This window comes from Oncorhynchus masou, chromosome 21, assembly GCF_036934945.1.
Source record: "Oncorhynchus masou masou isolate Uvic2021 chromosome 21, UVic_Omas_1.1, whole genome shotgun sequence".
NCBI lineage: Eukaryota > Metazoa > Chordata > Actinopteri > Salmoniformes > Salmonidae > Oncorhynchus > Oncorhynchus masou.
Genome location: NC_088232.1, coordinates 36,007,535 through 36,151,713, shown reverse-complemented (window position 1 = coordinate 36,151,713; position 144,179 = coordinate 36,007,535). Strand labels below are relative to the sequence as shown.

Sequence of the window (144,179 nt, the reverse complement as noted above, 5' to 3'; positions counted from 1 at the left end):
GGCACCAGGCCTGGGTACAAACTGCTCATAAATAGCCTCTTATCAGAACTAGCCCCACACTGTTGTTCTGCTGGTAAACATCAGGGAGGACTCTGGGACTGTGTGCACCATAGATCAATTTAGAATTAAATTAGGCTATAACAAGGATTTAGGGAATATCTGTTTCTTTGCTTTGTCCAACTCTGAAATAGCAATTTAAAAAAAGTTTTGGTATATGAGAACATTCTTTTCCCAGAAATGTTGGTGTTACCTACAGTACCTCAAAGCAACTCAATCAAAAATGAATTTGGGTCTCTGTAAAGACAACCATCCCCCTCACTGACCCAGTCAACAACAACATTTTGTCTTAACTTTCCTTTAGAAAGTGGCATATTTTTGATAGCGCCAGATTAATGTCTTTCTTGGAGGCTGAGTAAAGTGAATGTGTCATGTTAGACCTTACTTATTCTGCTCTTCTAATAGAATCAGCCAAACAGAAGATGATTCAGGAGGGAAGAGTTTATTGTGTTAATGTTACTCCGTCCTCTCAAAATAATACATGTATCAAAGAAGTCATTATCTAACACTAGTCCCAGCTTCTGGCTGTAAACCACTACCCCATCATGGGGTTCTCATTAGAGTTTTTATTAGAATATACTGAATTACAGAGGGGGTGTGTGTCTGTGTGTGTGTTTCTTGGTAATTACTCCTCCTAATGCTTCTCCAAACAGTTTAAAGCACAGTGGAAAGGTAGACTGAAGACAACGATGTACAGTCACATCGACCAACCAACAGGTCCATTGGATGAAACCCATGGCAACCTTTAATTTGCCCACACTACAGGTAGCAGTCCGTCAACAGTGCACAGTAAGCAACACAGACCAACACAGCAAAACTGGTTCAGAACAACAAGAAACAAAACATTTAACAGATAACACTTGCTAACCTGGGTCTTTGAAAAAGTATGAGTGTTTGTCATTCCCTTTCTCGCTCTCTCTCTCTTTCTTGCTCTGTCTCTCTGTCTACCTCCCTATTGAAGCAGAGTGGTTGGTTGTCTTGGCGTCTGTCCAGCCCGTCAGCCCTCCCGAGCCCAGTCTGGAAATCACAGGAGATTACTCTGTCATCCAGGCCAATCTCAATGGAGTCTGCCTTATTGTTTTAAATCAAAATGAACTCCTTATGAAAGCAGTCTCTCTCTCTCTCTCTCTCTCTCTCTCTCTCTCTCTCTCTCTCTCTCTCTCTCTCTCTCTCTCTCTCTCTCTCTCTCGTTCACCACTTTAAGAGTCCAAAAACAACCCAAAAAGAGTATTACTTCCACTCCCTCCCCCAAGTGAAAGGAAAAGAGAATCAAATCTTATTGTCTCGTCATCACTCTTTTTATTTCCTTTTTAATGCCCTGATGATGTTTTCTCTGATGTTTCATATTGTTCAGAGGGCACTGATCAGCGTGGAGATAGAACTCTGAGGTACAATAGGTGAAGTGGGGTACTGGGGGTAAAGGGGGAAAGAGGGTAGGAGGATGTTGGGCTGCTAGAGGGGAACTGTTGCACTTGGCACAGGTTGGAGAAATCTGATCCAAGATCAGGGACAGTGGCTTGTCCCTGACCACTCTTTCTACTGTTGTAGGGCCTTATCTAACACCTCATCTAACCAGAACCTTGAGCATAGCTGGACTTTGACTAGTACTAAATGTATAGGAATTTGACACCATTTTCTTTAACCCCCAGTCCTGGGACACCACATCTATATGGCTCTTCTCTAATATGTTTTTGACTTTCTTCCCTGCTCTCCTCCTGCTGCTGTAAGTCTTTATTGGAACAGTCAGCAGGCTTTAAGCAGCCCAGTCACACCACTTAAGCATCATTACGATCAGAAGCATCTAATGCCTACAGTCATTACAGAGGGTTCTTAAATGACAGAACATGTGACCACAATGTGTGACTCATCTGAGAGCACACATGCAAATAAACACACACACACACACATGCACGCATGCACACGCACACACACGCTGGCTCACACACACACTCGCATACACACTCTCACACATCTCGCATTGACACCTGAGGGACAATTACTGTAAATCTCACATATGCTGTAGGGCCCAACACCAGTTGCCTGCTTCGACATGTTCTCCTGACCTCAGAGTAGAGTCAAGCCTGAGTAGAGCCACACATAACTGATAATGTAGCTCTCGCTTAGTCAATAGCTCTAAACTGCTGCTTATAACATTACATTTGTAAAAAACGCTCCTTTTGGAAAGTCACACATCACTGCCATCATCAGATATTCTGGATAGGGTTGATGCAGACTTTACTAAGAGATGTGTTATTGGCATCCATTCCTTTTGAAATAACTTTGTCTTTGGGCTTATGTTGCTTTTCTTCTAGCAGTACCAGTACAATGTGCAACATGAAAGGTACCACTTCAGAGAGCTGTTGAGCTTTCAACTTCAACATGTGCCTCCTGAGACGCTGGCTCTCTGTCAGAGCCGAGAACAAAGACCTCCATCCGCCTGGCTGCTGCTGGGAGGTGTGTGTGTGTGCTTGCGTGCGTGTCCGTGTGTGTGCGTGTGTGGCGCGCGCATGTGTGTGTCTGTGTGTGTCTGTGTGTGTGTGTGTGTGTGTGTGTGTGTGTGTGTGTGTGTGTGTGTGTGTGTGTGTGTGTGTGTGTGTGTGTGTGTGTGTGTGTGTGTGTGTGTGTGTGTGTGTGTGTGTGTGTGTGTGTGTGTGTGTGTGTGTGTGTGTGTGTGTGTGTGTGTGTGTGTGTGTGTGCGCGCGTGTGTGTGTGTAGATGAAGTGAGGAGATATTGTTTTCCAGGTTTCTGTTTATCATTGTTAGGTCTCCAACCTGACCACTTATCCATTCTGTGCTGTCGCTTTGTCTTTCTGTTACTGTGCAATGATTACTGTTGTCACTCACTGTGTAGCTGAGAACCATCACTTTGTATTAGCTGCTGTAGTCACATGTAAGCATTGCAATAACCAGCAACAGATGATACAACATTACATTTACATTTTGACCACTTTATAATTTAGCAGATGCTCTGGTCCAGCTGAGTGACATTCATCTTAAAGAGAGCTAGGTGAAAGCACAACATACTGTATCACAATCGTAGCATGTACATTTTCCCTCAACAAAGTAGTTATCAGCATCGTCAGTGCTAGTATATGTTTTTTTGGGGAGGGGGAGTGGGGGGGGGTTAAGATATTCAACATGTATATACAGTGGCAAGAAAAAGTATGTGAACCCTTTGGAATTACCTGGACTTCTGCATAAATTGGTCATCAAATTTGGTCTGATCTTCATCTAAGCCACAACAATAGACAAACAGTCTGCTTAAATTAATAACACACAAAAAAGTATACGTTTTCATGTCTTTATTGAACACACCATGTAAAAATTCACAGTGCAGGGTGGGAAAAGTATGTGAACCCTTGGATTTAACAACTGGTTGACCCTCCTTTGGCAGCAATAACCTCAACCAAACGTTTTTTACAGATCAGACCTGCACAACGGTCAGGAGGAATTTTGAACCATTCCTTTTTACAAAACTCTTTCAGTTCAGCAATATTCTTGGGATGTCTGGTCTGAACCACTCTCTTGAGGTCATGCCACAGCATCTCAGTCGGGTTGAGGTCAGGACTCTGACTGGGCCACTCCAGAAAGCGTATTTTCTTCTGTTGAAGCCATTTTGCTGTTGATTTACTTCTGTGTTTTGGGTTGTTGTCCTGTTGCATCACCCAACTTCTGTTGCGCTTCAATTGGTTGGACAAATAGCCTGACATTCTCCTGCAAAATGTCTTGATAAACTTGGGAGTTAATTTTTCTGTTTATTATAGCAAGCTGAGGCTGCAAAGTAGCTTCAAACCATGATGCTCCCTTCGCCATACTTCACAGTTAGGATGAGGTTTTGATGTTGATGTGCTGTGCTGTGCCTTTTTTCTCCACACATAGTGTTGTGTGTTCCTTCCAAAAACCTCAACTTTAGTTTCATCTGTCCACAGAATATTTTGCCAGTAGTGCTGTGGAACATCCAGATGCTATTTTGTGAACTTCAGACATGCAGCAATGTTTTTTTAGATAGCAGTGGCTTCTTCCGTGGTGTCCTCCCATGAACACCATTCTTGTTTTGTGTTTTACGTATCGTAGACTCGTCAACAGAGATGTTAGCATGTTCCAGAGATTTCTGTACGTCTTTAGCTAACACTCTAGGATTCTTCTTAACCTCATTGAGCATTCTGCGCTATGCTCCTGCAAGTATCTTTGCAGGATTGCCACTTCTGGGAGAGTAGCAACATTGCTGAACTTTCTCTATTTATAGACAATTTGTCTTACTGTGGACTGATGAATATCAAGGCTTTTAGAGATACTTTTATAAAGCCTGATGGGGTTAAAGCATGTATTTCAAGTAGGGTCATTGCTTGTCTTTTCCATCATGGTTTCTGTAGTCAGAGAAAAACAAACATATTTAACACTCCCTGAGGCCATGTGATTCCATTTTAGTACATACAGAGAGGGTGGCAAGAAAAAGTATGTGAACCCTTTGGAATTATCTGGATTTCTGCATAAATTGGTCATAAAATGTCACAACAATAGACAAAATAGTCTGCTTAAACTAATAACACACAAATGATTGTATTTTTTCTTGTCTATATTGAATACGAATACATAATTTAAACATTCACAGTGTAGGTTGGATAAAATATGTGAACCCCTAGGCTAATGACTTCTCCAAAAGCTAATTGGAGTCATGAGTCGGCTAACCTGGAGTACAATCATGGAGACAAGATTGGAGATGTTGGTTTGAGCTGCCCTGCCCCATAAAGAACACTCACAAAATTTGAGTTTGCTATTTACAAGAGGCATTGCCTGATGTGAACCATGCCTCGAGCAAAAGAGATCTCAGAAGACCCAAGATTAAGAATTGTTGACTTGCATAAAGCTGGAAAGGGGTTTAACCCCATCAGGCTTTAACTCCATCAGGCCTTAACTCCATCAGGCTTTAACCCAATCAGGCTTTAACTCCATCAGGCTTTAACCCAACCAGGCTTTAACTCCATCAGGCCTTAACTCCATCAGGCTTTAACCCAATCAGGCTTTAACTCCATCGGGCTTAACTCCATCAGGCTTTAACTCCATCAGGCTTTAACTCCATCAGGCTTTAACTCCACCAGGCTTTAACTCCATCAGGATTTAACTCCATCAGGCTTTAACCCAATCAGGCTTTAACTCCATCAGACTTTAAATCCATCGGGCTTTAACTCCATCAGGCTTTAACCCCATCAGGCTTTAACCCCATCAGGCTTTAACTCCATCAGGCTTTAACCCCATCAGGCTTTAACTCCATCAGGCTTTAACTCCATTAGGCTTTTACTCCATTGGGCTTTAACTCCATCGGGCTTTAACCCCATCAGGCTTTAACTCCACCAGGCTTTAACCCCATCAGGCTTTAACTCCATCAGGCTTTAACTCCATCAGGCTTTAACCCCATAAGGCTTTAACCACATCAGTCTTTAACTCCATCAGGGTGCTCTTACACAGTAGTAGAAAAGTACCCAATATCATACTTGAGTAAAAGTAAAGATACCTTGTAAAATACTACTTAGTAAAAGTAAAAGTCTAAAAGTATTTGGTTTTAAATATACTTAAGTACCAAAGCAAATGTAATTGCTAAAATATACTTAAGTATCAAAAGTAAAAGAATAAATCATTTAAAATTCCTCACATTAAGCAAACCAGATGGCATCATTTTTTACATTTTTTTTAGGTTCGACACACTCCAACACTGAGACATCATTTACAAACGAAGCATGTGTTTAGTGAGTTCGCCAGATCAGAGGCAGTAGGGATGACCAGGGATGCTCTCTTGATAAGTGAGTGAATTGGAATTTTCTGTCCTGCTAAGCATTCAAAATGTAACGAGTACTTCTGGGTGTCAGGGAAAATGTATGGAGTATAAGTACATTATTTTCTTTAGGAATGTAGTAAAGTAAAAGTAAAAGTTGCCAAAAACAAAAATAGTAAAGTAAAGCACGTATACCCCAAACAACTACTTCAGTAGTACTTTAAAGTATTTTTACTTAAGTACTTTACACCACTGCTATTACAAACACAAACGTGGGCATACAGAAACACACACGCACACACAAACACACATACACACATACACAACACACACGCATGCAAACACAAACAAACATACACACATACACAAACACACGTGTAAGCATTCACAAACACACACACCTACGCATACACAAACACATGCATACACAAACACACACGCACGCACGCATACACAAACACACACATGCATGTATACAAATTCACACGTGTGCGTATACAAACACACGCGTGGATATACACAAACACACACGTGCACATGCACGTAAACAACACACACGTGGAGATACATAAACACACACGTGGACATATACAAACACATGTGGACATATACAAACACACACGTGGACATATACAAACACACGTGGACATATACAAACACACGTGGACATATACAAACACACACGTGGACATATACAAACACAAGTGGACATATACAAACACACGTGGACATATACAAACACACGTGGACATATACAAACACACACGTGGACATATACAAACACACGTGGACATATACAAACACACACGTGGACATATACAAACACACGTGGACATATACAAACACAAGTGGACATATACAAACACACGTGGACATATACAAACACACACGTGGACATATATAAACACACGTGGACATATACAAACACACACGTGGACATATACAAACACACGTGGACATATACAAACACACGTGGACATATACAAACACACACGTGGACATATACAAACACACGTGGACATATACAAACACACGTTGACATATACAAACACACATGTGGACATATACAAACACAAGTGGACATATACAAACACACGTGGACATATACAAACACACACGTGGACATATATAAACACACGTGGACATATACAAACACACACGTGGACATATACAAACACACGTGGACATATACAAACACACGTGGACATATACAAACACACATGTGGACATATACAAACACAAGTGGACATATACAAACACACGTGGACATATACAAACACACACGTGGACATATATAAACACACGTGGACATATACAAACACACACGTGGACATATACAAACACACGTGGACATATACAAACACACGTGGACATATACAAACACACACGTGGACATATACAAACACACGTGGACATATACAAACACACGTGGACATATACAAACACACACGTGGACATATACAAACACACGTGGACATATACAAACACACACGTGGACATATACAAACACACGTGGACATATACAAACACACATGGAGATATACAAACACACACGTGGACATATACAAAAAAACGTGGACATATACAAACACACGTGGACATATACAAACACACATGGACATATACAAACACACGTGGACATATACAAACACACACGTGGACATATACAAAAAAACGTGGACATATACAAACACACGTGGACATATACAAACACACACGTGGACATATACAAACACACGTGGACATATACAAACACACACGTGGACATATACAAACACACGTGGACATATACAAACACACACACACACACACAGATACTGTACATATATAATTCCTGCCACCATAAAAGCACTGAGGCAGTTGAGGTTTGAATGTTTGGTTTTATTTCAGGTAATTATGTTATGGTTTGTTCTGTATGATTAAAAGATTGACTGCAGTTACACAACACAACCTCTGACCTTTAAGTTGACGTAGAGATCCTCAACATAATTATAAGCACACCTTTTTACTGGATAGTCATTTCAGCTCATTCACTCTAATTTTGCTCATCCTTTTATGTCGCCCCTTGGCATGGAGACAAAGAGCTTCAAGGAGGGCAGTCGACCCCAGTCCAAACCACAGACCCCAACCCCCAGCCATCAGGATGAACTGGTTAAAACTCCTCAAATATGGACACATCAAAGCAGGTGCCGGTGTGTGACCTGACCACAATGACACTGCAGGGGTGGAGCCCAAACAAACTCCCCCAGCTATGACTGTGCAGGTCACTGACCGGACAATCAACAGCCAAGAAGAGAGTGAGAGGAGGATGAGGAGAAAAAGAGGGAGGCTTTCTCTCCTCTTACAATTGCAGTCCAGTCCAGAAATGTCCTTCCTTCTCTTTACCTCTGAGTTCCTCTCCTGTCTATTTCCATACGCTCTAGTCTTCTCCTCACCTTCCTTTCATTTTCCTAACCTCCCTCCCCCTCTTCATCTGGAAAGCATTAGCAGGGCTTGTGTCAGGTACGTTTCTGATAGCTGAATAGGAGCAATGCTAGTGGAAAATTCTCCCCTTGCCTAGAGTCCAGACCATAGCACAGCAACACATGTCCTGGGAAGGCTATGACTGGGATGAGCTGTACCAGCCAATAAGGAAGACTGATGTGGAGAGAGAAGAGAGAAGGGAGAGTGCTGCAAGGACTTGTTCCAGCTGTTTGTTGATACATGGCTTTCTCCATAGCTAGGAAGGCAAGCAGGAAGGAAGGCACACAGGCAATTAGGCAGGATGGCAAGCAAGCAGGCAGGCAGGCAGGCAGGAAGGCAAGAAGGCAGGCAGGAAGGCAGGAAGGTAGGAAGGCAGGCAGGCAGGGTGAGGAGTGGTGGAGGGTACGAGCTGAATGATGGCAGGGCTTCCTGTCAATCAGTTTGGTGCATTAATCTGTTGACAAGCCTAGCTCCCCTTCTCAAGCACTCCCAGAGTGCTCCACTACCCACAGCAAATTGGCCGTTGTCTCCAGTCAGAGCTGACTGAGATCTGTGGGCTGAGCTGTTACCTGGGGCTAGGCAGGCAGGCCAAGAAGAGAGGCGAGGACAGGACAGGGCGGGCTCCTTTTGCCCAGCTCCTAAATTACAGCGCTGCTCATCTCACTGTGCCCGAGGCTATATGTGTGCAAATACAGACAAACTCTCTCTGTTTCTGTAACCACACATACATACACACACATGCACACACATTTACACACATACACACACATGCACACACATGCACAACAACCCCCTCAGTTGCTTGCTTTCTCACATACACACACCCACTTATCTTTGAACACAGTGTCCTAGATTAGCAGCTATATAGTGGCCTTGGATGTCCTCCCCTGAGACACATGCAGAAATGATCCCATAATGGCTCCTGGCACTAAATGCTCCCTACTCTACTCTGCTCTACTCGCCTGGGCTCACTGTGTTCCCGGGGTGAGGCCACAGGGCATTCCCGTGCACACACTCCAAAAACATCACACACACACACACACACACCCCCACACACACACACACACACGCACACACACACACACACACGCTCCCACCTCCTCGGATCCGCAACAACTGCTGTCCAGACCCCAATAGATCAGACCGTGTGAAAGGCGTGGTGGTCTATTATTCTCATTCAACATGGGAGCCTGCAGTGTTTTACAAGTCTTTATGCTTTGTAACAGCATTCACTAGACATGTATCACACTGAAGTTCTTTCCTTGTTGAGTTATTGTGTAACTACATGAGAAAACATGGTGGCATTATATATAAATATAATATCATCACTCATCTTTCCAGTGGTTTGTCTCTTCCATGTCAGATCACCTCTACCAGGCTGATCACTACAAATAGACTTCGATTTCGGACGTTTGAAAAGGTCCTGAGAATGTGGATATGTGCCTTACCCGGTGATCAAAAAAAAAGAGATTACCCAGCTCTAGGTCATGATGTTCAGAGCCGAAGTGGCTACTCAGACCCTCCTGCAAAAATAAAAAGCCTTTTGTGAACTAACACTCACACTTGACTTTTCCCTCCCTTACTAGCCCTGAACTTGTTGATAGATATTTTATTGAGGGAAAGTGTACTTACTATGACTGAGATATGTGGTTGTCCCACTTAGCTACCTTAAGATGAGTGCACTAACTTTAAGTCTCTCTGGACTGCTGTCTGCTAAATTACTAAAATGTAAAAGTAAAAATGTGTCTATACCATGTCAGGTCATTGCTACAGTGATGTGTCTATTAGATGTCAGGTAGTATCTATAGTGATGTGGCTATTAGATGTCAGGTAATTTCTACAGTGGTGTGTCTATTCGATGTCAGGTCATCTCTACAATGATGTTTGCACACACTGTATATAGACTTTTTTCTATTATATTATTGACTGTATGTTTGTTTATTCCATTAGTAACTCAGTGTTGGTGTTTGTGTCGCTTAGCTTTGCCTTGGCCAGGACGCAGTTGAAAATGAGAACTTGTTCTCAACTAGCCTACCTGGTTAAATGTAGGTGAAATAGTTTGTCTCTGTGAATGGTTTGTCTTCTGAGAAGTCAACTGTAAATTCCGGTGTTCCTCAAGGTTCCGTTTTAGGACCACTATTGTTTTCACTATATATTTTACCTCTTGGGGATGTCATTCAAAAACATAACGTTAACTTTTACTGCTATGCGGATGACACACAGCTGTACATTTCAATGAAACATGGTGAAGCCTGAAAATTGACCTCGCAAGAAACCTGTGTTTCAGACATAAGGAAGTGGATGGCTGCAAACTTTCTACTTTTAAACTCAGACAAAACAGAGATGCTTGTTCTAGGTCCCAAGAAACAAAGAGATCTTCTGTTGAATCTGACAATTAATCTTAATGGTTGTACAGTCGTCTCAAATAAAACTGTGAAGGACCTCGGCGTTACTCTGGACCCTGATCTCTCTTTTGACGAACATATCAAGACTGTTTCAAGGACAGCTTTTTTCCATCTATGTAACATTGCAAAAATCAGAAACTTTCTGTCCAAAAATGATGCAGAAAAATTAATCCATGCTTTTGTTACTTCTAGGTTAGACTACTGCAATGCTCTACTTTCCGGGCTACCCGGATAAAGCACTAAATAAGCTTCAGTTAGTGCTAAATACGGCTGCTATTACTCCAGTGCTAGCTTCCCTACACTGGCTTCCTGTTAAGGCATGCGCTGATTTCAAGGTTTTACTGCTAACCTACAAAGCATTACATGGGCTTGCTCCTACCTATTTCTCTGATTTGGTCCTGCCGTAATACCTACATGTACGCTACGGTCACAAGATGCAAGCCTCCTAATTGTCCCTAGAATTTCTAAGCAAACAGCTGGAGGCAGGGCTTTCTCCTATAGAGCTCCATTTTATGGAATGGTCTGCCTACCCATGTGAGAGACGCAGACTCAGTCTCAACCTTTAAGTCTTTCCTGAAGACTCATCTCTTCAGTGGGTCATATGATTAAGTGTCGTCTGGCCCAGGAGTGTGAAGGTGAACGGAAAGGCTCTGGAGCAATGAACTGCCCTTGCTGTCTCTGCCTGGCCGGTTCCCCTCTTTCCACTGGGATTCTCTGCCTCTAACCCTATTACAGGGGCTGAGTCACTGGCTTACTGGTGCTCTCTCATGCTGTCCCTAGGAGGGGTGCGTCACTTGAGTGGGTTGAGTCACTGATGTGATCTTCCTGTCTGGGTTGGCACCCCCCCTCGGGTTGTGCCGTGGCGGAGTTCTTTGTGGGCTATACTCGGCCTTGTCTCAGGATGGTAAAGTTGGTGGTTGAAGATATCCCTCTAGTGGTGTGGGGGCTGTGCTTTGGCAAAGTGGGTGGGGTTATATCCTTCCTGTTTGGCCCTGTCCGGGGGTATCATCGGATAGGGCCACAGTGTCTCCCGATCCATCCCATCTCAGCCTCCAGTATTTATGCTGCAGTAGTTTTTGTGTCGGCGGGCTAGGATCAGTTTGTTATATCTGGAGTACTTCTCCTGTCTTATCCGGTGTCCTGTCTGAATTTAAGTATGCTCTCTCTAATTCTCTCTTTCTCTTTTTCCTTCTCTCTCTTGGAGGACCTGAGCCTTAGGACCATGCCTCAGGACTACCTGGCATGATGTGTCCTTGCTGTCCCCAGTCCACCTGGCCGTGCTGCTGCTCCAGGTTCAACTGTTCTGCCTGCGGCTATGGATTGCTGACCTGTTCACCGGACGTGCTGCCTGTCCCAGACCTGCTGTTTTCAACTCTCTAGAGATAGCAGGAGTGTGTAGAGATACTCTTAATGATCGGCTATGAAAAGCCAACTGACATTTACTCCTGAGGTCCTGACTTGCTGCACCCTCGACAACTACTGTGATTATTATTATTATTTGACCATGCTGGTCATTTATGAACATTTGAACATCTTGGCCATGTTCTGTTATAATCTCCACCCGGCACAGACAGAAGAGGACTGGCCACCCCTCATAGCCTGGTTCCTCTCTAGGTTGCTTCCTAGGTTTTGGCCTTTCTAGGGAGTTTTTCCTAGCCACCGTCTTCTACACCTGCATTTCTTGCTGTTTGGGGTTTTAGGCTGGGTAGAGATTATAACAGAACATGGCCAAGATGTTCAAATGTTCATAAATGACCAGCATGGTCGAATAATAATAAGGCAGAACAGTTGAAACTGGAGCAGCAGCACGGCCAGGTGGACTGGGGACAGAAGGAGTCATCATGTCAGGTAGTCCTGGGGCATGGTCCTAGGGTTCAGGTCCTCCGAGAGAGAGGAAGAAAGAGAATTAGAGAGAGCATATGTGGGGTGGCCAGTCCTCTTCCAGCTGTGCAGGGTGGAGATTATAACAGAACATGGCCAAGATGTTTAAATGTTCATAAATGACCACCATGGTCGAATAATAATAAGGCAGAACAGTTGAAACTGGAGCAGCAGCACGGCCAGGTGGACTGGTGACAGCAAGGAGTCATCATGTCAGGTAGTCCTGGGGCATGGTCCTAGTGCTCAGGTCCTCCGAGAGAGAGAAAGAGAGAGAGGAGAGAATTAGAGAACGCACACTTAGATTCACACAGGACACCGAATTGGACAGGAGAAGTACTCCAGATATAACAAACTGACCCCAGCCCCCCGACACAAACTACTGCAGAATAAATACTGGAGGCTGAGACAGGAGGGGTCAGGAGACACTGTGGCCCCCCCCGAGGACACCCCCGGACAGGGCCAAACAGAAAGGATATACTGTGATGTGTCTATTAGATGTCAAGTCATCTCTACTGTGATGTGTCTATTAGATGTTATGTAATCTCTACTGTGATGTGTCTATTAGATGTCAAGTCATCTCTACTTTGATGTGTCTATTAGATGTCAGCTCATCTCTACAGTGATGTGTCTATTAGATGTCAGCTCATCTCTACAGTGATGTGTCTATTAGATGTCAGGTGATCTCTACAGTGATGTGTATATTAGATGCCAGGTCATCTCTAAGGTGATGTCTCTTTTCCATGTCAGGTCATCTCTACAGTGGTATGTCTATTAGATGTTATGTCATCTCTACTGTGATGTGTATATTAGATGTCAGGTCATCTCTACAGTGGTGTGTCTATGCAATGTCAGGTCTTCTTCATAGTGTATAGTGGTGTGTTTATGCCATAGTGCTCAGCTCCATAGTGTATAGTGCTTTGTCACTGGCATAGCAGTCAGCTCCTTAGTGTATGGTGTGCCATCCATGCCATGTTTGTGGGCCTGCAGTCTGACACAGCAACCAAAGAGGAGACATGTGTCTTTAATTAAAGCTAAGCTCTGTGTCAGTCTAATTGCTTCAAAAGCTACAGCCTCTCTCATTGTTCTTCGGCAAACATAAGACTAACACAAACTGGTTTCCTTTTCTTCTAATTTCTTCAAAACCCACGCTGTCACGCTATGGACCTATCAGCAAGGTTGTTGTTTTTTTGTCTCTACCCCTATCCCCCAGACACACACTCTCCGCTGTAATGTGGAGTAGGTCTTCTGGTGACCTCATAGTGGGTTTGATGTGGCAGAGGGTGTCACATTAGTAACCTGAGTCAGCAAATTCAGTTTATGTCCTTTACTGGTTCTTCACCTTGACTTCACTGTGTTGGTACCCAAACTAAACTATTTGTTATTGTTGGTAAAAACACGATGTACCAGCATGAACCACCAATCACAAAAGAATCATACATTATAACATTATGCAATGACACTTTTAATTGTGCAAATTACACCCCACTTCCTCTCTCAGTGTCTCTGTGTGTACACACACATGAGTGTGTGTGTGTGTGTGTGTGTGTGTGTGTGTGTGTGTGTGTGTGTGTGTGTGTGTGTGTGTGTGTGTGTGTGTGTGTGTGTGTGTATGTGCATACATGTGTGTACACTACAACTCCAGAAGTCTATTTTCTTTGATGTCCACAAAGTAGTGCCCTCATGTCCAGCCCCTCTCTGCCAGGAAAACTGGGTCCCCCAGGAGCCCCACTGGCTGCTGAGCGAAAAAGGCTCTTTTTGATGTTCTAAAGAGGGACGATCTCCAATGTAATTTAGCCTTTCATCTGCTTCTTCCTTTGTCTGTGATTCATCCAGACTTTGGCAAAGTTAGCAACCTTTTCACAAGTCCAAAGTAATATCATACAGCTTTAAAAATAAATAGCTCCTGAGTGAGAAGGGAAGAGGGTCCAATAACAATACACCAAAGACTGGGCATTTGCTAGCTCTCACAATCATCATGTTATCCATCATCAGTAGTATACAGTAACTATTTTGTTTCATTTAAGTAAATGCTGCAATCAGATCAGAGTAATGCATGTGGTATTTGTTGGGTTTTGGTTATTATACACTAATACAAGTTTCAAATCACAAACTATCCACAAATCCACAATTGGGTCTCACTGCTGACACTATGGTGTTAATATTTGTGTCATTCTCAAAACTTTTGTCCACGACTGTAGATCTAACATCTTACTCCAGATAAAATATCTTACTCTAGATCTAACATCTTACTCCAGTGCTAGTGGTACAGGTCTGGAGTAAGATGTTAGATCTGGAGTAAGATGTTAGTTCTGGAATAAGATCTGGAGTAAGATATTAGTACTGGAGTAAGAGAATAGATCTGGATTAAGATGTTAGATCTGAAGTAAGACGTTCATTCTGGAGTAAGATGTTAGATCTGGAGTAAGATGTTAGATATGGAGTAAGATATTAGATCAAATCAAATCAAATCAAATTTATTTATATAGCCCTTCGTACATCAGCTGATATCTCAAAGTGCTGTACAGAAACCCAGCCTAAAACCCCAAACAGCAAGCAATGCAGGTGTAGAAGCACGGTGGCTAGGAAAAACTCCCTAGAAAAGCCAAAACCTAGGAAGAAACCTAGAGAGGAACCAGGCTATGTGGGGTGGCCAGTCCTCTTCTGGCTGTGCCGGGTAGAGATTATAACAGAACATGGCCAAGATGTTCAAATGTTCATAAATGACCAGCATGGTCGAATAATAATAAGGCAGAACAGTTGAAACTGGAGCAGCAGCACGGCCAGGTGGACTGGGGACAGCAAGGAGTCATCATGTCAAGTAGTCCTGGGGCATGGTCCTAGGGCCGCGGTTCAGTTGAAACTGGAGCAGCAGCACGGCCAGGTGGACTGGGGACAGCAAGGAGTCATCATGTCAGGTAGTCCTGGGGCATGGTCCTAGGGCTCAGGTCCTCCGAGAGAGAGAAGGAGAGAATTAGAGAACGCACACTTAGATTCACACAGGACACCGAATTGGACAGGAGAAGTACTCCAGATATAACAAACTGACCCCAGCCCCCCGACACATAAACTACTGCAGCATAAATACTGGAGGCTGAGACAGGAGGGGTCAGGAGACACTGTGGCCCCACCCGAGGACACCCCCGGACAGGGCCAAACAGGAAGGATATAACCCCACCCACTATGCCAAAGCACAGCCCCCACACCACTGGAGGGATATCTTCAACCACCAATATCTTACTCCAGATCTTATTCCAGAACTAACATCTTACTCAAGATCTAGCATCTTACTCCAGATCTAATATCTTACTCCAGATCTAATATCTTACTCCAGATCTAATATCTTACTCCAGATCTATTCTCTTAATCCAGATCTAATATCTTACTCAAGATCTAGCATCTTACTCCAGTACTAATATCTTATTCCAGATCTAATATCTTGCTGTAGATCTTACTCCAGATCTCACTCCAGTACTAATATCTTATTCCAGATCTAATATCTTTCTCTAGATCTAACATCTTACTCCAGATCAGATATCTTACTCCAGATCTAGTATCTTACTCCAGATCTAACATCTTATTCCAGATCTAACATATTACTCCAGATCTTACTCCAGATCTAACATCTTACTCCAGATCTAACATTTATATTGTGGAAAAAGGCTAGTGATACAGGTCTGCTCTGGAGAGGAAACACTTTTCTAAAGCTACTGAATAGAAAACTGTTTTTCAGGATTCATAAGCGATTCCCGAAGTGACCAGGTACTTCGGCAATCGCTTTACCCTGGTGATTTGTGGCCCAGTGCAGTAAGAGTCCTAATAGTAGAGACCATAGGGGAGTTTAAAACTGAGTTTGCCAGGCTGTTTTCTTTAGCATGCAATTGGATTAATGTTTAACAGGCTGGCGTTTGGTTAAAGGGCAGACAGCTTTCCAAGTGGGCAACTCCCCCTCTCTCTCTCTCTCTCTCTCTCTCTCTCTCTCTCTCTCTCTCTCTCTCTCTCTCTCTCTCTCTCTCTCTCCCACACACACACACACTCAGATCAGATAGAACAAGAGCAAGAGAAAGCAATGTCAAGGGTCACTTTTCCATCTATGATGTATGGAAATGGTGTGCCTCAGGCTGTGTGTGACTCAGGCTGTGAGTGACCCCATATCTTTCTAAAGCCACAGGGGGGTGGAGCCAGGGAAGTTTATGGGTATGACAGACAGGGGCATGTTGACCCTTGAGAACATTAGGCTGGTCAATTTTGACTCTCCAAGGGCAGAGTTAAATGGGTTAAAAGAGCCCTTCATAACTCTTCTCCATAATCTTAACATTGACACAAATTAAATGAAATCGAAGTTTATATGTCACGTGCATGGGATTCAGCAGGTATAAAGAGTACAGTGAAATGCTTGCTTGCAAGCTCTTCCTTAACAATGCAGTAAATTAAGTCATATAAAATAAAAACACAATAATCTACACTATATACAAGGCGACAGTTAAGGTAAGGCCATGTACACTAAGCAGAGCCTTCAGAAAGTATTGACACCCCTTGACGTTGTCCACATATTGCTGTGTTACAAAGTGGGATTAAAATGGATTTCATTGTAATTTTTTGTCAACGATCTACACAAAATAACCCATCCGTAATGTAAAAGTGGAAGAATAATACCCATAACATGATGCAGCCACCACCATGCTTGAAAATATGATTAAATGGTACTCAGTGATGTGTTGTGTAGGATTTGCCCCAAACATAACACTTTGTATTCAGGACATAAAGTCAATTTATTTGCCATATTTTTTGCAGTATTAATTTAGTGCCTTATTGCAAACACGATGCATGTTTTGGAAAAAAATAATTCTACACAGACTTTTCTTCTTTTCTTCTTTTCACTCTGTCATTCATGTTAGTATTGTGGAGTAACTACAATGTTGTTGATCCATCCTCAGTTATCTCTTGTCACAACCATTCAACTCTGTAACTGTTTTAACATCACCACTGGCCTCATTGTGAAATCACTGAGTGGTTTCCTTCCTCCTTGGCAACTGAGTTAGGAAGGGCGCCCGTATCTTTGTAGTGACTGTGTGTATCAGCCTGGTCTCATAGACTCGACTTAACATAGTCAATTTAAATCCGGGACACTTAAATTAATATGATATGTTTGATACCGTTACATGTAACAGATGGTCACTTACCCAAATGTTGCAAGTATGAATCCCATCTCAGACAATTTTTGTATTTTAGCTAATTAGCAACTTTTCAAGTACTTACTATGTTTTAGCTACTTGCAACTACTTAGCATGTTAGCTAACCCTTCCCCTAACCCTAATATTAACCCTTTTAGATAACCCTTCCCCTAACCCAAAGGTTGCGAGTTCAATCTCATCACGGATAACTTGAGCATTTTTACTCATTAACCCTTTTAGCCAACCCTAACCTTAAACCTTTTAGCTAATCTTTCCCCTAACCTGAACCATAACATTAACCCTTGAACCTAACTCCTGAACTAAGCTCTAACCCTAACCCTAACCTCTAACCTAGCTAACGTCAGCCAGTAAGCTAACGTCAGCCACCTAGCCACCTAACTAGAATTTGTAACATATCATACGTCTTGTAATCTGTAACATATTGTATGTTTTGCAAATTCATAACATATTGTACGCTTTGCAAATTTGTAACATAATATGAATTGTAATTTGTAACACATCATACTAAATGGGTGATGGAAGCCCACAAAATGATACATACCATACGAAACATAGCATACTGTATCATACTAAATGGAGTGTTTCAGATTTACTTACAGAATAATACAAAATTTTCTTAGACCAGTTTGGGTATTGAAACACCATCCAAAGTATAATTAATAACTGCACCATGGTCAAAGGGGTATGCAATGTCTGTTTTTTTACCCATCTACAGGCACCTTCCTTTGCGAACCAATGGAAAATCTCCCTGGTTTTTGTGGTTGAATCTGAAACAAAATCTCAATTTAATCAATTTTAAATGATTGTGGAAAAAGTCATGGGGTATGAATTAGAGGTCGGCCGATTATGATTTTTCAACGCCGATACCGATACCGATTATTGGAGGATCAAAAAAGCAGATACCAATTAAATCGGTAGAATTTGATATGTATTTGTAATAATGACAATTACAACAATACTGAATGAACAATGAACACTTTAATTTTAACTTAATATAATACATAAAGAAAATCTATTTAGTCTCAAATAAATAATGAAACGTGTTCAATTTGGTTTAAATAATGCAAAACACATTGTTGGAGAAGAAAGTAAAAATGCAATGTGCCATGTAAAAAGCTAAGGTTTTAAGTTCCTTGCTCAGAACAACGTTTAAGTTCCTTAATAGCCAACCAAAGGGTGGCTAACTTGAAGAATCTCAAATATAAAATATATTTTGATTTGTTTAACACTTTTTTGTTTACTAAATGATTCCATATGTGCTATTTGATAGTTTTTGATGTCTTCACTATTATTCTACAATGTAGAAAACAGTCAAAACAAAGAAAAACAATTGAATGAGTAGGTGTCCAAACTTTTGACTGGTACTGTATGTTGGAGACCTCTTGCGTAGAGAGTATGGCTGTTGAAAAGGCCACTTGTAGAAAACCTTACTTCAAAAAATGTCCTGTCTTAGGTCAGTTAGGATCACCACTTTATTTTAAGAATGTGAAATGTCAGAATAATGGTAGAGAGAATGATTTATTTCAGCTTTTATTTCTTTCATCACATGCTCAGTGGGTCAGAAGTTGACAATCTCAATTAGTATTTGGTAGCATTGCCTTTAAATTGTTTAACATGGGTCAAACATTTCAGGTAGCCTTCCACAAGCTTCCCACAATAAGTTGGGTGAATTTTGGCCCATTCCTCCTGACAGAGCTGGTGTAACTAAGTCAGGTTTGTAGGCCTCCTTGCTCACACACGCTTTTTCAGTTCTGCCAACAAATTTTCTAGAGGATTGGGGTCAGGGCTTTGTAATGGCCACTCCAATACCTTGACTTTGTTGTCCTTAAGCCATTTTTCCACAACTTCGTTTGGAGTCATTGTTCATTTGGATGACCCATTTTCGACCAAGCTTTAACTTCCTGACTGATGTCTTGAGTTGTTGCTTCAATAAATCCACATAACTTTCCTCCTCATGATGCCATCTATTTTGTGAAGTGCACCAGTCACTCCTGCAACACCCCCACAACACGATGCTGCCACCCCCATGCTTCACGGTTTGGATGGAGTTCTTCAGTTTGCAAGCCTCCCCCTTTTTCCTCCAAATATAACGATGGTCATTATGGCCAAAAGTTTTAATTTAGTTTCATCAGACCAGAAGACATTTCTCCAAAAAGTACGATCATTGTTTCCATGTGCAGTTACAAACCGTCGTCTGGCTATTTTATGGCGGTTTGGGAGTAGTGGCTTCTTCCTTGCTGAGCGGCCTTTCAGGTTATGTTGATATAGGACTCGTTTTACTGTGGATATAGATACTTTTGTACCTGTACCTGTTTCCTCCAGCATCTTCAAAAGGTCCTTTGCTGTTGTTCTGGGATTGATTTGTACTTTCGCACACAAAGTACGTTCATCTCTAGGAGACATCCTGAGCGGTATGATGGCTGCGTGGTCCCATGGTGTTTATACTTGCGTTCTCTTGTTTCTACAAATGAACCTGGTACCTTCAGGCATTTGGAAATTGCTCCCAAGGATGAACCAGACTTGTGGAGGTCTACAAAAAAATTCTGAGGTCTTGGCTGATTTCTTTTGATATTCCCATGATGTCAAGCAAAGAGGCACTGAGTTTGAAGGTATGCCTTGAAATACATCCACAGGTACACCTCCAATTGACTCAAAATATGTCAATTGGCCTATCAGAAGCTTCTAAAGCCATGACATTTTCTGGAATTTCCAAGCTGTTTAAGGGCACAGTCAACTTAGTGTATGTAAACTTCTGACCCACTGGAATTGTGATACAGTGAATTGTAAGTGAAATAATCTGTCTGTGAGCAATTGTTGGTAAAATTACTTGTGTCATGCACAAAGTAGATGTCCTAACCGATTTGCCAAAACTATAGTTTGTTAACAGAAAATCTGTGGAGTGGTTGAAAAATGAGTCTTAATGACTCCAACCTAAGTGTATGTAAAGTCCCTACTTCAGCTCCATATCCTGGTTTGTTCTGTTAGAAAGTAGTGTAAGTAAGATCCTGCTCATACATCATTGGGTTACATTGTCCTAATTGCATATGAATTGGCAGCCCAGTTAGGGATTTTTTTTTTTCAATCTGAACCATATGGAGCTGAAATGTTTTGTCAGACTCTCATTGAACAGATCTGCCCTCTTCCTCTGGTTCTTTTGTTCTGGTTCTAGAGGGGGTATCGGGGGACTGCTTATCACACTAACACAGGATACCACAGTGGTGTCATGGTGCAAGACAGGAAGTGACAGTGTGGCACAGTGTTGTTTTCATAGGGAATGAGGATATGTCGTGACATACAGTCCGCAAATACCTCAATGAAAACATAAAGTTTTTACCTCAATGAAAACCGGAATAGACAACACACTTTTAAGTGTGAAGGGGTTATTATTATGAACTGTCAATTGGCAAATTATTAAATATTTGTTTACTACACAATATCATTAAACAATGAGCTAGTGTGCTATGCTTTCAAACAACTGAATTATTGTAGAACTATGTCATGATTACACTCAACCTTATCTATTTCTGTGTGTGACCTTTGGGATTTAATGACAATAACCAGCTAGCCTTTCTCTCCTGTCTGCTCTGCGTCTCACCTCTACACTACAACATCTTTGCCAACCATTGATGAAGAAGAATTTCTGCTGAAAGAGAGGGCTGGGAAGAGACCCAGGCGTAGTGTAGTAGTGTAGCGTTTTGGTGTATGTGCTATGGGGAGGGGGTGAAGTTCTTTGGTCAGGTCTGAGAAGGAGATGTGTCGTTCCACCGATTCAGTGCCTTTTGAGAAGTGCATCTTGATTGTTTTTAAGCGTTTGATTTCACCTAATTTTAACATTCTGTCATAAAGAGCACATGTTCAACTTCTTATAAAACATGTTGTCCCATCTCAAGAGGTTACATTAAAAAACTATAGCAAGTGCCTATTAAGTGCCAAATAAAGTAACAGGGTTGACGATTACTTCTTAAATCAGCCATAAATTCCTATGTGACAGTGGAACAGGGAATGGCAATTGATTGGAAGCTTCACAAATAAAATTACAAATTGTTAAAACGATTCTAACCTTTCTATCTATGGGTAATAGGATTGACGTGTTATGCTCGACCCGCTCACTTTTCTACCACAGAATACTAGAAAATGCTCAAAAAGAGTACAACCAGCTCACTGGCATCTACTCTATGATTTCACTATTAGATGTTGACTGTTTTTTTTAAAGATTGTTTTATATACTGTATATAGTATATATATATAAAGGAATAGTTTCACCATGTTAAAAGGAGTCTTCAGTTCACATAACAGGGTTGACCGTAAAATGAGGGACAGACGTAAATGAATCACTAATCAAATTAAATATTCATATTAAAAATAAGGTTTATTGAATTTATCTATGTTAAAGAGCACTTAATTTAACATTTTACTGCAGTGAGCTAAATCAGGGTCACACAGAGTGTTTCGTGGTAGTCTTATACTAATCTACAATGACACAAAAGTCTACTCCTCACACACATGGATAAGTGTCGAAAACAAATAAAACACCATGTTAGATAGAGTTGAAATGTATTACATTTTGAGTTTGCATCCCAATATTACACTTATATACATCACAGAAGACTGCCATTTTTAATCATGAAAACTATTAATACCATTCCATCCATTAGGCCACTAGAGTGTGATTTGGTCATTCGACTGCAGGAAAGAGTTTTAATATAACAGGCTTTGAAATTCTATATTGGTGCACAATTTCTACTTAAAATATCAAAGGGATGCAAAAGGCCCTCATTTCGTGGAACAAAATGGTGCAGTTCACAGGTGCAGTTCCCTCGAGCTTCAGTGGTTTACTGTGAGCACACACAGCTGTGTCTCGTCTAACACCGTGGAAAAGACACACCAGACAAGGCAGCTGCCAAAGTGTGACCCTCTTCACATTTCATCCAACATCTATTCAGTGCAAAGTGTGACCACCGCTCTCACCACCCTGCACTGGTTCATACACAGCTGTATTTTTACTATGACCGATGTACAATGTTACCAAAGCCCAAAGAAACCCATTACACAGTTGTCTAAAAAACACACAGTTCATGTTGACTTAGCGGTATAAGAGCAGTAGCCTACGTGCTTTCTTCCCCACAGTGCAAAGTCATATCTGTAAAAAGTTCATTAGCTCATAAATCATAGTTAAAAATGTTTGTCTTGTGACTTGTGCCCAAAGAGTAGAGTTTGGGGTCAGGCATGGTCATACTAACCCTGACCCTGTGTCCCTGAAGACACCAGGCCCCTGAGGTCAGGTGTTTGACCCCAGCAGAGCCCCTTCAAAAAGCAGGCTAATGGCCTGTCACTGTCACTGTCACAGCCTGCCATGGGTCCCTATCACACTGGGCAGACTGGGACGACTGGTGCAAGGGCAGGGCGGAGACTGGGGCCTTGGGTCTGAGGGACAGAGCTAGGCCTTATTCACTCCCTTCTAACAATTATTCACCCCTGAAACTCTGGCGTTCTAAACTATGCATATGAGTGCTTCCACCACAGCCTGTTCACTTCAGAATGTTTACTAGTGCAAGACAACAAATCAAATCAAATCAACAAAGTTTATTTGTAACATACGCTGAATACAACAGGTGTAGACCTTACAGTGAAATGCTTACTTACAGGCTCTAACCAATAGTGCAAAAAAGGTGTTATGTGAACAATAGGTAAGTAAAGAAATAAAAACAACAGTAAAAAGACAGGCTGTATACAGTAGCGAGGCTATAAAAGTAGCACGGCTACATACACACACCGGTTAGTCAGGCTGATTGAGGTAGTATGTACATGTAGATATGGTTAAAGTGACTATGCATATATGATGAACAGAGAGTATCAGTAGCGTAAAAGAGGGGTTGGTGAGTTAGCCAATGTGCGGGAGCATTGTTTGGTTGGCTCAATTGAGGTAGTATGTACATGAATGTATAGTTAAAGTGACCATGCATATATGATAAACAACAGTGAGTTCTGGAGTTAGTTGTCACATACGGATACAAGAGTTATGTTGTTGAACAAACCCTGAACACAGAATGATTTGTGTGGCAACTTTCAATGCACATGCGGAAGTGTGCAGTTACAGAATACTAATACAGGGATTTACAGTATGTAGCTGTGGCACATGCATATAGGGAATTGTGTGTGAATGGACCCTGTGAAGCAAAACAATGGCTCTTCTTCAGCTGGTCATGTGGTGAGTGTACCTTGTGTGTGTGTGTGTGTGTGTGTGTGTGTGTGTGTGTGTGTGTGTGTGTGTGTGTGTGTGTGTGTGTGTGTGTGTGTGTGTGTGTGTGTGTGTGTGTGTGTGTGTGTGTGTGTGTGTGTGTGTGTGTGTGTGTGTGTGTGTGTGTTTTAGTGGCCCAGTCACATGAGGAGAGTTCTAATGAGAAGCCATGCTTCACAATAGGGACCAGAGGCCAGCACTGGGCATGCAGCCCTAACCCCATGCAGACCCAGAGTGGACAACACACTGGGCAAAGTCTTCAAGAATGCTCAAGGTCTTCCCTTTATGGGAAAGGCCACGTCTTAACATAATGTGATTAAAGTCACAAGCCTAGTGATGCCTCAAGAATGGGGAGTCCTGGGAGTGGGACTTCTGAATGCTGGGGCACCTGGGCTTGCGGTTTTGAAAAGCCAATTGGATGGATAGAAGAGGAGAGACGTGTCATGTGACATGCAGCAGAGAGAGGATATTATGTATGCACTTAATGTTCTCCAAGATACAGGATATAAATGTTACACCGGCAGGAATAAGATGAACAATCCTTTTATTCCACAGGTGTCCCTGTGTCATGGAGATAGGGGGCACTTAAGTACAGTATTATAGTATCCCTGACTAGACAGAAAACTGGCTATTTATCTTGAGATTGCTTCACAGACAGACAGGCAGACAGACAGCTAGGCAGAGAGGCAGTCAGGCAGACAGGCAGGCAGGCAGGCAGGCAGACAGGCAGAAAGCCAGCCAGCCAGCCAGCCAGCCAGCCAGACAGACAGACAGACAGACAGACAGACAGGTGCGCTATAGATACAGTACCCCAGGGAGGGTTGTACAGTTGTATCAGCATGAGTATCATATCAGAGGTAGAGTCAGACTGGAGGGATTCAGTGTTGCTACACCAGAGCACTGATACTATAGAGCAGAGCAGCAGACACATTCCCTTTAGGAGGCTGCTGGGTCTACTGGCCATAGACGGCCTGTTTAAAGACCCATAATCCCTGGTCCCTTCCGGGGGGCTTCACTCTGCTGGCCACGGCCCAGGACCCAGGTGATACGATACGGGGGGGGGGTAACAGAGGTTATGTGGGGGTTGGGAGGGGACACACACAAAGGCTCCCTTTGGAACGAGGCCAGCTGACTGCTCTTGGCATTGCCTGTTGAGTCTTTTGTGCAAAAAGACAGCTTTTGTATTGTTTGCTGTTTTCAAACCTGAAAACTTGCTGCAGTACAATGTATTGGGCCACAATTATATTTTATATAAATGGAATCACTCAATTTTACGAGTACTCAGACTTTCCTTACAGTTATTTTCAAAAACAACCATGTTGGCATTTTGTCTTAATTTTCTCCCATGGTAGTAATTAGAGAGGCAGATTAAACGTCTCAGCATGACTCAAGACCAGTCATCTCAGCCCCTTTCACTGCAGTAATTACTAGGCTTCCATTCAAGTTTCATTGAAATGGTTCTTTGGTCACATGATTAGGATTATGAAATCTCTTATCCCATGTGACCCCACAGTCAAGACCACAGCTCTAGGATCCCACAGATAAACAGGTAACTGCCAAAATAAAGGAAACACCAACATACAGCCTGTTAATAAGGCATTGGGCCACCACCAGCCAGAGCACATTTAATGCACCTTGACATAGATTCTACAGTGTCTGGAACTATATTGAAGGGATGCTACACCATTCATTTGCACACACTGTATATAGACTTTTTTCCTATTATATTATTGACTGTATGTTTGTTTATTTATGTGTAACTCCGTGTTGTTGTTTGTGTCGCACTGCTTTGCTTTATCTTGACCAGGTCGCAGTTGTGAATGAGAACTTGTTCTCAACTAGCCTACCTGGTTAAATAAAGGTGAAATAAAAAATAAACAAATAAAACAATTCTTCCACAATCATTTCTATAATTTTGTGTTTTGTTGATGGTGGTGGAAAACTCTGTCTCAGGCGTAGATTCAACATCTCCCAAAAGTGTTCAATTAGGTTGAGATCTGGTGACTGAGACGGCCATGGTATATAATTTACATCGTTGTCATGCTCATCAAATTATTCAGTGACCACTCGTGCCCTGTGGATAGGGGCATTGTCATCCTGAGCAATGGTAGCCAAAATAATGGCCTTTCCAGCATTTTATACATGACCCTAAGGAGGATGGGATGTCAATTGCTTAATTAACTCAGGAACCACACCTGTGTGGAAGTACCTGCTTTCAATGTACTTTGTATCCCTCATTTACTCAAGGGTTTCCATTATTTTGGCAGTTACCTGTACAACGAGGCTTCACTCCTCAAAGGGATTATACATTTTCAATCAATCTTACAATTAAAATCCATCTAAGATTTGAATGATATTTCTTCTTCCCTCTTAACTAAACCCTCATATATGGAGTGATGGTTTATTATACAGCATATTGATGAGCCCCAGAACCTTTACTACTTCTACAAAAAAGGAGGAAAAGTAACAATAAACTAAAAATCAACAAGGCTGTGCTTTGGTGTGGTGTGGGTGAGAAGTGGACAGTTGGTCAGTATGATTCTGGTGTAGTGATAACTCTCTAATGTTTCTAGTGCCAGATGAATTACCCTGAGCTCTCATCTACTATCCTAGAAACGTGCAGTTCCCCAGAGCACCTGATACTGATCCTGGTCAGTGCATGATGGTAGATCTGACTGGAGAAGGATGGCTCTCTAGCAATCACACAGCTAATGAAAATCATGTAGAATCCCTCTGGCCAGGGAAATGTGTTCAATGGAAAAATAGTATGTGCTTCAGGCCGTGAGTGATACATTGCTTTCTAACCTTGGGGACTGTTGGGACGACAGCTGGATCAAAATACAGCAATCAATACCACATGCAGCCAAGGAGAAAATGCATGCAATTGGAGAACCCATAATATCTTAATTTCAAGTCTTAATTTCAAGGACATAACATTGGGTTTGTGAGGGAGAGTGTGTGGGTGTGTATGTGTGTGTGTTTGACTGCATATGTGTCAGAAAGACATAAGAGGAGGCAAAGAAAGAGAGAGAGAAAGAGTGAAGAAGAAGATCTATTAAAACCATGTGTTTGGGGTAGTGCCATGTGTGTGGGTGCCAGACAGGCCAGGGGAGAGGTGGCAGAGATGCTGCCAGGCTGTGCGTTGGCACTGGGCTGCTCCAGAGCTCAGCCTGGTTTCAATCAGGGAGAGAAATGACAAGGAATAAACCAATGCGAGGAGAAGAGGAAGGCCTGGCAAGCATTAGTCATGGGGATCTGGAAATAAACGTACATCCCCAGCTGTTTCATAGTGCAATATACAATAGAGCAGGTGCAAGCTAATTAAAAATCCCTGCAGTAAAATCACATCAATATAGAGTAGTAAAGCATGGGCATGTAAATAGTAGAGCCAGAGACACACGGTCAGTAGCAGGGGAGGGGAGGAGGAAGGCGGGAGAAGGAGGAGAAGAAGCAGGGTGTGGAGGAGTGGATGAGTAACCTCGGGAGTTTATGGGTCAGTATAACTCAGAGCTGAGTCTCTATCACCAAATGTGTTTTCTGTCAGAGTGAATCAACCCCATGAAAAGAGGCAGAATTCACCTTAGTCAAACTTCCATAAACTCTAGCATTACACACAGACAATCAAGCCTACACACAAACCAGCCATCTACAGAGGTACACTCTCACGCACAGGGGTGTGAGTCTGTCAACACAGGCTTTTGGCATCCTGCCAAAGAGAGATGGAGAATGAGAGAAAAGGAGGGAGGGAGAGAGAGAGTCCCACAGCCCAGTGCTTCTGCAGGTGCTCATGCTTCAGCCCCGGGGGAGGAGCGGAAGAGAGAAGTGGGGGAGGGGGGAGGGGGGAGCAGGCTTTGAGGGAGGAGGGTTGACAGAAGCACAAGCTCGGACACAGCAGCTCCGCTCTCCTCCAAACCTCACCTGTTATTCTCCTAAGAAGAAGATGGATAAATTAGGGCCAGGTCAGCACACATATAATGAGTCCCAAACACTAGTTTAAAACAGGACAGAGAAACCCAGCACATGCCAGAGCTCAGAGGCTTGACAGTATGAGCCTTTGAGGATAGCGTGACATGAGGATATGTCAACAAAAGGAACTGAACCTTTTAAATATACAGTGTGTTTATATATATATACACAGCTGAAGTCTGAAGTTTACATACACTTAGGTTGGAGTCATTAAAACTTGTTTTTCAACCACTCTACAAATGTCTTGTTAACAAGCTATAGTTTGGCAAGTCGGTTAAGACAACAACTTTGTACATGATTCAAGTAATTCTTCCAACAATTGTTTACAGACAGATTATTTCACTTATAATTCACTGTATCAAAACTCCAGGGGTCAGAAGATTACATACACTAAGTTGACTGGGCCTTTAAACAGCTTGGAAAATTCCAGAAAATGTCATGGCTTTAGAAGCTTCTGATAGGCTAATTGACATAATTTGAGTCAATTGGAGGTGTACCTGTGGATGTATTTCAAGGCATACCTTCAAACTCAGTGCCTCTTTGCTTGACATCATGGGAAAATCAAAAGAAATCAGCCAAGACCTCAAGTAAAATTGTAGACCTCCACAAGTCTGGTTCATCCTTGGGAGCATTTTCCAAATGCCTGAAGGTTATATGTTCATCATTACAAAAAAACAGTCCGCAAGTATAAACATCATGGGACCACGCAGCCGTCATACCGCTCAGGAAGGAGACGCGTTCTGTCTCCTAGAGATGAACGTACTTTGTATGCAAAAAGTACAAATCAATCTCAGAACAACAGCAAAGGACCTTGTGAAGATGCTGGAGGAAACAGGTACAAAAGTATCTATATCCACAGTAAAACGAGTCCTATATCAACATAACCTGAAAGGCCGCTCAGCAAGGAAGAAGCCACTGCTCCAAAACCGCAATAAAAAAGCCAGACTACGGTTTGCAACTGCACATGGGGACAAAGATCATACTTTTTGGAGAAATGTCCTCAGGTCTGATGAAACAAAATTAGAACTGTTTGGCTGTAATGACCATTGTTATGTTTGGAGGAAAAAGGGGGAGGCTTGCAAGCCGAAGAACTCCATCCTAAAAGTGAAGCATGGGGGTGGCAGCATCATGTTGTGGGGGTGCTTTGCTGCAGGAGGGACTGGTGCACTTCACAAAATAGATGGCATCATGAGGCGGGAAATTATATGGATATATTGAAACAACATCTCAAGACATCAGTCAGGAAGTTAAAGCTTGGTCGCAAATGGGTCTTCCAAATGGACAATGACCCCAAGCATACTTCCAAAGTTGTGGCAAAATGGCTTAAGGACAACAAAGTTAAGGTATTGGAGTGGCCATTACAAAGCCCTGACCCCAATCCTATAGAAAATTTGTTGGCAGAACTGAAAAAGCGTGTGTGAGCAAGGAGGCCTACAAACCTGACTCAGTTACACCAGCTCTGTCAGGAGAAATGGGCCAAATTCACCCAACTTATTGTGGGAAGCTTGTGGAAGGCTACGCAAAATGTTTGACCCATGTTAAACAATTTAAAGGCAATGCTACCAAATACTAATTGAGAGAATGTCAACTTCTGACCCACTGAGAATGTGATGAAAGAAATAAAAGCTGAAATAAATCATTCTCTCTAATATTATTCTGACATTTCACATTCTTAAAATAAAGTGGTGATCCTAACTGTCCTAAGACAGGGAATTTTTACTCTGATTAAATGTCCGGAATTGTGAAAAACTGAGTTTAAATGTATTTGGCCAAGGTGTATGTAAACTTCCGACTTCAACTGTATATATATATTCAGGTTGTTCAGTTTTAATATTTCATACACATTTCATGGTTTACAATTTAAGATGACTTCATACAGTTCGATTTCTTCAGACATCTTAAAGAACATTGTTAGAAGGCTATGCTTCTCAACTCCTGGTCCCAGCGACCCAAAGAACTGAACCTTTTTAAAGTCATCCGAAGCATCTTCTGCCCCGATTAACGTTTTCCATAATTATTTCCAAGAAGTGAGAGAAATAAATATTTCAAATAAATCAACATGAACACTTTCATTGTCTTTCACTTTGATGTTTTATTTGCCTCTAACTTTCTCATTGTGATACTGTACCCTTCTCTCTCTCTCTCTCTCTCTCTCTCTCTCTCTCTCCCTCTCTCTAAATTAGCCCTTCCACTAAAAAAGAGAGAAAAAACACATTGGCGGATTGTATTTGCTCAGCAGAATTTAATATGAGTGAGTTGGATGTGCTTTTCTCTAGGGCCAATCCCCTGGAGACACATCCATCTCCCAGAGATGTCCAGGACAAAGGGGAGGCTGGCCCTGCACAGCCTGACTGCAGCTCCAGCAGACAGAGGCCGCCTTGTCTGACAACCCCACAGAGCAGAGTGAGTCAACTCTCTGAGGAGAGGGAGAGAGAGGGGAGGGAGTGGTGGAGGAGGAGAAAGTTGAAAGAAAGAGAGAAAGATAAATCAAGAGCTATAGAGTGATCGAAAGTTTCAAAAAAATATTTAAATAGAAGGGGACATAGTCGACAGAAACAGTAAAAAGATAGAGAGGGTGCTTTAAATACCAAGGAGGGGGGGTAGGTGTAATCGCTAACAACCCTAGACAGCCTTGTCAGATAGTGGCCACAGTGTGAAGACATGTTTATCTGCAGCACAGAGCTGTGGCAGGCTGGGTCCCTGCTGGATGCCTGCTCTATTTCATTTCAATTCAATTTAAAGGCCTTTATTGGCATGGGAACATATGTTAACATTCCGCAGAGCAAGTGAAATAATCAAACAAAATGAGACAAAACAAAAAACATAAAACATTTAGAGTAAACATTGCACTCATGAAGGTTTCAAAAGGATCAAGACATTTCAATTGTTATATTATCAGCTACCTAAAGCTTTTTTAAACAATATGCAGATAGTAGTAGTACAAATAGTAGTAGTACAAATAGTAGTAGGGAAAGACAAGTAAACAGAAAAATATTGGTTGTATTTCAAATAAATACATCTAATATTTGTCACATGCCTCTTAAACAACAGGTGTAGACTAACAGTGAAATGCTTACAACAGGCCCTTCCCAACAATGCAGAAAAAATAGAAACAGAATAGAAAGATAACACAAATGTTGTTTGTGCTCCACTGGTTGCCCAATTTTCATGGCAAGGTGTCACAAATTTACTGCTGGGATTGCACATTGCGATATTTTGCTTAACAGATATGGGAGTTTATCAATGTTTGATTTGTTTTCAAATTTTTTGTGGGTTTGTGTGATCTGTGGGAAATATGTGTCTCTAATATGGTCATACCTTTGGCAGGAGGTAAAGAAGTGCAGCTTAGTTTCTACTTCATTTTGTGGGCAATGGGCACTTTTTTTCTCTCAAGAGCCAGGTCTACCTATGGCGACCTCTCACAATAGCAAAGTTATGCTCACTGAGTCTGTACATAGTCAAGGATTTACTTATATAGAGTCAGTCACAGTAGTCACGTATTATGTTACTGTGAATAATCTGTTTAGGGCCAAATAGCATTCCAGTTTGCTCAGTTTTTGGTTGATTCTTTCCAATGTGTCAAATAGCAATGTTTCTGTTTTCTCATAATTTAGTTGGGTCTAATTGTGTTGCTGTCCTGTGTTGTCTTTTTGTGTTTGTGAACAGAGCCCCAGAACCAGCTGGCTGAGGTGGGCTCTTCTCTTGGTTCATCTCTCTGTAGGTGAGGGCTTTGTGCTGAAATGTTTGGGCATCGCTTCCTTTTAGGTGGTTGTAGAATTTAGCAGCTCTTTTCTGGATTTTGATAGTTGGCAGATATAGCCGTTATTCTGCTCTGCATGCATTGTTTGGGGTTTTGTGTTGTACATGAAGGCATATTTTTGCTGAATTTGACATGCAATATCAATTGGGTGTTTGTCCCATTTTCTGAATTATAGGTTGGTGAGTGGACCCCAGAACTCACAACCATAGAAAGCAATGGGTTCTACAACTGATTAAAGTCTTTTTTAGCCAGATCCTAGTTGAGTTATACATTCCTTTTGATGGCAGAGAAAGCCCTTCTTGCCTTGTCTCTGAGATCGTTCACAGCCTTGTGGAAGTTACCTACGGGGTACAGGTTTGTGTCGAGGTAGGTACAACTCTTTGTGTGCTCTAAGGAAACAGTGTCTAGATAGAATTTGTATTTGTTTTCCTGGCAACTGGAACTTTTTTGGAACCCCATTATTTGTGTCTTACTGAGATTTACTGTCAGGCCCCAAGTCTGAAAGAATCTGTACAGCTCTTCTAGGTGCAGATCTTCTAGGTGCTGCTGTAGGCCCTCCCAGATTCTGCAAACAGTAACCATTTGACCTCAGAGCTCTATATCTCTCTCCACTGCTCTCCACCACCTCAGTCATGACAGACATAATGTCATATGCTGGATAAAGTGCAATGAACTAGCAAACACAGGCAAATGTATTATACATACAGAACACAGGCATATGCTGTTTAAGGGTTCCTGTGTGGACTGGGGGAGGTGGTATCATGGTTGAGCAGCCCCCAGCTGTAGCACTGGTTAGTTAATTTCCTGAGCCCGCTCCTGGTACTGAAGGAAATGAGCAGAATGCTACACTCACTGGCCCTGACCATGAGGTCACACTACCTCTGCTGCCACAGCAACAACACCAAGCTCAACCAATCACAGCCAGAGAGAGGGATGCCCAGGCTGCCAAATAGTATCTCAGCAGGGATGAAGTTATGATGTACACCAGTGTTTATTCAACACCAAAGTCTGAGGCCCAGTGTGTTCAAAACCTTGTCATTAAGACAACAGAATACAATGCTGAAACGATTGAGAGCTTGATGAAAGTTTAAAGTGAGAATTACACCAACCGTATTTGGTGTGGCATCACAGTTTGGAAACTAGCTCAAATGTAAAAGAGTCTGTCGTAAAATATTACTGCCAGTGCTGGATGTCCATGGAGACTCGTATGCCACATTTTGTGTGAGATATTATCTATACCAAGGTAGTTTTTTTTAAATAAATAGTGATGGGAAGAGATAGTTACTTATCAACACTGAGCCATCAACAAATCAAACTTTATTCCATTTAATGGCACTGTTCCTCCCACTTTATACAGTACCCTGTATTACACACAGAACCAGTGAACCTGCTGGGCCGTGGTGTGGCCTGGGTCACATTTAAACTGGATTACCTACAGATACCAATGACCAACCTCCTTACACATTTACTCAATCATCTAGTGTCACAAGGCTATGATTGGGGTCTGGGATATATGGAGGGGTGATGGGGGAAACAAACACGTGTGTGAGGTCAGTGTCTGGGTAGTGTGGATAGAGGAGGTGGAGGGGGTGTAGGGAGGGAGGTGCTGGTGGTGGTGATGTGTGCGGGCCTCACCTTAGCTGGGTTAGGGCCATGCTGCAGGTGCCACCAGAGCTCCAGTACTACGTGTGTCAGTCAGTAAGTGAGTGTGAGGCTCCAGAACAGGTGCAGTAGGTGGTAAGGCTGCAGGCTCCGACATGCCAGGAAACACATTGCTTTTGTGGGCCTTCCTTCCATCAACTCCTCTTTTCCTTGTGTCTCCAAACAGCCCAAGGGAGCAATGGAGAGGTCCAACCTGAATGTGTAATCAGAGCCTTGGCTCAGGAAGAGGACTTTCTTCATTGTGCAAGGAGGCTGAAAAGAGAGAGAGATCGAGAGAGAGAGAGAAAAGAGGAAGATATGTTGCACGGAGCAGGTTAGACGACAGAGGTGCGTGTGTTCTGTAAAAGGCTGGTGTTTTTGGGAGCAGTAAATGTGTAATCAGACCATGTAATAATAGACAGGCTTCCACCCTAAGGCTGGCTGTAGAACAGTCAGACACACTGCTTCCAGGGAAAAGAATCCCTCTGATACAGTCATTAATGACCCTGAGAATAGTAGAAGTGTGAAGTGAAAAAGAGGCATATGGTGCATTTGTGTGTGCACGGCTGCATGCAGGCACATTCATGCAAGTTAGAGAGAACGTTTCTGGTTTAAAGTTTGCATTCAGAGGGAGTCTTTCAAACTTGCAGACAACCCCTTAGCCCACTGCATCCCATGATACCAAACCCAGATGTGTTGCTCGTAAGCCAGTTTAAAGCTGAGTATATGACACTGTCAGCCTCTCCTTTCCACACCAAGCTCAGACATACTCTTCCCCTCAGGACAAGGCTTACTGTGGTCGCTCACTCTTTCTGTCTCTCTCTCCCCCCTCTCTTTCTTCGTCTTTCCCTCCCTCTCCCCCTCTCTCTCTCTCGCTCTCTCTCTCTCCCTCCCTCCCTCCTGGTCTCTAAAGTGACAGGTAGAGACAGAGGGCATGGGGGAGCAGGCTCCAGAGAGTCTACCCTTGCCTACCTCAGCAGAGTCAGTATGAAACATTGATTCACTGTGATGTGCGGCCCAGGCCCTGGCTGCAACACGCCACCTAAGTGTAAACAACACTCTAATAAAGACAGCTGTGTCTGAAATGGCACCCTAATCCCTATTAAGTGCACTACTTTTGGCCAAGGCCCATTGGAATCTGGCATATATTACTACTGTATATAGAGCATAGGGCATCATTTTGGAGGCCCCCAGTGTCTTATTATCTAGTGCAGGCTGGCAGGATACAGGACAGCTATGGTCAAGATGTAGTCAAGGAGCCTTGTAGTCTCAAAAGAAGTGTGTTGCTGATCCTCAAAGGGCCAATCCACTCACATAACTAACGGATTTGTGAAAAATTGTGATATATCTCAGACAAGCAGTAATCATGAGCACTTAAAGTAGCTTGCATGTCTGTTTTGTAACTTTGTATCTTAATCCAAATTGATGTGATATCTTCCCCACTGCAACTGCAAGCTTTCCAAGGCCAAGACACATTGTCATTCCACAAGAGATACTATGCCCTGCTTTTCGGCTGTAACACCAGTATTACACTAGTGTATACACCCTTGTATTAGATCAGACCTAACGCCAACCAGCGATCTGAGACAAGGCAACATAAAAAGTTGGGTAATTCTGCCCTCAGCTGGCTGATTCAATCTACTGCAGCCTGTAAATTAAAAAATGTCTACAAGATGTACCAAAGTGACTGTTGAACATAGTTATACAGTGGTGTATTTTACTGAAGTAAAACTACTTTAAAGTACTACTTAAGTAGTTGTTTTTGGGGTATCTATAATTTACTTTACTATTTATATTGTTGATTGCTTTTACTTTTACTTCACTACATTCCTAAAGAAAATGATGTAGTTTTTACTCCTTACATTTTCACTGACACCCAAAAGTACTCCTTACATTTTGAATGCTTAGCAGGACATGAAAATAGTCCAATTCACGCACTTATCAAGAGAACATCCCCGCTCATCCCTACTGCCTCTGATTTGGCGAACTTACTCAACACAAATGCTTCATTTGTAAATTGTTAGTGTTGGAGTCTGCTCCTGACTATCCGTACATTTTATCGTGCCGTCTGGTTTGCCTAATATAAGGAACTTGAAATTATTTATACTTTTACTTTTACTTTTGATACTTAAGTATATTTTTGAAATTACATTTATTGTGATACTTAAGTATATTTAAAATAAAATACTTCTAAATTCTTCTCAAGTAGTATTTTACTGGGTGACTTTCACTTTTACTTGAGTCATTTTCTGTATCTTTACTTTTAATCAAGTATGCCAATTGAGTACTTTTTCCACCACTATAGTTATGTAACATATGGCATTCTACAGTAAACTAAGAAACAAGCCACATTTCCGGGGAACAGCAGGTGTCATTAAATATCTGTCACAATGGAACCAGTTACAGGTCAAAATATAGTTAGATGACATGTTTCTGATACGTTCTATATCTCATATTTTTAGACTTTCTATATGGAGAAGCCAGATAAGACGTCAATATGGAGAAGTCAGCTGAGGGGTTAATATGGAGAGGTCAGCTGAGAGGTCAGTATGGAGAGGTCAGCTGAGAGGTCAGTATGGAGAGGTCAGCTGAGGGGTTAATATGGAGAGGTCAGCTGAGAGGTCAGTATGGAGAGGTCAGCTGAGAAGTGGCAGCTTCCCGGTGACAACAACCATCAGGAGGCTTCTGTGAAGTAGTGCCAGTAGCTGATTAGAGAGACAAAGGTGATTTCAACATATCATACCCCTTGACTTATTCCACATTTTGTTGTGTTACATCCTGAATTCACCTTAGGCAGCGATTACAGCTGTGATTGTTTCTAGATAGATACATGCTTTGTTTGTAAATTATGTCTGAGTGTTGGAGCGTGCCCCTGGCTATCAGTAAGAGCTTTGCACACCTGCATTGTACAATATTTGCACATGTTTCTTTAAAAAAATGTTCAAGCCTTGTCAAGTTGGTTGTTGATCATTGCTAGACAGCCATTTTCAAGTCTTGCCATGGATTTTCAAGCCTATTTAAGTGAAAACTGTAACTAGGCCACTCAGGAACATTCAATGTCGTCTTGATAAGCAACTCCAGTGTATATCTGACCTCGATATTTAGGTTATTGCCCTGCTGAAAGGTGAATTTGTCTCCCAGTGTCTATTGGAAAGCAAACTGAACCAGGTTTTCATCTACGAATTTGCTTGTGCTTAGCTCTATTCTGTTACTTTTTTATCCAAACATGACGCTTTGTATTCAGGACATAAAGTTAATTTCTTTGACACATTTTTTGCAGTTTTACTTTAGTGCCTTATTTTACAGCATGCATGTTTTGTAATATTTGTATTCTGTACAGGCTTCCTTCTTTTCACTCTGTGATTCATGTTAGTATTGTGGAGTAGAGTAACTACAATGTTGCTGATCCATCCTCAGTTTTCTCCTATCACATCCATTAAACTCTTGAACTGTTTTAAAGTCACCATTGGCATCATGGTGAAATCCTTGAGCTGTTTCCTTCCTCTCCAGCAACTAAGTTAGGAAGGACCCATGGACAGTGGGGAGAACAAGTATTTGATACACTGCCGTCATGGATTAAAATCCTGCAGAGCACGCAAGGTCCCCCTGCTCAAGCCAGCGCATGTCCAGGCCTGTCTGAAGTTTGCCATCCTAACCGTGAAGCATGGAGGTGGAAATGTCATTCTTTGGGGAGGCTTTTCTGCAAAAGGGACAGGACGACTGCACCGTATTGAGGGGAGAATGGATGGGGCCATGTATCATGAGATCTTGGCCAACAACCTCCTTCCCTCAGTAAGAGCATTGAAGATGGGTCGTGGCTGGGTCTTCCAGCATGACAACGACCTGAAACACACAGCCAGGGCAACTAAGGAGTGGCTCCATAAGAAGCATCTCAGGGTCCTGGAGTGGCCTAGCCAGTCTCCAGACCTGAACCCAATGGAAAATCTTTGGAGGGAGCTAAAAGTCCATATTGCCCAGCGATAGCCCCGAAACCTGAAGGATCTGGAGAAGGTCTGTATGGAGGAGTGGGCCAAAATCCCTGCTGCAGTGTGTGCAAATCTGGTCAAGAACTACAGGAAACGTATGATCCCTAATTGCAAACCAAGGTTTCTGTACCAAATATTAAGTTCTGCTTTTCTGATGTATCAAATACTTATGGCATGCAATAAAATGCAAATTAATTACTTAAAAATCATACAATGTGATTTTCTGGATTTTTGTTTTAGATTACGTCTCTCACAGTTGAAGTGTACCTATGATAAGAATTACAGACCTCTACATGCTATGTAAGTAGGGAAAACCTGCATAATCGGCAGTGTCTCAAATACTTGTTCTCCCCACTGTATCTTTGTAGTGATTGGGTATATTGATACACCATCCAAAGTTAATTAATATCTTCACAATGCTCTAAGGGATATTCAATGTCTATTTATTTTGATTTTTTTTTACGAATAGGTGTCCTTCTTTTCGAGGCATTGGAAAACCTCCCTGGTCTTTGTGGTTGAATCTGTATTTGAAATTCACTGTTCAACTGAGGGACCTTACAGATAATCATATGCGGTTGTGTAAAGTACTTAAGTAAAAATACTTGAAAGTGCTACTTACTCACTACACTTTACTATTCATATTTTTGACAACTGTTACTTCAGTACATTCCTGAAGAAACTGATGTACTTATTACTGCATACATTTTCCCTGACATCCAAAAGCACTCGTTACATTCTGAGTGCTTAGCCGGACAGGAAAATGGTCTAATTCACACACTTATCAAGAGAGCCTCCCTGCTCATCCCTACTGCCTCTGATCTGGTGGACTCACTAAGCACATGCTTTGTTTGTAAATTATGTCTGAGTGTTGGAGCGTGCCCCTGGCTATCAGTAAAAACAATAAGGAATTTGAAATTATTTATACCTATACTTGTTATACTTAAGCATATTTTAGCAATTACATTTACTTTTGATACTTACAGTGCCTTGCGAAAGTATTCCGCCCCCTTGAACTTTGCGACCTTTTGCCACATTTCAGGCTTCAAACATAAAGATATAAAACTGTATTTTTTTGTGAAGAATCAACAACAAGTGGGACACAATCATGAAGTGGAACGACATTTATTGGATATTTCAAACTTTTTTAACAAATCAAAAACTGAAAAATTGGCATAACAAAGGGTTGAGCACTTATAGACTAAAGACATTTCAGCTTTTTATCTATAATTCATTTGTAAAAATGTCTAAAAACATAATTTTACTTTGACATTTTGGGCTATTGTGTGCAGGCCAGTGACACAAAATCTAAATTTACTACATTTCAATTTCAGGACGTAGTAAAACCAAATGGGCAAAAAATTCAAGGGGTGTGAGTACTCTCTGAAGGCACTGGATGCTGATACGAATCAGCCTTGGGACATGTTGACACGAGCCAGACAAGACAACAGAGAGAGCAGCATCCCCTGGCCTGACAGACTCATGTCTAGACAGAGAGAAAGGCCCTTCCTATCATTGTTTGTTGGCATTTCGCAGAAGGAAAAACAGGAAGTGATCTGTAGTCCGGCCAATAAAAACTGTGAGCCAACACAGCTTCCTGCTTTAGATCGCTCCTCAGTAGAGTCTGGCTTTTTCTCGTTTGGTGAAAAGTCTGTCCTCCGTCCTCTCTCCTCCATCCTCGCTCCTCCGTGACCCAGAAACCGATAAGTGGTCAAGTGGTCGAGGAGTGTTAATTTTTTAGTAGGCAAATGGAAGACGGTCCTCCTCGATAGCCTCCTTTCGGCTAGAAATCACAAACGTTTACGACCGCAGAAGAGTTGTAATATCGGTCACACCCCCTTTGAATCATCTGCATTGTTGGAGGAGAAAAGCGTGTACACGTTTAAAAACAATAGGCTACTTATCTTTTTATCTATAAAATGTCTTGCACAACTTACTTAATTTGCCTTTATTACTTTAAATATTTATTTTGAGACCCACCCCTGTAAACGTTTTTGCCAGAGGTTCACTCTCCTCACCGCCTCTCCTAGATTGCTTTGACCTTTTTCAAAAGGAGGCGAGAGAGGACGGAGGTGAGAGGATGCAGGCCTTAGGGTATAGGCTAGAGACTGGCAGCCATGACACATTGTCCCTAGTCCTGAATTTAGAGGCAAGATGATGCTGTGTCTCTGAGCAACATCTTAATATTCATCAGTTTGGTTCAGCACACACACTGGTATCTTTTTAACCTAATGGATGAATGGGTGAGAGAGAAAGTGGTTGAGCAGGCAATGCCTATGGTATACCATTGGGAGGCAGCACCACATAGCGTAATAAGTACAGGTTAATTTACCAAAAATGGTGATGAGACATCCTGGCATTCACTAAACAGATGCTCACAGCAAAAGGCTTAGGGCGAAGCAACAAAACATTTTAGTACCCCCCTCTTGCATTTCGCAGCAAAACATTTTAGCGTCTCCAATTTTGACGGTGGAGAGATTTTTTGTTTGTTTTAAAGTTAATTTCCTGCAATTCTACACATTCTGACATTGGGTGTAAAGTGTAAAGACAATGTTGCAGTTTAAAAGCAAAAGTTCTGCAATTCTACACATTTTGCAATGGGGTGAAGAGAAAATGTTGCAATACTAGAACATATTTTATTCAGAGAATTTTATTGAATAGTTTGGGGTAGGCCTCATCTCTGAGAAATGCTCCTCACTGCCAAATGACAGGTTCCCCTATTTATTTAACTAGGCAAGTCAGTTAAGAACAAATTCTTATTTTCAATGACAGCCTAGAAACAGTGGGTTAACGGCCTTTCTTCAGGGGCAGAAAGACAGATTTTTACCTTGTCAGCTCAGCGATTCAATCTTGCAACCTTTCAGTTACTAGTCCAACGCTCTAACCACTAGGCTACCTGCCGCCCCTACATTGGGCAGCTGGCTGAATGGGGATCCGATGGCGTTCCTTCAGTTGGTGGTGGTGGAGAAGTGCAAGGTCATTGGAAGACTGTTGCTGCAAAACAGCAAGTGGGAGAGACAAGGTTTAAGTTGACATATAAATACTCCCCTAGATTCATGCCCATTTGTTGAAGAAAGGGAAAGTGATTATTGTACGAGTGAGCCCATAGGTTAATCAGCAAGTGTGGTGGAATTGCCTTAGTGAGCCATGCTCATAGGCTGAAGTTAAAAGGTGAATGACATTCCACTTATGTTGCTTAAGACTGGAGCCGGCCATGATCAAAACATAGGACTTATATAAGATAATACAAACATGTTAGAGTCCAGCCTCAAGGCTTCTTCCTCTATATTCTTGTCAAATAAAAATTATTTCCTACCCAACTCTAAATATTAAAATCAGCAAACTGCATGTACACATGTCTTAGAAATAACATTAAGCAACAATTATTTTCTGCCAGTAAGGTGGTTGTTTCACTTTAATGTTTGAGTTTGTGACACTGTAATTACGGGAGAATGTACAGCTGAAACAGGGAGCATTGACATTCCAGAGCCAGATGGATGTCTGACTATAAATCTAGAGCCTCAGTTACCTGGGATGGTTACCTGGGGAGACCCCCCCCCCCCCAGATCTGTTTACAATCAGGGAGGGAGACTAGCAGGCTATCTGGGTTCTGACTCCTGCTGATGTAAACGGATCCTCTACGAGCTATGCTGGTTCCATAGTGTCCCTGATTCCACATATGAAGTGACAGATTATAATGGGCAGGTGTTGTGGGAATTGGACACAACGTTTCTTTTAAGTTCCCAATCCGCTTTGGAATTCTCCATCAACACAAAGATTTACAGATTAAGCTTCTGAGAGGTCCCACTTAAAGTTCCATTCAAACATTACAGGGGTGAGCGAGTATGCCACTTACAAATGTCAAACAAGCTCATGGCCATCCCTCTCCAAGGTCATATTTTCCCAGTGGTAGTGAAGGGTAAGAAGCTCATAGTATTTTTTATTTTATTTAACCTTTATTTTGACAGGGAGTCAATGCTGAGATCAAGGTGTCTTTTCCAGATGAGCCCTGTATAGCACCACAATAAACATTAAAATACAATAAACACATTCACAGTGGTGTAAAGTATTTAAGTAAAAATATGTTAAAGTACTACTTAAGTCTTTTTTGGGGATATCTGAACTTTACTTTAATATCACTTTTATTTCACTACATTCCTAAAGAAAATTATGTACTTTTTACTACATATATTTACCATGACACACAAAAGTAGTCATTACATTTTGAATGCTTAGCCGGACAGGAAAATGGTCTAATTCACTCACTTCAAGAGAACATCCCTGTCATCCCTTTACCTCTGATCTGACGGACTCACTAAAGACATGCTTAGTTTGTAAATTATGTCTGAGTGTTAGAGTGTGCTCATGACTATCTGTAAATACATTAAAAAAAACAAGAAAATGGTGCTGTTTGGTTTGCTTAACATAAGGAATTTGAAATGATTTATACTTTTATACTTTAGTATTTTACTGAGTGACTGATTCATTTTCTATGAAGGTATCTTTACTTTTACTCAAGTGTGACATTTGGGTACTTTTTCCACCACTGCACATCCATATACACAATAAAATACACATCATTATACACAGCAATACACAAAAAACAATCATAAAAAACAGAGACATTCTCAGTAAAACAACCATCTGAAATGCCCTAAAGGCACTAATTCCTAAAATGTTTAAGTGTATTGTAAACCATTCCAAACGTAAGGGGCAAGGAAATTAAAGGCTGATTTACCTAACTCTCTAGACATTAAAGGAGTCACCCAGAGTAAAACAAAAATGAACTGGTCCTTTTTCATCTTAACAGTAATGTTCGGTAAGTTATAAGTTTGTAAGCCGCCTGTCACAGGCATGGTCCAGGTCCAGAGGAGCTCAGCCAAAACTGTAAGTAAAGCTTTACTGAGGCCCCTCTCCAACTCCATACTCCAACTCTACATGAGTGGGTGAGTCAACAGGTCTGAGGTGCCAACCACCAAACCCAGAACCACTATGTGTCACTACATCTCTATTAGTGTGAGTGATGCTGTTGGTCCTTTTTTTGAATTAATAGTCAAGGTCAGCAATATCACGAGTGTAAGGCCCTAGTGTATGCCATTACAACTCTACACAGGCCTCTGACAAATCCTAGTAAAGTAAGCCATGCGGTAAGGCCTGCACTCATATGCCAGCCAATGGACCCCAGATGGAAAAACAAAGCTTGCCTCTTGGATTGATGTAATTTAAGTATTCGGTGATAAGTAAATCTTGATTGAAATGTTTATAAACATCAAGACGATACTGCTAGCCTGGCTTCATGTTGTAATGAATGTTTAATGCAATATTTAAAGTTTTTAAATGCCCAGTCTGTTTCCCAGTAATGTTTCCTGTATCCCTTCACGCCCATGAGAAAGCAGGGATTAAAACATTCCCATTATCTTAAAGGTTTAACAGTGTTGACGGGGTTACCTCTCACACGTTGTCAAGGGTCAGGCCTGATTTACTGCTCATGGGTACCCTCGCAATGACTGCCTGGTATTGTGATGCAACAATGTCCATGGTAATGTAGAATGTTCATTCAAATTATGCTAACTGATATAGTCCCAGTCGATATTAGATAGAACGTTGCAGCCCTACCCACCAGTGGGGAAAACCAATTGTGGTTACCTACTGTAGGTTTCCCCATTGGCTCACAGCAAAATGTTGACCTTTTTCAAACGCAATTTTCTTGTTGTCTGCTTATTTAAATCAATTACAAAAATGCATTGAAGAAAAGTCCAACATGTCTAAAGATTATTTTTCAACATTGCCTGCTACCGAGCATTCTGACTACTTAAAAACATTTCATATTGTAAGGCTTCCCTCATGCCCCTTTTCATGACGGTGCTAGCAGCTGCATGAATAAGTGCTACCGACCAGAACAATAACCTACCCAAGGCTAACAACACAAACAAACAGGCTTTGCAGCTACAAGTAGTGAGTGGAGTTACAAACAGACTATACTAAACAAGTTAAATGTCTAACTACCTGTAGGCTACTTGGACACCTGGTCCCCACCAGTGGTAGTCAGTGCCAAATACAGAAGAAAGTTGCCCTATTTATTTATTTTATCTTTATTTATTTAACTAGGCAAGTCAAGAACAAATTATTATTTACAATGACAGCCTAGGAAGAGTGGGTTAACTGCTTTGTTCAAGGGTAGAACAACAGATTTTTACCTTTTCAGCTCATTCGATCTAGCAACCTTCTGGTTACTGGCCCAACACTCTAACCACAAGGCTAATTGCCGCCCCCCTTTAAGATTAGGGGGGACGATTATTATTTTTAATGAGCAGGCCTTATTTCTATTACTGCATATTGGATGACTGTCATTCATGATCCCTTTGATTATTGTTTAAATCCTTCCAGCATCCACACTCTCTCCTTCTCTTACATTTCCCTTCGCTTGTGGACTTCAGTGCACAACATATCAGCTATCTGTGACCAGGCGAAAAATCCTTCACTAGCATAGCCGGGGGACGTAGGGGTTCTGAGGGTACCGCAGCACCCCCTGAAAAATAATACTTTTTTGCCTCCATTCAGCCACAAGAGCATTAATGAGGTCGGGCACTGATGTTGACCTAGTTCACAGTCAATGTTTTAATTCATACCACAGGTGTTCGATGGGGTTCAATCAATCATTCAATCAAATGTACTTATAAAGCCCTTCTTACATCAGCTGATGTCACAAAGTGCTGTACAGAAACCCAGCCTAAAACCCCAAACAGCAAGATATGCAGGTGTAGAAGCACAGTGGCTCGGAAAAACTCCCTAGAAAGGCCAGAACCTAGGAAGAAACCTAGAGAGGAACCAGGCTATGAGGGGTGGCCAGTCCTCCTCCGGCTGTGCCGGGTGGAGATTATAACAGAACATGGCCAAGATGTTCAAATGTTCATAGATGACCAGCAGGATCAAATAATAATAATCACAGTGCTTGTAGAGGGTGCAACAGGTCAGCACCTCAGGAGTAAATGTCAGTTGGCTTGTCATAGCTGATCATTCAGAGTATCTCTACCGCTCCTGTTGTCTCTAGACAGTTCAAAACAGCAGGTCTGGGACAGGCAGCATGTCCGGTGAACAGGTCAGGGTTCCATAGCTGCAGCAGAACAGTTGAAACTGGAGCAGCAGCACAGACAGGTGGACTGGGGACAGCATGGAGTCATCAGGCCAGGTAGCCTACGAAAGAGAGAAAGAAAGAAAAAGAAAGAAAGAAAGAAAGAAAGAAAGAAAGAAAGAAAGAAAGAAAGAAAAAAGAAAGAAAGAATGAAAGAAAGATAGATAGATTAAGGTCAGGGCTCTGTGCAACCCAGTCAAGTTCTTCCACACCGATCTTGACAAATAATTTCTGTATTAACCTCGCTTTGTGCATGAGGGCATTGTCATGCTGAAACAGGAAAGGGCCTTCCCCAAACTGTTGCCACAAGGTAGACACACAGACTTGTCTGGAATGTCATTGCTGTATGCTGTAGTGTTAAAATTTATTTTCAGTGGGTCCTAGCCCCAAACCATGAAAAACAGTCCCAGATCCTCCACCAAACTTTACAGTTGGCACTGCATTCGGGCAGGTAGTGTTCTCCTTGCATCCGCCAAAGCCAGATTCGCCCGCCGAAATGCTAGATGGTGAAGCATGATTCATTACACCAGCGAACTCGTTTCCACTGCTCCAGAGTCCAATGGCGGCGAGATTTACTCACTCCAGCCGATGCTTGGCATTGCGCATGGTGATCTTAAGCTTTTGTGTGGCAGCTCGGCCATGGAAACTCATTTCATGAAGCTCCAGACGAACAGTTCTTGTAGTGATGTTGTTTCCAGAGGCAGTTTGGAACACGATAGGAATTGTTGTAACTGAGGACAGATGATTTTTACACGCTACATGCTTCACCACTTGGTGGTCCCGTTCTGTGAGCTTGTGTGGCCTACCACTTCGCTGCAGAGCCGTTGTTATTCCTAGACGTTTCCTCTTCACAATAACAGCACTTACAGATGACCTGGGCATCTCTAGCATAGCAGAAATTTTACGAACTGACTTGTTGGAAAGGTGGCATCTTATGACGGTGCCACATTGAAAGTCACTGAGCTCTTCAGTCCATTCTATTGCAAATGTTTGTCTATGGAGATTGCATGGCTGTTTGTTCGATTTTATACACCTGTCAGCAATGGGTGTGGCTGAAAAAGCCGAATGCACTAATTTGAAGGGGTGTTCACATACTTTTGTATATATAGTGTATACGTGTCAGGGAAAGTCTTTCAACCCTCACTATGTATTGCCATCACCATGGCCTTGATTCCCACATCAGCGCCATGAGTTCACTGATAAGCGTAGCATGTGAGATAGCAAGCCCATATGTCCGTCCTTACAGTAAAACCCCTAGAAACACATCCTCAGGCCTGTAATATGGTGTGCCCCACACTGTCCACTCCATACACACTCAATACATAGCCCCTCTAAGCTGTAAAACATGGCCACTGTATAGCCCTGTAAGCTGTGGCCATGGAGGTGGCTCACTGTTTCACCATAGGCCCTGAACTGTGGGTCTGTGGAAGCCCTTCCAATGTGTCAGAAGCATCCTCTGGCCCTGGCAAGTCAGTCACACACCAGCCAAGCCCTCCACAGCAGCAGGGTGTAAATCCAACAGCTATAACAATGGAGGGAGTGTGAGGGGCAAGCAGAGACACACTCAGGCCTGAGTCCCCTCACCCTAATAACCCCTTCCAGCTGTACTGTAGGCTTCCTCATGTAGGGAATGACGAGCCTACCACCAGGGACCGTGTCCACACCCTGGAGTCAGGGAGCTGACCTCATGGACACGCTGGAGGTTGGGTGAGTTCGTCACAGCAGCAGTGCCCCTGAGTCAGTCCACCAGCACACTACACCCATTCAGTACCTGAGAATGTATGGTAACCCACCCTGCTCTCTGCTCCCTGCCCTGGTATTTACACACACAGACACGTACATCTACTCACTATACTCTTCGGAAAAAATGGTTCCAAAAGGGTTCTTCGGCTGTCCCCATAGCATTACTATTTTTGGTTCCTGGTAGAACTCTTTTGGGTTCCATGTATACTGAACAAAATATGAACGCAACATGTAAAGTGTTGGTCCCATGTTTCATGAGCTGAAATAAAAGATCCCTGAAATTTTAGGAACACATTTTCTCACATCCCTGTTAGTGATCATTCCTCCTTTGCCAAGATAATCCATCCTCCTGACTGTCACGCCCTGACCTTAGAGATCCTTTTATGTCTCTATTTTGGTTTGGTCAGGGCGTGAGTTGGGGTGGGCATTCTATGTTTTTGTGTTCTATGTTTTCTATTTCTGTGTGTTTGGCAGGGTGTGGTTCTCAATCAGAGGCAGCTGTCTTTCGTTGTCTCTGATTGAGAACCATACTTAGGTAGCCTTTTCCCACCTGTATCTCGTGGGTAGTTATTTTCTGTTTTGTGTCTTTCTGCACCAGATAGAACTGTTTCGGTTTTTGTTCATTCTCTTTGTTATTTTTGTTAATCAGTGTTCAGTTCAAATAATAAAGATGAACACGTACCACGCTGCACCTTGGTCCTCCACTCCTTCCAACAGCCGTTACACTGACAGGTGTGGCATATCAAGAAGCTGATTAAACAGCAGGACCATTTCACACGTGCATCTTTGTGCAGTTTTGTAACACAACACAATGCCTACGATGTCTCAAGTTTTGAGGGAGCATGCAATTGGCATGCATCCTGGAGGAATGCCGACCAGAGCTGAATTTAATATTTATTTATCTACCATAAGCCACCTCCAACATTTTTTTTTTAAATTTGGCAGTACGTCCAACCAACCTCACAACCGCAGACCATGTGCAACCACTCCAGCCTAGAACCTCCACAACCAGCTAAGACCATCCAGCCACCCAGACACCTGATGAAACTGAAGTATCTCTGCACAAATTGTCAGAAACTGTCTCAGGAATGCTCATCTGCGTGCTCTTCACAGATGTATACCGGTTTCAACTGTACCGGGCAGACGGCATCATGTGAGATCCTGAGGCCCATTGTCGTGCTATTCATCTGCATCCATCACCTCATGTTTCAGCATGATAATGCATGTCACAAGGATCTGTACACAATTCCTGCAAGCTGAAAATGTCCCAGTTCTTCCATGGCCTGAATACTCACCCGACCCAATGTCACCCATTGAGTATGATTGGGATGCTCTGGATCAATGTGTACTACAGTGTGTTCCAGTTCGAGACAATATCCAACAACTTCGCACAGTCATTGAAGAGGAATGGGACAACATTCCACAGGCCACAATCAACAGCCTGATCCCCTCTATGGGAGGGTCAGCGTAGCAGATGTGTTGTTACCTACCCTTAACACCTGGGGTCGGCCTGTCAGGAAGTTCAGGATCCAGTTGAAGAGGGAGGTGTTTAGTCCCAAGGTCCTATTCTTAGTGATGAGCTTTGAGGGCACTATGGTGTTGAACGCTAAGCTCTAGTCAATGAATAGCATTCTCACATAGGTGTTCCATTTATCCAGGTGGGAAAGGGCAGTGTGGAGTGCAATAGAGAAGATATCATCTGTGGATCTTTTGGGGCGGTATACAAAATTGCAGTGGGTCTAGGGTTTCTGGGATAATGGTGTTGATTTAGGCAGGTTACCTTGGTGTTCTTGGGCACAGGGACTGTGGCGGTCTACTTGAAACATGTTGGTATTACAGACTCAGTCAGGGACAGGTTGAAATGTCAGTGAAGACATTTGCCAGCGCAAGCTCGGAGTACACGTCCTGGTAATCCATTTGTCCCTGCAGCCTTGTGAATGTTGACCTCCTTAAAGTTCTTACTCACATCGACTACGGAGAGTGTGATCACACAGTCATCCGGAACAGCTGATGCTCTCATGCATGCTTCAGTGTTGCTTGCCTCAAAGCGAGCATAGAATTTCTTTATCTCATCTGGTAGGTTTGTGTCACTGGGCAACTCGCCGCTGTGCTTCCCTTTGTAGTCCGTAATAGTTTGCAAGCCTTGCCACACCTGACGAGCATTGGAGCCGGTGTAGTAGGATTCAATCTTCAATCCTGTATTGATGCTTTGCCTGTTTGATGGTTTGTCTGAGGGCATAGCGGATTACTGTTTCACTCCTTGAAAGTAGCAGCTCTACCCTTTAGCTCAGTGCAGATGTCACTTGTAATCCATGGCTTCTGGTTGGGGTATGTATGAACGGTCACTGTGGGGACAACATCATCGATGCACTTAAGCCAGTGACTGATTTCGTATACTCCTCAATGCCATCGGATGAATCACGGAATATATTCCTGTCTGGGCTAGCAAACAGTCCTGTAACTTAGCATCTGCGTCATCTGGCCACTTCCGTACTGAGCGAGTCACTGGTACTTCTTACTTTAGGTTTTGCTTGTAAGCAGGAATCAGGAGGATACAATTATGGTCAGATTTGCTAAATGGAGGGTGAGGGAGAGCATTGCACGTGTCTCTGTGAGTGGAGTAAATGTGGTCTAGAGTTTTTTCTCTCTCGTTGCACATGTGACATGCTGGTAGAAATGAGGTAAAACGGATTTAAGTCTTCCTGCATTAAAGTCCCCGGCCACTAGGAGTGATGCCTCTGGATGAGCATTTTCTTGTTTGCTTATGGCCTTATACAGCTCGTTAAGTGTGGTTTTAGTGCCAGCATCGGTTTGTGATGGTAAATAGACAGCTACAAAAAAATATAGATGAAAACTCTTGGTAAATAGTGTGGTCTACAGCTTATCATGAGATACTCTACCTCAGGCGAGCAAAACCTAGAGATTTCCTTAATATTAGATTTCATGCCCCAGCTGTTATTGACAAACTGACACAGACCACCACCCCTCGTTTTACCGGAGGTAGTTGTTTTGTCTTGTCAATGCACGGAAAACCCTGCTAACTGTATATTATCTATGTATTATTTAAGCGAAAAAACACAATTGGTTTGGAGAACATAAAACGGCAGCCATCCCCTCTATCATCATTCTATATAATGTATGGAGTAAAAAATACATTATTTTATTTTGGAATGTAGTGAAGTAAAAGTAAAAGTTGTCAAAAATATAAATAGTGAAGTAAAGTACAGATACCCCAAAAACAGATTTAACCTATCGAGGACTGAGGTTCCGCTAGCGGAATTGCAGGGCGCCAAATACAAATCAACAGACATCTCAGAAATCAAATTTCTCAAACATACAAGTATTAGGCACCATTTTAAAGATAGAATTCTAGTTAATCCAGCCACAGTGTCTGATTTAAAAAAAAAATGCTTTACAGTGAAAACTCCACAAACGATTATGTTAGGTCACCACCAACTCACAGAAAAACCCAGCCATTTTTCGAGCCAAAGAGAGGAGTCACAAAAAAACACAAATAGAGATAAAATGAATCACTAACCTTTGATGATCATCATCAGATGACACTCATAGGACTTCATGTTACACAATACATGTATGTTTTGTTCGGTAAAGTTCATATTTATATCCAAAAATCTCCTTTTACATTGGCATGTTCTGTTCAGTAGTTCCAAAACATGCAGTGATATTGCATGATCCACATGAATTCACAGAAATACTCATTATAAATGTTGATGAAAATTCAAGTGTTATGCATGGAACTTTAGATACACTTCTCCTTAACCTCTAGCGTTGAGCAATCCCGTATCCGGGAGCGTAATCATAGCCTCAAGCTCATTAGCATAACGCAACGTTAACTATTCATGAAAATCGCAAATGAAATGAAATACATATATTGGCTCACAAGCTTAGCCTTTTGTTAACAACACTGTCATCTCAGATTTTCAAAATATGCTTTTCAACCATAGCTACACAAGCATTTGTGTAAGAGTATTGATAGCTAGCATAGCATTAAGCCTAGCATTCAGCAGGCAACATTTTCACAAAAACAAGAAAAACATTCAAATAAAATCATCTACCTTTGAAGAACTTCGGATGTTTTCAATGAGGAGACTCTCAGTTAGATAGCAACTGTTCAGGTTTTCCAAAAAGATTATTTGTGTAGGAGAAATCACTCCGTTTTGTTCATCACGTTTGGCTAAGAAAAAAAAACAAGAATTCAGTCATTACAACACTGAACTTTTTTCCAAATTAACTCCATAATATCGACAGAAACATGGCAAATGTTGTTTAGAATCAATCCTCAAGGTGTTTTACACATATCTATGCGATGATAAATCATTCGTGACAGTTGCCTTTCTCCTCTGAACCAAATGGAAAAGTGCACGCAGCTGGAGATAACGCAATAATTTCGACGGAGGACACCAAGCGGACACCTGGTAAATGTGGTCTCTTATGGTCAATCTTCCAATGATATGCCTACAAATACGTCACAATGCTGCAGACACCTTGGGGAAACGACAGGACGTGTAGGCTCATTCCTGGCGCATTCACAGCCATATAAGGAGACATTGGAACACAGCGCACTCAAAATCTGGGGCATTTCCTGTATGACATTTCATCTTGGTTTCGCCTGTTGCATTAGTTCTGTGCCACTCACAGACAATATCTGCAGTTTTGGAAACGTCAGAGTGTTTTCTTTCCAAAGCTGTCAATTATATGCATAGTCGAGCATCTTTTCATGACAAAATATCTTGTTTAAAACGGGAACGTTTTTTTATCCAAAATTTAAAAGAGCGTTGTTATTCTTGAAAAAGTATATTCAAGTAAGACTTCTTTGTAAGTCAATTTCCTTTTTTCTTTTAGTCATTTATTCACTGTAGGACTACATACTGACGTCCTGCACTCCTGCACTCTGCACTTGGAGACCTTTTGCAAGGCTGTCTTCCTACATCTCCCTTGGCTAGTTTGGGTCTGTTATTAGGCTACACACATACACACACTGTCTGAAGCAAATGTATGAATCTAGGAGTGATAGTGCCTGATGACAAATATTTGGTAAGCATGAGTGTTTTATGGGAACTAAACAATATAGAATGCCAGACAGAGGAAGCTATATGTGTAACGAACCTCGTAGGTGGAAGAAGGTGAGGACCAAGGTGCAGCGTGGTACGTGTTCAAAAGTATTTTAATAGAACACTGAAAATAAAATAAAACAACAATGTGAACGACCGAAACAGTTCTGTCTGGGACAGAGACCAAAAACAACTACCCACACCCTTAGTGGGAAAACAGGCTGCCTAAGTATGGTTCTCAATCAGAGACAACGATAACCAGCTGCCTCTGATTGGGAACCATACCAGGCCTAAACATAGAAACACAACACCTAGACATACAACATAGAATACCCACACACATCACACCTTGAACAAACAAAAAAATAGAAACATACAAAGCAATCTACGGTCAGGGCGTGACAATATGACTGAAATCATAGATAGCTTCATCTTTGTTTACTGAATGATAATACATAAATCACTGTTGATGACAACATAATGACATGCTGTAACCATGTTACCTCTTTAACAGAAACGCTACTGGTATGAACATCTTTCCTTGAAAATGAATAAATGTGTACACTAGGACTCATTTATACTTTGCCAAATCCCGTTTCAATCCCCAGTAGAGTTTTAGTGAGTAGCACTGTTTTCTGATCATGACCATAAGCAGGGAGACATACTGTATACACAAAACAGATGCTCTCCAGGAGTGACAGTGAGCTGAAAAATATTCAATCATCTTTGGTGCTTTCCTTACAAGGAACATAAACAAATGTGAAAATATTGTGTGTTACGAGACCTTTTCTGGCCCAATATCTGGTGTGTGTTGTTGTAATAATGTGAATAAAAACAACTGATAGCCTATCTGAAAGATGCCTGTCCTCAGTGAGAGTAGGTCTGAGTCCATGACCCTGACTGGCTGACATGGAACCCCACTTTGAGCTGCAGCAGTGGACCCTCTAAGAGAGACCCACCATGTATCAAAAGCACTGAATGTCCAGTCTTAAGGAGTTATCTTTAACGGTAGCTAAGTCATACTGAACATCTCAAGACAATGCACATGACTAGGGCCTGTAGCCAACATTACAGTACATGTCTTAACTCTAGCGAGTTAAACAGCTAACAGGGGATGTTGTACTTTGTAAACAGTATTGTGAACAACACAATATGACCTACTTCATATACACCTGACCTTGGTGTCTGCTGGTCATTGGCAACACTGCTAGAGGTCTCCACGGGTCACTGCACTGTCTTTCGGGCAGGGAAAACTCAAGATGTGGCTGCACCTTGCTTAACAGCTCTCTGAAGTGGTCAAGGGCTATTGGATAGGCAGATAATGCGTTGACATTGGCCATTAACTGGAATTATCGTTATTGAATGATGTCCAGTGCGCAACTATGGAAATGATATTCCAGAAATGAAGCAATGTTTATGTTTGACTGAGATCACATCTAAATGCTACATCGGTTAAGTTACGGGCTTCCTTCATTAGATGCCCTAGTGTGCAGCCTACTGATTGATCAATAGCTTATATGTTGAATTGCATACAAATGTAAAAATCTATTTGATATTTCAGAATCAGTTACAATGAGCATGTAGGCCGACCATTATCAACAGTTGAATTGAAATAGAAAATAGCATGTTTTTCTAAAATGAAAATGTGATACTTTTTTTACAATTAATTTGTCGTTGAAATAAAAGTATAAATGAAAAGAAAAAGCGGAAAGAACATTTCGTTCAACGGAATTTCAAGGTTATTGCGAATACGCTACCTATTGCGCAACAAAATGAGAGGACCAGCGGAACGATTAGAGGATATCTCAATTCAAATCCTCCCTCCGTTCGCTACTTGTGATTGGATGGCGTACACCAGGCTGGGCGTACATGTCATTCAAGAGGAATGGGTGCAGCTAATGTCTATGCCTGTAATGTCAATTTGGGTCTCAGATTGCATCCCGATGTTTCGGTGTTAGGGCATCCTCACCCCTCTCCAAACGCAGAAGACTCACACTATGTGGTTGTCGTAGGACGCAGCTATTATTTTACTTGAAACAACGATGAAAGTGCACCTACCTACAGTAGGCATTGAATCAGTTTTTCTGAGGATAGCCCATTGCCAGTAAAAGGCAAACCAGCCTACCGGAGAGACCAAACCAGGAGCATCCGTGCACTTTTCCGTGCACTTTCCGAGGTAGCCTATTCTCTGGCAGCATGCTGCCTAGGCTATTGTAAATGCACTGACAGCGCAGGCAATTTTTCTCATTCCATTTTAACCGTAACGTTATAACTTCTGGAATTACATCTAACGGACCTCGCGGATTTAATTTGGCGATTTACTTGACAGAAGGAAATTGTTTGCATAGACCTACATTTTTAGCATAGGCTACCGATCTTGGGCTCATCATCATATTTGAAATATGTTCAGGAAGTGTTTGGTCGAGTTCTTGAAATTTTCAATTCTGGTGCGTGTGTTGGTGTCTCGTGAATGTACGCCATGTGATCTCCGGACGTGTCCCCCGAAAGCCTGCGAGAGCGGTCGGACTCTGGCCAGGGACCCGTGCGGATGCTGCGATCAGTGTACCCGGATGGAGTGGGAGCCATGCGCCGGCCAGGACTGGGCACTGGGCTACTGCGCCTTGGGACTAACCTGCGCGGCTGTCAACCAAACGGGATCTGTAACGCTCCCTGATATAGGAGTTTGTAAAGGTGGGTAGCCTATGTCTAAAATAAGACTTCACGTATGAATAACATAGGCTCAATTTAATGTTGGTCTTGTTTCCCATTCTGAAATGTAAGCATGACCTGGAATGGCACAAACATCTTTATTCTATAGTAGGCTAAAGAGACAATTCCATGATAACGGAATTACGCAGAGATTTTTCAGCAAGTAGACATTGTGCATAGAGGTGTATGGTTTGTTAAACTTCTTTGTCAATGGTTTTTGTTTGGCATACATTTTACAGTGAAAATACAGAGCCTCATCATAATTTAGTTATTGTGGAATTGCCCTCAGGCTACTAGGTAATTATTTCTCATTGATTGAATCCAGGCTGTATCACAACCAGCAGTGATTGGGAGTCCCATAGGGCGGCGCACAATTTGACCAGCGTCGTCCGTGTTTGGTCGGTGTAGGCCGTCATTGTAAATAAGAATTTGTTCTTAACTGACTTGCCTACTTAAATAAAGGTTACATTTTAAAATGTTTAAAAAAAATACGAAATTGATAGAAGAATGGGAGGTTTTGACATTGAGGTTTCAGCAACACGGTTATTCATTAAACATCACTCTCAGCTCTGGGCAGAAAAGTCTCCATAGTAAGTGATTATTCTAATTTAGTTTGAGCACACCACAGTGGCCAGCTAGTTCATGATTCCATCATCTGTGCTGGACATTGTCTCTAAGCTCAAAGGACTGGTTGAAGCAGGTCTACAGGTTTAAGTAGCCCTTGACTGCCAACAGAGGACCTCATGTTAGACTGTTCATTTCCCCCCTTGAAACCTCAGCTTTCTTCTCTTGTAGGCATGACAATAGGTTTGGCAACAAACCTTTGCACCATGCCTCCACGTCAGTATTACTGAAGTTCAGGCTTCCCTGCCAGGGCCCAATTTGAACCTCTTAAAAGTTAATGACTATTTTCATTTGTCTGATGTAAAAAGCATGGGCAGCCTAATAATGGGAAATGTGTATCTGTGCGTGTACACTTTACTCTGTCTTCATTTGATCCTGAAACAGTTTAGCTGTCCTTGTAGAAAGTGCTTTGCTGTAATGTGGTTGCACAATCAATGGGCTTGTGTTGTGCCTCTGAGGGCTTCCTTGGGGTCAAGGCAAAATGGCAAAAGACTCATCAGCAGGTTTTCATTGGCAGATTTATCTGAATGACCTTACCATGAATCCCACTGTGGTCTCCCTACTTTCCCTCCTATCAGATCCATGTCCTATACCAGTCCTTTACTGACAGTTTATTAAGCTGTTGTACACAATATATCCCTGGCTCCCAGGAAAATTATACTCCAGAGGATGGCTCTCTAAATCATTTAGGACTTCAAGGGTACCGATCCATGACCTGTGTGTGTGTGTGTGTGTGTGTGTGTGTGTGTGTGTGTGTGTGTGTGTGTGTGTGTGTGTGTGTGTGTGTGCGTGCGTGCGTGCGTGCGTGCGTGCGTGCGTGCGTGCGTGCGTGCGTGCGTGCGTGCGTGTGTGTGTGTGTGTGTGTGTATGTAGCTTTCTAAAAGGCAGAACAGGAGTTGCCTCTGAGAGAACTGGGCATGGTCAGGATCACATCAAGCACCAGCCAATCCCTCACCTGGACTCTGTCCAGACTGAAACAAAGCGATTGCATGGGACTGACATTACCAGAGGCGAGGAAAAACAGTCCCACGTTGGGGCCGGATCTTCATGATCCTGCCCTCCATCATCACTCGGAGGGGTCTAGTGGTCCTGGGTCTCCAGGGTGTCCCAGGAGACAGTGTCCCTGATTACAGGTTATGCTGTTGTAACGGATGTGAAATGGCTAGCTAGTTAGCGGTGGTGCACGCTGGTAGCGTTTCAATCGGTGACGTCACTCGCTCTGAGACCTTGAAGTAGTGGTTCCCCTTGCTCTGCAAGGGCCGCGGCTTTTGTGGAGCGATGGGTAGCAATGCTTCATGGGTGACTGTTGTCTGCAGGCCTTAATCCCCCTCCACACCCATAGCTACCCCCTCTGTCAAATGAACAGCTTTGAACGTCTCTAAATGATGAATGCACTAATTGTAAGTCGTTCCAGTTAAGAGCGTCTGCTAAATTACTAAAATGTCTAATGTAAAAGTTAATGGTTTCCATGATTGAGTCGTGCCTCTGGTCCTCGTGGCTGCGGGACCCAGCACATGCAGAGCCCCCCCCCCTCCGTGGGGTTGGCTGCGTGAGGGTAAATCAACACCTCCCTGTGTGTTTGCAGAGGCCACGAGTGCCAGGCTGATCTGGGATTTCCCTCCCAAGCCGGGGGTAGGGTCTTAAAGTGATTAGGGTCGCAATCAGGAGTAGGGGGTAAATGTTTCCAGTCTCTGACCCCTGCTTCTCTCTCCGCTCCTCTGCTCTAAGCCTTGTTGTTCTGGGTGGTCAATATGGAAGGGCAGAGTGCGGATTGTCATTAGGCCTATACTATTTTAGCCTGAATTCAGGGATGTGTCTTGCTGACAAATTGACCTTTTTTGTAAAAAGAAAAGTCTGGAAACCTGAAAGGGGCTGAAATACGGGACGTAAATACAGCTGTGTCCGTCCCAAGCTCCTCGGCGCGGAAAACTGTAAGGCACCGTTGAAACAATGTTGTAAGTTCGCTAGCAGGCGGAGGAGAGAGATGAATGCGATTGAAAGAACCTGAACCAACTGTCACTTATTTAAACCATGACAAAGAGGTGGAAGTGTTTGTTTCATTTGGAAAATATTTAATTTTCATATTTACCACTGTATCAGTACACAATTGCATTTTTCTAAATAGGAGAATGGTTCAATTAGAGACCCCCTACCCCCAAATTTGGACTTTCGTTGCATTTATGGGATCTCATGTCTGATTTGGGGGTTCTGTGTTCCCCCCGTAATTCGCACACTATGGAAGGGTGATGGAGGCCGAAGAAGGTAGACCATGTCTTCAGGTGAGATCTGTAGTAGACAAACATGTGTACAGTCAGTGAGAAAATAGCTGATGCACATGATATTGAACAGAATGCTAAATATCCAGTAAGTGTATGCTTATGAGGACTTTTATACTATGTGCATACTGTATATCAAGTGCAGCCAGTTAAAGTGGTTGTGTATTGTTATGACAGCTGTGATTAGGGAAAAGGTGCCTGTGAATCCAAACACGTAACTCATTTAATCCCCAAAGGGTTTTTCACCACTTGAGTGATATCGATGTTTGGCCCAGGGTGTTTTTATTTTGTCTGTCTCACTGTGTTAGTGCCACCTCTTCCCTCTCCAGAGCACTTAACAATACCACCTCACAGAATGTCTGTCCTCAAGCGCAAAGACTGGACTCTGCGTCCTGTCCAGTCCACTACTCCTTCTAATCCTGTCCACTTCCCTCTTCCTCCAGCATTATCTAATGTTTCAAAGACTTCCTTTTGAGCTTGCTATCAGCCAAAGAGCCTCAGAGGTCAACTTTCCCAACGCAGCTCTGGATGCCAAGACAAGCAGTCTCCATGGCTGAGAGACGCAGCAGTGATCCAGGCCAGCTGAGTGGGGTCATATCACAGCCAGAGGGTCAACCTAATCATTAATTAACTACAGTAATTAGAGGTTCACCCCACCCTAACCTGTCATTTTACTTTGTCTACCTCCTGCCTCCTATTCCTGGAGGCCCCCTTTAGCACCCCACAGACACACTCAGACACCCACCTTCAATGACTGCTATTTAAAAATACCCTCCCAGGCACAGAAAGGCCCAGAGATGGAACAAATGTGGAGGTGGGGATCATTTTAAGGTAACAGGAAATAAGAGGGAGAGTTTTGGCGTGGCAGGGGAGCTCCGTTTGAAAAGCCTGCCTGCCCCTCTACTCTACCCAATGTCCTGGCTGGTTTAACTCACAGGGACCATGACTGTCTGCTACCCAAGATTCACCTCTCTCTCTTTCAACTCAGGAAATAATCACTTATAGAGTCTCCAGAATTAGCACACCAGAGAGAGATGTGGGTTTGTATAGGTGACCATTATAGGCTACATACAGAGCACTTCTCAAGCACCACTTCTGAAAGGAATGACTGAATGTGCTGTACAATAATAGAAGTTCATCCCTGCTTTCCCTTTGTTTGGTATTAATAAATGAACAACGTACGTTTTCCTAAGTATTTTCATTATCGCCAGCCTAGATGTCCATTCATATACCATCATTTTTAATCATCATTGTCTCCCGGCCCCTAGCAGAGTATGAAAGCAAGGCTTCCCCTTCTGAGAGGAAAGAAGAAGTACACCTTTACTCAACGATTACCGCTCTATAGTGTTCTACCAGTTTATTTAGCCCAGCTCCTGTAATAGATTCTGATGGGAACACTACTACTCATACTTCTAAATGTGTCTGTGAGAAGCCAGAGTATTTTGATAAGCAGTAATCAAGTCTCTACTCTGTTGATTGAGGCCTGGAAGACAAGCTGTTGAAGGGAGAGGAGAGGAGCGGTGTGTTGTGTTCTGTTTGAGCCTGTTTATGAACACGACCACCCTGTGGGATCCCTGAGGAGCAGAGAGGCAGCTGGCGTGGTGGGTCCCCTGTCTCCCTCCATCCTCCACCCCCCATTGTCATTAGATGTGTTTGTTTGTGTTGAGCTCAGCCTGGAGGAGCTAGCTACAGTATCTCAGAGGTAGGGATGGTTGGCTGGGCATGGGACAAATACATAAGGTAAATGGCAGTAGCAATGCATGGCAGGAACAGGACAGAGATGTCTGCTCTGGATCGCTTTGATGATGCTTCTCTTCTCCCACCCCCCCCACCCTCTCCAGCCCCTCCCCTCTTCTTTCTTTTCCTTTAATATCTCATCTCCTCCTTTCCACAGTTCTGCCTCACAGTCCGGAGGCTGGGTTGGAGGATGAGCGCTGCCCCCTGCAGACAGGCTGTGACAGGGCCGGGGCCATGTGTGTGTGTGACGCCCGTCACTCCTGCCTGGGCTCCTTCAGCTACCCTGACATGGAATCCTGCATGAGGGCCAGCAAGACGGGTGAGTTTCCCACAGATAGCCGTCAGGAGCAAAAAATACAATCCATTGAACACTGAACATGACGGACTATGTCCTGTCCCCTCTTCTCTTTCTTATAGAAGTCCGTAGACATGAGCACCAGGAGAGGCAGAGGGAGAAGTTTGTGGGACCCTCCGACCCAGCCTGCATGTTTTCTGGGTGCAACCTGACAGCACAGGGCTGTGTGTGTGAATCCCAGAGCTGCCACTATCACTCCTCCTACATCAACCGCAGCCAGTGCCAGGAGGCCGCAGGTAACCTAGAACTAACCTAAAACTAACCTAAAACTAACCAACAACTGCTCAAGTCATGTTGCACAAAGGTGGCTGATACAGTGGCTGATACAGTGGCTGATGCAGTGGCTGATACAGTGGCTGATGCAGTGGCTGATGCAGTGGCTGATACAGTGGCTGATACAGTGGCTGATACAGAGGCTGATACAGTGATACACAAAATGCAGATTCAAGAACAGAGCTGACCTTATTTATCCTACAAAATCCCTGTCTTTTACACTATCTCTATTTGAGTTGAGCTCAGCTTATTAAGCATATGTACCCTATGTACCCTAATATATCAAATCAAATCAAATATATAGCTTGAGTTATACCTGACTCATGTCTAGGTTGAAAAAATACAGTTTGAGACAAAGTAATAATTCCATGCTGAGCGTTCAAAAATAAGCACATTCACTGTGCCAGCACTGTTGCTGATTATACAGGATTAGCATTGATAACGTGACCAGTGGTCGGGAAATCAAGTAATAAAGTGTCTGTAGATCATTTGAAAAACATTTCAATAAGTAGATTTACAGTAAAACAGTTATGATATGTGTTTGCTGAGTAGTTAGCTGAAATTCATTACGATGGTGTTTATTCTCCACTTTGATGGAAAACTTTCTGTACTGCTAACATTCACTTCCAGTCTGGCACTGGTCCAATGAATTTGTTTATTTTCTAACACTTCTGCATGGAATGATTACATTGTCTTAACCTTCTCTTCAACCTAGACCCTTACAGTACAGCGAGTCAGCACAACCTGTGAAAAATCACAGAGGTGTAGTAGACAATCAGTCAGTCTATTCCAAAGTCCTTTCCATGTCAACACCGAGAGTCACTTTAACTATACATTCATGTACATACTACCTCAATTTGCCCGACCAACCAGTGCTCCCGCACATTGGCTAACCAGGCTATATGCATTGTGTCCCACCACTCACCATCCCCTCTTTTTACGCATCTGCTACTCTCTGTTCATCATATATGTATAATCACTTTGACCATACCTACATGTACATACTACCTCAATCAGCCTGACTAACCGGTGTCTGTATATAGCCTTGCTACTCTTATTTTCAAATTTCTATTTACTGTTGTTTTATTTCTGTACACACACACTAAGGGTAAGTACCCATGTAGCTGCCTCTCTGACTGGCACTTCTAAGTGAGAATTGTTATTGAGGTGGGTTCTATTTCACGCCTTTGACAGAACTGTGTGAGAGATGCATAAAACCAACATGGCAGCTCTCTGTATGTATAAAGAACATTGGTCTCACTGAGAAAGTGCCAGTGAGTGAACTCACAGATTCTCTCCTGCTGTGTTAGTGGGAAGATCTCATCATCTGCTTCATAATACTGTGGAGGCATGTTGTGCCAAAAAGAAAGACTCACGTCAGTTTACTGAGAACATTTGTTGAGTTTAGGAGGCCCAATTCAAGTGACTCGATCCACAACTAAGACATTTGTTTTAGCTTTGTTTGTGCTTTCATCCCTTGTTTTCTTTGATGGTTCAGTTGGGAAATGTGTACCATTCCTGATAATGAAAGGTCTGAGAGTATTGTAGGATGTGCCATTTAGCAGACGTTTTATCCAAAGCGACTTACAGTCATGCATGATTTTTTTATTTTTTTTTACATATGAGTGGTCCCGGGAATCAAACCCACCGTCCTAACATTACAAGAACCATGCTCTACCAAGTGAGCTAGAGAGGACCACAAAATATGTAATCTTCAGTTATATGATCTGCAAGAAGATCTACAAACAAACAGGGTTGTTCCAGAGCATGTACAGTTCCTTGGCTGTGTATTTGGATACTTGTACTGAGCTGTTTGTTCTGTAAATTCCTCTAGCAGTGTGGAAAAGTACACATACTGTATTATTGAGAGACAGTGTCATTGCCCTCTCCTGTGTCCCTATGAATAATATATATACAAGTCCTCTGCTGCATTTCTCAACTTCCAGTTGTCTAGAGCAGCCAAGAGAGGACGACAGCGTGAAATCACAACACTGAAAACAGTAAACAACATTTTTCTGCAGCTCATGTGTTGTCGCTTCTCCACACACCCTTCAAACGGCCATGCATTAAGTAAGGAGGGTGTGTGTGTGTGTGTGTGTTCAGGGCAGTGATAATTCACTTGTTTTGTCTGACTGGCTTGGCGGAGATCTTGCTGTCTGTCGTCAGTGCTTCCGTTATGATGAGTAACCCTGAGTGCAGTGCTCCTGAGAGGTCATGGAGCTACCCATCTGATCAAGTAATGATTTAGGTCTGGGTCAATGTGTCCCTTAGCTTGTGATGTCTACACATACTGAAAGCTTTGCTTTGACTGCATGAGAGTTACAGTGATTCCAATCTTCACATGCGGTTGAAGATGAAAGCGGACCTTGTTGCCAGTACTTGAAGCACTTTTTCAGCCATCCATTTGAACATAACATCCTCTGCCTCTGCTTGGGGCTTGTACATTCATTCACACATGGTAGTGGTTTGGGACTGGCTCTTAATGCTCGCTCTGACTCAGAGAGTAGAATAGCCTTCTGAGGCCAGCCAACTGTCCTGGCTTGTGTTCCTGTTTTCTGTTTGTTCGAAGACTTGGGGCACAAACCTCGTTTGCAGCTTCACCGTCTGCAGCGGCTGATCACCAACAGCCATCTCTTAGTATCGCTAAGGGCTCTCTATATATGTACTGTCAGTATGCTGACGCACGTCGTTGGACTTCAGACAGGGGTCAATGTCATGTTGGGTGCTGGGAGGTGACATGAACACAGGCACACTGTGGTGCTGATGAGGAAGTATTAGACTGAATCTCTGAGGATTGATCAAATTAGTGGAAGAGGAGGAAGAGGTCAGGCCAGGGAGCCAGCTAGGGGAAGCCATTTTGACAAGTTATTTGTGTCAAGTGCAGGAAATGGTCTGGGGCCTGTATTTAGTTCTCTGGCCCTGTGTGTACATTTATGGCTTTGATTAATTATACGCCTTTGAGCTGCTGTGCACAAGGAGTTTCCCCATGTGGCCTTGAGAAGAGGAGCTTGTTCTGTAATACTTTGATTGATGTTGCTGATATGACCTGGTGTTGTAATGGCCCTGCGGAGAGCGGCTCTGGGAAAACAGAATGCAGATTTAAGCCTGTGGGTTGTTAAACAGCTATTGTATGTCATATTACATCGATGTACTTTAAACTCCCAACATGTGACTGGTCCTCATGGCTAACCTCATAAGGTTAATATGGGTGAAATGGGGCAGTATTAATGTTTAGTATAAGTGTATACTTTTTAAAAGAACATTACAAGGGAGGAAATGGAGTTGAGGTGGGTCAGACACTGGAGCCGTGCCCACCATGATGCCATGGTGCAAACAGACCTCGCCACCACAGAGTTGGCCCACCAGTAGTACCACACTCCCTCCCGCCCATCTCCTTCCCCTGAAAGCATCATTAGTTCTGCTTGGCTGCAGCCTCTTTGTGGCATCACTATTACTCGCCAGTCCAGACCGCCAGTAGCTGGCAGGGGTGCTAGACGTCTCTCTGTTTGTGTGTCATCTGCAGAGGCTATGGCCTCTGTCATGCCCAGCGAGCCTGCTCATGTCCCTGTGTGTGTGTGTGTGTGTGTGTGTGTGTGTGTGTGTGTGTGTGTGTGTGTGTGTGTGTGTCTTGGCAGTGATTTCAGAGGGGAAACAAAACACAGTTTATCTGTTGGCTCAGACAAAGAACTTCCCGCTAGGCAAAGTGGGATCGCTGTCTCAGCCTGTTGTCCTCTCACTGCTCCCAGTCACCCAGCTGATAGCTCTAGGCAAAGTGGGATCGCTGTCTCAGCCTGTTGTCCTCTCACTGCTCCCAGTCACCCAGCTGATAGCTCTGCTTACCAGGCACCACAACTTTTCCCAAGCCCTACCCCAACCAAAGCCCCTGCCCCTGCTCCAGCTCTAGCCAGGCCGCCATCCTCTTCTTTTTCTGTTTGTCTGTGAGAAAACATGAGCAGATGACCAACAATGTTACATCACTCAACTGCCTCAACTACCACAAACTGGGCAGCTGCAGAGCGTAGCACCGTACTCCCCTGGACTGACTGGGCAGTAGCAGAGCGTAGCACCGTACTCCCCTGGACTGACTGGGCAGTAGCAGAGCGTAGCCCCGTACTCCCCTGGACTGAGTGGGCAGCTGCAGAGCGTAGCCCCGTACTCCCCTGGACTGAGTGGGTAGCTGCAGAGCGTAGCCCCGTACTCCCCTGGACTGACTGGGCAGTAGCAGAGCGTAGCCCCGTACTCCCCTGGACTGACTGGGCAGTAGCAGAGCGTAGCCCCGTACTCCCCTGGACTGACTGGGCAGTAGCAGAACGTAGCCCCGTACTCCCCTGGACTGACTGGGCAGCTAGCAGAGCGTAGCCCCGTACTCCCTGGACTGACTGGGCAGTAGCAGAGCGTAGCCCCGTACTCCCCTGGACTGACTGGGCAGCTGCAGAGCGTAGCCCCGTACTCCCCTGGACTGACTGGGCAGCTGCAGAGCGTAGCCCCGGACTCCCCTGGACTGACTGGGCAGCTGCAGAGCGTAGCACCGTACTCCCCTGGACTGACTGGGCAGTAGCAGAGCGTAGCACCGTACTCCCCTGGACTGACTGGGCAGCTGCAGAGCGTAGCCCCGTACTCCCCTGGACTGACTGGGCAGCTGCAGAGCGTAGCCCCGTACTCCCCTGGACTGACTGGGCAGCTGCAGAGCGTAGCCCCGTACTCCCCTGGACTGACTGGGCAGCTGCAGAGCGTAGCCCCGTACTCCCCTGGACTGACTGGGCAGCTGCAGAGCGTAGCCCCGTACTCCCCTGGACTGACTGGGCAGCTGCAGAGCGTAGCCCCGTACTCCCCTGGACTGACTGGGCAGTAGCAGAGCGTAGCCCCGTACTCCCCTGGACTGACTGGGCAGCCGCAGAGCGTATCCCTGTACTCCCCTGGACTGACTGGGCAGCTGCAGAGCGTAGCCCCGTACTCCCCTGGACTGACTGGGCAGCTGCAGAGCGTAGCCCCGTACTCCCCTGGACTGACTTTTATGTGTACAGCCCAATTCATATTTTATGTTCAGTTTCTTCTAAGGCAGATCCATAGACCTTTAACTCATTTTGAAGTTTTCCTCATGGCCAATTTGTTACAGTTCTATTCAACTTGGACCATACTTGTGCCATCCTTTCACTCCCATGCATTTTGTGCCAGCTCTGTAGTAGACAATTGTCCATAGAAAAGTATTCTCTGCAACATTGTTCAGCCCATTCAGCATGATAAAAGCTCAGCCTCTACTTTCACTCTCTCTGGCCCAATCTCATCTGACAATGACTGGGAAGAAGGCTGCACCGTACTCCCCTGGGACTGACTGGGCAGCAGAGAACACTAACCCGTGATCCTGGACTGATAGCCAGGATCAGCCCCGTACTCCCTGGACTGACTGGGCCTAGCAAATATTTAGCCTGGGCAGTAGCAGAGCGTAGCCCCCGTACTCCCTGGACTGAGCGTGAGCGAGCCCCGACTCCCTGGACTGACTGGGCAGAGCAGAGCGTAGCCCCGTACTCCCTGGACTGACTGGGCAGCTGCATAGCCCCGTACTCCCCTGGACTGACTGGGCAGCAGAGCGAGCCCCGTACTCCCCTGGACTGACTGGGCACTGTGAGCTGCCGCAGCTCCCCTGGACTGACTGGGCACTGCACTAGCCCAGACTCCCTGACTGACTGGGCACTGCAGAGCGTAGCCCCGTCCCTGGACTGACTGGGCAGCTGCAGAGCGTAGCCCCCCTCTCCTGGACTGACTGGGCAGTGCCTTTTGCCCTGAACCACCTCCCAGACTTAGTTCTTTAAAATAGAGAACAATACAGACATTTGTAGCCTCAACTGCCAGTGGGCAAGCGGCCAGTCCTCCACAGCTTACGTGAGAGATGAGCCTGATGGGTCCCTTTGCGGACAAACTGTATAAAACCAGAGGATGTACCAGAGGCCCAAGGAGGGCCGCTGTACGAAGACAGCTTTGTTCTCCGCTGACTTGCTTCCAAAGTCAGTCACTGAACAAAACTCACATTGTGCACTTGTTCCATGAGTAAACTCAGGCTGTCAACACAGCCTCCTCTGCCTACCAGAGCTGCTTCAGTCAGAAGACTGTGCTCCTTGTGCTCTGTGTAGAAAAAAGCTCATTTACATAGAGGTGTTTTCCTTTCCCAGATGGGCTTCTCGGAGATGCCAGAAATATGCATTGTTTACAATAGCCCATTCTGTGGTAATAAACCAATTTCTAAATCCTACCTCAAGCCCAACTTCAGGGTGCGTGTGAGTGTGTGTGCGCATGTGTACGTGTTTGTGTGTGTATTAAGGCTTTCCCTAAGGGGTGGCTAGGTTTTCCATACTATCTCACCACCACAACAAGAGAACATTTTGACCATTCTACAAACTGAATTTATTAAGCATGCCAAATTAGGTCTTTGTGTTCTTGTTTGCGTAAGCTGGAGAATAGCCACCATTGTAATACAGAGATTGCTTTTGTGACCACTGACTAGCTAATTACCCCATTGGTGCTTCGAGATAGAACACAAACAGAATGTGCTGAAATCCATCCTCTACTGAGTTTACCATACTGTTTCCATGCTCTGTGTCTGCCCTATTATGTTCAGAAATGGCTACAATATCATTAATTTGAATGACAATAGAGTGTCTGGCAGCTGGTTTTTCCCAGCGTACTCCAGTCCAACCATTGTTAGACATGAGTAAGCAATCTGTTTTCTTTGACTGGGGCACACAAAAAGTCTTATTCAATGCATACATTGCACAACATTTTATTCATGGCCACATCACTCTGTTAGACAGCAGTACGCTCTGTTACTGCTATTTGATATAAAACCTCTGACATCAGCCCGTAACTGAAGTTTATTTAACTCAAATGCAGGAATTAGGACAAACACTGTTAAATGGGTCGTTTCTTGCCCTAATTCAGGGGAATTTCCCCGCTTCTCTCTGACACTATTCAAGAACAGAGTTGATCAATACAAGCTTTGTGCCTGCCCCGACTGTTCACAGGTTCCTAGAGCAAACAGTACAGTGCAGATACCTCATGCCCATGCACTATTTATTCAGGGAAGAAAAACTTCAACACTTCCTTCATCCTCAATTTCATCTGTCAGATATCTCCCCCAAATATGACTCTCCTGCTCAAGTCACAACTTAACTTTTACGGTTCAGGCAAACTTCAAACGACTGCATAGATGGAAGATTAACATGCTGGGTGAGCATTGGGTCGCACCGATGTGTTCAACCCTTGAGGGTTTGACTATTGAAAGTAATACTGCAATCATCGCTGTATGTGGAGTTGAACTGTCTGTCTGTGGAGCAGAACCTGGGCTCCAGTCCCTCTGTTTGCCATTTCAGTTTCCCATCTGGTAGGAACAGCCTCAGGGATCCTCTTTCAGGCCCTCAAATGTCAGGGATGAGACACATCCTCTGCTAGAGTCGTGTTGCACCAGGGAACGCCAAAAGTCTGGGAAGGACATCAACAAACTAGCTTCTGAAAGAGCCACAAACCCCAAGCCTTGTTACACAATTTCATTCTATTTCATTCTCTTTCCACCAAAACCATAACGCATGCAAAGATTGTAAAGTATTCTTCCCATACGCAATCATAGCCATTACATTTATCTCTCTTATGAGGCAATTACTTATTTATTAGCTTCATGGCATTTCCTTTCCTAAAGGCCCAAGGGAAGACATTAAGTAGAAACGTAATTACCAATTTTCTCCACTGTCATCAATCATACAGTGCTTTATTCCTCCCTTCCTCACACTCTCTCCCAGTCCTTCATAACAGCCACAGGTCTAACCTGGTATCCTACAAACAGGAGATCTGGGAAATTATTTAGCCATTGACAATTACAGTGCCTTCAGAGAGTATTCATACCCATTGACTTATTTCACTGTGCTCCTTTGTTGTGTAGAAAAAAGCATTTACATGTGTTTACAGCCTGAATTCAAAATCGATTAACCATTCTTGGTAATAAACCAATTTCTAAATCCTACATCCCGGATCCGGGATTGTGGGTGTGTGTGCGCTGTACAGGCTCATTAGCATAAGGCTTTCCCTAAGGGGTGGCTAGGTTTTCATACTATCTCGCAAATAAACAAGAGAACAACCATAAACTGAATTTTTGCTTTGTGTTCTTGTTTCAGCTGGAGAATAGCCACCATTGTTAGCCTTTTCTTAACAACACTGTCATCTCAGATTTTCAAAATATGCTTTTGAACCATAGAAATTGACTAATTTGTGTAAGAAGTATGTTTCCATGCAAATGTTCTACAATATCATTCATTTGAATGACAATAGAGTGTCTGGCAGCTGGTTTTTGTCCAGTCCAACCAGACATGAGTAAGCAATCTGCAACATTTGACTCACAGAAAGTCAGATAACCAAATGCAAATTTTAAAATCATTTACCTGTTGAAGAGCTTCTGATGTTTTGAATAAAACCTCTGACATCAGCCGTAACATTTACTCAAATGCAGGAATTAGGACAAACACTGTTAAATGGGTCGTTTCTTGCCCTAATTCAGGGGAATTTCCCCGCTTCTCTCTGACACTATTCAAGAACAGAGTTGATCAATACAAGCTTTGTGCCTGCCCCGACTGTTCACAGGTTCCTAGAGCAAACAGTACAGTGCAGATACCTCATGCCCATGCACTATTTATTCAGGGAAGAAAAATTAACACTTCCTTCATCCTAATTTATTGATCTCCCCCAAATATGACTCTCCTGCTCAAGTCACAACTTAACTTTTGTTTGGCAAATCAATCGACTCAGATGGTGATTTTTTCACATATCTCTTCATTGACATGCAGTTCTTGGAAGCTTGCTTCTCTTCTGTGCCCCATGGAAAAATACTGGCAGGTGACTTTTGCACCAATTTCGGCGCAGGACACCGGGCGGACACGTGGTAAATGTGGTCTCTTATGGTCAATCTTCCACCGATCTGCCTACAAATACTTCACAATGCTGCAGACACCTCAGGGAAACGACAGAAAGGGCAGACACATCCTCTTAGAGTCGTGTTCACAGCCAAAAGTCTGGGAAGGACATCATGAAAGAAAGAGCCTCAAAAAGCCTTGTCATTTCCTTCATTCTCTTTCCACCAAAACCATCATCAAAGATTGGTTTTGCCATGCAATCATAGCCATTACATTTATCTCTCTTATGAGGCAATTACTTATTTAGAAGATATTTGTATTTCTGGACATGTCAGAAAGTAATTTTTTCTCCACTGTCATCAATCATACAGTGCATCCCTTTGAGCATCTCTCCCAGTTTCATAACAAAATAATCTTGTATTAAAACAGGAGATCTGTGAAATTTTTTTCATTGACAAAAGTGCCTTGAAATACCCATTGACTTATTTCACGTTTTGTTGTGTTACAGCCTGAATTCAAAAGGTTAAATAACCATCTGCTTTAGGTTATTGTCCTGTTGAAAAGTTAATTAATCTACCAGCGTCTGGTGGAAAGCAGACTGAACCAAGTTTTTCTCTAGGATTTTGCCTGTGCTCAGCTTCATTGCATTTCTTTATTATCATGAAAAACTCCCCAGTCCTTAACGATTACACGCATACCCATAACATGATGCAGCCACCACTGTGCTTGAAAATATGGAGAGTCTTACTCAGTAATGTGTTGTATTGGATTTTCCCCAAACATAACACTTTGTATTCATTACTAGAATTTAATTACATTTTTTGTACTATTACTTTAGTGCCTTGTTGCAAACAGGACACATTGTTTGGAATATTTTAATTCACTACAGGCTTCTTCTTTTTACTGTCAATTAAGTCAGTATTGTGGAGTAACTACCATGTTGTTGCTCCATCATCAGTTTCCTCCTATCACAACCCTTCAATTCTGTAACTGTTTTAAAGTCACCATTGACCTCATGGTCAATGGTGAGCTGTTTCATTCCTCTCTGGCAAATGAGTTAGGAAGGACGCCTGTATCTTTGTAGTGACTGGGTGTATTGATACACCATCAAAAGTGTAATTAATATATTTTTTACCCATCTACCAAGTTGTGCCCATGTTTGGCAAGGTATTGGAAACCTCCCTGGTCTTTGTGGTTGAATTTGTGTTTGAATTTTCTCCCCAATTTTGTGATATCCAATTGTTTTAGTAGCTACTATCTTGTCTCATCGCATCCCGTACAGGCTCGGGAGAGACGAAGGTTGAAAGTCATGCGTCCTCCGATACACAACCCAACCGCACTGCTTCTTAAGACAGCGCGCATCCAACCCGGAAACCAGCCGCACCAATGTGTCGGAGGAAACACCATGCACCCGGCAACCCTGGTTAGCACGCACTGCGCCCAGCCCACCACAGGAGTCGCTGGTGCGTGATGAGACAAGGACATCCCTACCGGCCAACCCCTCCCTAACCGGGTGATGCTCGGCCAATTGTGTGTCTCCCCACGAGCCTCCCGGTCGCCGCCGGTTATGACAGAGCCTGGGCGTGATCCCAGAGTCTCTGATGGCACAGCTGACGCTGCAGTACAGGACACTTAACCACTGCGCCACCCGGGAGGCCCTGAAATTCACTGTTTGACTGAGGGACCTTACAATTGTCTGTATGTGTGGGAAACAGACAAAGTAGTCATTAAAAAAATCATGTTAAACACTATTATTGCACACAGAGTGAGTTCATGCAACTTATTATGTGACTTGTCAAGATCATTTTTACTCCTGAGCTTATTTAGGCTTGTAATAACAAAGAGGTTGAATACGTATTGACTCGGAACATTTCAGCTTTTCATTTTGAATTAATTTGTACAAATTAAAAAAAAACATTATTCCATTTTGACATTATGGGGTATTGTGTGTAGGCCAATGACACAAAATATAAATTAAATACATTTTATATTCAGGCTGTAACACAACAAAACTTTGAAAAGGCAAGGGGTGTGAATACTTTCGGAAGGCACTGTATAGGACAGGACATGAGTTTGCAGCACCCAATCCCTCGACTCTGTATGCTAAACAGTGACACGGTTGAACCAAAATAAGCAATGGTTAAGGATTGGGTAATCCAAGCTTCGTAAGGTAGCTACTGTCCTTCTACAATATGAGACAGAGGGGCACTCCACTTTTCTTTTCCTGAAAGTGTCAAAAGTACACCCCTGTGCCACCTGCACTCCCTAACCAGAGTATGAAGACCATTATATTGGCTCTGGCATATCGATAGACAAACGCTTCCTGGAATGCTAAGTGTAGTGTGATTTCAAAAATAAGGCTCAGGGTAGGATAAAAAAGTCTGAGTAAAACATGGCCTTGTATTAATGGCTGGTGCGATGGAGAGCCTCTTTGGATTGAGAGCTGGATCCAGTGGGTGGGCAGGCAGGGATCAGGAAAGGTCTTAGACAGGAGGTGCTGAGAGGTTTGTCGTGTCTAGAGACGAGCATAGCTCTCACTCTCCGTCCTAACAGGATGCTGTAAAGCTGTCTCGGAGTGAAGGGGATCTGATGACTGCAACATGAGCAACACTGTTCCACTAACACTGTATGCAGGCCAGGGAGCCCCACTCCTCTCCGCCCTTTTCCCCTGCCACCTAGCAAACAGTGTGGGCACTGTTGTAGCCTGGAGCTGGGTTGAAGGTGGTGCTACAGCATGCCTTACAGAGGCTTGTTATTATATGTGTGTGTGTGTGTGTGTGTGTGTGTGTGTGTGTGTGTGTGTGTGTGTGTGTGTGTGTGTGTGTGTGTGTGTGTGTGTGTGTGTGTGTGTGTGTGTGTGTGTGTGTGTGTGTGTGTGTGTGTGTTTCAGAGGAGCTGAAGTGTGCCGCGACCACATGTCCTGCTCTGCCGGTACCTTCCTGTCCTGAGGGCTCGGTTCTGACCAAGAGCTACACTCCCCCTGCTGGCTGCTGCCCCACTGTGCCCCCCCAGTGCACCTGTGACCTCCGCGCGTGCCACAAGCCCCAGTGCCCCTCCGGCCAGAAGACTGTACCACTCAGTCAGGCCACCGGCAAGCCAGGAGACTGCTGTGACATGTTCGAGTGCCAGAAAGGTAACGTATATAACCATAGCAAGCCATGAATTTGATGAGAGAAGTGGTGCTGGTGTGAAATTTAACTCCACAATTGTTCTGTGATGAAAAGGAGAGTCACGAAATAGATGGTCATTTGTTGTCCAAATACATTTTTATGGGGTGTAGCCGCAAATAATCTCAACGCCACAAAGCATATTAAACATAATGGATCTCAATATGCATATTGTGTGTGTGAAGCGTGCTCGCAACTGGTGTTCTCACCCTCTGTGTGTGTGTGTGTGTGTGTGTGTGTGTGTGTGTGTGTGTGTGTGTGTGTGTGTGTGTGTGTGTGTGTGTGTGTGTGTGTGTGTGTGTGTGTGTGTGTGTGTGTGTGTGTGTGTGTGTGTGTGTGTGTGTAAGAGAGAGAGAGACTGTTTACTCTGAGCTCCCAACAGATATTTGCTGTTTTACCAACAGAATAAATTGTGTAGTGTCAAAGAGTTCCTGCTTGGTCACATATCCAAAAGGTTCAACAGTTAATTGATGGGAATGCTTTTTATGTGCTCCAGTCTTCCAGGGGGAGTGTAGTCGAGTCAGGCAGGCCGGCAGGGGCTGAATGGCGGCTGCAGAGGCTAGGGGATCAGTGTTTTGATAACAAGTGTCTGCTGCTCTTTGGGCCTGAACTGGACGACCTTTGTGCCTCCCCTACTGACAGTTAGCTCTGCATGACTGCGTCCACATTAAAAATCACACAGAGAGGGACTGAGGATGAAGATATGGCACATACCCCCCTAGTATCCCCCGACCTCCCCAGAAGGTCTTTGGGGATATGTGTTGGGTGCAGTGGTGACTTTAGCATGTAAATATTGGTGGGGCGAATTCAAATATGCATGCCAGCGAAGCCACCTCACAACACAACACTAAACAATACATTAATTGCACTATAACAGTGACAAACGGTTCCCACAAACTATTAGGTCCTATATAAAGCTGTCCCAACAGCAGAGCTTTCTTTTCAGCATCATGGAGTGAATCCTTACCACTGCTACACCTGATTATCAACGGAGCCTTGTCTGGCAGCGAAACAGTTCATTCAGCCTCACTTAATGCCTTTAAAAAAAGGATGATATGGCTGACTTGCTTAAACAAATGTGATTTCTACTGACAATTGAGATGTACAAACTATGGCTTAAAGGAATGATGAGCGGATGAGAGGCAATCTGTAATTTCGATTAAGACATTAATGCTTGAGCTAATATAACTATTTGTTCAGCACTTTTGAAATGTACAGCGACAGAATTCAGAACATGGGCCATTCTTACAGTATTCAATACCCTACTCAATAAATTGGATGCAGTCTATCACAGTACCATCCGTTTTGTCACCAAAGCCCCATATACTACCCACCACTGCGACCTGTACGCTCTAGTTGGCTGGCCCTCGCTTCATACTCGTCACCAAACCCACTGGCTCCAGGTCATCTACAAGACCCTGCTGGTCACCATAGCAGCACCCACCTGTAGCATGCGCTCCAGCAGGTATATCTCTCTGGTCACCCCCTAAACCAATTCTTCCTTTGGCCGCCTCTCCTTCCAGTTCTCTGCTGCCAATGACTGGAACGAACTACAAAAATCTCTGAAACTGGAAACACTTATCTCCCTCACTAGCTTTAAGCACCAGCTCAGAGCAGCTCACAGATTACTGCACCTGTACATAGCCCATCTATAATTCAGCCCAAACAACCACCTCTCCCCCTACTGTATTTAATTATTTATTTATTTTTGCTCCTTTGCACCCCATTATTTCTATCTCTACCTTGCACATTCTTCCACTGCAAATCTACCATTCCAGTGTTTTACTTACTATATTGTATTTACTTCGCCACCATGGCCTTTTTTTGCCTTTACCTCCCTTATCTCACCTCATTTGCTCACATTGTATATAGACTTATTTTTTCTACTGTATTACAACTCAAGGGCAGAATACTGACTGTATGTTTGTTTTACTCCATGTGTAACTCTGTGTTGTATGTGTCGAACTGCTTTGCTTTATCTTGGCCAGGTCGCAATTGTAAATGAGAACTTGTTCTCAACTTGCCTACCTGGTTAAAAAAAAATATATAAAATAATCTCCTTGTATACCAAGTCAGAAACATAGGATAAATAAAGGGGGCATAGAAGCAGACAATGAAAGCTTTTACAATAATCATGGATGACATTTCTCTAACACAGGCTGTAGGCTACATGTACACCACCAAGTTAGTACAGTATGATAAGTTGTCAGGGAGAAAGAGACCAAAGTATTAGAGTGAGGCACATGGCCTACTAACAACTTACTACACAACATACAATGGATTTCTTAGCTACAGTATACATATCTCCCTGGCATATTACATACTTTATGCAGTAGCATACAATAATCTTTTTGGAATCACCTTGTTGTGCTGTCTTCACTTGAACAGTACGGTGGTGCGGCGGTCTTTCTTCTGGGCAAATTTTGTCATCAAACTTTGTCATCCAGGTCTGACATTCTGACATTATGGTGCTTTCAAGACAACTGGGAACTCTGAAAAAACAAGGTTGAATCAGGACGACAATGATCTTCAGGTCAGAGCTCTAAAAAGAGGCCAGAGATCCCGCCATGGAATTCTGAGTTGGATGACCGTTCAAAACGTATTTTCCCAGTCTGAGCTAATTTTTTTCACAGTTCCCACTGGTTTTGAACATGGCAGAAGTCATGCTGGATTGATAGCATGCCCAATGTATTCAACCTTTGGTGTTGCATGTGAATGTTTATCCTTTTAAGCTTGGAAAAGAGACCCTTAAACCCAGACTTGGACCACACACCCTCTCCACTGAATATCAGGCTAGTGATTGCTTTGCAATGCTTGCAGTTAGCCAATTTGTAATTTGCACTTGTTGTGTAATGGTTATGTCCAATGGCCGATGAGCACTGATATATTTTGTGACAGGGCTTGAAAATTTTCCAGTAGATTGTCAACTTAATTCTTTACGATGACTGCTTGTCTAGCTTGCTAGGTAAGATTTTGAAAGTATGATCTTGACATGATCAGTCCAATCAAAGCTATGGTAGATATAACGTGATTTGACGTCATTTTACCTGTGGCCAATGACCTTAAGCCTTCTTGGAATAGCACTTCTAATGTAAATCTATGGCAGCACCCAAGGGGCTTAAATTTTCGAGCTCTACCCAGTAGATTTTGTGGTGACGTAGTGTCCCCATGAGTGACAGAACACTGAGCCAATCATGATGCAACTAGAGACCATTACCAACTATGTTCTGTATTTTCCGCTGGCTGCCCCACCACCTCAGAAAGCACTGAGCTCGGCTGAAATATTTTTTTATGTGGCTTTATTAACTCAATTATTTATTTTTACATGGTTTGCAAACTGTATACATGTGCCATGTATACATGGTTTACAAATACATGTGCCATGTATTAATGGCAAAATAACATACAAAACAGGCAACAACAACAAAACAATTGTTTTTTGTTTTGTTAGTTTTTGCTAAACAGGTGGGGCTCAAAATGAATGACTGTTCGCTAATGGTTGGGTCACTCACAAACACTAAAGCCCATCCACAAAACAAATTATAATCCGATTCATTAATCACAAAGTTTGGGATTCCTAGAGTATTTTGCAATGGAACACATAATAGTACCCAACTTTCAGTGACCTAAGGCATTGAACAAATGTTTTTACAGACCTGAGGTTGGCTTTTGGTGGGTATTTGGTCAGGGTCAGTGTACAGAGTACTATGACAATGGGTCTGACCTGTGTGTTTTGGCCATGTTTGACAAGACGTTTCCAGCTCTGGCTGAAGAATGGGTCTGGGTGGCTGGGCTGGAGCTGGCTTGGCCTTCCTGACCTGATGTCATCTGATATTACAGATGGTTCCAAACGACCGTGTTAACAGCAGCCTACTGTTTATCAGCCCTTCGACGAGCAAACAGTATGGACTTCATCGCATGTAGCATTTAGGTTTAACCACAACTTGATGTAGACTAGTATGGTACTTGCTTTCTAAGAACATTAAAGCTGTGAACTTGAATCAAGCTCTACAACCACACGAAGTGTCTGGCAATTTTAATCAAGAATGCATGGTAGAAGTCTTGATGTGCATGATATGGGAGGAAATTGGATTAACCAGAATTAATATGCTGAGACCTTTCTGCTCCATTGAGAAAATTCCCTCCGATTTTTTTGTTTATAATTTGGTTTTACATTTTTGTTTGCTGGAAGAGACGGTCACACCATGTTGAATGTAATGAATGTTTTAGGGTGGGCCAAAGTCAGGGTTTCATGCAGGGGTGCAACTTTGGTTTTAGAAGTGAATCCAGTCTGATATTTTTTTTAAATTTTTAATCCAGTCGGATAAAAGCATGAATGGAATTCAGTGTTCCAGCCTCCAGTTTGTTTTAGGGATTACCATTTAACAAATACTGTGGAAATCACTTGAACATCCTGCCTTTTGACTTCCTATTTTTTCCATGCATTTACATTTCTGTCTGGCAAAGTGCTTATTGTATTTTCTCGCAGGCAGGCAGGCAGGCAGGCAGGCAGGCAGGCAGGCAGGCAGGCAGGGAGAGAATCCCTGCTTTACTTTCAACTCAGTTGGCCCACCTGCTTTGTATTAAAGTGCAGGGCTGGTCCAGGGGGCAAGGAGAGGGGTCAGAGCAGTGCTCTACCAGGGTATGGTATACAGATGGAAACCTTAGTGGGACTAGCTACATCTGTTAGCATCTGGGCAGTTATTTACCCCTCCTTCTCCTCCATGGCATATCAAACCATGACTTGTTTACATAATCACTCTCCTGCAGTAGCTGAATCATCATGGTTTTGATGAGAAGTTAATGTGGTCTTTCAAGACCCTGAGTCATAGGCATTGTCAGTGAAAGTGTCAAAGACAAATGGCTGTGGTAATCACTGAGTTAGTTTGTCAACATCCCCTCTTGTTTATTTGGCAATAATACTGAATCCATTTTAATGAAATTATGGAAATTTAATTGATGGAACTTTAATAAACTAAATAGAGAATGGGCTTGTCCTTCACCGCACGCACGCACACACACACACACACACTATCTTCCGGAGTGTTCCAGGAGTATCGCGTGCAGTGAGTGGACAGTTGTGTCTGCGAGGCGGCTGCTCTGGGCTTGTTATGAGTCTCTAATGATCCGTACGGTCGTCATTGTTCTATGGGCCGGCGTTTGGAGACAGACAGCTGAGGTTTCCGGTACTTACGCTGGCTTTACTGGGCCTGTCTGCTGTCTGCATCCCAGCTCTCCAGACCACACTGTACCAGCAGTCTGCTGCTGTTTTCTTTTACCCAGCGCTGGGATGAGCTGAGCTGAGCTACGCCGCGAGTGCTGTCTCCACCAAGACTTCACAAATCTCTGCTGAATTCCACCTTATGGAGCTGGCTTCATTGTCTAATGCTGTTGGAGCCCAGTGCACTGGGCTCTCGGCCCAAGTGCCTAGCTCCACACGACTTTACCACAACACGCTGCTCTTCCATCCACATCTAGCTACACTGTAATTATTGCTTCTGAGTTAATACACGGATACAGAAGCAACAAACTCATTCTGTCCCGGGGTGGATAATGTATTTTATACATACCAAATGGGATGGTTTAAGCATAGTATATGTTCATTTAATTTATTTATTTATTTAACCCTTATCTTACCAGGTAAGTTGACTGAGAACACATTCTCATTTACAGCAACGACTTGGGGAATAGTTACAAGGGAGAGGAGGGGGGATGAATGAGCCAGCCGCTAGTGTATGTTAGCCATCAAGAGCCCTACATATCGTTCAGGTTGACAGCATCTGTTTCTTCTTCCACTTTTCCCAGTTTCTCCCAAGTGTGTCCACAACGGGAAGGAGTTTTCCGAGGAGGAGGTGTACCGTATGGACCCGTGCTGGCTCTGCCAGTGTCGAGGAGGGATATCCTTCTGCTCCAAAGCAGAATGTGCGGAACTCGACTGTGAGAACTTCTACATCCCGGAGGGAGAATGCTGCCCAGTATGCATAGGTATGTAACAGTATAACTTTAGAATGTCCCCTCGCCCATACCAGGGTGCGAACCAGGGAACTTCTGCACACATCAACAACAGTCACCCTCGAAGCATCGTCACCCATCGCTCCACAAAAGCCACGGCCCTTGCAGAGCAAGGGGAACTACTACTTCAAGGTCTCAGTGCAAGTGACCTCACCGATTGAAATGCTATTAGCGCGCACCACCGCTAACTAAACTAGCCGTTTCACATCCGTTACACTCACCCCCCTTTTGACCTCCTCTTTTTCCGCAGCAACCAGTGATCCGGGACAACAGCATCAATGTAACAGTATAACTTTATACCGTCCCCGGGCGCAAACCAGGGAACTTCTGCACACATCAACAACAGTCACCCTCGAAGCATTGTTACCTATCGCTCCACAAAAGCCGCGGCCCTTGCAGAGCAAGGGGAACTACTACTTCAAGGTCTCAGAGCAAGTGACGTCACCGATTTGAAACGCTATTTAGCGTGCACCACCGCTAACTAAACTAGCCGTTTCACATCCGTTACAGGTACACACATCAAAAGTTAAACAACGGTATCTATAACAGATATTGATGTTTTATAGATAAGTGAGGTTTTGTATGACACGACTAGATTTGTTGAGGTGAGCTGACACAGTCAGGGAGGCCGTTTGTGATTAGTGTTGATTGTGGCCAGACTGGCAGGGGGGCACTAGGGAGGCAGGGGGGCAGACGTATCGAGCACATAAGGCTTTAGTCCACTCTCCCAGGGCACCCAACACGCCATACAATGGCCTTACCTTAATCGCTTCCGTTTACATCCAGCTCGACTCGAGTCATTAACATGCTTCACATACAAGGACCGGTCAAAAGAATTAGCAATGTCTAGGAAGTCAGGAACATAAACTTCCTTTGAGTGACTGCTTTGGCTTCATTATATCTGGTAGCCTTAATGGAGGTTGACATGTTTGTACCTGATCCCCTCACTAAAACACATGTCCTCAGAGGCAGGTAAAAATACTGGTACCTGCGGTTGGAGCTGTTGAAAGGGTTTGGGCAGCGCATGTGGACAACAAATGACTGTCTTGTGAAGTACACTGTCTGGTGAAGTACACTGTCTGGTGAAGTACACTGTCTGTTGAAGTACACTGAGCAAAAAAATAAACGCAATGTAACAATTTCAAAGATTTCACTGAGTTACAGTTCATATAACAAAATCAGTCCATTTAAATCAATTCATTAGGCCCTAATCTATGGATTTCACATAACTGGGAATACAGAAATGCATCTGTTGGTCACAGATATATCACTAGCCACTTTAAACAATGCTACCTAATATAATGTTTACATACCCTACATTATTCATCTCATATGTATACGTATATGCTGTACTCTATATCATCTACTGCATCCTTATGTAATACATGTATCACTAGCCACTTTAACTATGCCACTTTGTTTACATACTCATCTCATATGTATATACTGTACTCGATACCATCTACTGTATCTTGCCTATGCTGCTCTGTACCATCACTCATTCATATATCTTTATGTACATATTCTTTTCCCCTTACACTGTGTATAAGAAATTAGTTTTGGAATTGTTAGTTAGATTACTTGTTGGTTATTACTGCTTTGTCGGAACTAGAAGCACAAGCATTTCGCTACACTCACATTAACATCTGCTAACCATGTGTATATGACAAATAAAATTTGATTTGATTTGAGATAAAATAAAATAAAGTATGGGGGTGGAACAGAAAACCAGTCAGTATCTGGTGACCATATTTTGCCTTATGCAGCGTGACAGATCTCCTTCGCATAGAGTTGATCAGACTTGTGGCCTGTGGAATGTTGTGGAATGTTGTCCCACTCCTCTTCAGTGGCTGTGCGAAGTTGCTGGATATTGGAGGAAACTGAAACACGCTGTCGAACATTTTTAGCTTCCAGGAATTGTGTACAGATCCTTGCGACATGGGCTGTGCATTATCATGCTGATGAATGGCACTACAATGGGCATCAGGATCTCGTCACGGTATATCTGTGCATTCAAATTGCCAAAATGCAAATGATAAAATGCAATTGTGTTCATTGTCCGTATCTTATGCCTGCCCATACCATAACCCCTCCGCCACCATGGGGCACTCTGTTCACAACGTTGACATCAGCAAACCGCTCACCCACACAACACCATCTGCCATCTGCCTGGTACAGTTGAAATCGGGATTCATCCAGGAAGAGCACACTTCTCCAGCTTGCCAGTGGCCATCGAAGGTAAGCATTTGCTCTCTGAAGTTGGTTACGACGTCGAGCTGCAGTCAAGTCAAGACCCTGGTGAGGACGACGAGCATGCAAATGAGACTGTTTCTGAGACTCATCACTGAGACTGTTTCCTTGCAGAAAGTATTCAGTTGTGAAAACCCACAGTTTCATCAGCTGTCTCAGACGATCCGGATGTGGAGGTCCTGGGCTGGGGTGGCTACACGTAGTTTGCGGTTGTGAGGCCGGTTGTACTTACAAATTCTAAAACGTTGTTGAAGACAGCTTATGGTAGAGAAATTAACATTCAATTATCTGGCAACAGCTCTGGTGGACATTCCTGCAGTTAGCATGCCAATTGCACGCTCTTTCAAAACTTGAGACATCTGTGACATTTAGTGTTGTGTAACAAAACTGCATATTTTAGAGTGGCCTTTTAGTGTCCCCAGCACAAGGAGCACCTGTGTAACGATCATGCTGTTTAATCAGTTTCTTGATATGCCACACCTGTCAGGTGGATGGATTATCTTGGCAAAGAAGAAATGTTTACTAACAGGGATTTAAACAAATGTAAATGTTTGATCTTTTATATCGGCTCATGAAACAACACTTTACAAGTTGCATTTATGTTTTTGTTCAGTGTATAATGGTGATGGTGGTAGCCAGATTTGTCTGCCTGTGTTTTTGTAATTGATCAGACACATGAGAGGGAGGGAGACAGGGAGGTTATTGGAGGTCAGTGTCGGAGGTACACCTGGAATGTTCAGCCCCTGAGATGGTGGGGAATGCTTTCATCTTGTACCCCTGCTTGGCCAAAGCTCCAGTCATTGAGGAGGCTGTAGTCAGAGTTATTGTGGTAAGCTGGGGGTGGCACCTGGTTCATGGTTGTTATTAAGAGGAACCTCCGGTTCTGTACCTGATAGCTGTCTCATTTACAAGGCACAGCTGCATACCTGTTCTAATCCTTTTCGTAGGCTGGTCAAGTCACCTAAAACCCTAAGTGCTTGAAGGCTTGTGTGTGAGTGCAATACAATGTGTATTTTTAGGCTCACTATTGATAGTGTGAGAGATGGATAGAAAGAGAAAGAAAGGGATAGATAGAGAGGAAAGCAGAACTGCTTCATATTCGTGGTAATCGCACCCAGACGGAGGAATCACAGCAGCCAAATCTCTGCTGGAATCAAAATTGGCAAATAGGACGTTGGCCTTAGGGATACCCCCCTTCTTCACCACACACACACACACACACACTGCTGCTGTGGTAATGGCCTGCCTCTGTTACCAATAAACAGTTGAACAAAAAACAATTATGGTTATTTCAACTCTTAAGTCATCAGAACAGGTCCCAGAATTCTAAGCACAATGTGTTTTCTGGGTTGCTTCTTAAACAGTTGGCTTTATTATGTTGCTGTTCCTAGACTTCAAACAAATGGTTAAAACCGCATGTTATGCATGAAATGCTCTTGAATGGGATTTCTTGCTTTGGAGTGAAATTCTTGACGGTGAACCCTGAACTGGTCTTTGGCCTTCGGGGGCACTGGTGAAACTGGATCTGTGTGACATGCACATGGCTGAGGGTAACTCCTCTTAAAGGGAATGACTGGACACTGCAAAGACAGGAAATTAGATATGTCTGTCTTGCTTTTAATGAACTAATCTCGCTCCAATATGAAATTCTCCGATACCATGCTCTTCCATCTAGCTCGAATTACATACATTATACATTAGACCTACACTATATGTACATTAGATCCCTGTACAGTTTCTTTACATCCTCTCTGACTCCTTAAAGAGCTTTGGAGTGTTCTTCCACCGGTCTTGGTGGCGGCCAGTTTCCCCTGGTCCCTCCAGCAATATCCTGCTTCTCACACCTCTGATTCCATCCAATACTTTGTTCACTCAATTACGTGGATATGTACATACAATGAGTATACAAAACATTAAGAACACCTGCTCTTTTAATGACAGACTGACCAGGTGAATCCAGGTGAAAGCTATGGTCCCTTATGAATGCACTTGTTAAATCCACTTCGATCAGTGTAGATGAAGGAGGAGACAGGTTAAAGAAGGATTTTTAAACCTTGGGACAATTGAGACATGGATTGTGTATATGTGCCATTCAGAGGGTGAATTGGCAAGGCTACATTTAAGTGCCTATTAACGGGGTATGGTAGTAGGTGCCAGGTGCACTGGTTTGTGTCAAGAACTGCAACTCTGCTAGGTTTTCCATGCTCAATGCTTTCAACACATTGTAGAGTCCATGCCCAGACGAATTGAGACTGAAAAACAATCTTACAGTTGTGTGTCATACAGCATATGTACCACACAGTATTTACAAGTAAGGATGGTATACCAAAGAGCACAGTATAGTTCCCACACTTCTCTCCTTCTGATCCCAGCCTCTATCTGTGTCTCCCTCTCTGTGTGTCCAGATGTGGAGCTCCTGTCTATGGACAGCACGGAGGCCAGCTGCTGGGTGAACAACAAGCTGCGTGGCCATGAGGAGCAGTGGAAGGAGGATGACTGCACCTTCTGTCAGTGTGTGGATGGAGACCCTCACTGTACAGCCATGGCCTGCAAACAGAGCTGTCAGAACCCAGTCAAGATCCCAGGAGAATGCTGCCCCTTCTGCGAGGGTACGGAGAGAGAGCGAGACACACACACACAAACAGTCGCACACAAACAAACAGTCGCACACACACACACCTGCTTCATAAATGTATGATCATATTGTACCTAATCACATACAGCATTGAAGGAGTTGGAGATTTAAGTTTGAAAATAGCAAGGAACAATTCCAATTTTAGCATGTTCTAGACATACCCCTTATTGTCAAAAGCAACCAATGTCCTCATAAGGAAATATCTGACGTCGCACTTCTCCAGAAGCTTAATATTACACGTGCAAGCAATTGACATACCATACGTTTTAATGGTAGATTGAATGTTCCTTTCCTCTAGCCTAATAGGGCTGTAAAGACTGTATAATATGATGTATACTCCGTTTTTAATCTAATAACATTTTTGAAAGCACAACAACTTAAATGTTTCTGATGCTTAAGGATCAGGGGAACCATAAATTGTATCTGTAATTCCATTGAGCTCCACATATGGCCAATGTAGTGTATCTGCCATACTGCTGTCATAAACAACTTACAACTCGGCAGCTGATTTTCAGGAAAACATCCCCATTAATGCAACCCCCTCAAATGTCAATGTAGCTATATCAGATGTGCAACAAATCAATGTATAATGCGTCCTCCAATTGACGTCTTCATCTGTAAATGGAACAATTCCTACTTCGTTGGCCCAAGCTACAATTACAGCTTAGAGCTTTGAGCTTAGAACCTGACTGGTGGAACAGAACTGTGGGATAGCCTCTCCCCCTGCAGCTATGTAGAGGCCATGTTGGTGGCTCATTAAAGGGGAGGCCGCACAGCTTTCTTCCACTGCAGGCTCCTTTGTTATTTTTTATTGGTCCAGACTGCAAAATGAGACCCACGTCCATGAGGTGCAGCTTAGACTGAGGGCTTAAGGCTGCTTAATTGGAGTGGATCACTGTTTTTTTGTGAGCATAATTAGTTACAGCTTTTTTGGTGCTCCTCCCACTGAACGTGGCAAGATAATGGGCTCCCACCCAAACCCCACCTTAACATCCCCTGGTTGTGGCTCGTACATGTGACCCAGGCCAGCAGAACACCTCATCGCTGACCGGCTCCAGTGAGGATGAGGCCCTGACCAGGGCCAGAAGCCCTCTGGGTCTGTCCAGTGCCAGCCTCTGACACACCAGACTCCCACATAGGGCCTCCTCTGTTAGGGGAGAGAACCAAGGCAAGGCGTGCTCATGCACTCCAGGTCATTTAGACAACATGTGAGGTGCTCATTCATCAGAGCCCTTTGATAGAGAGCACCTACAGTATCTTCTGTAATGGGCCTGCGTTTATCTCTTATCACAGCACTCTCTGATGGGAGCAACGTGAACACTGAACTATTTCTGTTGGCATGGAGATAGATGTGTAACATTGTGTGTGTTTAAATGTATGTTTCTTTACTCTGAACTCTCAATAAAGCCTCATTTCAGAATAGTATGACATGTCTGTGAGTGTTATAAGCTTCATAGTGTCAAGTATAGTATGGCATGTCATAGAGAGTTATAGCAGCATCATATGACGGTTATAACCTACTGTTCTATCTCATAGAGCCTTCGTATGAGACAGTGAGCCCCATGCTGTGTCCTCGTCTGGAAAACTGCTCTCGATCAGGGAAAGACTGTCCCTACGGCTTCCAGCAGGACAACAACGGCTGCCTGCTCTGCCAGTGCCTCAACCGTGAGTCTCATACTGGATGTAAAGGGTTAAACCCGGATACGCAAACACACACACACACTGTAAACACACACACACACCGTAAACACACACATACTGTAAACACACACACACTGTAAACACACACACACTGTAAACACACACAATACCGTAAACACACACACACTGTAAACACACACATACCGTAAACACACACACACTGTAAACACACGCATACGTAAACACACACATACCTTAAACACACACAAACACTGTAAACACACACACTGTAAACACACACATACCGTAAACACACACAAATACTGTAAACACACACATACCGTAAACACACACTGTAAACACACACATACCGTAAACACACACAAATACTGTAAACACACACATACCGTAAACACACACTGTAAACACACACATACCGTAAACACACACATACTGTGACTTGCTTAAAATGACGATTCCCTGGCACGTTATCTCCATAACACAGAAATAAGCACACACACTAAGAAATATCTGGGGTGGGGTGGCAGGGTAGCCTAGTGGTTGGAGCGTTGGAGCGTTGGACTAGCAACCGGAAGGTTGCAAGTTCAAATCCCCAAGCTGACAAGGTACAAATCTGTCGTTCTGCCTCTGAATAGGCAGTTAACTGACTGTTCCTAGGCCATCATTGAAAATACGAATTTGTTCTTAACTGACTTGCCTGGTTAAATTAATGTAAAAATAAAATTTAAATAAATCTGTCGCATCTCATGTGTTTCCATGGCTGTGTAGTATTTTGCCATTTTAAGCTGTAGGAATTCTCAAATGAAAAACCCTAATGCAAACTAATATGATGTTGATGGTAAGATGACCTCCATGTGAACTGTTTCAGATGAATCCTGCCCTGACCTGGGGTCATATTGCTCCCTGCAATGCCCCATGGGATACGAGAAGGATAACTTTGGCTGCGAGGTGTGTGAGTGCAGCTCTCCAATGCCCAAGTGCCGACCCCTGACCTGCAGCAAGACCTGTCCCTACGGATATGTGTAAGTCCTCTGGATGGTCTCCACATCTTCAAGTTAAGCACGGCTCATTATTCACCCCTTAGTTTCCACTCTGATCAAAGGTTGTTACAGCCCCATTGGTTACGACTGAAGGCCAAAGCCTGAATTAATGGTGATTTGTCTGGTTTATTATTGACATGGGCCCTAACATACAATCCGGCCTCTCGTTAGCGGGAAAAACACTCTATGTTTGTACTATGTAGGTATGAATAGGGCTCCTCCTCTCATTGTTTGTTTTGTTCAGTCGTGTATTTTGTAATGATGTAGACTTCAACTGTGTAAACACTTTTATTTTTTGATTTTGGTTATTTGACATGTGCGCTACTACTCACACTGCAAAATCTTTGGCTCTGGCAAAGGAACACAAGCATGTCTTGGCTGACAGGACTATCAGACTCTGTAAAAACATGACTGTAGATTAGTGTGTACAGACAACATCATCATTCTCCAGGTGGAGTAGTTGGCAGGGTGCAGATACAGGTCTCAGTGGGCAGAGAGGAAGTATACTGTTACACACCTGGCAGCCTCACCTTCTCCCCACCTGCTCAGATCTAAAGGGTCAATCGGGGCCAATTAGGGGCCAATCTGTGTCTCTGTGTGACCAGTGCAGTGTCCGGTGCTTCAGCCCCTCTACCCCTCCCCCCACACTCTCATTTCATAAATCATCTTTCCATCTCAAAACAACGATCAAAAACACATCCCCACAAAAGCGGTCTCTATGAAGTGTATACAGTGGGATTCTTCTGGTATCTGAACCATGCTCACTGGAGCCTCTGCTCAAAATGGGCCTGATATGTCTGCACAGGATGCCAGAGAGTCCCCCCGAGGGGGAAGAGGAGCAGGAAGCATTCATAAGCACCAGCTCAGGACCGGCTTCAGAAGTCTGAATCCTCGATGAGCCAAGCAATGCATCAATCTTCTAGCAGAGTGGGGCTCCTATAATGGACTAGTGAGAAGATACAAAGAGGTGGCACAGAGACGGCTTTGTATAAATTGGCTGCATTTATAACCTCTACAGAGAAGTCAACTATATCATTTTTTGCCTCAAACACTATCCTTGCTATGTATGAACAGTCCAGTTCTCTTATCTCCATAGGGTAGAGGGGGACATCATGTAAGCAGTAAGCAGTGGGCTGTCAGAGTGGGTGAGAGCCCTAAAGGTGTGTTTACATTGACATTTGGCATAGTTGAACGCCTTCGAGCAGGACACAAAGGGGGACTTAAAGCGTTTCCCCTCCTCAATGGGTCTAAATCATCATCAGACCTGATAGGAAATGCACGGAATTCTCCTGTTGCCCAGCACGCTGGAATTTGTGCAGGGCCAGCATTCCCAGCCCCAGAGCCCAGCGCTGTGCACGAAATTCCACAAACCACCTTTAAACAAAGCCCAGTTACCAAGATGGCCAGACTCTCTGTCTCTTTGTTTGTACACTGAGGGCCCAGACAGCTCAAAGCTCAGCCTGGCCTCTCCATACTGTCATTACTATTGAATCAGTAGAGATGTGACCACTGCTAGTGGCAGGGCTCTGTCTCCGACTGCCTCTGGGGGCTGTAGTAGAGCGGGTCGAGAGCTTCAAGTTCCTCGGTGTCCACATCACTAAGGATCTTTCATGGTCCAAACACATCACGACAACACCACTCAGAGGCTGAAAATATTTGTCCTCGGTCAAGATCTTCAAAAAGTTGCACCATTGGAAGCATCTTGACTGGCTGCATCACCACTTGGTATGGTAACTGTTTGGCATCTGACTGCAAGGCGCTACAGAGGGTAGTGCTTATGGCCAAGTACATCACTGGGGCCGGACTCCCTGCCATCCAGGACCTCTATACCAGGCGGTGTCAGATGAAGGCTCTAAAAATTGTAAAAGACTCCAGCCACCCAAGTCATGGACTGTTCTGCTACCGCACAGCAAGCGGTAGCAGAGAACCAACAGGACCCTGAACAGCTTCTACCCAAGCCATAAGACTGCTAAATAGCTAGTTAATTAGTTAACCAAATAACAGTGGTGTAAAAAGTGCTCAACTGTCATACTTCAGTGAAATGTAAAAGTAAATATTATATATCAAATTCCTTATATTAAGCAAAGCAGAAGTTACTATTTTCTTGTTTTAAAATGTATAGACTGCCGAGGACAGACTCCAACACTATTTGCAAACACAGCATTTGTGTTTAGTGAGTCTGTCACATCAGAGGCAGTAGGGATGACAACACATAATATTGATAGGCGCATGAAATGGACAATATTGGGAAAGGGGAAAACCTAGTCAGTTGCACAACTGAAATGTATCTACTGCATTTAATCCAACCCCTCTGAATCAGAGAGGTGCGGGGGGCTGCCATAATTGACATCCACGGCGCCTGGGGGAACAGTGGGTTAACTGCTTTGCTCCTCAGGGGAAGAATGACAGATTCTTAGCTTGTCAGCTCGGGGATTCAATCCAGCAACCTTTCGGTTAGTGGCCCAACGCTCTAACCACTAGGATACCTGCCGCCCCATATTGCTGTCCTGCCTGAGCATTAGAAATGTAACGAGTACTTTTGGGAGTCAGGGGGAATGGATGGGAGTAAAAAGTACATATGTTCTTTAGGAATGTAGTGGAGTAAAAGTGGTCATAAATATAGATAGTAAAGTACAGATATCCAAAAAAATGTACTTAAGTATTACTTCAGAGTATTTTTACTTAGTTACTTTACATCACTGCCCAATAGCTACCGGAATATCTGCATTGACCCTGCTTGCACTAACTTTTTTGATTCATCACACATGTTGCTGCTACTATTTACCATCTGTCACTTTACTTCTAGTTACATGTATATATCTACCTTAATTACCTTGCACCCCTGCTCATCGACTCGATACTGGTACCATGTGTATATAGCCAAGTTATCGTTCCTCATTGTGTATCTATTATTATGCGTTTTACTTTTCTATTATTTCTCTTTTTTCTTTCTCTCTGCATTGTTGGGAAGTAAGCATTTCACTGTTAGTCCACACCTGTTGTTTACGAAGCATGTGATGAATAACATTTGCTTTGGGTTCATTTCCTGTTTTATTTATGTGGCCTACAGAGACTAATAGTGTAATTAATCCAACCTAACAGAATCCATGTTTAATTGAAAAGGGCCTTATGGGTTACAGATTCCAGAAAAAGAGAGTATGGGAGAAACACAGAGAACGAGACAGAGAGACTGGAGTTGTAATAGATGAACCCATCTGGATTGGGCATTTCTCAACCTGCTGCTCGTCTATGTTTTATGACCTCTATATTTGGATCCAACTAGGTCACATGCTCTGTGTCCGTTCCTAACTCATCTATGGTTTGTTTTCTCTCTGCGTGTATCTTCCTTAGCTTTTGGCCATTCAGTGGGGGTTTTGTTTATTTCAGAAGCCTCGTAGATCGTCTCTCAAACTCTTCTGGGTTTGTTTTTTCTGTCATCCCTGTGTCTACTCTGTTTACAAATCTGTTTGTCATCAAATAAACCATGATGAGCTTGTAGTTAATGGAGAGCAGGGCCCTTCTCCTTAATCAACCTGGCTGCATTAATATAATCTGGCCCTGCTCTGGACCTCGCATGTCAGCCAAAGGCTTTAGTAGCAATACAGTAGCCATCTGAATAGGTTGAATCAAATGGAAAGCATCTGAATTTGCTTTAAACCCAGTGCCCTAGACTCTAGCATTGGTATGGTGTGTGCCGTGCACCATGGGGCTCTCACGTGTTCCAGGGTGCTGCTTTTATCAGGCCTCTTCAAAGCCAGCTAATATAGCAGGGGGAAAACAGAACCATATGTCTATTATACCAGACCTGACCATCTGGTTCCACGGCAGTACTCCACCAGACCAATCACAAGATCACTGGCTATTGAGCTTTCATTCAAATATGAGTTTAATATGCCCCATTTGAGATGTAAAATGGCATTCTTATTGTTCCCTCCCTCATTACATATCTGATAGACATATGTGTGCTCTATCTATCCCACAGGAGGAATAAGCACGGCTGTGAGATGTGTCGCTGTATCAGGTGTCCCCCCTTCACCTGTGACAAGAACTGCAGCGATGGATACCGGCAGAACAGGAAGGGCTGCTCCATTTGCATGTGCAAAGGTATGATTCTCATCTGTCTGTCTGTCTCATCTGGTCCGCATCAATATTCATCCGTCTGGGTCTGCCGGTCACACGACTTCAGTTCAATAACAGTTGTGTGTGTGTGTGTGTGTGTGTGTGTGTGTGTGTGTGTGTGTGTGTGTGTGTGTGTGTGTGTGTGTGTGTGTGTGTGTGTGTGTGTGTGTGTGTGTGTGTGTGTGTGTGTGTGTGTGTGTGTGTGTGTGTGTGCGAACGAGCGTATGTGTACTCATGTTTATGTGACCTTGTGTGTGTTGACTTTCTATCACTATGTAGCAGATTTGATTTGCTGGAACCATTCGCTGATCTGCTGTGAAGCCTGTTATGAATAGATGTTTTGACTCTTGTGTTTTATTTAGCTACCACTGAGGCCTGTGTGTGCATGTCGGATTAGATTCACCAACCACACAAGTTAAAGAATGTTTGGACGGCTTATTTATACTTTTTTATGCGTTTATTTAATTTTTCCAGTAATATTATAAATATTTTAGCTTGGAATGTATTTGGGGATTCTTGCTCAGCAAGATGGCGGTGCAGTGGCACCCCATCATGTTTATCTTATTTTGAGACTGTTAGATCAGTTACTCAGTGGACTGTTAAAATATTTATGGATAGGAAACTTTTTTGTGAAGTGTACCTTTTCACTTTGTGTGTTGAGAGAGAAGAGACACAAACATCTGCCCTGGATGTGGAAACATGATGTGATTCACTGAAATACTACGTTCTATCAAAAACACTGTTCTCCCCAGACCAGCCACACTGGGTTTATATCCCACTTGGGGGCCAGTTATTGGCAGATGTTGGGTTTTATAACCTCAACCTATCTCTCAACAGAAACAGAGGACCTCAGTTTTGGGTCAGATCCCAAAAACTTCAGGGAAATTATTAAACTTTATTTATTTGTGTTGTAACTGTAAATGGATTATTGTGAAATAAAGAGACTTTAAAAGGAAGAGCACATAATGGTGTTTGGTGAAGGTGGAGCTGGAGCTGGGAGGAACCAGGGATGGTTAGCAGAGCTTTCTCGTTAGCCTCTAATGGACCCAAGACTATTAATAACATCAGATAGCTTTACTATCCATTGTAAATAATTATTCTTAATGACATTTCCACTTTGAATTCACTCCTGCGTTTCCCATGCCCTGAAACATCCCTGTTGATAGTTTCTCACAGGTTCAAGTCACCAGTCTCCCTTCCTTCCTAACGTCTGTCTGTGTTCATGTTTTTTTTTCCAGAGAGTGACCACCTGCCAAGCACCACTGCCCCCGCCCCCATGCCCAGCTACTGCCTGACCTCCAACAGGCACCGCTATGAGGAGGGCGAGAGCTGGCACGACGGCTGCCGAGACTGCTACTGCCTTGCTGGGAGAGAGATGTGTGTGCTCATATCCTGCTCTGTGCCCAGTTGTCCCAACCCCGTGGTCAGGCCTGACCAGTGCTGTCCCACTTGTGAAGGTACGTCTTGTCTGGAGCCGGATGGTCTATCAACACACACACGTCTGGCAGGAGCTCACACCCTAGAGCCCAGTCCACTTACTGTCCCATCAGTCAGGTCTCAGGCTCCATGAACACTCACACTTTGTGTTGATGTAAGGAGCAACACACACTGATACACAGTTACACACCCACGCCTTTTCATCCACACCCCTCAGAGTCACTGGGGATATTTATAGGGGAGTGACTCAGTGGACTGTTCAAATATTTAAAAGTGAAAGAATGTCTACAACTTTCAGTAACTCAACTACAACTTTCAGACTAACTCCTTACAGATATCAACCATATTGCAGTCAATTGTTTTATCTGTACTGTTGTACTGTACTAGAGGAAAGTATGTCCGAACACAAATTGTTGTGTAACTACCGAGCTTAGTTCTAGTAAGATGTGAACCTTATTCTTAGTAGTCTTTCATGTGTTGTTGTGTTACTGTTATCTGCCTCTCATAATCTGTGTGTTGTCTGTCCAGATGAGTCAGGCAGTGGTCAGCCAGAGGGCATGGACCTGGTGGTGTGTCGAGCCCCTGGGGGGAAACTCTATGTGGAGGGAGAGACCTGGAACCTGGACGAGTGTACACGCTGCACCTGCAGGAAGGGCCGCGTCCTGTGCGACACTGAAGTGTGTCCCCCTGCTGTGTGTCAGGCCCCAACCAGGAACAGGGACACCTGTTGCCATGTCTGCCCAGGTACAGTACCTTACATCCCCCGCATCTGTCATAGGCTGCTTTACTAGGAAACCTCTAGTACTAAGCCATTTTCTTCTCTGTAAATGTAGAACTCTATCATTGTACTAGCCTTGACAAGAGCAATTTCAGATAATATCAAAAGCACTTACATCCAGGAATGACTCCAGAAGCGATGTCAGTTTGTGATCAGTATAGAGTGGGATAAATTTGATCTGGAGCCATTATCAGCAGCATGTGGTGGTGGATTGAGGGTCTTGCCTTGTCTTGGTGCATGTTGCAATCTGTCCCACAGTTTAATGTCAGTACACACAGGCTAATAAAGAAACCAGACCAAACCGGCTGGCTTTACATGGGGATATATCCTCCAGAGAGGAACACATGGGTACAAGCCTGTCTGTTTCCATTAGTCGTACATAAGAACAGTATTTTTCATGGCAATGTGATATGACTAGGAAAAACTCTAGGCCCTAGTTATAGCCTATAACTAGTTTCTCCTGGTCAGGTCTAGGGTTGCAAAATTCCAGGCACTTTCAATAAATTCCCTGGTTTTCCAGAAATCCCATTTGGAAGATTCCAGAATCAAGAGTGAAAATCCAGAATCCTCCAACCAGGATTTCTTTAAAACCAGGCAATTTATTAAAGGTTCCCAGAATTTCGCAACCCTATTCAGGTCATGTGACCTCACCAGCTGCTGAGAAGAAAAGAGTTGGACCAAGTAGGCCACTGCCCCCCCCCCCCTCACTCCTCCCCCACCACAACCTCCCCCCGCCCACCACTCCTCCCTCCAGCCCCCCAAGCAAGAGCCTCACAAATCAGAAATGCATGACAGCCCCTGAAACCCACAGAGCCTCCTTGGGAATGCTCGGCTAGTTGCGTTATCACCACATCTCCCACCACAAAATCAGATTGTAAGAGGCATCCCTTTGATATATGTATGGTTCTGTCTCTGAAGAATGTGGGAATAACACATTTCAATGACAGGCCCCTTGATGTATGTGTACATTGTGGAAGAGTAAGAATGGCGCTGGAATGGATAGCTGCCGTTTTACAGGCTATTTTGAGTGGGAATTGTTTTGTATAATGTTTACACCATCATTATCTATGACCGTAAAGAGCTTCTGGACATCAGAATAACGATCACTAATGTCGATTTTGATGAACATTTCGAAGTTGGTGGCGCTGAACATACTGCTCACCACGGACCAGCCCCCAGTCCCAAAGACTTGGAAGAGAACGAGACCATAGTATTTTCCAAGAGAGTTTTCATCAATATTTTTGGTAGCAGTTTATTAACCACTACCAACCGATGCTGGCACTAAGACGGCACTCAACGAACTGTATAGGGCCATAAGCAAATACTAATCCAGAGTCGGTACTCCTAGTGGCTGGTGATTTTAATGCAGGAAAACTGTTTTACGTGTCCCCAAACAATTGTGTTTTTTTGTTTCTTTCTTTGCGTTGTTTGTAACTTATTTTGTACATAATGTTGGCGTTACCATCTCTTATGACCGAAGATAACTTCTGGACATTAGAACTGAGATTACTCACCACGGTCTGGCAGAATCCATTTTTCCTTTAACGAGTTTGACGAGCTCGACGTGGATGTTATACTGCTCTCCTGGGAAAAGGCCCAGATCCCCGTGATTTGTGTGAAGAGAAAAAGGGGCGAAGGGCAGGCTGCCTTCTGAGAATTCATAGGCGATCGAATAAACCCCCCACAGCGGACAATGTATTTTTGTAAATAACAGCTGGTGGACCATATGTAAGGAAGTCTCGAGCTATTGCACGCCTCAGGTAGAGTATCTCATGATAAGCTGTAGACCACACTATTTACATAGAGTTTTCATCTATATTTTTCATAGCTGTTTACATACCAGTACAGATTGAGGCTGGCACTAAGGCCGCATTGAATGAGCTGTATTCCGCCATAAGAAAACAAGGAAATGCTCACCCAGGGGCAGCGCTCCTAGTAGCTGGGGACTTTAATGCAGGGAAACTTAAATATGGTTTACCTCATTTCTATCAGCATGTTAAATGTGCAACCAGAGGGAAAGAAACTCTGGACCACCTTTACTCCACACACAGAGATGCATACAAAGCTCTCCCTCGCCCTCCATTTGGCAAATCTAACCATAATTCTAACCTCCTGATTCCTGCTTATAAGCAAAAATGAAAGCAGGAAGCACCAGTGACTTGATCAATAAAAACGTGGTCAGATGCAGCAGATGCTAAACTACAGGACTGGAATATGTTCTGGGATTCCTCCAATGGCATTGAGGAGTACACCACATCAGTCATTGGCTTCATCAATAAGTGCATCGATGACGTCGTCCCCACAGTGACCGTATGTACATACCCCAACTAGAAGCCATGGATTACAGGCAACATCCGTACTAAGCTAAAGGGAAGAGCTGCCGCTTTCAAGGAGCAGGACTCTAACCTGGAAGTTTATAAGAAATTCCGCTATGCCCTCCGACGAACATGCAAAGCGTCAATACAGGACTAAGAACAAATCGTACTACACCGGCTCTGACGCTCGTCAGATGTGGCAGGGCTTGTAAACCATTACAGACTACAAAGGGAAGCACAGCCGAGAGCTGCCCAGTGTCACAAGCCTACCAGATAAGCTAAACTACTTCTAAGCTCGCTTCGAGGCAAATAACACTGAAACATGCATGAGAGCACCAGCTGTTCCTGAAGACTGTGTGATCACGCTCTCCGCAGCCGATGTGAGTAAGACCTTTAAACAGGTCAACATTCACAAGGCCACAGGGCCAGACGGATTACCAGGACGTGTACTGCAATCATGCGCTGACCAGCTGGTGTCTTCACTCACATTTTCATCCTCTCCCTTACCCAGTCTGTAATACATACAGTGGGGCAAAAAAGTATTTAGCCAGCCACCAATTGTGCAAGTTCTCCCACTTAAAAAGATGAGAGAGGCCTGTAATTTTCATCATAGGTACACTTCAACTATGACAGACAAAATGAGAAAAAAAATCCAGAAAATCACATTGTAGGAATTTTTATGAATTTATTTGCAAATTATGGTGGAAAATAAGTATTTGGTCACCTACAAACAAGCAAGATTTCTGGCTCTCACAGACCTGTAACAACTTCTTTAAGAGGCTCCTCTGTCCTCCACTCATTACTCCAGCCACCCAAATCAAAAACTGTTCTCTCTGCTACCGCACGGAAAGCAGTGCCGACGCACCAAGTCTGGAACCAACACAACCCTGAACAGCTTCTACGCCCATGCCATAAGACTGCTAAATAATTAGTTAAATAGTTAACCAAACAGCTACCCAGACTATCTGCATTGACCCTTTCTGCACAAACTTTGACACATCACATAGGCTGCTGCTATTGTTTATTATCTATCTTGTTGCCTAGTCACTTTATTCCTAGTTCTATGTACATATCTACCTCAATTACCTCATACCCCTGCACATCGACTCGGTACTGGAACCTCTGGTATATAGCCAAGTTATCGTTACTCATTGTGTATTTATTATTACGTGTTTTACTTTTCTAGAATTTCTCTTTTTTCTTTCTCTCTGCATTGTTGGGAAGGGCCTGTAAGTAAGCATTTCACTGTTAGTCTACACCTGTTGTTTACGAAGCATGTGATGAATAACATTTTATTTACATTAGTGTTGAGATGTGTACAGTCTAGCTAAGCTTTTGTCACAGACAGGCCATTGATCTATGGGCCTATGGCTATGAGACACAGAGATAAGCCTGAGAGTTAACTGACACAGCTCAGCACAGCAGCCATGTCTTCCCTAGTCCCTAGTCATCAGCTAGCTTCCTGCTAGAATTTACCATACAGTAAAACCATCTTATTTGAAACACGGGTGAACAGTCCTAATAACCACTCTGGATTAACATGTTATACTGCCTTGGTGTGCCTCTCTCTCCATTCTTCCGTCCACAGAGGACAAGCAGGGTCCCCAGCTCCCGGTGAGCACCAGTCAGCAGGAGTACTGTATCTCCAGCGAGGGAGATGTGCTTTTGGCTGGGGACACCTGGAAGGCCAATGCCTGCACCAGCTGCACCTGCAACAATGGAACCATTCAGTGTTTCTCCCAGCGCTGCCCGCCTGCCAACTGCAGGGTGCCCGTCCTGCGTAAGGGCCAGTGCTGCCCTCACTGTCTGGGTAAGTGAATGTCTATGTGTGAGAGTGAGTCTGTCCGTGGAACTAAACTCCTGGGCAGATGGGTGGGAGCACACTGCCTTGTTAGCCTCTCTAATGATGTCCACTGTAATTCTAGTGTGTAGTATATTTGTGTCTTGTGAAAAATCCCATATTAAGTATGCATTAAAACATGTTATTCCTTTGGGACAAGGTACAGCTTGTTATTGAGAACATTATTATTCACAGTGTAACTTGTAGGAAGGGAGGAACAGTTTTCAAACTTAGCTAGAATAAAGCAAGCGTGTGTGAGTCGCGTTCTGGGGGCCTGTTTCGCTGGCACTGCTTGGGCAAACACTGTTACTCACAGCAACATTCCATGTGACACAACTCACTCAGAGTGAAAACATTCCTCAAGCATCCGCACATTCACACGTGTTTCCTGTCTCCGGCTGAGCCGACCTGCCACTCTCAATGCCGGCACAGGAAGGCAAAGCTCCATGTCAGCTTTTCCTATAGAGGAAAACCTCGGCACAGGCATGCATTGTTCCCTCTGATTTGTAACCGTTTCATCTCAGCTTTGTTTTGGTTATTTGCTCGGTGGAAAACAGCACTTTTACATAAGACTCTTGACAAAAGGAGGTCATGGAAGCTTAGGGAACACATCCCGTAAACACACCCTATCTACAGACACTCCACCCAACCATAACCTTCTGGTACATTGATCTGGGATGTGGGATTTGTTTTCAGCTCAAGTGTGTTTGACATTACGTACGTGGGTTGCTTTGTGACTTATTTGTGATTTTCTTCTTTGGTTTATAGAAATGACAACAACGTCTGTTCCAATGATGGTGTCGACCAAGGCCCCCAAGACCAGGGTTACTACCACAGTGGACAATACAGTCTGGATCACCACTGTCCCTTTGCCTCCTATCATTGCTGCTACAGGTACTGTCTGTCTGTCCATCTCTCTTTCTCTCTTGCTCACCTTCTCTCTTTCACTATTTCTCTCTTTCACTCACTCACTCACTCCTCCTATGGCCCACAGAGATGGTTAAATAATAGGTTACTGATAGGTAACAACTGCTTCAGACCTGTGACTTGGTATCATTGTCCATACTTTCCCAGCCAGACTGTTGATGATGTTTACATTGTTGTGGGGCAATGGGAATGCTTTGACAAATGAGATAAATGCACACTGACACATTAATCTGGAGACTGTATCTAACGTATTGGCCAGGGAAAAGGAAAACTGCCAAACACTAAGGAAGGACATGAGCTGCTTTTTCATTTCAATTGATTAGAAGGGGATTAATGTAATGTAAATATTGGCCTGTGTGACGGGCAGTATGTGTTGTCCAGTCTGTGGGGGAGAGCTGATATTGATATTCCCTGCAGATGGTAACAACCTGGGAGAGAACATCCCCAGTCAAACTGAGATGGCTCTCATCTACCAATCAGCTGCCTGGATACTGGCCGGTCTCCTCCTGGCCATCGTCATCTTCCTCATTGTGGCAGTCCTCATTAACAAGAAGAAAAAGTGGGTGCAGATGTCATGCTACAGCGCCCCCAAGAAGGTGAGAGGCATTGTGGGTAAAGCTGCTCATTAGGCCCAGTACTGTACGTACAGCTTGCGGAAAAAATACTATTCACAAATGAATTGCAACCCAGCACCGAAATGCCTCATGATTCTGCCCGATATGTTGGTATGGGGTTGCTGCCCAAACTCAGACCACTATGGTGCTAAATCATAGCACCATAGCGGGACGGGTGGGCCGTTGTTTTAGGATCTAATCTGTGGGTGGGTTGTGGGTTTTCCTTGATCTTCCAGCTCCTGCTACAATTCATGTTCAGGGTGTCATAAAGTAGGGATTAATGTATTTTCCCAGCACTTAATTCTGATTGAGCACTTTGAACTGTGTCAAGTTTATCATAAAATGTGATCGTTTTACAACACCCCCATGAAATGAGATTAGGGCAGCACAGAAAATCGTAATTCGTCACATGGTTTCTGAAAAAGTCTCTCCCGTCCTAACTAGACATGATAACACAAAGCAGTAGGATTCAATCAATGTAGCTGACAAGACCTGTTGTGTGAAAATAAAGTAATTGATATTTAAATGTTTTCCTCCTTTCCTAGACTGTGATCATGAAGAAGCATGCGAATAAGAACTCGGTGGTGTACATGGAACCTTCAAAGGAGAACAAGTTCCAGAGCGTGAAGAATGACTGTGGCATCAACTTCTCCCCAGAGATGAGCTCACCATGTGGGGAGAGGATGCTCATCCCTCGGGCCAAGCTGAGTACGGGCCAGGGCAGGGGACAGCGCTAGACCCCCCTCCCCCTAAACACCAACCCCGTTCACCAGACCCCCAAACTCTACGCTGCCCAAAGGGCTACCAAGCACCACCTCTTCTCTCTTTCTCACATTTTCATGGTGATCGATCCACAACAATGCAATGCAACTGCCTGTTGCTTTATCATACTGCTGGTACAGTGAGGAGAGACTGGGGAGGCAGGAGGATGTGGCCATTATGGGACTTTGCCATACAGTTCACCACAGCCAGCGAGGCTGCTAGTCAGCCAGCGAGGCTGCTAGTCAGCCAGCGAGGCTGCTAGTCAGCCAGCGAGGCTGCTAGTCAGCCAGAGAGGCTGCTAGTCAGCCAGAGAGGCTACTAGTCAGACAGAGAGAGCTCTGAAATGTGAACATGATCATCATCACTTCTCACCTCCTCTGGAACTAGAACATGAAACTAATAGAAGGAATATAACAGCTTCAGGACAGGGGTTTGGGTTCTAGTCGAGGGTCTCTAGTTTGCTGTTTTCTATGTGCCGCAGCACAGCAATCAATTCATCAACAATTGTTTTAGCGATGCCAATTTAGCCGGTCTTCCAGTTGTAATCAAAATTGGATGGGAGGGTAAGTCAATTATCAGATGAATGGCTAGTTCCATGACTCGCTCCTCTCCCCAGTCAATGACTTTTAGCAGCATCAGAACCCAGCAGACTATGGCCCAGAAAAATAAAGAAACCCAAGCTCCTGCTTTAGAACGTGTGGTTTCCATCTTAGTTTTTTTTTTAAATATATTTCTATGTGTAATACTTGTAGTGGTTTTCTTGGTCAAGCCTCGTTTTTGTTATGGAAGTCTCCATGGTGGCAAGATTAAAACATTGTAAATGCCAGACTAAACATTCCCCATCGATGCAAAGGAATGAAACTCTTCTATTCCCACTTACTGTAGTGGTTTCTGTCTGCCTCAAAGGTGATGACCAAAATCATTCCATTCTGAAAACAACCAACCACCCTGGGGAGAGGGAAAACAGTGTGAATGTATTCTGCCTCAGCTGTGAAGCCAGTGTGTCTGTCTGTAATACAGTAAGGTTCTTCACCCTTCTGTACTCAATAACTCCCTTTAGAAGGAATCATCCCATTGGCTGGACTTCATCTACAAATGGGAGTGGACTTCAAGATTAGGTGGATTAATAGTAATCCAGACTGTTATTTTATAGCTTGCAGATAAGAGGACTTGTTGCAGGAAACGACAGAAGCAGTTCCAGACATTCTGGAGTTACTCATGAGGAATGTCAACATACAATAAGCCTCACTTATATAACTTCATTTACAGCTGTGCGTAAACATGAGCTACTGTTTCCAGAGAATGTTAACATACATTAGTAGCCTTTATTTTATAGCCTTAATGTTTTTCATATTTCATCGTTTCTCCTGTAATGACTTGTGCCATGTATTCCATGCCAAGGTCACCTGACTGGTCTCCCCATTCCCACCAGTTTATAACGTATTACAATGAACAGGGGCAAGGGTCTCAAGGAGACTCTGCTATGAAATGCCAATAATGGTACATTCCAACAGCGCATGTTCATAAAATCTAGCACTTTTGTTAGGATCCAGTGTTTTTAAAAGCTGTGGGTGAGATTCCTGGCGGGATAAAGGCCTAATCAAGGATTTGATGGGCATATTTAGCACATGGAGGTGATGAATCATTCAAGTAAACATAATGGTGCAGCAAATTCTAGGCTTATTTAACAATCTGATCAACCTAGTGGAATGGATGTGCTTCAGAACATTACAAAACAGACTGGGGTTTAATAGGAAATCTTTGGATCTGATTTCATAGTTCCATTGCCAGTCTCTCGATACAAAGACCATTGTGATGCCAAAACTGTGTGGAGACAAATACAGTTATCTACCGAAGAGTTTCAAAAGTAATTCAGTAGATTTGGGTCTGTTTGATTCACAACCATGTGGTTTAAATTAAGGGAAGAGGAGACTTGTAAAAGTTATTGGTTTTTCCTATGTGTAAAAAAGGTAGATAAAAGTAGGACAGAAGTGTACCTTATTTATTTTTTCACATAGCTTTATTTATTAATACTAAAGTAAAGTTTGAGTTCATGACATGTTTTTGGCAAATGAACTTGGTAGCCAAAGCTGCTGTACATTTTAGATATTGTAAGCCATTTACCATTTCCATCTGCTTTGTTTTTCAAGCCTATTTATTTTACTGTTGCAAACTGTAAATACATGTTTCTTTGCTGTTGAACTGTAACATTTATACTTATTTCGAATAACAAAATGTGTGAACAAAAATCACCTTTACATTTAACATTTGAGAAGACATTTCAGTGCTTGTGACATTTTCATGGTGACATGCTTGCAATGAAAAGTGTAACGGAGCTGGCTGATGCACCTTGCTTTAAAAAGACTGGAAATCCCAACAAATAAAATAAATATCAACTTAGCAACAGTTGGGATCAAAAGAGGTAACATATCATAGCATGGTTAGATGTGACATCTGTTCCTTTATCTACTCTTGCCCAGTGCTGCCGAAGGGGATCTGCTTCCTGGGCTCCCGAGTGGCGCAGCGGTCTAAGGAGAGGTGTCACTAGTCCTTGGTTCAAATCCAGGCTGTATCACATCTGGCTGTGATTGGGAGTCCCATAGGGCGGCGCACAATTGGCCCAGCGTCGTCCGGGTTTGCCAGTCATTGTAAATAAGAATTTGTTCTTAACTGACTTGTCTTGTTAAATAAAGGTTCAATAAAAAAAATCTTCTCTCACTTAAGTTTCCCAAAGGTTTTAAAGTTTCCTTTCTCTTAAGCATAGTTGCTCTACTCTCCTTATCCGTGTTGTGTTAGCGAATGGGGAAGACCGAGGATGTGGATTTGGTGTTTCTCACAGCCCACAGGACTATACGGATGAGGCGTGAGTGGGGAATGCAGCGGCCAGATCTCAGTTTCACACTCGGGGCTTCATAAAACCAGACAGAAAACCAGAAAGGCTTGAACAGACAACCTGAAGAATTCCGTTTGACTTGTCTGTCACCGTTTGCTCATAAAGCTCAACATGAGGAAGTGAAGATTGGTCCGAAAACACAAGAAATCAACCATTTAAGGAGCTTTTTCTCAAAGATTAGCTTCTTACAGCATAACGGTTAAACCAATTATTAGTGTGGTCACAACGGCTTTTTGATACCATCAGAGGTCACATTCAAGAGGAACATTTTGTGAAATTCAGAGTACTACTCAAACACCCCATCTCAGTAAAATAATATCCACAGTCCATAGATAATTATCAAGTTTCTTAGCTAAATCCAAGGTTTGAGCTACTTTGTTTTATGAACACATTCATTGTTTTCGGAGACTGGGGCATTCTCAAAGAAGAGAACCACAAATTGAGGGAAAATGGGATTTATTGCCATTATTAATCATGTCACTTAAAAAATATGGAATTGGACATTATTTTCGAAACATTATCTGCAATCAAAAAACCTTCCGCTTCAGAATGTATATGAGCTGTTCCATTAAGGCAGGTACAGTAAGGTTAGAAACTGTCTTGGTCTTGTGGTCGGGAGTAACACAATGCTGTGAGCTTCAGGGTAACAGCTGATTGTACCTGGATTACATTTCAACACTTACTTTTGGATTTGGGTTCACTCTGAAAAGGAAAGTCACAGAATAAAGCTGTCAACTTCTTCAAACAGATACTGTTTCACAAAATTGAAAAGCACAGGAAGCCCGTTGTGCTGGGAGCAGCTTGGAGCCTGTCCTGGGCAGAAACATCTTCGGTTTCACAGAAGAATCTTGTAGTAATCATCCTTGTAGCTGTACAAAACCACCACAGCAACTCTGCAAAGACAACACACTCATCAAGTCAAAAACTTGATATTTAATGTATATGTCCAAAACAACCCCACCGTGTGTCCACTAGCAGACTGTTGATGTTTCCATATGCAAAGGGAATGTATAACACTCGCTATGGCCATCAAAAACAGACAATAACCTAGAACTGTTCTATTGTGTAAGTCTACCACACCAGATAAAGTCTGTTTAGCTGTTTAACTGGCCAGTTCATTGTGTAAAAACAGCCTAATTGGACTATTTCTATTCATTGTCACCTTGAGCTAGTCTGTTTTGAAGTACATGAAATAGTGGCTGTAAGACTGGGGCAGCTCAATGACTGAGGGGCCCCTATGGGTAGTTTACAGGCACAGTGCAGCCAAGTGACTGTTGACTACTGTGGCCTTTGGCCCACTCATCTTGTCTTCTCTGTGCCCTAGTTCCAGCCAAAACAAACACAAAAACACCCACTGTGAATATCTCCATTGTTAGCGAGCCCAAATGATGTTGTCAGTAAACACTCTTCCCTTAACGGTGAATGAGTACACACAGGAAGTTAAAGCTAACTGCTCTGGACAGTCTACGAAGAGCCCAGATGGAACCAGAGAAAGAGGCTCGAGCTTTCTCCCATTCATGAAAGAGAACATCCGTCAAATCCTACATGTTCCTTGTTCTGAAAATCCAAACAAAGCTAGGCAGTGCAAAAAAAATTGAGTTTAGCCAAGTCTTTGAGCAGGGCTATAGGCATTGAGTCTGATATTAGCCCAGGCTCCTGTAGACAGCTTGCAGTGGGGATTTAGCCCTGCCTGTGACCTGGCCTATGGCCCAGGACTCTAGGTGTCACTCACAGTGGAAACAACCAGACAGCAGACAGACAAGCAGTCCAAATCTTTCCCCCAGATTCCAAATGGAAATCTGATAATCTAAGGAGTTGTTTTAGAGACTATAGTTATCTCTGACCTGGTCATCTGAGGAGTGGTTTTAGAGACTACAGTCATCTCTGACCTGGTCATCTGAGGAGTGGTTTTAGAGACTACAGTCATCTCTGACCTGGTCATCTGAGGAGTGGTTTTAGAGACTATAGTCATCTCTGACCTGATCATCTGAGGAGTTTTAGACTACAGTTATCTCTGACCTGGTCATCTGAGGAGTTGTTTTAGACTATAGTTATCTCTGACCTGGTCATCTGAGGAGTTGTTTTAGACTATAGTTATCTCTGACCTGATCATCTGAGGAGTTGTTTTAGACTACAGTTATCTCTGACCTGATCATCTGAGGAGTTGTTTTAGACTACAGTTATCTCTGACCTGGTCATCTGAGGAGTTTTAGACTACAGTTATCTCTGACCTGGTCATCTGAGGAGTTGTTTTAGACTATAGTTATCTCTGACCTGGTCATCTGAGGAGTTGTTTTAGACTATAGTTATCTCTGACCTGGTCATCTGAGGAGTTGTTTTAGACTATAGTTATCTCTGACCTGATCATCTGAGGAGTTGTTTTAGACTACAGTTATCTCTGACCTGATCATCTGAGGAGTTGTTTTAGACTACAGTTATCTCTGACCTGGTCATCTGAGGAGTTGTTTTAGACTATAGTTATCTCTGACCTGATCATCTGAGTTGTTTTAGACTATAGTTATCTCTGACCTGGTCATCTGAGGAGTTGTTTTAGACTATAGTTATCTCTGACCTGGTCATCTGAGGAGTTGTTTTAGACTATAGTTATCTCTGACCTGATCATCTGAGGAGTTGTTTTAGACTATAGTTATCTCTGACCTGGTCATCTGAGGAGTTGTTTTAGACTATAGGTATCTCTGACCTGGTCATCTGAGGAGTTGTTTTAGACAACAGTTATCTCTGACCTGATCTGTTTGAAGAGTTGACTGACATCCACCTACCTGGGATGTGGGCCGGGGTTTTCTGGTGTTTGCTGGTCACAAAAGGAAGTCTGGTTTTTAAAGGGCCTTTAATGGTCTCTACCGTTTTCCTCAGGTTTCATGATTTTTAATAAAAAGGCGAGTTGGGCCTGAGTCAGGCCCTGGGAGCACACAGGGGCGAGGCGATGGGGTATACTGCCCTGCTCTCTCACATTGGCTGGGCTCGCCTGCCCTGAGACAGCCATACGCTGTTCAAAACAGCCCAGTAACCACAGGTACAACTATGCACCTTTTCATGACTTTGAAGCGGTGGATCTCCTCGCAGATGGACTTGAGGTAGCGCTGCTTGGGGAGACGCGACAGCAGATGTTTAACGCTGATATTGAACGACTCCTCTCCATCAAACTACAGACAGAGACAGAGAGACAGAGAGACAGAGAGAAAGATCAGACATTCAACATAGCCACTATGATCAAACAAACACGGTTGTTATTGTATTTGTCGTTACCGTGTCGGAGACTCCACCATCTGCAGTTAATGGGGGGAAATATAAAAGATAGATCTGCGGGTTGGATTTTACACATTGTATATTTTTGCCTGTTGAGACTGGAGGTTCTGTAAAGCTGCTAGGATAGTTTAGAGTCTCAGACCCTCAATGCTCTGTGGGGTAATTAGTGTGATGGGGGGTTTCCTGTGGGTCTGGGCATGCACAATGTGTATTGTAAGTTGTTTTCTCTGACACTCAATCACAAAGCCATGTACGATGTGAGAGTGGAACTGTATAAGGTTGCCATTCATTCTATGCTTTGTCTGCTAATATAAGCTTGTGTTTGGAGCATTTCAAAAAATCTTTAACACCATATAATTTACATTCTCTTTTTTTAATGAAAGCTGGGGGTGTCTGCTTCGTTTGGCAGGCGCTGCAGCCAGGAATGTGGAATGTGAGTGTTCACACCTTGTCCCAGCTGATAGTTGGGTAAATCTGTGGTGTTTACTCCCCTCCCCTCCCCAGACAAGGATAAGGAAGGAGTCAGGACTCCCAAATGTTTCCTCTCCGCAGGCCTGACCCCGCTTCCTTCCCTCCCCTACTCCATCCTGCCAAGATGTACTTTATTGGTTATGCAGATGGAGGTCATGATAAGCAGAGCTGGGTACAGACCTCCAAAGACAGGAAGTTGATGAGGGTTTCCTTCGGCAGGTCCACCTGGGACGGAACAACAAAGGGAGGTGCGTTAGACTCCACTAACACAACGGCTGTTATTGTATCTCACCATGTAATCTCAGACCACACTGTACATAGCATGCTGTCCTTTTCCTGAGGAAGTATATGTAACCTCAGCCACAGCACTCAAATATTAGCTATAAATATTCAAGACACATTCCAGAATGGCACAAAACAGAAGGTTCAGCTCCCTCAGCTCAAGGTCATGAAGATCATTTGCCCACTGTGCTGTAGCAATTTAGTCAGAGCAGAACATAGAAAGTGAGTGCACTACTGTAACTCATTCATGGTGCTCTCACCGCCACTGAGTGCACTACTGTAACTCATTCATGGTGCTCTCACCACCACTGAGTGCACTACTGTAACTCATTCATGGTGCTCTCACCGCCACTGAGTGCACTACTGTAACTCATTCATGGTGCTCTCACCACCACTGAGTGCACTACTGTAACTCATTCATGGTGCTCTCACCACCACTGAGTGCACTACTGTAACTCATTCATGGTGCTCTCACCACCACTGAGTGTACTACTGTAACTCATTCATGGTGCTCTCACCACCACTGAGTGTACTACTGTAACTCATTCATGGTGCTCTCACCACCACTGAGTGCACTACTGTAACTCATTCATGGTGCTCTCACCACCACTGAGTGTACTACTGTAACTCATTCATGGTGCTCTCACCACCACTGAGTGCACTACTGTAAAATGTCCTTTGCAGGAAATCATAGAACTGTCAGTGCTGATTTTCCATCTATGCTTTAAAATGTTGGTTAAATTGCCTTTTTCTTTAGTTAGGGGTATTACCTATGACAGACGGGTAGCATTACTGCTGATGTAACCTGGAAACAGACTTCTAGCTCTGAGTAAATACATACCGGCATCAAGGTGAATATGTCTGTTATGCTTCAATACCTCACGCTCCAGCATCTAACCCTCTGATGTGAACCAGACACAAACATATGGAATGACAAATGTATTTGGACTATGTCGTATCAGTAAATAATACACTGTATAATTTACTCTGTGAATATCTCCTTTCAAATGGACTACGAAACCACAAATAAACAAAATATGCTAGCAATTTAGCTCCAAATGACATGCTCTCTCCTTCCGTTTTCTGTTTTGGAGCAACTGGAATCACTTTGTAGCCATCTACCTCCAGGAGAGCTCTGGTAACCCCTCTGCATGCAGAGAAAAACAGAGGGGAGGACCACTAGTCCAACTGATCAGCTAACCTCTGTCCTCATTTCATGCACAGATCCATTTCATACATGGATTCAACAGATAAGGTGTAGAGGTGGGAAAACAGAAAATGACTTACAGCCAGAACTTCGATGTCATTGCTCTTGCTCTGTAAATTGCTACCTAGATTCTGCAATCTGGTTTGTATCTGAACAAAGAGAGAGAGAGAGAGAAAGAGAGAAAGAGAGAGAGAGAGAGAGAGAGAGGGAAAAGGAGTAATTGCTCCCATGAACACAATGAAACTGGGAAACAAAAGCCACTTCGTCCTCACATGCAATCCGTCTCTACGCGAGCCACTGGGGTTTAAGCCTGGGCTGGCGGCGTGTTGTCTGACTGTGACGAACGCTACAGTGAGACAGAGCTGGGAACCACAGCCAGAGAGGGAGAGAGAGGACGAGGTTGTCCCGGTCTCGTGATCGGCTGCATGTCTGGGCTTGGCCCGGTCCGTCTGTCTGTTGTGTATGTCTTTCTGTCTGTTATAGCCTACTCCAGGAGAGGTGTGAGTGACAGATGTGATTGATTGACAGACCTGGGTCTCGTAGCGTCGTCTGGTGCTAGAGGACACCTTCTCCGGGGTGAGGAGGTTCACATTCATGTTACTAGAGGCACTGCTCCCGTGCTGCTCTGATGATCCTGTCAGATCACACCACACACACACACACACACACACACACACACACACACACACACACACACACACACACACACACACACACACACACACACACACACACACACACACACACACCTAATGAGACCATGGCAATATGTCAGAGCTGTTACAGCCTTCTCCCACCACCACCCACAGACAACAGTCGACTGAGAAGCCATCCTTGTTAGCCAGACTAATAAGTCCAGTGTGTTGTATTAAGGTTTATATCTACTGTACATCTGAGCCAGAGGTGAGAAATGTAACACTACCACTAATCACTTTGTAGTTCACATATTCACCATCACTCTTTTTAACAAATCTCTGCCACCATGTAGGGACTTAAACCCAGAACAAAGTAGGTTGATGGGAAACCAGAGGACCATAATTACTGCTCTGCTCTATCTCAAAGGTAATGGAGTCATCCTTGGACACGGGGTCAAGAGGCTGTTCAACTGTACCTGAGGTACTGACGAGTGATCCTTTGGAATTCTGAAGAGAGACAGTCTCAGAGATTTCCCTGTTGGATGAGAGACAAACAACATCGCTGTGTCAGTCTCTTTCCCAACTTCACTGGAAGTGTGGAACAGAGTTTGTGCGTGGGCTAGTAAATCGTGTTGTCACCTGACATTTCTCTCCTCATAGAATTTGGTCCGACATTTCTGAACAATGTGATCCACAAGGTCAGACTCTGGAATCCTCTTCTCTGACTGCCTTTCCTTCTCAAACGACTTGACCTGGGGAGACACGGGGGATAGGGAGGGGAATCAGACCTGCTTCCAACACACACGTTCACTCAAAATTATTGTATTTTGGGGAATTCATATAAATACCATATACACTGAGTATACCAAACTTTAGGAACACCTTCATAATATAGAGTTTCACCACCCCGTTTGCCCTCAGAGCTTTGAGCATCTGGACAAGCTTAAAATAAATGAATAGTTATTATTATTACCTTGATGTAGTTCCCCTCCTTGTCTGAGACCAGGGCCATGCAGGTGATGCCAGCCTGTCTGCAGTGCTCCAGCAGAGTCTCCTGCGACTGAACACAACACAGTCAGATCCAGGGGGGGAAGAAAACACTACTTTGTAATAGCTAAGTAACCTATTTCTAGACCCAGATGAACATTTACAGTTACCACTACTATATGTGGATTGACCAACTGTATGGTTTTGGTGAATAGTAACCTGCATGTACTTACAATAGAGCAGGCCCCCCCCCCCCACTGGACAAGTATTTCCACACATTATAGATAGATCGTCTACGAATGGAATCATGGTTTAAAATGATTATGTTTTAATCAAATATTACATCTATTTGGGCTTCTTGCTGTCAATTTGCAGTCTACAAATGATTTGTAATTATGTTCCAGCCCCCCAACCATACCCTCAAGAAAGAAAATTGGCTTTCAGCTGAATCTAGTTGATGATCCCAGCTATAGGGGTTGTGGTAACAGTGAGCTAGAGTTCAGTGGTTACAGTGAGCAAGTCGACCCCTTCAACACTATACAGTGAATTTGTTTGAGGATAAGCTCTCCTTCAGCTCCATGTTTCTCCTGTAATATGACAGTGGGGTTAGCAAACGGAGAGTGTGCGCTGTACGTGTTGGACAACATGGCAGGAATGTAATAATAGAATCAGAAAACGCCCCCATTTAACACTGAGATCAGAGCAAGTGATGTGGTGCGAGAGAGAGAGAGAGAGCAGGGGTGGCAGTGATACCACTGGGCCACGGCAGCATAAAGCCTGGAAAATTAAATGCGTGCTGGGGGAACGCTTCACTTGTGCCTCATAAATTCCTCCAGAGTGGCGGAGAACCAAGTTTAGCTTGGAACGGAGAGCAACTCTGCCCATTGCACACACCTGGTCCTGTCCGGGTAGTGCACTCACCCGTGGCTGTGTGTGAGCAGCAGAGCTGATTTATCCTAATCAAATACAGACAGACAGGTTTCAACTGGCAGGCAATGCTGAGTCAGAACAGAGCAGCAGACGGACTCTGCTGAGGAACAATCCCTGTACTGTATATCATCTCTCTGCTCTGCTCTCCAGCGGTCTCTCTCCCCACCAGCTTCCTCACTGCAGCTCTCTCACTGAGACCGCCGAGGCTATAGCTCTGCCACTGTGGATGCCTGAGGGTAGACCAGCTTTCGGCCATATGCCTCCCAGCTGACCTCAGGGTTCACCATATTTGGCTAGAAAAACTAAAAGAAAGGAACCATCTCCGGACCATAAACGATCATTTACTGGAGATTTGTCCAGTAAAAGCAGAGCATGTGAAAGGTGTTAGGAGGGGAGCATCTCAGCACTTAATAAACTCTGAACACTGGATGTTATCTCTCACACTACCCCCTCACCCTCCCCCCAGCTGGCTGGCTGGTCCATAAGGCAGGCATCCCTAACAACTTGGAGTGACATGTTGTTCCTCTCCAGCAAAGCAGCGTGAGCTCAAGACAAAGCAAAGCTTTTAATTGCTGCTTGGGGCTCAGGGGGGTGGAGTTGGGCAATCAGTGACGTTACAGAGAGTCACAGAGACAGAAACAGAAGAGATCAAATGAAAAGTAGAGAAGAGAGGGGGGACACTGGAGTGGGTGGAAGGAATGATGGAGAGGACAAGGGAGAAAAGGGTGAGGTAAACAGAGGAAAAAAGAAGAGAACAAGAGGGGAAGTTTCAACGTAAGAGAGAGAGGAGAGCTGTCAGCTGCACGCTAACGCAAGGTTATGGGGGCCAGGCAGAGAGAGACACACAGCAGTAGCGACATACAGCTCCTGGCCTGAGATCAGGCTGTCACATGAACAATGGGACGAGGCATGGCACCAGAACAGCAGTCACACTACACCACCCACATGCAACAGGATGACAACCAGTACACTGGAACACATTGAAACTCTTCTCAGGATAAAGTTGGTCAACAGGCTTCAACTACAAACTGAAAATAAAAACTGCGTAGAAAACTCTATACAGTAACAGAGATGTATTTCATCGTATTTCTTAAACGTGCTACACTAACAGGCTTAAACAAGTAACCTCAAAATGGATCCCATTCCCCTGAGTGTTTATAGGCCCAGACACTGTCAAGGTAAATAACTTGGGCAGTTTGGACCCCCTGTCCATGTTGGGTAGAAGAGAATAGAGGTGTTGCCCCCTGTTGGTTAGATATTGTCACAGCAGAAGGTGCTACAGGCTGCTCATCACTTACCTGTGACACATCATAGACAATGTCAGCAGAGACCCCTGCTGTCCACAGCTTCTGGATCACGTTGATGGCCCTGCCCATGGAGGTGTGGCCTACAGGCACCACCAGCACATCACACGAACTGATAGAGGGCTAGGAGGCAGGGAGTTAGGTTTAAACACACACACAGAGCTCCACACAAATTCAGTTGATTTGATTACAGAGGGTTCGGGGGTAAACCCATCAAATGTCATTCTACAGTATAGAAATATACAGTAGAGCCTTTCCCAAAACAGCTACATTTTAGAGGCAGGATAATAACAGATAACTTTAACGGAGGCTGAAAGTAATAAGCCATCATCAAATATGACCTTCTGTGTCTGTGGGTCATTATCACTGATGAAGTGTTCTCACCGGCTCCTCCATGTTGGCCAGGGCAGCACAGACCTTGTCCAGAGCCACACTGGCCCCTACTGCCGAGGGGACAGGAGCAGAGGACGCTGGACCACGGAACTCAAGGATCTACAGGAAGACAACCAGAAACCCTGATAGTTCAACACTTCCAAGGACCTAACTTGGGACATAATCTGTTGGCGGCATGGGTAGGGTGGGGGCATTACCAGGTGGTCGTATCTCCCTCCTGCAGCCACGATGTCTGGCACTGTGCGTCTTCGTTTCTTGATGAAGGCCACAAACTGGAAGATGACCCCACAATGGTGCTGCACTTTATATACCAGACCCAGATTGACCACTACCTAAAAGACACACGCACACGAGAGAGAATCAATCGATCAATCACTCACTCACTCACTCAACAGCAAAACACATTTCAATACCATTCTCTCCATGCACTTCATACACCTGTGGTACCAATCAAGATGGAGGGTGAGGGGGAGTAGCAGTACCTGCAGCTTGACGCCCAGTCTCCTGAGCAGACCAGTGAGCTCCTCCAGGTCTCGGAGGCCCTGCTTGGCCAGCTGGGTTACGGCAGTCTTTTGTTTGGTCAGAGAGGTGATGAGGGGGACCAGGTCCCGAAGGTCTCCCTTTTGCTCTATGTATTTATACAGCGTCTGCAACTGGCAGGGAAAGACAGACAACATCAGACACAGATCTGAACAGAGAGAAAATACAGTATATGTAGCTGAGAGCAAGGCAAAGTTCAAGAAAAGCTGACCAGTATCTTCCCTCTGAGCAGAGTCACAGTGGACACTGATGATTTCACCAGACATGTCATGCAACAGTAGATACTTACACTGTAGTTGGACAGAGAGAGGTTACAGAACTTGGCCTCCACCTCTCGCCTGGTCAGCTTTTCACTCTATGAACAGAGACAGAATACCATTTTATAGTTCCACTGGTAGAACAAATATGTTACGGACAAAACTTCTACCACACAATCTACGCATGCATGGTGTATGTTTAATTCGCACGAGTGCGGTGGGCGGAGTACTAACCATGGCTTCACAAAGGATACTGGAGGCGTGGCTCAGCTTGTCCTCTGGGACTCCGCTGTGTAGCAGGATGGCCTTCAGCAGACTGGTGTGGTTCAGGTAGATGTGGTAGTTCCTCTCCTAACACACCACACACAATACACCATTACACCACACCACACAACCAATAAACCTGAGCACAAATACAATCCTCATCCATAAACCACTACTGTAGGAGGACCGTTCATCCCTAAACCACTACTGTAGGACTTCTCATCCCTAAACCACTACTGTAGGAGGACTTCTCATCCCTAAACCACTACTGTAGGAGGACTGCTCATCCCTAAACCAGTACTGCAGGAAGACTGCTCATCCCTAAACCACTACTGTAGGAGGACTGCTCATCCCTAAACCACTACTGTAGGAGGACTTCTCATCCCTAAACCATTACTGTAGGACTGCTCATCCCTAAACCACTACTGTAGGACTTCTCATCTCTAAACCACTACTGTAGGAGGACTTCTCATCCCTAAACCACTAATGCACGAGGACTGCTCAGTGAAATGGCCACAGAGGCTGGCTACTGCTCTCTCATTCAGTGACTCACACATTCTTAACAGCTTTCTCACACAGAGAGGGGGAATATACAGTAAATTGTGCAATCAGGGAGAGGGCCCCTTTAGAGTGGGCCTGGAGCCACGGGGGTCCTCTGGCTGTAACAGGGCTGGGGGGGACTGGGCTCATGCTGAGTGAACTGGGCCTACTGTACCAGGGTTTTTTCTGGATCAAAATTGAGCTTAGGTGGTGAGCGTGGCAGGGGTTGCGGTCGGCCTGGATGAATTTTAGAGAACATTTTAGAGGCCCCCATCTTGACGTTGTAGAGACATTTTTGCTTTTATAAGCCAATTTCCTGCAATTCTACACAATTTTCCATGCAACAGAGAAGAAATGTTGCAGTTTTAAAACAAATTTAGTGTGATTTTACATATTCTGCCATGGAGCTGAGAAAAGATTTTAAAGTTTTAAAGCTAATTTCCTGCAATTCTAAGCATTTTGCAATGGCTAATGCTGTGTTCTAACTATACCGATAAATCATTTTTTTAAATTTTCAATTCTCCCTGACTGTCTAGATTATATTTAGGTGATTGTTAGTTTTCAAAGATTATATTCTTAAAAAATACATAGGTAATTTATCTTTTCTACATTCTTTATATCTGGTTTTAGTCGTTTACGTTTACACCTAAAGTGTTTTTCCCGCCCAAGAATTTCAATGGCAGAAAAATCCCTGTGTAGTGTCCAGGGAGTGAACAGGCCTGTGACCTGAACTAGACTGTGACAGGGGTAGTACCACAGTAAAAGGAGTGAGCCAGACAGGAAGTGGTCCAGTACTCGTACCTGCAGGACACTGAACTCCTGGATAATCTCTGAGATGGTGAAGATGGTCTCAGCGTCAGGCAGCAGGCTGTTGGTGACAGGGACAATGACATCAAAGGAACACTCCAGCAGCTCCCTGGGGTGAGCCCTGTCTGGCTTCCTGGGCCGGAACACACGCTCGATGCTCCACCTGCGCACACACACACCCAGTTACATTATGCTGGATATATACACATGCTCGGATGACATGCAAAGACTGAACATGCATAGACTCAAGAATTCAGTGATTGACTCCTATGAGGTTTACCTCTTGAAATGGGTAATATTATTTCTGGCCACAAATCTTGCGAATGCCATCTGGAATGGAGACAAAAGAGAGACTCAATAAACAGTGCATGCAAGACTACAATAAATCCCTATGTGGAAACAGACAGTTAGTCCCTAGGATGTTCCAGGGTCGTCCTGAGGTTATCCTGGCTCTAGTCCACTCTGATTGCGTGCCACGATCACAGTGTAGTACTTCCTACTTCTTGATGCTCACCCTGAGGTCGTAGGGCAGGGTGACCAGCATACCACTGTGGTCCATGAAGCAGGCCAGCTCACTGCCCTCATACAACTTCCTATTCCTGGGGAGCAGCAGGGGGGTCTGGAGACGCACAGCCCCTGGACAGACAGCCACAGAAACACCATGTTTAATGTATGTTAATAACTTTCATGTACATAAAAATAGAACCTCAAACACAATATGGAAGTTCAAATTCAACCAGTGTGCCCGCTAGCCATGTACAGTATCTACTTTGCATAATATATATATATATATATATATTTGACCTGGACGAAGCAGATAATATATAAAATATATAAACTGAATAAACAACTCAAATAAAGAATCGCAGCTGTATAAAGGTCTATAACATGTATATATAACCAAACATCTGCCTAGAATTATAGTCACTAGAGACAACAGTATATATGGGAGCAGATGTTTAAGTCAAGGCCCCCAGTGAGGTCTTTATAACAGCGAGTTACAGTGGAATGGGTCAAGTCGTTTGCACAAGAGAGTAAACATGACTTCAGCTCTTAAAATGGGACAAAAAAGTCCGGACTCACCGTGTTTCTTGAAGATCCTGGTAATTGTTTCGTACACATACTGTTGCAATTTAGCACTGTTGAAATTAAAACTACCCTGCAGCAAAACAAAACAAACGCAGTCTGTTATGAATAAAAAGGCATCGATTAAAGCTTAAACAATCCCAGCATTATGTGGAACAGATGACGGGAGAACTGCAACGGAACACAGGACCAGCATCATTACTGTGTCTACAGTGACACCTACAGGAGGAGATGGGTAGCTCTTCCCACTTTGGACCATTCTGTTCTGAGTATTCAAGACAAATTCTCCAATACTTGTCTGTCACAAACAGTGGTTTGAGACGCTATGAAACGGCAGAAAGAATAATCGTACCCAAGCTTTAACGTCTGGTTGGCTTTGTGTTGTGTTTGTGTGGCTAGGTCAGGTTTGAGGGGTCTGGTCCAATGTGTCGGTGTGTTGGCCAGAGCAGTTGCCTAGTACCTTGTGGAGGTCGATATCGTAGGTGTAGTCCATGACGGGGGAGGTGTTCTGGGAGAACAGCTGGTTGACCATGGTGCGGTAGGCCTTGCCATTGACGTTAGCCATGGTGTGCTGCAGGACCTCGTGGAGCTCCGACTCCTCCATCTGGGGCGGGGGCAGCAGATCACTCTTCAGGAGCTCCTGGGCCGTGGGACGCAGGGCCGGGTCATGGTTCAACAGCCAGCCAATCACCTTCCTCTGAGATAGACACAGGGCTAAGGATCAGTCAATCGGCCCATACCGTGTAACGTCACTCAGTTTGGTTTCATTAAACTTCCCATCGTCAGACTATGTGAACTACGTCTACTTTATACATAGCTTCACAAAAATTCACAGAGCTGAGAGTATAACTTGTGTAACATGAATAGAATATGTCCTTAGTCACCTGCATTCCACTTTTACACTCAGGGAAGTCTTCAGGGAAGTGGATGGCCTCCTGCAGAGTGGAATGACAGAGTGACGGTGATGAAAGATGATTGAGCCCCCCCTGTGTTCCCTTTGCTGGACAGACTCACCATGCGCAGCTGGCTCAGGACTGAGATGCGTTCCGATCCGGTGGTCATGGGCCGGTAGGACATCTCAAACAGGATGATCCCCAAGCTAAACAGATCCACTTTCTGAGGATAAAAACACATCGTGGGTTGAACCCTCTCCCCTTTCACATCAGGTTCATACAGTCCATACAGTAACACCGTTGGGAAAACCTTGAACTGCCTAAAATGACAGAGGACATTAGTCTGTGCTCCAACCAGGAGTCAAGGGCCTTAAAAAGTCATTATAAGATAGTATAATTCTTTTGAGACTTATTTTGAAATCTTTTATGAATGACTGTACTGAGACAATAGCTCCTTATTTTGTTCTTCTGAATTGACTTTGGTGCTTGTTCCATTCATACTGTATTTCTTACCTGGTTGTAAGTGGCTTTAGTATTTCCTTGCACCTCTGGACTGACATACAAGGCAGTACCAACCATACCAGTCATATTCCCTGTTCAGAAATAACAAGGTACAAAATATGAGCTTAACAGAGTCACAAAGCCTGAAACACTTGGCACAGTTTGATGTGGAAGGAGGTTGCTTCTCAGTACCTGTTGGGTCCGATTTGAGAATCAGAACAGAGCCACTCTCCTCAATATCCAGTTTACCTGCTGCAGCCTATGAGGAGATTAAATGTACAGTCAAAACCACTTATTTGTTGATTCTTGACTTACTTGGGCTTGCAGAGAAGGCAAGAACACATTACAATTCTGACATTAAGACAAAAGAAAACACAAGAAATACATCAACTTGATACAGCGTCAAAATTCCACTTATAGACCTCAACATGAACTTCAAGGTATCAGTTAATTAATCTCTATCACCAGGACACAGCGAAGCTGAGGACATTAAGGCATACCACATTAGCAGGATGGTCTGTGGCCAGCCCAAAGTCTCCAATTTTCACATGGTCCTGAGAGTCCAAGAAAATGTTGACAGGCTTGAGGTCTCGATGAATCATCCCCTGTTGGAAGGATGATGGGGAGGTGATCAATTAGTACTAATTGGAACCGTGGCTAGAAGCATGTCATGCGGGTCATCATGGTTGTTCTGAGCCGTGCTGTGACAGCTTGGCTTCTTGGTGTAGAGGTAGGAAGGAACATGTATGCCAGAAGATTTGAGCGTTTGAAGAAATGAGAAGAGGATCCTTTAAAACACCGCTTTGCATCAAACACATTTCAAAACACTTCATACAGAACAAATTATATCCCATATCAATGTCCACCATGAACCTAGCAAAACCTTTCTTTAACATTGGGATCTGAAGATTTAGCAGATACTTGGAGTGGAACAACATAATCAGAAGCAGTGACTGTCCTGGACTTCCTACTTCTTAACCGAATGTGACCCTCTCTCGCTCCACTCTTCTCCAACTCTATGATCTCAACATGATATCTGTTTTCCACACCCTGAAGCAGACACTCAACCCTACAGTGCACTCTGATTAGGGGAGATGGGGCTTTACAGACAGACCTGTTCGTGGATGTAAGCCAGGCCATCCAGGATCTCCCTGAAGAACCTCCACAGGCGACTGTTGTCCTGATAGAGGCCCTGGTCAATGGTGTCTCGCAAAGTGCTTTTTTCACAGTATTCCATCTGGAGGGAGGAGAGAACACAGGTTAGATCAGGGTTCTCAAAGTGGGTCAGGGTGTCCACGGTCAGAGCAACATTTTTTAAATAATAATAACACACACACACACACACACACACACAAGTTGTGTTCTGATTATGAGGGGGTCCCTGATTCATTTTGTGTCACAGCCCAAAAAGTTTGAGAACCCCTGGATTAGATGTCAGACATAAAACAGTGCCCTCTAGTATGGTATTAGTTAAGTGCTAGTGAACTGAGCCTTACCTGGATGTAAAGGTAATGTGCTATGAGCTGTGACCTCTCCGAGTCTGTGCTATCTATCGTGTCACCCCCCACTCTCTTGCTTGGCTCCTCCTAAGGAATGGAGATTACATTGAATGTAATTGGTGAAATCGTACACACTAGTAACACACACTATGGCAATAATGTGAACACTAACCTGAGATATGCTGCCATTCCCATTGTCAAAAATGATGTCACTCTCTGAGTCACTGTTTGATGGGCTAGACGCAAACAAAACAGATAACAAGAAGTGCATTTTATTTCAGTATAAGTGCACAGGGCACTGCATCAGATGTACCCTTAGAGGAACTCACAGGAACGAGGCACAGAAGACATCCTCTTCATCATCGTCGTCCTCATCGCTGGTCTCGTGGCCACTACACTTGGCGCTAGAGGACCTTTCGATGGAGGTGCTCCACTCCACCGAGCTGGCTAGGGCGGGGGGAGGGGCGTTGTCCTCCACATTGTCAAGAATGCTGAAGCCCAGCTCGTTGAGTCGCAGAGAGGGGGCTCGGACCTGGGGCAGTTTCTCTGCTGTGCTCTTGGGCTCGGAGCTGTCTGAGCTCAGGACCCCCGTGAAGGGGGTCTCGTGCCTCTCGATCCAGGCGTTGTAGTAGCGGACGATGTTCTCATGGTTGAGGCGCGACAGCAGTGTCACCTCACCTTTGATCCTACGGAACTGCTTACTGGCTGGGTTCACCTGGATACGCTTCACAGCATAGTAACAGCCATCCAACTTGTTCTGGACCTGCACACAAAGAGAGCAGTATGGACAGAGAGAAAGATAAATAAAGATGGGTGGGGAGACAAGCGAATACAAACATTATGTGAACAATAACCATGGACTAAAAGAACAGGGGAAGGCTATGAAAGCTACTGTCAGCTATGCTATATTAAACATGGTTTACCTTGATAACGGCACCAAAAGCTCCTTTCCCCAGCAGCTGTAACTCTTCAAACTCATTGAAGTAGCGTGAGAACTGCCTCTGCAGCCCAGTGCTGAACGGAGCATTGAGGATGTGACTGTGAGGGATGACCGACGACGCAAAGTCATCCCCATTGTCTGGGAGAGGACAAAATACACCAGTCAGGACTCTATATGGTGAATCAGAACTCTGAACCCTTAGTGTGACTTTAACACTGAAAATATCTAGTGGCTCTGTTCTGAACTTTGTAAAGAGAAGTTGTCACCTTCTGGACTAGCATCCTGGCACTGTAGAGGGGTCTTTGGAAGTGGAGGGTTGAGGAAGGGGTGGTCCAAGAGCTGCTGGGTGTTCCAGCGGTCAGCATCATCCAGGCACACACACCTACCACACACACACAAACAGTGAACGTTGCATTACGCATGGAAACTTCCAATAGAGCTAACATTCATGTAGGGGATTCCTGGCAAGGTCCACTGTGGCCATCAACATCTGGTCCACACTGTGTTACTCTGCATCCACACTACACTAACACTGGTACCCAAACACAGAGGACGAACTCTGACAACCAACCGCTGATTAACACATTGTCCATGATAGGAGGACAATAGGCCAAAAGGCACAGGAAAGTGAAATACATCAAATTGAACCTGTATGTGCAGTGTGCCTGGTTTCTATCACAAGAATAATAAAGCTGACATGTTTCCTAAATCATCTAGCTAGATATACCAAAAAACACATGTGCTAATGAGTCATAATCTGTAAAACACATTTTAATTTAACCACAGAAAAATACAAGTTTTAATTGACTGCCACCAAAAAAAAGTGAGAAGGTCCAGGCATGGAAGAAGTGGCTGAGACTGGGCTGTCTAGCTGTCTGGCCAAACTGAGTTGATGGTTATTGTCAGGCAGGCGTACCTGTTAAGGAAGTCCTGGAAGTCAGCTGGCAGGCTGGTGGGCACAGACACAGGGTACTCCCTGACCTCCTTCCCCTGGCTCAGTGCCAGCAGCATAAGCCCCATGCTCCATACATCCCCTTTCTTCCCAGCCTTGGTGGGCAGGGTGTCCTCACAGAAGTGCACGCGGGCCTGCACAAAGATGTCCTCATTGCAGATGTCACTTAGTCTCTTGGAGAGGCTGTAGTCTGTGAGACGCACATTGCCCTGGTAGTCCAGCAGCACACTAGAGGCGCCCAGCTGTTTGTGGACAACAGAGTTGGAGTGGAGGTAGTCGAGGGCAGCCAGGAGCTGGGTGGTGAGCAGGCGGAGGCGCTCTAGGGGGATGGCGGTCTGGCTGGCCAGGCTCTGGCTCAGACTGCTGCTGACCCCGACATACTCCACCAGCAGGTCCACCACCAGGCAGTCATCCCTCTCACTGGAGCTCAGGGCCTGGTAGTGCACCAGGTTAGGGTGCTCCAGCTTCAGCAGGGAGTTCAGCTCACTCTCTGCTCCATGGATCTATAAAGACATGGACAGAGGGTATTACTTAGTGTGTAGGCATCTGTGTTACAATATCTTGAAATCTATGACTATAGCATCTGAAGTCAGGAAGGAATTACTCACCTGCTTTTTACAATTGTCAATCTTCCCGTTTTCCTCGCTGGTGAAGAACTTGCCAATCTTCTTGTTCCAGCGTAGGATCCACTCGTATACTACAGCAAACTCTCCGTTGGTCGCATCGAATGCATTATAAACATTACGGCCAAGCCTCTCACTCTCCCCTGCCACAGACACAGACACATAGCATACTGAGGCGCACAACTCAACACTGACAGTACAGTAAACTACAATAGAAAACAACATAATGAGAGAGATTTACAGGAAATGATAATCTCTTACCCAGGCACTTCCCTCTATGCACTATGATGTCCCCCAGGGTACTGTTGCTGAAGTGAAGCACTTCCTGTGAGCGTTGGCTATCCTCGCTGTATGTGTCCCGTCTGGTGACAACAAAAACAACATGCAAAGTTAGCTCTGTGTAGTTCAGGGACAGAGCTATATCTGAGCTATATATGTTGCTGGTCCGTGCCTGTGGCGGGTGTTCGAGTTGGTTCGTCTACGGTGGTTGGCCCCTTTTCTGGATTCAATGAGCTCAGATGGAGGCCCAGGGGAACAAGGTGAGCTGCCCAATACAGAACAACTTTCTACCGCAGGCTGGTCCAAACTCTCAAAGCGCTCCTGGGCAATCACAAAGCCAGAATCTGTTAACATTTCATGCTCTGTTTTGTATGGAGGTTTATTTTTAATATGTAGGTCAAGTCAAGCATGATTTTAATTAATTTGGTTTCAAACAATATTATATTAATTGATGATCAGTATCCTAAAAACCTAAAGTCTGTCACTTTTCCAAAGAGGGATAAGAAGTATTGGCTAAATGTAAACATTTGAAGATTATGAAGGCACCTGTTTGGCCATTTCTTTCCTCTTCTTCTCCTCTCGTTTCTCCTCCTCTCTTCTTTGGATTTCAGCCAAGATCTCAAATTTCTGTAGAGGTGAAATTGTTTAAAGATATAGTACATTTGTGTGTGTGTGTGTGTCTCCTCCTCACCGTCTGCTCCTCCTGCCTGCGGCGTTGATCCAGTCGCTTTTGCTCCTCCAGGGCTAGCCTCTCCTGCTGCAGCCGCTGGTTCTTCAGCATCTCCTCATGGAAGGAACTGGACGGACGCTTGTTGTGTTCACTCAGAAACCCCTGAACATGGTCGGCCAGCTCATAGATCATCACCTGGGGGAAGAGAGGGGGAGGTGATGGAGAAAAGATGTCATTTTGAGACTTACACAATGACGTGACCAAAGCATAATTATAATTGTAGTGTCTAAGGGTTCAGTGGAGATGTTGGTCATCTGTCTGCCGGCCTGTAAAAGACTATCTCACCTCCCCACATCGCTCTGCAGCCAGTCTAGTGAGCTCTGTCTGGAGGTTCTGGAGGTTGTCATTGGAGAGACCTTTGGCATTCTTTAAGTCAAGCTCTGGAGGCCTGTCTCCCAAACAAAAAAAGGAATGAATGCTTAAAAACATATACCATTTTGTTCCAGACAGATGAAATGATTCGGCGATTGTATCAAACCGAAAAACACGTTGAACTACAAATCAGGCACAGTATTCCTAATGCCAGAGGTGGCAGCTGTTATTTATATTTCATCAGACAGCAACAGCTGGCCTGACTACACGTGGCCCCAGTGGTGTATAGTAGGAAATACTATCTAACATTATACATCTGAATCTAGGGCAAGATATACTGTATGACATGCATTCCATCGATGGATTGATCTAATGATACTCACACATCTGGGTACGTTGGGGGGATTTTGACTTGCAAGTCCACTGTCACATAACTTTCCTTCCCATTGCTTAGTCCGTTTGGTCGCAGGTACAGGTATACCTCGGGTGGCCTTTTGATCTGAATGAGGAGAGAGCAGAACACAGAAGGACACGAATATAGGAATTATTGTTGGTGTAATCAACACCACGTCGCATTAGCAAGTCAGCAATCAGGAACTCTATTCATCAAACAATTGTGTTGAAAGTAGGCCTACCTTCCATGGACGGTTATTCCGCAGATCCTGAAAATCATCTCCAAAAATGGATGCAAGCGCTTCTAGTTCGTTTTCCTGTTGAACAGAATAGTCGTCGGTTCCACTCCCAGCTGCAGAAGTCTGATGACAACTCATCCTACTAGCTGAGCTTCATGGACACACATGTCTCGCGCATACACCCGTCTTATTATCGAGGCGAATTAGTTACAACCTATTGTAACACTCGTCTTTTGTTACTTAGTAACATTACAATATCAACCTTGGATAAAGTTACGCGATCAATAATGTATCTGATTCCAAAACCTTGAACTTCCAGCATTGACAGCACCACGGAATCACAACATAGTCGCAACGCTGGTGCATGGCAGACGTCATACGTGCCGTCGCAGATGTAACGTCAATTACGTAACATTTCCAAAACATAACTGTAGATGGCAGTAATGCACATCTCTAAAGAAAAATTAAATAAAACATTAAATGGAAGTTATGCAATTCATCACACATCTGTTCACCTGACTTCTTTATTATCAACCACAATTTACAACAACAATTTGTTGTGTAATTATCAAGGCAATAGTTCCTGTCTCAAGTGACTCAATACTGATGCTGGTGATGAGGAGAACAAGCGGCTAAGTAGGGAATACAGGCCGTAATAAAAAACAAATATTCAGGTTAAAATATTTTTAGAACAGATATTCAATGGTATACGTTATTGGTGTAAAAGGCTCTGGGTGTCATAAGAGAGTTCAAAGAGATGCCTATGCTCAGAACAAGCTGTGTGACATTGAGTTGTGTGAGATTCTGAAAATTATCTTTCAGACAACATCCGTGTCAGTTTAACTGTTAACTCCCATCACTCATTGGCTGGCAGAAGAACGTAATTACACTGCAATGGAATTCTAAACCATAGCATCCAACGCCTATCTATCTGTGGACATAGAGAGAAAGTAACACCTATAAATAGGCAGGCCTAACCTCCAGTGGGACAGCCTAGAGGGAAAAAATGCTCTCATATAATCCAGCTTTGGATATAAACTAACAGAGTCCAAAGACAACCATTTGCTACAGTGTCCCCTGTCTGTTCTACCTGCCTTACAAGTCAACATATACCTGACAACATCAGATGGACGACTGCCATTGATAATGCACTGTACCAATAGTGCTCAGTTCAGTAATATGGGTAAAACGTGTTATAGAAAATAATAATTTGGATCATTCAATAGGTGATTGATTTTCTCAATACATTTGAAAAGGTGAAACTTGAAAGACTGTATTTCCTCATAAGGTACATTGAGAAAAAATAAAGGCTGTTGAAGGGGGTGGGACGAATAAGGATCTCAGTTTGCAAACTCAACAAGGGGGGACCCCACTGGATGGACGTTAACAACACCTGTTACACACCATGACCCTAAAAGGAGAGAGCAGGACCAATCAGGGCTCAGCACGGTGGACGCAGACCAGTCAGACCGCCAGCTCGGAAGAAGGACGAAACGTCATAACCCTCAGCTGTTCACCACATTTAGGGGCTCAGCTCACATTCCAGCAGCAGCCCACTGACATATACAGTGTTTTACTGACTGGACCAAAGCCTCTCTTTTTCATCTCCTTAACAAGGCCCACAAGTCTACTATTTCCGCTCTTACCTAGTGAGTGTCAAACAAAAACACTGTGACACATCTGCTCAATGTTTTTCGAGAGAATTGTATGATGTACAATTTCAGTAAATGTCTTAATCACTTTTCAGATTTCTCACAAACCCTGTCCTTTAAAACAACAACACCATCAATCTAAATTTACAATGACCAATGCACCTTTTTTGTGTGATTTCAGAAATCATGACTGATCAGAACCTCGATTCAGAATTCTTTAGTGTCAAATGGATGCACTGAACTTGCTATAATTAAACTATTCTGTTTGTAAAAAATAAAACAATTTAAATGAAAGCTTTACCTACAGAAAAGTATTGAAATAAAGAAGACCATTGTAATTGCATTTTAATGGTCTGACACCTTTGTAACACCCAGACATCTTAATAAAACAAAACATTCCCTTTTTAATTCTCATCTCTAAAGCATATCAGTCTGGCATTTCTCAGGAAGCATCTCACAATTTTTGAGGAGTTCCATCTCAACCAATCACATAATTTGACTTGTAGGTCGTTTTCCTTTTTTCTAGCAGCTCTTATTTGGAATTGTGTGAACCCCAGGCTCCACCCCTGGTCCCCAGACCCCACTCTTATTTAAGGGGTCCTCTCACCCTCCTCCTTTGTCCCAGTGGAAGCATCAGTCTTGCGCTACAACTCGGTGAGTGCATATTTCTGTATATTACTACTTATTTCTATGGAAAACATGAGACTTTGTGGGGACTAAGTGTCCATATTTGAGTTATTTGAGTACATCTTTTAACCTGGCGCTGACCAGACAGAGCTGGTCTCTGACATTGGATGATATAGTGTTTTCTACCTGGATGGTTTGTTTGTAGCTTTATTGAAGCATGAACTAGAAATACACTTCAAACTGAAGTAACTGCTTATTGGAATGGATTCATGCTATCTCTCCAAAATAATACAAGACATTCAGCTATTCAGAGATTTGTGAAAAATAAATGATTTATCATCAGGTGTTGGTGGGGAGGGTGCCGGCAAATATAGTGTAATAACTTAGTATAATAACAGTTACCGATACACTGACCAATGCTGGTTTGGTCAGGAACATTGAGACAGAACTAAATTGTGTCTAATGAATGAAGCCATTATAGGCAGATGGAGCAAGGAGCCATGCTGTAAACAGAGGTGCTACAATGTGCCGACAGCTGCTCTCTGGGTTGGCTCCAACTCTCCCATGTCTGAAATAGTTCCAGATAGGGATCCATGGAGGTCAATGTGGCACTTGGTGTAGCTGTGCATGGAGCAGCCAGGGGGCGGAGCTTAAAATAGATAGCTGGTCTTGCTTCCTGCTTCCACTGATATGCCCCTTTTTGGAGCTACCTAGGCAGCCCTATAAAGTCCCAGGAACAATCATGACAGCTGATACATAGTATCAGTAACTTCACAGCATGTTTGGACAAAAATAACATGGGATACATTGTAGATAGCTGATATTTGAAATACAAGGAATTGATAACATTTTCAAAATAGTTATAAGACAAGTTGTATGAATTTGACTACAGTAGTAAAATAAATATATTATTCCAAAAGACAAAGAAAATGCTGTATATCGGATGCAAACATTTTTCATGTCAGTACAGTAATAAATCTGTGATTGTGAACAAACCAATTAGGATAGGCTTGCTTGAAATTCTTTCAATGGTGGGGGGGGGTGCAGCTGTTCCCACCACTCAGTCTCACCCCTGTGTCTCTCTGTCACACACAGACCATCCCAGTAAAGCCTAACCATGTGTGACGACGACGAGACTACCGCCCTTGTGTGCGACAATGGCTCTGGCTTGGTCAAGGCTGGATTTGCCGGAGATGACGCTCCCCGTGCAGTCTTCCCTTCTATTGTTGGAAGGCCCCGTCACCAGGTACTGTACCATAATGTAACTGGGGCGGGTATAGATTGTGCCATTGTACGGACACACATTTATAGGGGGAAACTGTCAAAAAGGGTGCAGTATGTTAGTATGCAGTCTGTCATCTAGGCTACAGTGATGATTGTGTCACTCCTAACCTCTCTTCTTTCTCATCCAGGGTGTGATGGTGGGTATGGGTCAGAAGGACAGCTATGTAGGTGATGAGGCTCAGAGCAAGAGGGGTATCCTGACTCTGAAGTACCCCATCGAGCATGGCATCATCACTAACTGGGACGATATGGAGAAGGTGGGTCCTAAATTACTACACACTTCTTACAACATCTTGCTGAGTTTTGGCATTGACTTTGGCACAAGACTAGAGTGCCAAGAGAGCAAGATAAACACATGCAGCATAATAACATAATAAACAGGGAACTCTTTCGTATCCTTGCAGATCTGGCACCACACCTTCTACAATGAGCTGCGTGTGGCCCCTGAGGAGCACCCCACCCTGCTGACAGAGGCTCCCCTAAACCCAAAAGCCAACAGAGAGAAGATGACACAGGTACTTTTAACTCCATTATTCCCCCCACTTTATTTCAAATCCACGTCTTCTGTTAGAGCATAACAGTCCAGCAAACTTCTGAAATGTCTCTCTTATTCTTGTGTTTTAGATCATGTTCGAGACCTTCAATGTTCCTGCTATGTATGTGGCCATCCAGGCTGTCCTGTCTTTGTACGCCTCCGGTCGTACCACCGGTCAGTATTCCAGGACACTGCCTTTTATATGTACCAATGTCAACCATGGATAGTTGCTATATTACTGATACAATATGTAGGTCACTTCCACACATTAGTGGTCAACATAACAACAGGAGACAGCTCATATCAAGGTGATGCACACGAATAACAATAGTGTTGAGTAAGTGAGCTGTTTAGTTGTCAGAGATAGCTAGATTAATTGTTCCTCTGTTGTCAAGGACATGTTAATCCCTGTTTGGCAGGGTGTGTGGCACACCTGTAGCCATTGATGTCAGCGGCATTGTTTGTTTATGATGTGACAAATGCTTGGAGTGATTCCCATATAACAGCCGACCATTCCTGTCAGTCATTCCTGTCAGTCATGTCTGACTGACTAGCGTGCCTTGTCTGCTCCCTATAGGCATTGTGCTGGACTCTGGTGATGGTGTGACCCACAACGTCCCCATCTATGAGGGTTATGCTCTTCCCCACGCCATCATGCGCCTGGATCTGGCTGGCCGCGATCTGACTGACTACCTGATGAAGATCCTGACAGAACGTGGCTACTCTTTCGTGACCACCGGTAAGGAGAGCTAACTTCTGTCAATGACGTTATGCCTCATTTTTTATATTATTGTAATTTCTGTGTGTTTAGAGTAATCTCTTGCTGTGCAGTTCTGTAAATGTTCTCCCTCTCATCATTGAAACGTGCCCCCCTTAGCTGAGCGTGAGATTGTGCGTGACATCAAGGAGAAGCTGTGCTATGTGGCTCTGGACTTTGAGAATGAGATGGCCACCGCTGCCTCCTCCTCCTCCCTGGAGAAGAGCTACGAGCTTCCTGACGGTCAGGTCATTACCATTGGTAATGAGCGTTTCCGTTGCCCAGAAACCCTCTTCCAGCCTTCCTTCATTGGTAAGTCATACCTACAGTATGCATTATGCATTATGGTTGCAATACAATGTGTTATTACAATTAAATGTTTTTGTGTTGCCGTGTCAATTAATGGACTTCTATAATATCTTCTACCAGGTATGGAGTCTGCTGGTATCCATGAGACCGCCTACAACAGCATCATGAAGTGTGACATTGACATCCGTAAGGACCTGTATGCCAACAATGTGCTGTCTGGTGGTACCACCATGTACCCTGGTATTGCTGACCGTATGCAAAAGGAGATCACAGCCCTGGCCCCCAGCACCATGAAGATCAAGGTGAGGGACAATCCCGCCATGTTAACCTTCATGAAGTTAACCATCAAGTTAATTGTCATGTTCCGATTTACAGTGGGTCTACGTGAAACTAAGCAATTCCCTGTACACTGTTTATCTTCTAGATCATCGCTCCCCGAGCGTAAGTACTCTGTCTGGATCGGTGGCTCCATCCTGGCTTCCTTGTCCACCTTCCAGGCCATGTGGATCAGCAAGCAGGAGTACGATGAGGCAGGCCCCTCCATTGTCCACAGGAAGTGCTTCTAAACACCCCCCCCCCTTCACCCATACATTCATACTGTGTTGTTTACTGTATATACATGTACTGTTGTAATAAAAATAGATCCTTTTAAGTACATTTGTTCTAAACTGTTTTCGGCATTGTTATAGGCCTATCAAGATGCCATACGCCAACTTTAATCAATTTATCTATTAATCTATATATCTATCTGAAATGTGCAGAGAATTTAATTTTGAAAAAGTAAATACGATTTTTGGTATTCATATTTTCCTTTGACTGATTGATTGCATTTAGTAGACTATTTTTTAAGATACATACAGTGGGGCAAAAAAGTATTTAGTCAGCCACCAATTGTGCAAGTTCTCCCACTTAAAAAGATGAGAGAGGCCTGTAATTTTCACCGTAGGTACACTTCAACTATGACAGACAAAATGAGAAAATAAAATCCAGTAAATCACATTGTAGGATTTTTAATGAATTTATTTGCAAATTATGGTGGAAAATAAGTATTTGGTCAATAACAAAAGTTTATCTCAATACCCCTATTACTAGCCTGTTCAACCTCTCTTTCGTATCATCTGAGATTCCCAAAGATTGGAAAGCAGCTGCGGTCATCCCCCTCTTCAAAGGGGGGGACACTCTTGACCCAAACTGCTACAGACCTATATGTATCCTACCATGCCTTTCTAAGGTCTTCGAAAGCCATGTCAACAAACAGATTACCGACCATTTCGAATCTCACCATACCTTCTCTGCTATGCAATCTGGTTTCAGAGCTGGTCATGGGTGCACCTCAGCCACACTCAAGGTCCTAAACGATATCTTAACCGCCATCGATAAGAAACATTACTGTGCAGCCGTGTTCATTGATCTGGCCAAGGCTTTCGACTCTGTCAATCACCACATCCTCATCGGCAGACTCGACAGCCTTGGTTTCTCAAATGATTGCCTCGCCTGGTTCACCAACTACTTCTCTGATAGAGTTCAGTGTGTCAAATCGGAGGGTCTGCCGTCCGCACCTCTGGCAGTCTCTATGGGGGTGCCACAGGGTTCAATTCTTGGACCGACTCTCTTCTCTGTATACATCAATGAGGTCGCTCTTGCTGCTGGTGAGTCTCTGATCCAACTCTACGCAGACGACACCATTCTGTATACTTCTGTCCCTTCTTTCGACACTGTGTTAACAACCCTCCAGGCAAGCTTCAATGCCATACAACTCTCCTTCCGTGGCCTCCAATTGCTCTTAAATACAAGTCAAACTAAATCCATGCTCTTCAACCGATCGCTACCCGCACCTACCCGCCTGTCCAACATCACTACTCTGGACGGCTCTGATTTAGAATACGTGGACAACTACAAATACTTAGGTGTCTGGTTAGACTGTAAACTCTCCTTCCAGACCCATATCAAATATCTCCAATCCAAAGTTAAATCTAGAATTGGCTTCCTATTTCGCAACAAAGCATCCTTCACTCATGCTGCCAAACATACCCTTGTAAAACTGACCATCCTACCACTCCTCGACTTTGGCGATGTCATTTACAAAATAGCCTCCAATACTGTACTCACCAAATTGGATGCAGTCTATCACAGTGCAATCCGTTTTGTCACCAAAGCCCCATATACTACCCACCATTGCGACCTGTACACTCTCGTTGGCTGGCCCTCGCTTCATACTCGTCGCCAAACCCACTGGCTCCATGTCATCTACAAGACCCTGCTCGGTAAAGTCCCCCCTTATCTCATCTCGCTGGTCACCATAGCATCTCCCACCTGTAGCACACGCTCCAGTAGGTATATCTCTCTAGTCACCCCCAAAACCAATTCTTTCTTTAGCCGCCTCTAACTTCCAGTTCTCTGCTGCCAATGACTGGAACGAACTACAAAAAGCACTGAAACTGGAAACACTTATCTCCCTTACTAGCTTTAAGCACCAACTGTCAGAGCAGCTCACAGATTACTGCACCTGTACATAGCCCACCTATATTTTAGCCCAAACAACTACCTCTTTCCCTACTGTATTTAATTTATTTATTTATTTTGCTCCTTTGCACCCCATTATTTATATTTCTACTTTGCACATTCTTCCATTGCAAATCTACCATTCCAGTGTTTCACTTGCTATATTGTATTTACTTTGCCACCATGGCCTTTTTTTGCCTTTACCTCCCTTATCTCACCTCATTTGCTCACATCGTATATAGACTTGTTTATACTGTATTATTAATATAATAATATAATAATATATCCCATTTAGCAGACGCTTTTGTCCAAAGCGACTTACAAGTCGGCTGGGGCCACTACTTTTTTTACATATGGGTGGCCCCAGCGGGAATCGAACCCACGACGCTTGGCGTTGCAAGCGCCATGCTCTACCGACTGAGCCACACATGACTGTATGTTTGTTTTGCTCCATGTGTAACTCTGTGTCGTTGTATGTGTCAAACTGCTTTGCTTTATCTTGGCCAGGTCGCAATTGTAAATGAGAACTTGTTCTCAACTTGCCTACCTGGTTAAATATAGGTGAAATAAAAAATAAATAAAAAAGGGTGAGTAAGACTTTAAATGTGATAGGAAATAATCTGACAGGAAAGTGTGAATATTGCTAGGAAACAGAGACAGTGGAGCATGTATTTTTACAGTAGCTTGTGGGTGCTTTATATGCACCACAGTCAGTTATGATTGCATGTCAATTTATATTTACTAAATAATTATTAGCATATGTCTAGTGTATGATGTTTTAATAGAAAAGGGGCTGAGAGGATTTGGTTTCTCAGTCTCTGGCCCACACTCCAGTCCATTAGGTTGCGGTAATGCACCATAATGTTGGATGCTAACAGCCGATAAACCCCAACGAAGAAGAAAAATAACATTGTGTGAGTCTTAATATTTTGAACCCACTCTAGCCAATCAGAGTGGAACATGTAGAAACGCTTTTGTCGTTTAAAAGATGTGCGGAAAAATATTTCAGGGAAACGTAGTCTGCAAGCAATATAGCTAGCTAAGGCATGTCAGATTATATAAAAACAAGTATTCAGGTAAATGTTAGAATACAGATTTAGGCATACGGTAATATACATTAGTTATGGTTAGCTAGCTATGAGAATTGTTAACGTTAGATGATATCAAACGTGGGCTAGTCACACGAGAATGATCGCGCCTAGCTGGGTCGATTCAGCTGGGACTGGATAATTGGCAGTGACTCGGCGGTTGCTTTTAGGTCGACCTAGCTAGTTGCAAGTTACGTGTAGAATGATTTGGTATGTCAAGTTAGCGAGATTGTCTTGAATGAGAAGGGCATACGCAAAGAATTGTTGGCGATTTAAAAGGAAGGAGACGTGGGTTACGATAACTCATTTAGCTGTAATACTGACGCGTTAGATTCAAGAGGGATAATAGTAGCTAAGCATAGACCTGCTAAGTTGGTACACTATGTGTTGAAAGTTTAAGAAGGCACAGTGAAAGTAATTTGTAAAGTTAAAGATGAAGGTAATGGAAAGAAATGTGATGCGCCTGGCTATTGTGCAACACCTTCGTACTGCTTATGGGATAAAGACTAAGAATTGGAACAAAAACAAAGCACGCACCAGCTGCAAGTTGACAGCTAACAACAAGGTAACTAAGTCTATTTTTGTTTAGCTTACAAGCTAGATAAACACTCAAATGCTTAACGTTACTCTTAGACAGAATTGTCAAACGTTGGTTGTAAAACAGTGCCTGAATGAGTCAGTTGGTGGGCTAAGTATCTAACGTTAGCTAGCTAACATTCCATGTTTGCAAACCGAGAAACATTGTTACGGAAGTGGTTTGTTTTTGTAGCAGATTAGTGTAATTTAGGTAGCAGGTTAGGAAAATTAACGTCTCGGGTTATGACAATGGTAACGAAGTGGTGTGAAATGAGTCCTTTTGAGAACCATTCTGGCTGACTAGCTAATTTGCATTCAGTCTGAGCACTTTTGTTAGCCTGTCATTGTAATTCACGTTCATTGTTGGATTAGTCTGTCCGTCTGAATTGTGTTGGGGGTTCATAACTAGCTAGTTAAGTGCATCAAGATGGCCACCATTCTTCCAGTACTGAAGAAGGCAAAGATAACTGAACTAAATGACTACATCCCCATAGCACTCACGTCTGTCCTGAAGTGCATTGAGAGACTCGTCAAGGATCATATCACCTCCATCTTACTGGCCTCCCTAGACCCACCTCAGTTTGCATACCGCAGGTCCACAGACGATGCAATCGCCATCACACTGCCTTATCCCATCTGGACAAGAGGAATACCTCTGTAAGAATGCTGTTCATTGACTAGAGCTCAGCATTCAACACCATAGTACCCTCCAAAAGCATTATCAAGCTGGAGGCCCTGGGTCTCAACCCCACCCTGTGCAATTGGGTCCTGGACTTTCTGAAGGGCTTACCCCAGGGGGTGAAGGTAGGAAACATCTCTACTTCACTGGGGCCCAACAAGGGTGCGTGCTCAGCCGCCTCCTGTACTCCAGTTCACCCACTACTGCGTGGCCATGCACGCCTACAAACTCAATGATCAGGTTTGCAGAAAACACAACAGTAGTGGGCTTGATTACCAACAATGACGAGACAGCCTACAGGGAGGAAGTAAGGGCATTCGGAGTGTAGTTTTTGGAGAAAAAAACTCACTCAATGTCAACAAAACAAAGGAGATGATCGTGGACTATCCACATCGAAGGGACAGCAGTGGAGAAGGTGGAAAGCTTCAAGTTCCTCCGTGTACACGTCACAGACAAACTGAAATGGTCCACCCCCACAGTGTGGTGAAGAAGGAAATGTGGCTTTTGACCCAAAACCCTGACATACTTTTACAGATGCACAATCAAGAGCATCCTCTCAGGCTTTATCACAGCCTGGTACGGCAACTGCACCACCCTCAAACGCAAGGCTCTCCAGAGGGTGGTGTGGTCTGCACAACGCATCACCGGTGGCAAACTACCTGCCCTCCATGACACTTACAGCACTTCAATGTCACAAGAAGGCCAAAAAGATCTTCAAGGACAGCAACCACCCGAGCCACTGCCTGTTCACGTCATCATCCATAATGCGAGGTCAGTACAGAGGCATCAAAGCTGGGACCGAGAAGCTGTTTTTCAGTTTCCATCTCAAGGCCATCAGACTGCTAAACAGCAATCACTAACTCCGAGAGGCTGCTGCCAATCACTGGCCACTTTAAATGAATCATTAGTGACTTTAAACAATGCCACTTTAATAATGTTTACATATCTTACATTACTCATATCACATGTATATACGGTATTCTATACCATCTACTGCACCTTGCCTACGCCGCTCAGCCATCACTCATCAATATATGTATATGTACATATTCTCATTCACCCCTTTAGATTTGTGTATTAGGTAGTTGTTGTGAATTTGTTAGATTACTTGTTAGATATTACTGCTGTCGGAACTAGAAGTACAAGCATTTCACTACACTCACATTAACATCTGCTAACCATGTGTATGTGACCAATACAATTTGATTTGAAGTGAATTGTTGCGAATGATTCAAATGATTGACAATAGTAGACACATTTGGCATACATAATAGTGCAGTGGACTGTTTAATTGGGCTTGGTGATGAGACGGTAGTACAAGGCACATGCTTGCCTTTTAGGCAGTTAGCCTAATTTGATTTCAGGAAATTGGTTTGGTCCATTAAACTTGTACTTTCCATGGGGCAGGTGAAAATTACTGGCAGAAAATGTACCAAGTAAAAGGCACAGGGCTGTCATTATACTGTAGTAGGCTATAGGCTGTTGTTTTTCAAAAGCACAGCTCGGCACCTAGTCTCCCTTTAAAATACTTAGCGGAATGTTTGACGCTTGGCAGCCACAACATAGCGCTAGCTTGTATTTGATCAGGTGATGAGTTACTAACTACTTCCTTGGGTAGGGGAATGCCTAACTGTTGTAAAACAGCTTTCGGGGCCTTCTGTTAAATGGGGACAAATCCCATGTAAAAACTTGTGCCCTTTCAGACATTTCCGTGGCGGGAAGTAGGATGGGATACCAAGTCGAAGCTTATTAGTGAGTTTCGGCCTATGTAGGATAATTTAACCAGCTACCATGCAAAGCCTTCATTATTGAAATCAAACATGAACTTGTTTTATCATGTTTTCCAGGTGAAAGTGTTTGGTGTACCGCTGGAGAGCCTTCTGCAGTACAATGTGGAGAATGCGAATATACCATGGTAAGATAAACACCTTTCTTCGCTAGAACTTGTACTTTCTAACAAAATATTTTGTCGTCCTTCATTTGTGCGTGTTAGGCCAACATTCTCTGTCCTTTTTTTTGGTCTGTTTCTCCCATCCCATTGCTCTCCAGCTTTCTCATAGATGCATGTGCAAGTCTGCTGGAGCATGTGGATACAGAGGGCTTGTTCAGAAAGTCTGGCTCTGTTGTTCGTCTGAAAGCACTCCGGGTGAGTGATGGCTGGAGATTGACCTTGCTATGAATAGGAAGGCTCTGGCTGCTGGAATAATTAAACACAAGGCCGGATTGTTTTTTTTCTGTGCAGGTGAAGTTGGATAAGGGTGAGAGGTGCCTGTCCACTGCCCTGCCATGTGATGTGGCTGGCTTGGTCAAGCAGTTCTTTAGGGAGCTGCCGGATCCCGTTATGCCTACAGAGCTGCATGATGCCTTCCTTAAGGCCCAGCAGCTGCCCACAAAGGAGGACAGGACCTATGCCACCCTGCTGCTGTCCTGTGTACTGCCTGACCGGAACATGAGCATTCTACGTTACTTTTTTGGCTTCCTCAACAAAGTCTCTCAAAGGTATGATTTCACAAGTTTGTCTCATTAAATAGTATCATTTCACACTACCATTTTGGACTTGGTCAATCATTATTTCTCAATCTGGTTTTGCTTTTTCTCTCAGGAGTGGTGTGAATAAGATGGACAGCAGTAACCTGTCTGTGATCCTGGCTCCCAACCTCTTACACGCTGGAGACGGGGCAGACAAGATGAACGCCAGCACAGAGAAACGCCTCAAGCAACAGGCAGCTGTGGTCCACTGCCTTATAGAACACGCTTCAGACTTTGGTAGCAGTTCAAGCCTTGTTATTGTAGTGCCATCAATCAACTGGTGATTGAAAGTTAAAAGGGAATGTTCATAGCAAACCGTGTCTTAATGTGTCTCTGTATGGTAGGTGTGGTACCTCAGTTCATCATGGAGAAGATTCCAGCCATGCTGGGCTGTGAGGCAGATGTTCTGTTCCCTACTCTTGAGCGACAAGAGGACTTGGACACAAATTCAGGGGCCAAGAGGAGATGCAGGCGCAGTCTAGGGGGTAAGATACCCTGGAAGAACATTGCTCGTAGAATTTGTATTTTTTCCAGCATTGGGTCGTCTTTCAAATTATATTAAACAATCCAATGTTATAGGCTTATTCTTCCTCTTCTGTAAATCTCCATTGAATTTCAAGATATGGAATGGTTTTTGCATTGCAGATATGGTCAATGGAGCTCTGAATAAGTTAAAAACAAATAGAACACCCACAAATACTCCCCAGTCAGACAGATATGGTAGGTACCGAGGTCATGTTTCGCCTTCTGCCGTGGAATGAGAGCATCAATGCCCCGTAGCTCTGACACATTCATTTAATCCAGCCTGCAACAAGGAATCAGCTGCTTGTCTTTCACACAAATGCAACTCTTAATTTAAAAAAAAAATCAGATTTTTTTTTTCATTTGCGCTTATGTAGTGAATGTGTAGTAACACTGTCTTGTCATTTTTTCCCCGCTATTATATTAATGATTTGATGCCTGACAAATTGTCTTGCCTACTCTGTCTGTGTGCTTATTTTTGGCTTTAATTTTCTTAATCGACGCTAATCAAGAATTTTAGCTAATTATTTCAGCTGTTCTGAATATTTACCTGTGGGAGACTATGACCTAATAGTGAATTCATTCTTGTGATTTTTATTTTTTTTACCCCCTCAGTCTTTTCTTCTGCAACTCCTGTGATAATTACTCCCAGCTCTAAGAGAGAAATTCCTTTGGAATCTGGTCATAGTTATGGATTCTCCAACAAGAAACGGCGATCCATCAAAAATAACCTTGGTGTAGAATTATTTCCTAATTCTCTGTTCGGTGGAAGCTCCACTCCTGGACCAGGTAACTCCACAAGGACTCACAGCCGTATTTAATCCGTTTTTATTTTTTACTAAAAAGTATTCATGTGCATTGAGTGTGTTGCTCCTGTTTTTCAGGATACCTTGACCCAAGTGCCTCAAAATCCCTCGACTCCTCCCGTAATGCTTTGGCCTTAGTTGGGAGGTCCAGCGGGCAGTCTGCCAGCTCTGCAAGGAGAAAGAGCAAACGACTGAGTCGCCGACATTTTGTCGACAGGTACAAACATCATGTGGTTTATCAAAGGCTATTTCCTGATCCTATGTGGAATTGAAAATGCATCCTGTTCATGTATTGCTCAAGCAGATGACAACTTATGTCTCAGCTGATTACGATCTCAAACACACCAACTTTTTCATGTCACACTTCTCTCTGTTGCATTGGAGGAGAGGCCTTCTTATTAAATGTTTATATTGTATAATATTTATAACTTGACAATGGTTGAAACAGTATGTTCTTGTCTGTTTTTCAGAGTAGAGTCGGGGAAGGCTGGTTGCTTCTCTCCCAAGGCCACCAAGAAAGAAAATGTTCGCAAGTCCCTGCGCCTTCGCTTCAGCCTGGGCAAGAGCAGCAGAGATCCTGTAAGTGCAGATACCCATGTATGACCTCACACTGATTATCTGCCCCTCAAATGGGAGGAAAAGACTGCTCTCAATCCCAGTCTTGACGATGACCCCAACCCCCCCCCCCCTTAGCAAATTGACTAATTGTATTCATCAGAATAAATCATCTACATTTATGCTTGGGGTGCAATTGTCAGGTACAATTTTGCATATTAGCACTTATTTCTAGTCTTTTTAGGTTATTTTTTTTGGCTGTTGATTTCATAACAGTTTGGGCATATGTTCACTTTCAGTAATGCATGCTCAGTTAATACATTGACTGGAGAGCATTTTGAGGTTGTGAGCTTCTACTTGACGTAAATCAAACGTTCTTGTTTTCAAGGCGAGAATTCCGTTATTTCTGCATGACTGTTCTGTAACATTTGATGTTTATATTCTCAATTCTAGGATCTGAAATATTTAATATAAGTGAAATCTAACATTTGAAGACTTTAAAAACATTTAATATTAACCAAATATTATATTTACCTAAACTGAACTGTAACTTGGTTTATGCATGGGTCACTTTATAATGGCATACTGATGTATATTTGCAATTTAATAAAACAATATTGACCAACACTAATTTCATCTGAGTAACTTTTTACCATACACCGAAGACCCTTAAATTATGATGCATCAGATTTTCAAAACAACTTTATTTGTCACATGCTATGAATGCAACAAGTCTTTACTGTGAAATGCTTACTTACAAGCCCTTAACCAACAGTGCAGTTCAAGAAGAGTTAAGAAAATATTTCACATAACTTAACAAGGTTTTAGTGTAAGGCAACATTATATGATTGACTAAAGTATGACTCCATCCCAACAATGTAATTTCTTATTCCATGCTGGCGATTCAGAGAGAGGGTTCAGAGTTCATTGGTTGGCGACTTGCCACTCCAGAGAGCACCACCAGTTTTTGCTTCAAAGACGCCAAATTTAGCCCTACTGTTTTGCGAAACAAGAGTGCCTCAAAGGGTGAGTCGCTTTTTAAAAACCTACTAACATTTATTTATAATGTACTTTCATAATTTGTGCTTAGTGCTAAAGTAATGCATGAAATGATTCAGTGTTTGTTGTCCTTTGTGGGAAGTGATGTCTGCTAATGCTCACTGCTCCACAGGCTCCATGTTTTACAGTAAGTCAGAGGACAACCTGCTAACCCCCCAGTGTGACGGCAGTGCCCTCCGGACGTCTTGGAGTGGGGAGACCCCTGACGAGGGCCATGTCTTCAGCGGAGGCTCCTTCACCGACACCCCCATTAACATGTGTCTGAAGAACAACTACTACTCTGAGCCTGCCATTTTGGTGGCCAAGCCCCCCATGGTGGCCAGCTTCCCCAAGAAGCTGTGCTGTGCCTCCAGAGCTGAGAGCCTCGAGAGTGAGTGCTCATTCAGCCAGACTCTGACCAGGCCCACCCTGCTCAAGATCAAAAGAGCCTTCACTGAGTCTGGCAGCGACCTACGGGGAGTACTGAGGGATGACGGTGCCCCCTCTGAAGGGGGCAAGGCAACACAGCCTGAGAACACTCAAACCGATTCAACAGATTCAACTCCTTCTGAATCTTCTACACTCAAATGTGTGTCACCAAACAAAGAGCGTTCAGGCATGCCAACTCCTTGGAGGCATCTGGCTGATGACCAGAACATCACATTTGGTCAGATTGAGTTTGTTCCTCTGTCTCCCTTGTATATAGATAGTGCCCTGTTTGAAGTGGGAGGATGTGGCAGTCTGTCAGAGAAGGCCTGTGACTGGTCACTGTGTGCTGGTGACAGGTCTGTAGCGGGAGAGGCAGATACTGTGGCTGAGCAGGTGAACTGCAGCAAGCTGATCGATGCCCTGGACATCCAGAGCCCTGCTCACTTCACACGCAGCATTGCTGCTGGGGTCCAGTCCACTCCATACAGAGCTTCAGGCCTGGAGTACTTTCAGGAGCTCAAGACCCCTCTTCCCCCTCTGGGTACAGTGCCTGTAATGGTACATGTTGAGGCTGTGGCAACCCCAGAACCCAGTGCCCACCCCCAGAGGCAGGAACAGCAGCTGTTGGAGCTGCCTGACCCAGGCATCCTGGAGACCCGCAGGCTAAGGGTGGTAGACCACATCCAGCGCTTCAATAAGCTCACCCTGTGTTCACCCAAATCACAGGCCAAAGCAGTCAGGTCCCCCCTCAAGTTCCAGCGTACCCCTGTGCGCCAGTCTATCCGCAGGATCAACTCCTTGCTGGGGGACAGGTGGCCTGTACCGGCTGGTATCACCTCCTCCAGCCAGGTAACCACCATCCCTGTGGGAGAGGCTGTCAGCCTGGAGAGTGGCCTGTCTGCTGGGGCTCAGTGCCAGCCAAACGATCAGGGAGGCCCCACACTTGACACGGTCCGCTCCACAAAAACCTGCTCTCCTCCAGTCCCACCCAAGAAGCCAGCCAGCATCACTGGCAAACCCAGGAATTACACTCTAAGCGACGTGACCAACAAGGTACAACTGAAGGCCAAAGGTGTGACACCTGTTAAAGACCCAGGAGGTGAAGGTGAGAGGTCTGTGGTACAGCAGGTGGCCGAGAAGGATGTGTATTACTACAGAGGCTCCCCCAGGAACCTCCTCAACGAGGGCAGACTGTTGTCAGCCACCAAGCCCATAGACCTCTAGTCTAGTAGAACTCAACCTTCACTATGCAGGTCTCCCTATCTGGATATATGCTGTCTCATTGTATAGCTTCAAAACATTCCCTCAATTTTTATGTCTTCAGTTGTTTTCAGGGATTTAATTTATTTTGCTTCTTCGATGCTGTTTGTTGAGTGCTTGGGTGACTGATCTGTTGCATTGCCTTACTAGTTTACTCTGTTGGTAAAATAGTTTTGCACATGTATATCAGTGTAAAGGAATGTGTATTTTTTTGAAGGTGTTTGTAGTCTGTTAGACTAGTGTGAAAGGCAATTGCTGAACGGTTGGGTGTATTGCTTGATGGTTTTAGAGTTAAAGGACAACACCACTTTATAACCAGTTATTATGCTGTTCGTATATGCCCCACCATAAGATCTGAAACTAATTTGTCTGTCATACTGCACGATTCCTAGTTTTTGTCATTTAAGCTTCTGCACTGCCCTCATCTACTGTATACTGCAATTCCCAGGTTGCGTTTCACCGACCAGGATGCAATGCTCCGTCCAGTCGACAGTTAGCGTTACAAGCTTCATCTGAGTGCATTTCATATTATAATGCTTGCATGTATATCATGCTGAATATATGTTCATCCCCCTGTCATCAATCAACTGCATTACACTCAAATAATAGAATTTAGATGCTAACGAATGCTAAGCATAAGTTACTGTATCTTATGGTTAGCTAGCATTCTAGCTAGCCTGACTGCTACATCCAAAATAGCTGTTATTGTTGCAAAAACCTAAGTTTAATCTTAGCTACTGTCTTAAACAACAGTCCAAACAACATGTAGGCCTGTTATAACACATGTATTATGACATTTACAGGCAAATCACTATGGAATCCTAGTCTCTCATTTAAGCCTGTATATTTTGTGCTGACATTAGCAATGCTAGTTAAGGAGCTAACCCTGTTCCATTGGAAGTAGTGTGCTCAACAATAGCTGCCAAATATAGCCTTAGCAACCATCCAACAATATTAGGCCTATTGGAACTAATGAGAATAGTCTATTTGGAGCTGCAACTTTGTTGTTGGTGGGAGTGGTTTTGCCAAATGGAATCATGGCAATTTGAGCCTTGAACAACAGAAACACATGGATGTAAATTAGCTATACATATCTATAGGTTTTTGAGCGTCTATTTATTTACAGATGTTATTAGACGAAGACAACCGAGCAACATATGATCAGAACTAGATGGGTTATATCGATAGCTGAAAATGACTGTCCATTTATTTTATTAGTCATTTCAGGGATCCTACTTGAAAAAAGAATCTGGTTTTTCGTATCACTAAACAGTCAATATACATGAAATCATGAAGTCACACAAACTGTGTAAAACATCACTAAATACTTCATAACAACCCAGATGTCAAAAGTGGCGGAGTTGCCCATTAAGGTTTTATTTTTGCTTTTATTAATTTTTTCATTGCGGTCCTAATTTGGTAAAGGTCTACGAAACTGTTTCCCTACTTTTATTTTCTATAATTACTATGTTCATTTGCTTTGGATTAAACATGTGAACTGACCAAGACACCTTCGGGGGGGGGGAATTTATGAATAAAACTTGTCAAGCCGTATTTATTTAAAGCACCTCTGCATTGCAGTCTGACCATTTCAAAACTTGTCATTTTTTGTTAAATACACTGCTCAAAAAAATAAAGGGAACACTTAAACAACACAATGTAACTCCAAGTCAATCACACTTCTGTGAAATCAAACTGTCCACTTAGGAAGCAGCACTGATTGACAATAAATTTAACATGCTGTTGTGCAAATGGAATAGACAACAGGTGGAAATGATAGGCAATTAGCAAGACATCCCCAATAAAGGAGTGGTTCTGCAGGTGGTGACCACAGACCACTTCTCAGTTCCTATGCTTCCTGGCTGATGTTTTGGTCACTTTTGAATGCTGGCGGTGCTTTCACTCTCGTGGTAGCATGAGACAGAGTCTACAACCCACACAAGTGGCTCAGGTAGTGCAGCTCATCCAGGATGGCACATCAATGCGAGCTGTGGCAAGAAGGCTTGCTGTGTCTGTCAGCGTAGTGTCCAGAGCATGGAGGTGCTACCAGGAGACAGGCCAGTACATCAGGAGATGTGGAGGAGGGCAACAACCCAGCAGAAGGACCGCTACCTTCACCTTTGTGCAAGGAGGAGCACTGCCAGAGCCCTGCAAAATGACCTCCAGCAGGCCACAAATGTGCATGTGTCTGCTTAAACGGTCAGAAACAGACTCCATGAGGGCCCGACGTCCACAGGTGGGGGTTGTGCTTACAGCCCAACACCGTGCAGGACTTTTGGCATTTGCCAGAGAACACCAAGATTGGCAAATTCGCCCTGTGCTCTTCACAGATGAAAGCAGGTTCACACTGAGCACATGTGACAGACGTGACTGTCTGGAGACGCTGTGGAGAACGTTCTGCTGCCTTCAACATCCTCCAGCATGAACGGTTTGGCGGTGGGTCAGTCATGGTGTGGGGTGGCGTTTCTTTGGGAGCCCTCCATGTGCTCGCCAGAGGTAGCCTGACTGCCATTAGGTACCGAGATGAGATCCTCAGACCCCTTATGAGACCATATGCTGGTGCGGTTGGCCCTGGGTTCCTCCAAATGCAAGACAATGCTAGACCTCATGTGGCTGGAGTGTGTCAGCAGTTCCTGCAAGAGGAAGGCATTGATGCTATGGACTGGCCTGCCCGTTCCCCAGACCTGAATCCAATTGAGCACATCTGGGACATCATGTCTCGCTCCATCCACCAATGCCACGTTGCAACACAGACTGTCAAGGAGTTGGCGGATGCTTTAGTCCAGGTCTGGGAGGAGATCCCTCAGGAGACCATCCGCCACCTCATCAGGAGCTTGCCCAGGCGTTGTAGGGAGGTCATACAGTCACGTGGAGGCCACACACACTAATTTTGACTTGTTTTAAGGACATTACATCAAAGTTGGATCAGCCTGTAGTGTGTTTTTCCACTTTAATTTTGGGTGTGACTCCAAATCCAGACCTCCATGGGTTGATCAATTTGATTTCCATTGATCATTTTTGTGTGATTTTGTTGTCAGCACATTCAACTATGTAAAGAAAAAAGTATTTAATAAGAATATTTAATTCATTCAGATCTAGGATGTGTTATGTTAGTGTTCCCTTTATTTTTTTGAGCAGTGTAGAAAAATATGTTTTTTTTAACTTGGGAACAATTCATAATACTGTCTGCACACATGCTGTTTAGGACATATCATATAGGGCAGAGTTCCCAAACTGGTGGATTTTAAAAGACTAAAAAAACAGTAAATTCATTCCACGTGATTAGAAGTTTTGGAAATCTGTTCCAAACTATTCCCATGCATAATAGAGAGATATGATCATGTAAATACTGAAAGGTTTGACATGACTGTTTTAGTCAAATGTTAAAACGGTTTGACCACCTGACCATCCTTCAAGAAGAAATTGTCCAGAGGCTGAATCGAGCCAATCACCTCTGGTAATTGCAACTTACTTCCAGAAGGGGGTGTACTAAAATCACTTGTTGGGGCAGCTGCAATGAATACTGAACAAAAATATAAATGCAACATGCAATATATTTTTTAGGAAATTGGTCAATTGAAATAAATTAACTAGACCCTAATCTATCGATCTCACATTACTGGGAATACAGATATGCATCTGTTGGTCAGGATATCTTTAAATGCTGTTTAATCAGCTTCTTCATATGCCACACCTGTCAGGTGGATGGATTATCTGGCAAAGGAGAAATGATCACTAACGGATGTAAACAAAATTGACAAAAGCTTTTTGTGCATATGGAACATTTCTGGGATCTTTTTATTTCGGCTCATGACACATGGGACCAAGACTTGTCATGTTGCGTTTTATATTTTTGTTCAGTATACATTTGAGTATATAAAAATGGTGGAACAACAATTTGGACCACAATATGCTATGAAAATGACTATGTGGTGGCATCAGGTGATCATTCCAGACATTTGATAATGCCATTGGTAAAACATCTGTTCATTTGGCAGTTCTGCATTGGTTATCCCTGTCAGGTATTGTTGCTATATTGCTATGTGCACATGTAGAAAAAACATCCCCTGGTGCTAGAACTGAGTAAACATTAACAATATAATGCAAAACCCAAACTGCACAGTGCAGTAGAAAATCAAACCCAATGACCAGTCCCTATCGTGGCGTATTGCTTTCTAAATAGACATATAGACAAAGAAAACAATTGGAGCATTGACCCTTACCCTAAGAAAGGTAAAATGAACATTACTGAGCGATAGACGGTGAAGAGCTGCGAGAGACGCATTGCCGTCTCTAGTTTGTTAGCCAACATAAATTGCTTAGAAAAAAAGAGAGTATATTCAAGTTCGTAAGATTTAAAAAATAAAAACTAGACATCTGTTTTGTGATAAAACTGCACATTTTAGAGTGGTCTTTTATTGTTCTAAGCACAAGGTGCACCTGTGTAACGATCATGCTGTTTAATCAGCTTCTTGATATGCCACACCTGTCAGGTGGCTGGATTATCTTGGCAAATGAGAAATGCTCACTAACAGGGATGTAAACAAATTTGTGCACAAAATTAGAGAGAAATGTGATTTTTGTGCATATGGAACATTTCTGGGATCTTTTATTTCAGCTCATGAAACATGGAACCAACACTTTACATGTTGTGTTTATATTTTTGTTCAGTGTAGCAGCACTACTGAATTTCATATGAGATTTGTATATGATTTATGTGACTGCTTAATCCAGCAGATGGTGCCCTGTCTGTCTTTTTGAGAATGTCTGTGCCACAGGCTGACACTACTCTCACCTACAAGGGAAAGAGAAGCTTGTGAAGGCATATCACTATTGATCCATAGGAATGTAACGGAATTTGAATAACAAAATTTGATCATGATATCACTATTCCTCTCAGTTGAATCAAAAGCGTGTCTGATAACGTCAGGCAAATGACCTTACCACTGCACACCTTTAGCACTGGTCACGGAATATTCATGAGGACATCAATAAATAAACTATAGTTGTTCTTGAGATGTTTAGACCTCAAACATAGACAGAGGGGAGGGGATATGTGGATATGATTGAATACTGAGCAATGGTCACTATCTGGAATAAAAATCCTGGATAAAGTTCATATGTAGTGTAGACGATGTCCCTAACGACCCACTACACACATCAGCTATGTGGTCTGTTATCCTATTAAAAAAAGACATTTGTAGATTGTTTTATTATTTGAGACTAATTTGGGTTAAAAGGGGAGACCATTTTTCACTAGTTTAGATTATCAGTAGGCTATCAAGCCATGATGGCGTGTTAAATCTGAAAATAATAATTGCACATAATGCATCCTGACGAGGTCTTGTCAACTAATTGAATTGATTCAGCAATAGGAATACCATCGCATTGCTGGCACGTCAATTAATTGCCTTCACACCACATTCACCACAGTCTTGTGCACAATCGTAATGTGCGCTGCATGTCTTTTTGTTTGAAAGCCCTTTATATTATCATGGCTTTGCATTATGTTGACGTTGCTGCGAATATTGGCCGCCAACCATGTGTTGCGCAGATGGGGCCAGTAGACCTACAAATAATGCACTACTCTGACGAGCAACAGAGTGGAAATACTCAGGATTACGGTTATAACTGCAAACATGGCCTAATCAACAAATCCACTCCTTTCAGAACTCAACATATCCTGTGCAGACCTTCAGCATAGGCGCCGTGCCAGTCATTTGGCACACGGGTGTGGATATATATGCCTCAGGAAAAACGCCTGACTACCGAATATGAAGTAAAGTTGCCTAAAATAATCAAAGGTGTAGATTACTGTGACTGGTTTATCCGATAGAAAAACATATTTGTTTTATTTTTATATTCTAAGATGCATAGCTAGCAGTTTATTTGCGAAGGTGAAATATGGATCGTTCCTGTCCTCAACAACGTGTAGGCTATAACCTTTAGGCCTACTAAAGCTTAAACATAACACATATTGACGCACTGTCTTTGCCCCATAATCATTAAAAGTACTGTTTATGAAACGGTCTTAAAAGGTGTAAATGGACGGGAATCAAGTGAGACAAAGGAGTCTATAGG

The 144,179-nt window shown here is 43.6% G+C and overlaps 3 protein-coding genes and 1 pseudogene across 6 annotated transcripts; 3 read left to right on the top strand and 1 right to left on the bottom strand.

The window, feature by feature from the left end:
• The first annotated feature begins 53,228 nt into the window (after nt 1-53,228).
• On the top strand, nt 53,229-100,438 carry LOC135508252 (cysteine-rich motor neuron 1 protein-like). Of its 2 annotated transcripts, XM_064928313.1 has the most exons (15): nt 53,229-53,994; nt 58,807-58,968; nt 59,067-59,240; nt 71,059-71,301; nt 77,141-77,320; nt 82,003-82,206; nt 83,769-83,897; nt 84,763-84,916; nt 88,917-89,038; nt 90,292-90,510; nt 91,019-91,234; nt 95,172-95,393; nt 96,192-96,317; nt 96,768-96,946; nt 97,510-100,438. In XM_064928313.1, exons 1-15 carry the CDS (start codon nt 53,706-53,708, stop codon nt 97,699-97,701), a joined length of 2,811 nt encoding a protein of 936 aa, XP_064784385.1. In that variant the 5' UTR covers nt 53,229-53,705; the 3' UTR covers nt 97,702-100,438. The 2 variants fall into 2 exon arrangements, with proteins under 2 accessions (XP_064784385.1, XP_064784386.1); XM_064928314.1 differs by lacking the exon at nt 71,059-71,301.
• A 620-nt stretch (nt 100,439-101,058) lies between these two features.
• Nucleotides 101,059-121,327, bottom strand: eif2ak4 (eukaryotic translation initiation factor 2 alpha kinase 4). The gene is made up of 39 exons (XM_064928312.1): nt 120,954-121,327; nt 120,702-120,817; nt 120,292-120,394; nt 119,968-120,141; nt 119,823-119,903; nt 119,449-119,597; nt 119,259-119,359; nt 118,983-119,140; nt 118,339-118,877; nt 117,689-117,804; nt 117,406-117,560; nt 116,812-117,245; nt 116,655-116,718; nt 116,480-116,569; nt 116,098-116,220; nt 115,484-115,588; nt 115,176-115,242; nt 114,996-115,075; nt 114,604-114,705; nt 114,474-114,524; nt 114,050-114,286; nt 113,587-113,662; nt 113,018-113,139; nt 112,784-112,833; nt 112,498-112,666; nt 111,127-111,243; nt 110,925-110,990; nt 110,578-110,748; nt 110,293-110,427; nt 110,087-110,194; nt 109,697-109,825; nt 107,455-107,541; nt 107,121-107,233; nt 106,958-107,016; nt 106,377-106,480; nt 105,927-105,995; nt 104,538-104,582; nt 103,668-103,783; nt 101,059-101,512 (listed from the first exon to the last, which is right to left on the bottom strand). Exons 1-39 carry the CDS (start codon nt 121,086-121,088, stop codon nt 101,455-101,457), a joined length of 4,974 nt encoding a protein of 1,657 aa, XP_064784384.1. The 5' UTR covers nt 121,089-121,327; the 3' UTR covers nt 101,059-101,454.
• Nucleotides 121,328-124,346: 3,019 nt separating this feature from the next.
• LOC135508249 (actin, alpha cardiac muscle-like) lies at nt 124,347-127,094 on the top strand (annotated as a pseudogene).
• Nucleotides 127,095-129,550: 2,456 nt separating this feature from the next.
• Nucleotides 129,551-139,848, top strand: LOC135508248 (rho GTPase-activating protein 11A-like). 3 transcript variants are annotated; one of them, XM_064928309.1, is made up of 12 exons: nt 129,551-130,269; nt 132,807-132,874; nt 133,009-133,105; nt 133,202-133,458; nt 133,562-133,725; nt 133,833-133,973; nt 134,134-134,208; nt 134,626-134,799; nt 134,895-135,033; nt 135,287-135,395; nt 136,280-136,397; nt 136,543-139,846. In XM_064928309.1, exons 1-12 carry the CDS (start codon nt 130,138-130,140, stop codon nt 138,060-138,062), a joined length of 2,994 nt encoding a protein of 997 aa, XP_064784381.1. In that variant the 5' UTR covers nt 129,551-130,137; the 3' UTR covers nt 138,063-139,846. The 3 variants fall into 3 exon arrangements, with proteins under 3 accessions (XP_064784381.1, XP_064784382.1, XP_064784383.1); XM_064928310.1 differs by lacking the exon at nt 134,134-134,208 and having other exon boundaries at nt 136,543-139,848; XM_064928311.1 differs by lacking the exons at nt 136,280-136,397; nt 136,543-139,846 and having other exon boundaries at nt 135,287-135,505.
• Nucleotides 139,849-144,179: the final 4,331 nt, after the last annotated feature.

Bases quoted from the DNA above. Each gene is read 5' to 3' on its own strand.
- LOC135508252 (XM_064928313.1), top strand. From the start codon at position 53,706: ATGTTCAGGAAGTGTTTGGTCGAGTTCTTGAAATTTTCAATTCTGGTG. The intron at 58,969-59,066 runs GTGAGTTTCCCA...TCTTTCTTATAG, and splicing joins CATGAGGGCCAGCAAGACGG to AAGTCCGTAGACATGAGCAC. The intron at 59,241-71,058 runs GTAACCTAGAAC...TGTGTGTTTCAG, and splicing joins CCAGTGCCAGGAGGCCGCAG to AGGAGCTGAAGTGTGCCGCG.
- eif2ak4 (XM_064928312.1), bottom strand. From the start codon at position 121,088: ATGAGTTGTCATCAGACTTCTGCAGCTGGGAGTGGAACCGACGACTAT. The intron at 110,428-110,577 runs GTACTGCTACTC...TGTGTCTTTTAG, and splicing joins GACTGGGCGTCAAGCTGCAG to GTAGTGGTCAATCTGGGTCT. The intron at 106,481-106,957 runs GTACAGTTGAAC...GTGATCTGACAG, and splicing joins ATCACTCGTCAGTACCTCAG to GATCATCAGAGCAGCACGGG.
- LOC135508248 (XM_064928309.1), top strand. From the start codon at position 130,138: ATGAAGGTAATGGAAAGAAATGTGATGCGCCTGGCTATTGTGCAACAC. The intron at 133,974-134,133 runs GTAAGATACCCT...TTTGCATTGCAG, and splicing joins ATGCAGGCGCAGTCTAGGGG to ATATGGTCAATGGAGCTCTG. The intron at 134,800-134,894 runs GTAACTCCACAA...CCTGTTTTTCAG, and splicing joins AAGCTCCACTCCTGGACCAG to GATACCTTGACCCAAGTGCC.